The 134,930-nt window shown below is 45.1% G+C and overlaps 1 protein-coding gene across 3 annotated transcripts; it reads right to left on the bottom strand.

Annotated features, from left to right (window-relative positions):
* Positions 1-31,256: 31,256 nt before the first annotated feature.
* Positions 31,257-100,438, bottom strand: LOC137528958 (uncharacterized). Of its 3 annotated transcripts, none has more exons than XM_068250776.1 (6): positions 100,354-100,438; positions 56,757-56,896; positions 49,691-49,821; positions 45,166-45,310; positions 37,489-37,602; positions 31,257-31,495 (listed from the first exon to the last, which is right to left on the bottom strand). In XM_068250776.1, exons 1-6 carry the CDS (start codon positions 100,394-100,396, stop codon positions 31,358-31,360), a joined length of 711 nt encoding a protein of 236 aa, XP_068106877.1. In that variant the 5' UTR covers positions 100,397-100,438; the 3' UTR covers positions 31,257-31,357. The 3 variants fall into 3 exon arrangements, with proteins under 3 accessions (XP_068106877.1, XP_068106878.1, XP_068106876.1); XM_068250777.1 differs by lacking the exon at positions 100,354-100,438 and adding an exon at positions 67,478-67,530; XM_068250775.1 differs by lacking the exon at positions 100,354-100,438 and adding an exon at positions 65,215-65,648.
* Between the last annotated feature and the right edge of the window lie 34,492 nt (positions 100,439-134,930).

Below are 134,930 nucleotides of genomic sequence, written 5' to 3' on the forward strand. Positions count from 1 at the left end.
TTGGCAAAAAAAGCAAAAAACTTTTTATCAGTAAGAATGAAGGTTGTTTGGTTCAAGCTACATCAGAGGCGTATCTACAGGAGTGCAGGTATGGCATGTACCATGGACGTCTCTTACTGGGGGTGCTGCGCTATAGCATCCTTGGTGTTCTCCATACAGATACTAGTTTTTAACTGGGGGACATTCTGCTGCCTGGTTATCTTTTAGTGGAACAAGCTGCCTGAACGTTATGCATAGGCTGACCTATTGCTATACTCCATTCTTACTGGTCATGCTTCAGTTCAACTTGCACACAACCAGTTTACATGATTTGGAGGATGCCCCCCTCCCCATGTTTGTCATAGGCACAGTTTTCCCTAGATATGGCTCTGAGCTACATCCATATTTTAAATTTACGTTGCCTGAAAAGATGTTACTGTTTTGGAAGACAACTTATTTTTGATTGTACGGTTTGGCTGCTTGGCTCCTAGTTAAGCAGTGTGTTCTGTTCTATAGAGAGTAGCAGGGGTAGGAAGAGTATAAGTGATCTGCCTGTCCCTATGGTGGTATAGAGATCAGGGGGCCCAGATTGAAGGGGGGCCCAGAGCTTTTTAGGGCCCCCAACTACTAACATTTCCTTCCTCCCATACAGGGAACCATACTTCAGATCAGGTGGTTATGCATACTTGTTATGGTGATGATGATACTGATGGCCACACTTGTTTTATGAGATGGGCCCCAAGGCCATGAAGGGCACCAAGCGGAGGCAATGGATGGGGGGGCCTCATCAAAGTTTTGCTGGGGTGCCCCATGAATTGTAGTTATGCCACTGATAGCAATAGTGATCACACAGCATGACACTAATGAGCAGTCAGCAAGTGTCAGGGAACACCTGTACAGACCTAGAAAATGATTATGAATGTGTCTCAAGTCGCAAGTGTGTACAGATCTTGAGAGTCAACAACCCAGGGTTATGGACCACAATTTTTCAGAGAAAATGCAGCTGGACTTCAACGCAATTCTCCAATAACTAATTAGAGGTCATAGAACTTATTTGTGGCAAACTTGTGAGGTAAAATATTCAACAGGTCACCATTACTAGGAATTGAAATCAGTGCAGCAGCAGCAGATGCCAGTGAGACAGTTAAATATTCTAAACTAGACTTTTAACCTTTAAAAACCAAATTAAGAATATTGGATTTCAGGAAAGTTCAGTTACAGTGCAGTTTGAACAGCATCATTTTGCTGTTCAAACTGCAAAGGAGCATTCACAGGCAGGGCCGGGCCGAGGCATAGGCTGGAGAGGCTCCAGCCTCAGGGCGCAGTGTAGGAGGGGGCGCATAATTCATTCAGCTGTCATTCCTAATTGTGTTTGAAGCAGAAAGAAATAAGAAAAGGGGATACATAGCAGTGACTGCAAGCCAGATAACTAGATATTACAGTGTTGGGGAGGTTGTGGGCCCTGTGGCACCTCTTAGTCTAATAGCAATCAGTGTGTGAAGGCTGGGGTGGCAGGGATGGAGGGGCGCACTTTGGTGTCTCAGCCTTGGGTGCTGGAGGACCTTGTCCCGCCTCTGTTCACAGGCTGAATCTCTCTGACAAGAAAGTGGCGGCTGCTACACAAGGGGATAGCTGGGTATGGAAAGGGGTTGCTACTTATTCTAGAGGAGGCCTGCAGATGGAAAAATGAGGCTGCAAATGGTGAACAACACAGGAATGACCCGCCCCCTAAAGAGAGAGGCTGCTGTATATAGTTATTATTAATTTAAAAAGCGCCAACATATTCTGTGGCGCTGTACAAAGTAAATGGATGTTGCACATGTAAACGTGGGCTGCACATGGAATGGAAGATTTTTCATGGCAATTGATTTTTTTCATGATATCGCACAACTTAGTTGTGAAAATTTGTAAACAATGTTTCAACACGCCAGCACATTGCTGCGATTGTTCATTTTTGAACAACCCCCATGTTGAATTAAATAGTGGAGGATCGTTCCAATCCTCAATGACTTTTACGGGTTTTGCCACGATTGTGTAAACGATCATTTACACGATCAAATGTTTCTGATGCCGCAAACGGAACTTGCAGATTTGGCCAGTTGGATCTGGGAACAATCGGTCATCGCCAGAGATCCCCGAACCATCTTGGCGACTTAAATGATTCTGATTCTCAATCCCTGCCATGTACTGATGCAGTCTGTCTACATGCGGGCTGGATGAGGCTGTGTAATATTTAAAGCTATAGGCTTGCTTTACACCAGCCGTGATCTGCCCGTGGCTGCCATATTTATTTACATGTAAACAATGCCTGTTGCCTGGCTGTCCTGTTCATCTTCTAGCATAAGTAGTGTCTGAGTCAAAACTCTGGAACAAGCATATGGCTAATCCAGTAATACCTGAGTCAGTTGAGTCAAACTACGGCCCAGTGCACACCAAAACCGCTAGCAGATCGTCAAAATGCTAGCGGTTTTGGGAGCAGAGAGCAGATATTTGGCCGGGTGCACACCAAGCGGATTTTGTATGCGATCCACCAGCTGCATCAGCCAGTGAAAACGCTTGGCTATTGTATTTCAATGTGTGGTACACACCGGCGGTTTGAGGTTTTTTAGCAAACCGCAAACGCGCAGCAGGAGGCGCGTTTGCGGCTTGGCAAAAACCTCAAACCGCCGGTGTGCACCATCCCATTGCAATACATTAGCCAAGCATTTTTCCAGGCGGATGCGGCCGGCGGATCGCTCCAAAAACCGCTCGGTGTGCACTGGGCCTACCTGATCTGCTGCATGCTTGTTAAGGGTCTATGGCTAAAAATATTAGAGACATGGGATAAGGCAACTGGTATTGTACTCGGTTGTACTGGTCCAAGCCCTATCCCATACAGCCATATCAATCGTGATATCCAATATGGCGCTGGATCAGCTGCCACGGCGCATAGATCCACACTTTTGTTTGCTTTTTTGTTACTTTAGCTTACTTTAGTTTATTTTTCTCATTGAGTTCACTTAGTTTAGTTTGTTTTTGCCTAGTTTAGTTTGTTTTTGCCTCACTTCTGTCTTCTCAGTGTCACACTGGGGACTGTGATGTATATTGTAATGTAATGTTAACTTGATGCCTCTGCTGTCGCTGCTATCTATCTATGTCTCTTTCTATGTCTTCTTCCTGAGCTATATGTGTTGTGCCAAAAACAATTCCGGGCATGACCCAGTCATGCTTGGCGACTTAAATTATTCTGATTCTCAATCCCTGCCATGTACTGATGCAGTCTGTCTACATGTGGGCTGGATGAGGCTGTGCAATATTTAAAGCTATAGGCGTGCTTCACACCAGTGGTTATGGATGCTTGCCTGGCTTACAGGGGTGAAAAGAGATAATTTGCATATTCAGTACTGGTGCATTGTGGGTAACCACAAATGTTCACTGAGGGCCCATTCACACTAGAGCGTTTTGCCGGCAATTTCAGCAAAACGCGCTAGCGCTTTTTAAAGCGCTAGTGCAACAATACCCTATGGGCCCATTCTCACTTGGGTGATTTGCGTTAATCGCCGGCGATTAACACAAATTGCCAAACGCTAACATGTAGCCTGCACCATTTTCAGGCGATTTCCCGGCGATCGCGTTTAGTGCTATAGAAGCGCTAATCGCTGCAGTGTCAGGTGATTTTTCCGCATTCATCGCAAAAAATCACTCCTGCAAGCCAGCGTTTTGCGCTTTTAGGTGTGAATGGGGCCTTATAGCTGAATTATTGCAAGTTTCCATGTGTTTTAAAGAGACTCTGAAGCGAACAAAAATTGCTATTTTTACCTTCTAGTTTGCTTCAGTAGTCTCATTAGATGTAAGCCGCCGCATCCCCGCCGCAAAACGAGGGCTTTAAAGCCCCCAAATCCCGGGGCAAACATCCACGACCATCTTGGTCGTGGATTGTGCTGCCCTTAGATGCAAAGCTTTCTACTGTAGCTCTGCCTCTCCTGACGTTAATCGCTGTGCGGATCTCCCCCCCTCTCTGTAAAGGAAGAGTAAGAGGGATTGGGAGAGGCGTCGATCCGTGGCGATTGACATCAGTAGAGGCAGAGCTGCGGCTGAAAGCTCTGCCTCTTTCAGGAAGCGCTGGTCGGATTGCCCCCTGGGGATTTGGGGGGTCTAAAGCCCTCGTTTTGCTGCGGGGATGAGGCGGTTTACATCTAATGAGAGTACTGAAGCGAACTAGAAGGTAAAGATAGCAATTTTTGTTCGCTTCAGTCTCTCTTTAAGAAGGCAAATTTCATGAAGCATTGTTTAAAGGGAACCAGAGATGAACCTAGACGGGAAAATGAAAAAGCTTTTATACATACCTGGGGCTTCCTCCAGCCCCATACGCTCTGATCGATCCCACGCCGCCGTTCTCCGCTGCCCGGATCTATGAGAACCGGCTCCCGTCATTGGAGCCAGCTATGCAGGAGATGTGTGCCCTCTACGTATCTCTTCAGTGGCTGCTGCAGAGATACGCAAACAGCGCACTTCCCTTACGCTTAGACTGGTTCTCGTAGCTGCGGGCAGCGCTGGATGGCGGCGTGGGATCGATCAGAGCGTATGGGGCTGGAGGAAGCCCCAGGTACGTATAAAATCTTTTTGCTGTTCATCTATAGTTCCCTTTAAAAGGAAATAGATATGGCAGCCTCCATATTACTCTCACCTCGGGTTCCCTTTAACAGAGTGTCTTTACGGGACTGAAAAACATTTGTGCATCTCTGAAATTCAAAAGCAAATACACTGACAAGAGCAGAACAGAGAAATTATACACAGATAATAACAAGCTCTACCATTCAGTGACAGAACTAAGCAAACATCTTGGCTATTCTACTCAGAATGCAAGATGTTAAGAGTATATGTGATGTAGGAATGCCTGTTTATCGACCTGGGATATCTGTTTATTTCATGCAGCGCCTGTTAGAAAAAGTAGTGCTACGTTTGCTGGTCTTGAATCACTGTAGGTTTCTGTGACTGACACTATGTAGCGTAGAGATGGGATCACAGCACACGCCCATAGATTCTTGCCTAGACACAGAAATTTGACCCCTCAGTAGCCCCTCCCACATGCCCTTCGCTCACTTCTACAGAGCCACTGGAATTTTCAACTTCAGTAACGTACTACAGTGGCTCATATTAAACGATTCCAAGGAGCTGCTAGTCTGTTTGTGAAAGTCTTGTTGGTAAGGTTAGTTGGGTGTAGTCTAGACCCATAGGAAGCATACAAATGTACACCAATGTGACTAAAGGCCAGTGGCGCCGCGTAGCTAAGGAGCTGTGGGCCCCGATGCAAGTTTTACATTGGGGCCCCCCGAGCACTCTATACATAACAATTGATACGGCGCACCAAAACCTGCCAATGGCAACTACAGTGTCAGAGGTGCTAGAAGGGAAAGGGCAGGGCCGGCCCGCCCATGAGGCGGGGTGAAACTTTTGCCTCAGGCGGCACTTCTGGGGGGGCGGCACCCGCCCGTGTGTGTGGGGGGCCGCCCGAGCTGGAGGGGACAGCGGGCAGGAAGTGACGTCAGTGGAGCGCACGCTGGCCTGGAACGAGGAAGAGGTGAGTAATCCCCGCCCGTTGCCTCTTACAAATAGCTGCAGCCAGCACGGACCTTGTTAAAGCTGGAGGGGAGCGGAGGACGGGGGACCCAGGCGAGGGAGGGGGGGGGGTCCGACCCCCCTCCCCGCCGCTAGGCTCAATACCCCCTTCCTGCCCGCTGTCCCCTCCAGCTCGGGCGGCCCCCCACACCCACGGCTTGGGGGGGGGGGGGGGTGGGCAGCGGCGGCGATTTCTTTGAAAATTGCCTCAGGCGGCAAAAAGTCTAGGGCCGGGCCTGGGAAAGGGTAGCTATTTGTTAATGATTACCACTATTCAAAGTATCTATAGAAGTGATTATTATGAGCACAGGACCAATAGAGAGCTAATACTGCAGTTGAGGGAGGGGCCCTCTGGCCCAAGGGCCCCGATGCGGTCGCAACCTCTGCACCCCCTATTGCTACTCCCCTGCTAAAGGCTCAAACCCACTAGCCGTCTTTGCTAAGCGCTTGTGATTTGAAAAGCTCTTGCTAATGCAATGCTATGGGGGATTTTTATAAAATCACATCCCTCTAGTGGGATCATACCCATAGCTTTACATTAGCAAGAGCTTTTTACATCATAAGCGCCAGGGCCGGCCCTAGACTTTTTGCCGCCTGAGGCAAATTTTGAAAAAATTATTGCTGCCGCCCCCCCCCTCGTAAGAGGCAGTGGGCGGGGAGGACTCACCTCTTCCTCGCTCGATCCAGCGTGCGCTCCACTGACGTCACTTCCTGCAACGCCGACCACTTACAATACAGTGGGCAGAGTTACAGGAAGTGACGTCAGTGGAGCGCACGCTGGATCGAGGAAGAGGTGAGTCCTCCCTGCCCACTGCCTCTTACGAGTAGCGCTTCTGATCTATTTAAGGCTGGATGGGAGCGGAGGCCGGGGGACCCAGACCAGGGAGGGGGGGGGGTCCGACCCCCCTCCCCGCCGCTAGGCCCAATACCCCTGTCCTGCCCGCTACCCCTCCAGCTCGGCGGCCGGCTCCCCGCACCCACTGACGGGCGGATGCCGCCCCTAAAAATGTGCCGCCTGAGGCAAAAGTTTCACCCCGCCTCATGAGCGGGCCGGCCCTGATAAGCGCTGAGAAATGGCTTAGCAACAGCCTGCTAGTGGGTTCCAGGCCAAAGTGTGGGAATGTTCTGCCCGTCTTTGCTTGGGATTTCTCTGGCCATGCTGGTTGCCTTCAGCACCCCAAAATTATATTAATAATCCAAACATTTGTATAGCGCTTTCGCTTTTCTCCTGTTGGACTCAAAGCGCTCAAGAGCTGCAATCACTGGGACGCACTCAAGAGGCCACCCTGCAGTGTAAGGGAATCTTGCCCTGAACTCCTTACTGTGCTCCAGAGCTTTGAGGATTGCAAATGACCCCTCACACCCAGGCAACCGTTTTTTTAGCCAGCTTCCTTTGGGCCGGAGGTATCGATCTATCTACACCAGGACCACTAGACACAGAAACAGCTTCTTCCCCATAGCTGTCAACTCACTGAACTCTCTCCACGCACTCCCCACCACAACGTGATTATGTTTTGCCGTCGCACATATACATAGCTGCGCCAAGCCCGGCGATAATATGAGTGTTTTGTAATTATGGAAAAATTGTGCAGTTTTGCTTGTATGCTTTCTCTGTATGTAATGTGTGATATAGTGTTGATCCTTCTGATGTATTCTGTGTGCCCTATCCTACTTGTACTGTACGTGCCAAGACCAATTCCGGGCACGACCCAGTCGTGCTTGACGAAAATAAAGGTTCTGATTCTGAATAGGTACTGACCCTAGCCAGGATTCGAACCCTGGTCTCCCATGTCAAAGGCGGTGCACCTTAAAGAGAACCCGAGGCGGGGTTCTTCCATCGCAATCCATATACAGAGGCTGGGTCTGTCTATAGAGCCCAGCCTCTGTTGTTAGTTAGTTCCCTCCAAAGCCCTCCCTGCGCGCTGTCAGACCCCATAAAACACAGCCGCGCTATGCGGCTGTGTTTACCTCACTACTGTCAGTCTCGGCTGCTCCCCCGCCTGCTGAATCGCTCCGGGCCCCGCCCGCGTCCCTTCCCTCCAATCAGCGGCGAGGGAAGGAACGTGGGCGGGGACCGGAGCGATTCAGGAGGCGGGGGAGCGGCGAGTCTGACAGTAGTGAGCTAAACACAGCCGGCTGCGACACGCTGCGTGTCGCCAGCGCGGCTGTGTTTTATGGGGTCTGACAGCGCGCGGGGGGGCTTTAAAGGAAACGAACTAGCAACAGAGGCTGGGCTCTATAGACAGACCCAGCCTCTGTATATGGATTGCAATGGAAGAACCCCACCTTGAGTTCTCTTTAACCAGTACATGCAGTGCAGGCTAATAGGCTCTCTGGTAGAGATGTTACCTGATTCCAAATGAAGCTAAGCAGTAGCTTAGGAGCTCTGGGCCCCAGTACGAGTTTCACATTGGGCCCCCTCAAGTGCTGTATACATAGCATTTGATATGGAGCACCAAAACCTGCCAAGGACAGCTGCAGTGTCAGAGAGGTGTAGGCTGGGGAAGAGAATGTTGTACAGTGAAATCCCCAGTATCTGGCACCGCCGGGGATCTCCTGATGTCGGATACATGTGCTTGTCGGTTGCTTGAGCAACCAGCTAAAAAAGCACAAACCTTCCCCTGCAAATACTTACCAAGCCTCCAGCGATGTCTGGCAGTCTCCCTGTATCTCTTCACGGGTTTCTAGCAGCTTTTTGGCGTCCTCTGTGCACGCAAGTCGGCAAGGCACATGACCCACATCACATGACAAGCCGGCTTCCATGCTCCACGCCGGAAAGTCACTAGCAGCCCACGGGGAAGTACGGGGAGAGTGCAAGACAACCCTGGGGGAGCAGTAAATATTTAAATGCCTCCAACCCCCCCAATGGCTGCACACTATAGTCCCTGTTATTCTTCAGGCATGCCGGATATTTGAGACTTCCAGTTGCCCGAATTCCGGATAACAGGGACTTTGCTGTATTAATGGTTACATTTAATAAAAGCATATTTAGAGGTGATCATTACCAGCTTAGCACCAATAAAGAGCTAATAAAGCGGTTGAATGAGGCCCCCTACTGGATCCCTCTGGTACAGGGGCCCTGGTGCGGTCGCTACCTTTGCACCCCCTTTTGCAATGCCACTGCAGCTAATTGAAATCTACACTTTGTTTGGAGACTTATCTCTGCCAGAGCGTAGATATGAATCTCCCGTCTCCGCATGTTTCCGCTGCTATCGCCGCTCGGTCACCACTACACTCAGCTGTCTAATGACACTGGGAAGCGTGAGGCTGGATGAGGGAATGATGCTTAGTAACAGAGGCGTAGCAATAGGGGTTGCAGAGATTGCGACCGCTTCGGGGCCCCCGAAGGGCCCTCCCTCAACTGTAGTATTAGCTCTCCATTGGTCCTATGCTCATAATAATAAATTCTATAGATGCTTTGCATAATGGTAATCATTAACAAACTGTTCCCCATCCCCTTCATGCACCTCTGACACTGTAGTTGCCATTGGCAGGTTTAGGTGCACCTTATCAATTATTATGTATAGAGTGTTTAGGAGGCCCCAATGTAAAACTTGCATCAGGGCCCACAGCTCCTTAGCTACGCCACTGCTTAGTAACCTATAATCTAAAAATATAATGTGTTTATCAGTTTGAAATGGGGTCAATACACCGCGTTTCATGGAGGTATCCTCTCCCCGCTTCCTCAGGTACCAAGGTACAATTGACACTGCCTGCCGACGCCTGTTACCTGGCTGCCAGAGGTACGAAAGCAACTGTTGTCTGCTGTAACTCACAGCCCATTGGATCAAGTGAGATCTTTCCGTTTCAGCCACACTGGTCATTTGATCAACACACCGTAAGTGCTGTGTCTTGTCCAAGGCAGTGAGTTGGGTGCACGGTGCATCCGATTTTAGCTAGCCAATCAGATATTAGTAGCCGGTCGGCTACTGTATTGGCTATAATAAGGTATAGTTAGACTAGCAGATTGGCATTTAATAGCCAGATGAGTAGTACTATATTTTCTATTGCTGATTGGCTAGCTGAGTTTCGCTCATTTGGTTGACAGTGTGTGGGGGGGGGGGGGAATAAGCCTCCGGATCCCATTGAGGCTTCCCCCGTCCTCCTTGGTCCGCGGCGATAAAGCTCCCCGAACAGCGGGGATGTCAATATTGACCTTCCCAGCTCCAGTGCAGTATCGGCTCTCCGCCTCGGAGATAGGCGGAAATAGCCGATTTCTGTCGGTCTGCTCTACTGCGCAGGCGCAAATCTCCTGCGCCTGCGTAGTAGAGCGGACCCGACAGAGATCAGCTATTTTCGCCTATCTCCGTGCGGAGAGCCGCAACAGCGCCCCCGCTGGAGCCAGAGAAGTTAAATAAATCAGCCCTTATCCGCGCTTGTCGAGGGAGGATTCCGGGACACTTCGGGGGATCCAGCGCTGGACTGCCTGCAGCTACAGGGGAGGGAAAAGCCTCATTGAGACCCCGAGGCTTTCCCCTCCCGAGGTGAGTACCCCCCAGGGGAACTTTTTTTTTTGTTACAGGTTCTCTTTAACAGAGCACAGAGCCAGGTATGAGCACAGCGGTATGAGCACAGCCCTGTGCCCCTGCTGGGTGAATGCTTCACTTTCCCCTTCATTAAGAATGTCGGCTGTCCTCATTATTATCTGTATCCAAACTGCTCCTGATTGATCCCGTTGTCGATCGAGAGCAGATTGGACATGTTGGAAATAATCATCAGATCCTGTCAGTCGGACGGGAAATTGCATTGTGTGTACCTAGCTTGATGTCATATCATATTATTATAGTGTATTATGCATGGCTGAGGAAGACCTTTCAGGAATCCCCCCTTTGAAAATCCTGGGTTTGCCCCTGTACAGAGTTGCAGAAAATTACTTTTTACTTAAGTGTTTTCATGTATAGTATTTAAAATTGTACCATTTTTCATAATAGTGGTCCCTTAAGTGTTAACCCTCCCTTAACGGACCTCTGATGCGAATATCTATTTTTTACTCACCTGGGGTTTCTCTCAGCCCCGAGCAGCCATCTCAGTCCCTTGCCGCAGCCCTTGTTCTCTTCGGAGTTCCTGCTGGCCTCCCGCAGTGACCCGCCGGCAGGGTCGGCTCTTTTGCGCCTGCCCACGCGTCCATGTCATCTGCCAGGTACTGCGCCTGCGAGTAGTTGTGCGCAGATGCAGTATGCGTTGGATGACGTGGACACGCAAGCACGAGTGCTTACGCAGGTGCAGAAGAGCCTACCCACTGGCGGGTCACCATCACTGCGGCTTACCAGATTTTGATATAAGTCCTATAAGTCCTTTAAGTGGTGATGAGGATTTCAAAAGTAAAGGACAAAAATAGTGATCTATATCTCAGATTGTCCATTTTATAAAACATCTCCTTTCCCAGCTCTGCAGTAACATCACCCATGGGGAGGTGGATCCTGAGTGACTGGTGACAGCCAGCTCTATGAACAGGTGTACAAGGAACTCTGTATATGGCTCTCTGCTCAGTGAGTCAACCTCAGTCACACTGTTTGTTTTATTATTAGCCTCTGATCCCCCAGAGAGATGTATCTTCATCACAATATACTTACTGTACATGAAAAGTGATGCTTTACTACCATGTGGTCCCAGCTCTATGGTTCCTGCCCAGCCAGTTTTAGCAGCCCTGTGCATTAGAGATGTGACCACAGCTAACCAATCAGAGGCATAGAAAACCAAATGACGCACAAGTATATATGTTTTCATGGTCCTGGGCAAATACATATTGTGTACATGGCAACATCTCATGGGGAACAGGAGGACTGTGCCTTACATTTACGTATGTGACAATGACTTGGTGCCGATGAATTTTTTTCTAGTCTTCAACTATTATTTTACAGTGTTTATCTGCAAATAATTGGAGTGAATGGAGCTCAATCTACATGGAGTTTGTATGCTCTCCCCATGTTAGCATGAGTTTTCTCTGGTTTCCTCCCACATTCCAAAAATATACAAATAATTTTTTTATGTTGTGTTTCCACCAAATTGACCTTAGACATATGACTATGGTAGGGATTACATTGTGACTATATAAGGTGAAAAGTGCTGTATGAGCAAGCTGCACTATACAAATAAATACAATAATTCATTTTATCATACTGAACATTTGGGGAATATAGTGAACCAACACTGGAAAGGTTTTTTTTAGCTCATCTTTCTAGACTAGTAGTTTGGGTCACCCTGAGCTGCTTGGTTACTCTGTTAGACTTAAAGAGGAAATTTAACCAAGAATTGAACTTCATCCCACTCAGTAGACGATACCCCTTTTCCCACGGGAAATCTTTACATTTTTTCAGGCTAGGTTCACAGTGGTCGGTTGCATAACACACACGTTATGAGTGTGAACTGCAATGAAGACTGGACATATATTTTAATGCAAAGCCTGCATGCATTGAGTTAAATAACATGATCAATTGCAACGCAGTACTGTGAACAGCCCCAAAGATTGTATGGGAAGTGAGTTGACATGCATAATTAATTCTGCAACGCAACTGTGCACTGCGAACTAGCCCTCAAATCAAGGACGACTGTATGGCTGATATTGTGGTGAACCCCCTTCTACAGTGTGATGTCATGCCATGTCCCTGATCATTTCTGGTCTATGAACCTTGTTGCATGGACTTCTTGTTCCCCTCTCCCTACCTCTTGCCCCCCCCATTCCTTTAGATTGTAAGCTTGCGAGGACAGGGCTCTCTCACCCTTTTGTGTCTTGGAATTTGTTACACATTTTATTAATAATTAATAATAATAATTGTGGGAAGTAACAGCTGTTTGCAACTGCCAAGCAAGCAGTATCCCAGTGTCAGAGAAAAATAAAAGAGGAGGGAAACTTACAACTGACCCACTTAACCACTTGAGGACCTAGGGCTTTCTACCCCTTAAGGACAGGCCACTTTTTTTCCATTCAGACCACTGCAGCTTTCACGGTTTATTGCTCGCTCATACAACCTACCACCTAAATGAATTTTGGCTCCTTTTCTTGTCACTAATAAAGCTTTCTTTTGGTGCTATTTGATTGCTCCTGCGATTTTTACTTTTTATTATATTCATCAAAAAAGACATAAATTTTGGCAAAAAAATTATTTTTTTAACTTTCTGTGCTGACATTTTTCAAATAAAGTAAAATTTCTGTATACATGCAGCGCGAAAAATGTGGACAAACATGTTTTTGATAAAAAAAAACCCCATTCAGTGTATATTTATTGGTTTGGGTAAAAGTTATAGCGTTTACAAACTATGGTGCAAAAAGTGAATTTTCCCATTTTCAAGCATCTCTGACTTTTCTGACCCCCTGTCATGTTTCATGAGGGGCTAGAATTCCAGGATAGTATAAATACCCCCCAAATGACCCCATTTTGGAAAGAAAACATCCCAAAGTATTCACTGAGAGGCATAGTGAGTTCATAGAAGATATTATTTTTTGTCACAAGTAAGCGGAAAATAACACTTTGTGAGGAAAAAAAAAAAAAAGTTTCCATTTCTTCTAACTTGCGACAAAAAAAAATGAAATCTGCCACGGACTCACCATGCCCCTCTCTGAATACCTTGAAGGGTCTACTTTCCAAAATGGGGTCATTTGTGGGGTGTGTTTACTGTCCTGACATTTTGGGGGGTGCTAAATTGTAAGCACCCCTGTAAAGCCTAAAGGTGCTCATTGGACTTTGGACCCCTTAGCGCAGTTAGGCTGCAAAAAAGTGCCACACATGTGGTATTGCCGTACTCAGGAGAAGTAGTATAATGTGTTTTGGGGTGTATTTTTACACATACCCATGCTGGGTGGGAGAAATATCTCTGTAAATGACAATTTGTTAATTTTTTTTACACACAATTGTCCATTTACAGAGATCTTTCTCCCACTCAGCATGGGTATGTGTAAAAATACACCACAAAACACATTATACTACTTCTCCTGAGTACGGCGATACCATATGTGTGGCACTTTTTTGCACCCTAACTGCGCTAAAGGGCCCAAAGTCCAATGAGTACCTTTAGGATTTCACAGGTCATTTTGAGAAATTTCGTTTCAAGACTACTCCTCACGGTTTAGGGCCCCTAAAATGCCAGGGCAGTATAGGAACCCCACAAATGACCCCATTTTAGAAAGAAGACACCCCAAGGTATTCCGTTAGGAGTATGGTGAGTTCATAGAAGATTTTATTTTTTGTCAAAAGTTAGCGGAAAATGACACTTTGTGAAAAAACACAATTAAAATCAATTTCCGCTAACTTGTGACAAAAAATAAAATCTTCTATGAACTCGCCATACTACTAACGGAATACCTTGGGGTGTCTTCTTTCTAAAATGGGGTCATTTGTGGGGTTCCTATACTGCCCTGGCATTTAAGGGGCCCTAAACCGTGAGGAGTAGTCTTGAAACGAAATTTCTCAAAATGACCTGTGAAATCCTAAAGGTACTCATTGGACTTTGGGCCCTTTAGCGCAGTTAGGGTGCAAAAAAGTGCCACACATGTGGTATCGCCGTACTCGGGAGAAGTAGTACAATGTGTTTTGGGGTGTATTTTTACACATACCCATGCTGGGTGGGAGAAATAACTCTGTAAATGGACAATTGTGTGTAAAAAAATCAAAAGATTGTCATTTACAGAGGTATTTCTCCCACCCAGCATGGGTATGTGTAAAAATACACCCCAAAACACATTATACTACTTCTCCCGAGTACGGCAATACCACATGTGTGGCACTTTTTTGCACCCTAACTGCGCTAAAGGGCCCAAAGTCCAATGAGTACCTTTAGGATTTCACAGGTCATTTTTGTTTCAAGACTATCCTCACGGTTTAGGGCCCCTAAAATGCCAGGGCAGTATAGGAACCCCACTAATGACCCCATTTTACAAAGAAGACACCCCAAGGTATTCCGTTAGGAGTATGGTGAGTTCATAGAAGATTTTATTTTTTGCCACAAGTTAGCGGAAATTGATTTGAATTGTTTTTCTTCACAAAGTGTCATATTCCGCTAACTTGTGACAAAAAATAAAATCTTCTATGAACTCACCATACTCCTAACGGAATACCTTTGGGTGTCTCCTTTCTAGAATGGGGTCATTTGTGGGGTTCCTATACTGCCCTGGCATTTTAGGGGCCCTAAACCGCGAGGAGTAGTCTTAAAACTAAATGTCGCAAAATGACCTGTGAAATCCTAAAGGTACTCATTGGACTTTGGGCCCCTTAGCGCACTTAGGGTGTAAAAAAGTGCCACACATGTGGTACCGCCGTACTCAGGAGAAGTAGTATAATGTGTTTTGTGGTGTATTTTTACACATACCCATGCTGGGTGGTAGAAATATCTCTACATGACAATTGTTTGATTTTTTTTACACACAATTGTCCATTTACAGAGAGATTTCTCCCACCCAGCATGGGTATGTGTAAAAATACACCCCAAAACACATTATACTACTTCTCCTGAGTACGGCGATACCACATGTGTGACACTTTTTTTGCAGCCTAGGTGCGCTAAGGGGCCCAACGTCCTATTCACAGGTCATTTTGAGGCATTTGTTTTCTAGACTACTCCTCACGGTTTAGGGCCCCTAAAATGCCAGGGCAGTATAGGAACCCCACAAGTGACCCCATTTTAGAAAGAAGACACCCCAAGGTATTCCATTAGGTGTATGGCGAGGTCATCGAAGATTTTATTTTTAGTCACAAGTTAGTGAAAAATGACACTTTGTGAAAAAAACCCAATAAAAATCAATTTCCGCCAACTTTTGACAAAAAATAAAATCTTCTATGAACTCGTCATACACCTAACAGAATACCTTGGGGTGTCTTTTTTCTAAAATGGGGTCACTTGTGGGGTTCCTATATCGCCCTGGCATTTTACGGGCCCAAAACCAAGAGTAGTCTGGAAACCAAATGTCTCAAAATGACTGTTCAGGGGTATAAGCATCTGCAAATTTTGATGACAGGTGGTCTATGAGGGGCCGAATTTTGTGGAACCGGTCATAAGCAGGGTGGCCTTTTAGATGACAGGTTGTATTGGGCCTGATCTGATGGATAGGAGTGCTAGGGGGGTGACAGGAGGTGATTGATGGGTGTCTCAGGGGGTGATTAGAGGGGAAAATAGATGCACTCAATGCACTGGGGAGGTGATCAGAAGGGGGTCTGAGGGGGATCTGAGGGTTTGGCCGAGTGATCAGGAGCCCACACGGGGCAAATTAGGGCCTGATCTGATGGGTAGGTGTGCTAGGGGGTGACAGGTAGTGACAGGAGGTGATTGATGGGTGTCTCAAGGTGTGATTAGTGGGGGGAATAGATGCAAGTAATGCAATGGCGAGGTGATCAGGGCTGGGGTCTGAGGGTGTGGGCGGGTGATTGGGTGCCCTAGGGGCAGATGGGGGTCTAATCTGATGGGTAGCAGTGACAGGGGGTGATTGATGGGTAATTAGTGGGTGTTTAGAGGAGAGAACAGATGCAATGCACTTGGGAGGTGATCTGACTGCGGGTCTGCAGGCGATCGGATGGTGTGGGTGGGTGATCAGATTGCCCGCAAGGGGCAGGTTAGGGGCTGATTGATGGGTGGCAGTGACAGGGGGTGACAGGGGGTGATTGATGGGTGATAGGTGATTGGCAGGTGATTGACAGGTGATCAGTGGGTTATTACAGGGAAGAACAGATGTAATTAATGCACTGGCGAATTGATAAGGGGGGGTCAGAGGGCAATCTGAGCGTGTTGGCGGGTGATTGGGTGCCCGCAAGGGGCAGATTAGGGTCTGATCTGATAGGTAAAAGTGACAGGTGGTGATAGGGGGTGATTGATGGGTAATTAGTGGGTGTTTAGAGGAGAGAATAGATGTAAACAATGGATTTGGGAGGTGATCTGATGTCGGATCTGCGGGCGATCTATTGGTGTGGGTGGGTGATCAAATTGCCCGCAAGGGGCAGGTTAGGGGCTGATTGATGGGTGGCAGTGACAGGGGGTGATTGATGGGTGATAGGTGATTGGCAGGTGATTGACAGGTGGTCAGTGGGTTATTACAGGGAAGAACAGATGTAATTAATGCACTGGCAAATTGATAAGGGGGGGTCAGAGGGCAATCTGAGCGTGTTGGCGGGTGATTGGGTGCCCGCAAGGGGCAGATTAGGGTCTGATCTGATAGGTAAAAGTGACAGGTGGTGATAGGGGGTGATTGATGGGTAATTAGTGGGTGTTTAGAGGAGAGAATAGATGTAAACAATGGATTTGGCAGGTGATCTGATGTCGGATCTGCGGGCGATCTATTGGTGTGGGTGGGTGATCAAATTGCCCGCAAGGGGCAGGTTAGGGGCTGATTGATGAGTGGCAGTGACAGGGGGTGACGGGGTGATTGATGGGTGATAGGTGATTGGCAGGTGATTGACAGGTGATCAGTGGATTATTACAGGGAAGACCAGATGTAATTAATGCACTGGCGAATTGATAAGGGGGGGAGGGGGGGTCTGAGGGCAATCTGAGCGTGTGGGCGGGTGATTGGGTGCCCGCAAGGGGCAGATTAGGGTCTGATCTGATAGGTAACAGTGACAGGTGGTGATAGGGGGTGATTGATGGGTAATTAGTGGGTGTTTAGAGGAGAGAATAGATGTAAACAATGGATTTGGGAGGTGATCTAATGTCGGATCTGCGGGCGATCTATTGGTGTGGGTGGGTGATCAGATTGCCCGCAAGGGGCAGGTTAGGGGCTGATTGATGGGTGGCAGTGACAGGGGGTGACAGGGGGTGATTGATGGGTGATAAGTGATTGGCAGGTGATTGACAGGTGATCAGTGGGTTATTACAGGGAAGAACAGATGTAATTAATGCACTGGCGAATTGATAAGGGGGGGTCAGAGGGCAATCTGAGCGTGTTGGCGGGTGATTGGGTGCCCGCAAGGGCCGATTAGGGTCTGATCTGATAGGTAAAAGTGACAGGTGGTGATAGGGGGTGATTGATGGGTGATTGATGGGTAATTAGTGGGTGTTTAGAGGAGAGAATAGATGTAAACAATGGATTTGGGAGGTGATCTGATGTCGGATCTGCGGGCGATCTATTGGTGTGGGTGGGTGATCAGATTGCCCGCAAGGGGCAGGTTAGGGGCTGATTGTTGGGTGGCAGTGACAGGGGGTGATTGATGGGTGATTGACAGGTGATTGACAGGTTATCAGGGGGGATACATGCATACAGTACACAGGGGGGAGGGGGTCTGGGGGGGGGGGGTCCTGGGGAGAATCTGAGGGGTGGGGGGGTGATCAGGAGGGGGCAGGGGGGAGATAAAAAAAAAATAGCGTTGATAGATAGTGACAGGGAGTGATTGATGGGTTATTAGGGGGATGATTGGGTGCAAACAGGGGTCTGGGGGGTGGGCAGGGTAAGGTCTGAGGGGTGCTGTGGGCGATCAGTGGGCGGGGGGGGCAGATCAGTGTGTTTGGGTGCAGACTAGGGTGGCTGCAGCCTGCCCTGGTGGTCCCTCCGACACTGGGACCACCAGGGCAGGAGGCAGCCTGTATAATACACTTTGTATACATTACAAAGTGTATTATACACTTTGTAGCGGCGATCGCGGGGTTAACATCCCGCCGGCGCTTCCGTATGGCCGGCGGGATGTTACGGCGGGTGGGCGGAGCCAGTTGCCGGGGGAAGCGCGCGTCATCAATGACGCGATCGCTCCCCCGGCATAGGAAAAGGACGCAACGCCCTAAGGCGTATTGCGGTCCTTAAGGCATCCACTTTGCCGCCGCCCATGGGCTGTGGGCGGTCGGCAAGTGGTTAAAGTGAATGGTTACCGATTTAAAAATAAAAAAGTCAGATACTCACCTAAGGAGTGGGAAGGCTCGGTCCTAATGAGCCTTCCCTCTCCTCTCCCGGTGCCCTCAGGATCCTCCGTTCAAATCCCCCGCCGTGGGGGACTTCGGAAGTCTTCGGGAGCACTCGGGCTCCCGAATACGGGCCGCTCTATACTGCGCACGTGCAAGTGCGTCATAGACCCGCGCGAGTGCGCCATAGACGGCGCTCGCGAATGTGCAGTATGGAGCGGCCTGTCTTCGGGAGCCTGAGTGCTCCCGAAGACTTCCGAAACCTCCCTTCGGCGGCGGAAGTTGCAGTATTTGACCGAACTGGTCGAATACTGCTACGGGGGATCCTGAGCGGGACCGGGCACTGGGAGAGGAGAGGGAAGTCTCATTAGGACTGAGCCTTCCCTCTCCTTAGGTGAGTATCTGACTTTTTTATTTTTAAATCGGTACCCATTGGCTTTAAATACTTTTTCTCATAATTGGAATCACCTGTGTATGTAGGTCAGGGATCACTGAGCTTATCCAGCCAATTTGAGTTCCAATAATTAGTTCTAAAGTTTTTGGAACCAAGAAAATGACAACAGTGCCAACATTTATGCACCTGCGTAATTTTATTTAAACAATTATTGCACACTTTCTGTAAATCCAATAAACTTCATTTCACTGTATGTGTCTCCTATGTGATATATTTAACTGAAATTTTTTATCGTAACAACCAACGTAACAACAAATTACACGGTGATCATTCCTTGATCTGTTGTATGAAGAAAAAACAGAGGCGCCAAGAGAATAAAAGTAGCTAAAATAGTCAAAAAAAAATTGATGAGGTGGCAGTGGTGGACTTACCTCCTTTAAAATTCAACTTCACAGAAATGTATGATCTATTCCACAGAAAGTGCAACACATTTCACAGGCATAACCCTGCTTCATCAGGCAATAGTAAATCATTTGTCATTTACTCCATTTACTATTGCCTGATGAAGCAGGGTTATACCTGTGAAACGCATTGCACTTTCTTTGGAGTAGATCAATACATTTCTGTGAAGTTGAATTTCGCAGTTTTTGTGTGTTCTTAAAGGGGGTAAGTCCACCACTGCCTACTCAGCAATGTTTAACTATGTTAGTTACTTTTATTCTCTTGGCACCTGTTTTTTCTTCATACAATACCAGAGTCCACTCTTGGTGGAGAGGAGTTACCCCTTTCTTCTAAACTACGGAGAGCAACTTCTTATCTATGATACTGATCTTATCTTCTATCTTATTAACTTCTCGTATCTTGCAATGTATTGATTTTTTTTCCCTAACTACTATCTTTAAGCCTTGTATGGACAAAAGACAATTGTCCGCCAAGGTGGCTGCTCTACCCAAAATCTAGCATGTGTAGAGTGGTGCCCGGCCTCCCTCAGTCCCCCTGGTCAGAAATCAACTGGCAGATCGTCTCAGCCAAGTGATAGCTGAGGGCATTGTTCTCCCCACTCACCCTACCTGCTCCGTGCTGCTCTGTCGGCCCCTCACTGTTGCCGGGGAGATCAAGTCCCAATCCCTGTCAGATGACAAACCTTGTATGTAAGTATGAGACTTTGAACGATACAAGGAAGAAAATGGTTGGCTCCTGGGGGTAACTCGTGTTTTTGTTATTTTCACTTTTGATTTGTACTGTGGCTTTTTTTTGTCTGTGTTACTAGGTGGAAATCCCTTTTGTGGCTCTGTAGCAACATAGGAGAGACACTTCCTCCAGCAGTTTCCAGTTGTAATTATTGGCAAGATCTGCAAACAAATCTCACCTGCATATCTGTATGATATATACATGATCATAAACATACTAGCAATGTTTCCTTATAAGAACTTTGCAGCTCAGAGCTGTCCCTCTTTCTCTAGGACGGTCTCTCTATCAGAGGCAAATCCTTCAATTTGGATTAAGCCAAGAGCTGTTAAAAAATGTATTTACCGTATTTTTCGCCGTATAAGACGCTCCGGAATATAAGACGCACCCAGGTTTAGAGGGAAAGAAACAGGGAAAAAAAATATAAACTAAACCTGGTGCGTCCATATTTCTGGAGCATCTTGTACATGTCCTCCCCCAAATGGTGTCCTCCTGTGTACCTCATGTGTCCTCTTATCTCCCCGTCTACCCCAAGTGTCCACTGGTCTCCTACCCTGTGCCCTCTGGTCTGCCCCCGTGTCCTCTGGTCTGCCCCCGTGTCCTCTGGTCTGCCCCCCGTGTCCTCTGGTCTGGCCCCCTGTGCCCTCTGATCTGCCCCGCTGTGCCCTCTGGTCTGCCCCCCTGTGTCCTCTGGTCTCCCCCCTGTGTCCTCTGATCTCCCCCCTTTGTCCTGTGATGTTCCCCCTGTGTCCTCTGGTCTTCCCCCCGTGTCCTCTGGTCTGCCCCCCTGTGTCCTCTGGTCTCCGCCCTTTGGCCTGTGATCTTCCCCGTGTCCTCTGGTCCCCCCCTGTACCCTGTGGTCACCCCCCTGTGTCCTCTGGTCCCCTCTGTGCCTTGTAGTCGCCCCCCTTTGTCCTTTGGTCTGCCCCCCTGTGTCCTCTGGTCCCCCCCATGTTTCCCTGCCGGGCCTGGCTCCCCGCTGTGTTTATCCTACCCCCCCCCCCCGCTTAAATGTCTAAGCTCGCCCCCCCCCACCCACTTATGTCGCCGGGTCCCCCTTGTGTAAGAAGCGGCAGCGGGCAGCAGCTTACCTCCTCCATCTTGCCCGCAGCGATTGAAGACATCCGGCTCCTGTGTGTGGCTTCCTCTAGTGCTGGCTTCTAATGACACGTAATTGATGACGTGTCATTAGAAGCCGGCACTAGAGGAAGCCGCACACAGGTGCCGGATGTCATTAATCACCGCGGGCAAGATGGAGGAGGTAAGCTGCTGCCCGCTGCCGCTTCTTACACAGGGGGGACCCGGCGACATAAGCGGGGGGGGCTTAGACACGTAAGTGGGGAAGGTAGGATAAACACACAGCGGGAAGCCAGGCACAGGGGGGAAACAGGCAGGGAATCCCTGACGTAGCGGCAGTTCGTATCGGCGGACATTCAGAAGTCAGGGATTCCCTGCCTTTGTCGTATAAGACGCAGGGACTTTTTCACCCCATTTTTTTGGGAGAAAAAGTGCGTCTTATATGGCGAAAAATACGGTACCTCCTAAAAATAAGTAATGTTATTGTCTCTAATTATTGCATTGCTTTTCTCCAAATGCAGATGCAGTATTTTGCTTGTGAATTTCTTTTGATGTGCCTGGCTGTAAGTATGGTGAAGGTATGACTGGAGGTTAGGATTAGCAGAGAAGGACAGACTCAATCCTAGCCCTTTCTGAAAAACAAAAGTTTGCTTTCTTAAAACAGAAGGAATTTGCGATAATTCAGGTTGGAGTGAGCTTGAGATGTCTCCCAGGGCATCACTGCTGAATATATGCAAATTAACCATTGTACCCTTAGAAGCTAAACACACCTCCAGAACCGCTGGAATGCAATGATGTGTCAGCTTGTTAATTTGTACAGAGCCATAATAATCCAACCAATCTAGCCCTTTCTGGACAGTGATCACTTGCCTGAAATGGTGATAGTGCCCAGTCACTGGCATAGCAATAGGGGATGCAGAGGCTGTGACCGCACTGGGGCCCCTGGACCAAAGGGGAAGCATGAAATTTGGGTGAAGCCATTGTAATCAGCAAGGAGGCGAAATTTGGACGCCCGCTGCAGCCGGTAAATATCTCAGACTCCCGATATTTATTGGGCACAACAGATACCCAATTTTCCCCTCCTTGCTGATAAATATAATGGGCCCCTATTTATGTTTTTGTCATTTTTTTTAAAATAACGGCAGTGGGGATGGGTAAGGTTAGGCGTGGGGAGGAAGAGTCAAAGGTAGGCGTGTGGTGGGGGGAGAGGGTTTGCAGCAGCAGGGATGGTTAAGGGATGGTACACTGCGCCCTGCAGCCTCTCTCTCCTCTGCCTCGGCTCGGCCCTGAGGTTAGGCATCAGTAGTTGGAGGATTCAGTGTGAGAAAAAGCTTAGGTTTACCTATAGTAAAATATTGGTATTTCATTCCAATATTTTACTATCGTTTTTACACTTTAACAGTAAAATATCTGTAATATTACCCATAGTCTACCATTGGGATTACTGAGCGCACAATTTTCTGTGCTCCCATTTTTGATGTGCGCAACCAAAGGGGTCAGCTGGAGGCCCTCCTTCAGCCACCTTTAGCTTCGCATTTGTACTCTGCTTATAACGATCACCTCTGTATGTGCATTGAATAGTGGTAATCATTAACAAAATGTTTAAAGCTCCAGAGACAACATCCCACAAAGCCTCCAGCATGGTTCCCAGGGTGTTGTGGAGGTGGGCTATCACATCATCCTACACAGCGATTCACTTTGCCAGCAGCCAAAATGCCAGCATAACTAATACATTGGCATTACTATGTGACTGTCAATTCCTTACCACACATGTTTGATTACCTTTTAATCAATAAACTGTAAAGATATACTGTATAAAAAAAAAGGATTATTTGGGCATTCTGAGGATAATTATAACTGGCTGGTTAAGTCAAGTAATCAAACCATCCTGAAAAATGTATGCCTAGCCCTAACTTTGTGTGGGTCATTTTGAGGTGAGACACAAGGTCCACACATTGGCCTCAATTCTCAAAGCAATACCACATGCAGTAAAGCAAGAAACAAAAGATTTTATGGACTATTTTGTGGAAATATCAGTTCACACATTTTACAATTTTTCACAGTTGTGGTCATTTAATGTGGACCTGTACTCTTACATAGGACAAAAGGAAAACAGTGAAATGCACCCTGTATGTATTTAGAGAGTTTAGCCTAATCCCCCCTCATTTGTGTGTAATCACAAGTTGTAATTTGATCTCTCCCCTGTGTCACATGACTGCCATGGCAGAGATGGCACATAAGCTCATTTGAAAGCACAGGATATTAACAATATGTCTGCTTCCATGAAAGTAGGAAGTAGAAACAGTGCAGATTTACTGTATTTTAGGATGTGTATCAGTTGTAACAAAGAACCTTTTTTAGTTTAAAGGATATTATGCTGTTGCGTATCTTTTAGAGCAGAGAGGACGTTCTGAGTTCAGGTCCGCTTACTTTGCATTCCTTCTATGGAGGGGGTTAGGCGTGGGAAGGTGGAAAAGAGTGGTGGGTGGTTAAATTTAGGTTTAGGGGTCAGGTAGGGTGTTTGTCCATGGGGTGGGGTAGGTGGTGTCAGGAAGGGTGTCTGTGTAAGGGGGGGAGGGGGCAATTAGGGTAAGGCGTCAGGGGGGGAGGGTTCTGTGTGAGAGCAGAGTTAGGTTTAGCGATAGCAAAATATTGGTATTTAATGCCAATATTTTACGATTCTTTTTAAACTTTAATAGTAGTATTATTATTTAGTAGTAGAATATTGGTTAAATTTACCGATATTTTATAATCGGCTTTCCTGGGTGCCCAAATTTCCAGGCGCCCTTTTCTGATGTACGTGTGGCCGGGTACTAGACACCGTCCCCTTGGATGAACAGTGCCTTTACTGGACTGGAGTCACCTGTCTCTTGTAGACCTGAGTGCTCCCTAAGGTGTTACCTTTATCCATGCTGAAGTCATTTTCCTTATTCCATGTTTCTACTTAGTTCTGTTCCTGTTGTCAATATTGTGAGATGTTGTTCTGTCAACTCATAGGTTGCTGTGAAAAGTTTTACCATTTATTTGAAGAATTGACTCCTTCTAAAGAATTGACCCCTGCTTTTGTTCATATGATGTTCTTCCTAATGCCATCTTGTACAGACTGTTGTTACTACCTTATTGTATCTGGTAATCCTGATGTATCTGTAGCTTGAGAAGGATATTATATGAATAAAGAACTTGTTATAAGAAAAAAAAATCTATTGTACAGACTGTTGTTACTACCTTATTGTATCTGGTAATCCTGATGTATCTGTAGCTTGAGAAGGATATTATATGAATAAAGAACTTGTTATAAGAAAAAAAAATCTATTCACACAGAGGTTCTGCTCACATCATCCATTAAGCATCAAGTATTATCGTTCACACGTTTTGACAACAGCTAATACATGTACCGGTAAGCCATTTCAGTATACTCCGAAGGCTCTCTTCACAGTATATATGTTTATGCTTGTGTAGGATTACGCCTCGTCCTCTCCAGTATCCAAACACCTGGGTGTGTTCAAGTTTTAGACACTTCATTCCTTATGAATGCTGCACCTCGACATACCTGAAATCTGTGGAACGAGTCTATGGTGAGGGAGTCAATTACTAGAGGCCACCACTAGAGGAAACATACCACAAAATGGACAGATCCAGAGTAAACAGAGCTCCTGTTTAACTCAGTGTTTTCCTCAGTGTTTTCTTCCAAGGACATCTGAAGAGAGAGGGTTGTGGAGGCTGACATATTTATTTCCTTTTAAACAATGCAAAGTGTCTGGCTGTCCTGCCGAGTCTCTGCCTCTAAAGGTGCCCATACATCAGACGATGTATGGTCAGATCGACCAAGGGACAGGCCTCTCTATGATCAAATCTGATCAGAGAGAGATGTTTCCTGCCCATACACCAAAGGCCGATTCCCAATCAAGTTCTGCTGAAATCGATCTGGAATTGACCTTGTGACGCCGCTTCCGCCACCTCGCGCCGCCCCCCTAATGCTCAATGTGCACCTGTCTGCATCCACCACTTGTCCGCTGCTTCCTCCTGGATCTGTCCTTCGTCCATACACGCACCCCAAGTGGCTGCCAAGGTAACGCAGGCGCCTGTGTGATGTCACAAATGCACCGACGTGTATGCAGGCAACCACATGGCATGCTTGTATGGACGGAGGAGAGTGCCCGGAGCTAGCGGCGGCTGCGGACAGGTAATGTATAGTGCACTGGGCACTGGGGGAAGCCACATTGAGCATTGGGGGTCACTGTCATGGGTTTCATCTCATTCGATGCGCATCCCGATAACGATCGCCGTTACCGCTGTGCACCTGAACGACCACGACAGCCCAACATATTGGAGCATGTCCAACCTATTAATGCAACCAATTTTGGCCCAAAATTGGTCGCATTGTCGTTCGGGCATGCACTTGGCAGCACCGCTTTTAATTCGATTATAATAATCCATTCGGATATTCTATCGGCTGCCAAGTCGCCTGATGTACAGTATGGCCACGTTAATACTTATAACAGTAGACAAATGTGCAGATCAGACAAGATAAGACAAATCACATTTATAATGTGCTTTTCTCCTGGCGGACTGAAAGCGCTTGAGCTGCAGCCACAGGGGGCAGTAGCAGTGTTTGAGAGTCTTGCCCAATGACTCCTTACTGAATAGGTGTAGGCTTACTGAACAGAAAGAGGTGATCAAAATGAAGTCTGACTGGATTAGCCCCAGGCCCAGGGCCGGGCCGAGGCATAGGCTGGAGAGGCTCCAGCCTCAGGGCGCAGTGTAGGAGGGGGCGCACAATTCATTCAGCTGTCATTCCTAATTGTGTATGAAGCAGTAAGAAATAAGAAAAGGGGATACATAACAGTGACTGCAAGCCAGATAACTAGATATTAAGGTGTTGGGGAGGTTGTGGGCCCTGTGGCACCTCTTAGTCTAATAGCAATCAGTGTGTGACAGCTGGGGTGGGAGGGATGGAGGGGCGCATTTTGGTGTCTCAGCCTTGGGTGCTGGAGGAACTCGTCCCTGCTCTGCCCAGGCCTCTCGATAATAAAGAGGCTTTCCCTGTCCCCTTCCTCCTCACTGTTACAGCACTGTGAGTTAAGGAATCTGTTTATCTAGCTCTCTCCTGGCTTATTCAGATAATTGAGTCAGAGATTTTTTTATTGGTATACATTACAGATGTTACTGTGTTGTCCCAATCCAATAAAGCCCCTTGTTCTCCTTTAAAAATAGCAATAGTTGCCAGGCCCGGATTTACCTCAGAGGAGCCTATGGGCACAGATGTCCTGGCACCTTAGACTTTGCCCTCTAGGATTCTACAAACCCCTGCCAAATGGCACCGCAAGTGTGCTGGCTGTCCCAGCTGTCACTTCTCCCTTACTTCCCTTGCCCATCATAGGTAGCTACAGGTGCCCCTTAGTATTAGGGAGCCAGATGTACCCTCAACGCTAAGTAGCTAGAGTTGCCCCCAAGTACTAAGTAGCTAGAGGAACCTCAATATGAAGTAGCCAGCGGTGCTCCCAAGTATCAGGTAACTAGAGGTGCCCCTGCCTGAAGGGAGATCTCGTCAGTTGAATGCCGAGAGCAGGTTGAGCAATCTCATATTTACTATCTCATCGGGACTCTGCGTAGGGAGGGAGGGAGGCACTCGGGGAGGGGAGTGGGCTGTCTTTCCATCATCAGGCACCTGTAGGCACGTGCCTACAGTGCCTTATGGTAAATCCGGCCCTGATAGTCACTGTAAAATGGAAGAACACCATGATTATGCCATCCATGTTATGTGCTCCTCAGGGCTATGGAACAATCAGCAGAAGAGGCCCTTGTACTTTGGTGGAAAAAGAGGTGCTGATTTCCATGGCAACCAATCAGGCTGTTCCCTCCATTCTCCACAACTGAACTAGAGTTATGATGGGACAAAGCTATTGGGCTACCATGTTATAAAACTGTTCACAATTTAATGTACTTATCCCCCTCCTCATTTATTTAGTTGACTCCGACTCTGGCCATATGTACTTCTGCACGCCTGGTGTGTGTCTGTCAAACACGGCTTTTTTCAGCAGTTGCATAGGCATGTTCATAGCTTCACATATATGAATGTACTTATACACATAGCTTAATTAATAAACTTGCTTATTTTTCCACAATGCAAAATACATCTACAAATTTCCCCTCATTGCCAATATTTCTATGGGCCTATGACAGCGCCCAAACTTCCGCGCTGGCGGGCAAAAGCCAATACAAGCTCTGCAACTGGCTGCCTGCAAAGATCTAAAAAAACATTTGTGCCTGGGATGGTTATCAATAAATAAATCCAAATACAGTCTAAAGCTAAGTACCCACCGACAGATGACGGCCAGATGGATCTCCATCGACAATCGTTCCCTGATCCATCTGGCTGAATCTGCAAGTGTCGTTTGCGGCGTCAAAAACAAATGATCATGTAAAAACAATTGTTTACATGATCTCTGAAGAACCCACGAAAGTCAATGAGGATCAGAACGATCTTCCATGACTTAATTGGAAATTGCAGTCGTTCGAAAATAGGTGGCGTGAAACATCATTTAACACATTTTTGTTCAACAATGTTGCACGATATCAGGAAAAAAAATGTTGCGCAAAATTGTTTACTCAGTATTGGCCTTTAACTAGACAGCTAGATCATGATAGGTGAAAGAAGCAACTACAAACTGTTTAAAATATGCTCACAGCACTGCAGATTAGAGAGTATAGAATGAAATTTGACTGGCAACTATTGGCAACAACTGGGACTGTCTTTACCTCGAGCTTCCTGTAAGCCCCAGTGCATCAGCTGACTGGCCACAGATCTGGCCAAAAAAAAAAAAAAACATTTCTGACTGTACAGGAAATTGTTGATCAGCTGATTCACTAGGTTATAATCCACATGCACAACAGAGGGCGCTAGCGCACCAAATCCAGCCACAGCCAGATGAATACATGTAGTAGTCACATAAACAGGCTTCCATGAGAAACTGAAAGGAAGGCAGAGGTCAAAAAATGTCACTATGTGGCGTAAAATGATCACAAAGGAATCAAAATGATCGTTTATATACACATTTTCTAGTTTCACAAGTAATCCAAAACAATCACAAATAATTGATCGTTCTTACATTCATCAGATCAACTTTGCTAAGATGTTATTGTTTTATTAGATCTGCAGTGCCACTGAATGATTACGGTTGGAATGTGCACATTGCACTGCGTCTGCTGGCAAAAATCTCCTTTGTAGGACCCCTGTCAGTTTTTCATATGTAAGGGCCCATTCACACTAGAAATCGCTAAACGCAATCGCAAACGCTGAGCGATTTTCTGGAGTTCTCCAACGTTTTTTCCTAGAGATTTTCCAGCGATTTTTCACTGTACAGAAAGCATTTTTTCAGTGGTTTTTCAGCGATTAGCGTTTTGCGATTTCTAGTTCAATAAGCTGAGTCTGTTTTCCATAAAAAGGAAATGACATCTGCACAGGAAAATTAGGTGTTTTGTGGGTAAATTGCAAGGTTTGATAGGTAATCGCTGGAAAAACTCTGCTGATTGTAAACAGGCCAACGCTTCCAGAGCGATTTACCAGCACTCCTATACTTAACATTGAAACATAAATTGCTCAGAATCGCTCAAAAAATGCTGCAGGCAACGCGTTTGCGTTTCAGAAAATCGCTTAGATGAGAACACTTCCATAAACTTTTCATTCTACAAGCGTTTTTCCAAACGCTAGCGATTTTCAGCGATGCTGAAATCGCTTGTAAAGCGCACAATTGTGAATGGGCCCTCAGGCTCAGTTCACATCAGAATGCAAAACAGACATTTTTTTCTGGATTGTAAAAAAATTGACAATTGACAGATCCTATGTTATTATTAGGATCTGTTCACACTTCTCAGTCCACAACAGATCCCTTGGATCCGCTGTGGTAAGCGCAAGGCAAAATCCCGAAAATCAAAACGCACAATTTTTTCAGACAGACAGATGTCTTTCCTATAGAAACCTAATGAGGAAACGCATCTGTTCTGGATGACAAGCGGACCACAACAGACTGTCAGAGTGGAAACTGGCCTCTCCTGTTGGCTGTTCAAGATCCAGTGTGGATGTAAACTGTGCCAGGGGCAAACCCAGGATTTTCAAGGGGGGATTCCTGAAAGGTCTCACTCAGCCACGCACAATACAGAATAATAATATGGTAGGACATCATGCTGGATACACGCAATGCAATTTCCTGTCTGACCGACCGACAACTGGATAGATCAGGAGCAGTTTGAATACAGATAATAATGAGGACAGCCGACATTGCTAATAAAGGGGAAAGTGAAGCATTCACACAGCAGGGCACAGTTCCCCAGGGCTGCTCCATGCTCTGTACACACGCTGCTGCTCCATGCTCTGTACACACACTGCTGCTCCATCCAAAGTCAACTGTAGCAGGGAAAGAAATAGGGCAGTGCTGTGTGCTGCAGGATACCTGCAGATATTCTGGTGTCTCAACTTGTGCCCATCCCCAGACACTGCACTGGCCCTGGTCTGAGGGGGGATTCTGGGCAGCTGTAATACCCCCCTGTGTTTGCCTATGTGAGCCTTACTGTATGAGCATAAAGGCTTTGTTCACATCTAAAATCGAAATCGCTGATGCCAGCGATTTTTGATTTTGTGAGTGATTTATTTTTCCCCTCCCGGCGCTTACCTGTGTGCTTCTTTTTTTGTAAAGCACGTTTTGTTTTTTCACTTCCTGACGCAAGTCAGGAAGTGAACTCTTTGTCCCGGAAAAGAATACATACAATGTATTTATTTTTAAAAGCGCTGGGGACATTACTATACCAAGCGCATTTTAAAGCGTTTTGCGATTTCCCTACACCTGCCATTATAGAGAAATCGCCCAAAAAATGGTACAGGCAGCGCTTTGCTGAGTGGATCGGAAATGAATCGCTCAGATATAAACACTCTCATAGGGAATCATTGTGCAAGCGCTTTTAGGGCAATTTAGAAAATCGCAGGCGCTTAAAAAAAACGCCCTAGGTGTGAACAGGCCCAAAGAGAAACAAAAAACATCCCAATGGTGATATTTAAAACAGTCGTTCTTTGAGTTTAGCAGTTTTCTTTATAATAATCTCCACACTGTGATCTCTCTTTTTCCAGCTGTGCCATAAGGCCTGTACACACACCAAACAAAAGTCGCGACGACCAACATTGCGGAAATGACTTTATTGCCAAGGTCATTGAAACGACAAGTCTTTTCCGCACACCGATATTGCAAACGACCAACTCATTTAAATACTGCTTGTGCAAGCAGAAATGACATTATACACGACATGTCCGCATTCAGTAGAACAATGTTGTTCAAATGACATTGTACACACATGGCCGACTGCACGATATCTGCCCAATAGTCCTGTGCGTTGATCCCCCGAATGGATTGGGCAAAATGCCCGATGTTGGTCTTTCGCCTTGTCGTTTGGCTACATTTTTGAACGCTGTTGTTGTCTAACATGACAAAATCTGTAGTTTGTTGGACATATCATACTAATTTATTTTAGCATGGTTAGGAGGCTTTAAAGCGCATGAACTCAGAACTTCCTCTTTGCTCTAAAAGATAAATAGCATAATAATCTTTACAGAAAAAAAAAACATTTCTTTGTTGCAGCTGATAGAAATCCTGTGTGTGTCTACCTCCTGCTTTCATGGAAGCAGACATAGGGTTACCATTCTGTGATTACAAATTAGCTGCTCTCCAGAGGACTGCTAAGATTCCTGAGCGGACACAGCTGAGAGATCAAATTACACTTGTGATTGGTCACGGGTGAGGGGGAATTAGACAGGCTAAACTGTCTAATTACATACAGGGTGGATTCATCTGTGTTTTCCTTCTGTCTTGTCCACTTTAAAGCAGTAAAGATTCCGATTTTTTATGCAATTAAAGAAAGTTCGGCATGTTGCGTTTTTTTTTTTTTTTTTTACTTGTGTTGCTAGCATTCAGTAAAAATCGGAAACAGAAATTTGAATTGCGATTTGCAATGTAAAAGACGCCTGATATAGACTTGCATGGAGCTGTGGTATTAGACTTGGAAGCAGTACCCCACCCCCATACAGACTGAGCAGTTACGTGATGCTAATTCTGCTTTTTGACACATAATAAATGAATATTAAATGAATATAATGAATGAATGAATCTGGGGAAGTGATACCACAACACTGGCAGGGTGATTTCAAGTATCAGGAAGACCAGCGTCTCAATCACTAGCATTTATTGTAGAAAATAGACTTTTCTGTGACATAAAAATCCTCCACTAGGCCACCCAATATTACCAAACTGTAAGTCCCAGAGATCATTAGACAAGCAGGCTGCGGTTAAATTCGTAGGCCACCTTCAGCCTCGTCTTCCCACTGGGCTGGGACCAGTGCTGGAACAGGGACTGGAGATGGTGGGAGGGGCTGAATCCAGTGACATGGACGGACACTGAGGCCACCTGTACAGAGAGAAGGAAGCAGACAGGTCACATATCATAACCTCTAAATGTATGTAGACATAGAATGGATAGCAATACAAAGGATACAGTACACATGTATTTGGGTGCTAGCTGCCAAACAAATATCCATGTAAATACCAGCTACCTGTTTAGCAGCTGGTGGCTTTCATTTGTTAGCACAGCTTCCATTTCCTGGGCCAGTGCATGTTTAGGGAACTTTCCACTTATCCCCACTTTACAACCATGGCAAAAATAATCTGATAGGAGGTATAACCTTTTGCATGGCACCATCAGGAGTAGGGACCAAGTAGTTCTCCATTGCCAGGCCCAAGGGAGAATTCTGCTTGCTTGGGACCTAATGAGAGGCCCTAGATAGCCCACAGCCTGTTTATAGATTGTGGTGGACCTCATCCTTAGCAGGTCAGCCCAATGCTATCAGAAAAGATGTGGTTTGGGGCTATGACAACATAAACATACCAGTCTAAGGCCTCAATTCACTAAGCTTATCTCCTGTCTTTAATAACTCTTCTAGAGTTGTTACCATGGTGATAAGGCATGTAGTATTCAGGAAACATTTTACCTCAGGCAAGCCTAAAGTTAACTCTTCTGTCTTTAAATTAACTCTCCAATCCTTAAAATAACTCCAGAGTTAAAGACAGGCTGTTAATTAACTGCATGTAAAAATAACTACAGAGGATGTAAATTAACTACAGAGGAGGTAAATTAACTACAGGAGAGGTAACTTAAGGAATGAAGAGGTAAGATAACTCTCTCACGTGTGGAGGTAAGTTTTCTCTTGCCTTATTATCTCTAGCATGATCTTAGTGAATTGAGGCCAAAGTGTGGAGTTGAGACCTGAGTTAAAGGACACATCCGAGCTAGAATAAAAAAAAATGAAATCTACTTACCCGGGGCTTTCTCCAGCCCCTAGCAGCTGATCTGTCCCATGGCACAGCTTCACTCTCTGCTGCTGGCTCTTGGACCCGACAGCACGTCTCGCCAGGCCGTCTTTTACTGCGCCGTCAATCAAATCCACGTTGTCCGGAGTGTATTGCGCCTGTCCGGAGTCCACTATGGCCACATGGACTTGACAGAAGCGATTGCGCATGCGCAGTAGAGGACAACCTTGCAAGGTCATCCTCAGCACCGGGAGACTACAGCTGAGAGTGGAGCTGTGGCATGGGACAGATTAGCTGCTAGGGGCTGAAAGAAACCCCGGGTAAGTATATTTTATTATTTTAATAGCTCGGACCTTCCCTTAAAGTGCATGCCCCAGCATTGGAATGCTAATTATGCAGGTTAGACCCCTGTGCTCTATCCATACCTTAAAGTATACCCAAGACGATATGTGACATGGGGGTTGATTCATTAAGCTGCGTTGCTAAAGCAGCGTAGCTTAATATGAGGAGCGCAGCCTATTAGGTTAATCAAAGTGTGGGAATCACGACCTATAAAGCCACTGGACCCAAAGAAGCTCAGGGAACGCCGTTATTTGGAAGGAGAGTGTGTAAGTTGCCAGCGCATGCTACCCTGCTTTACCATGCACACAACTCACACTCCTTATGTTTAGCTGCGCTGCTTTAGCAGCCCAGCTTAATGAATCTACCCCATGATGAGATAAACATGTTTGTACAGGACAAAATGTATTAATAACCAGGCAATGTAATTTATTTTGCTGCCTGAAAGGGTTAATTTCTAGGCATGGAAGGGACAGCGTCTGTCTTGTCAGTACCTTGTCGGGAATATATTAAACATCACTGATAAGCATATTACAGCTATAAATGTTTTCCTGACAGAATACAACTTCTGAGGGCAGGCAGAGAAAAAATACTATTGACCTTTTTCTAACTCTGAAACACTTAATAGGCTACCACTGATTAGAGACAGCAAAACATTGAACTTACATTGTAAATGTTTAAATATAAAAGAAAACCTTGAGGTACTTAAAAGGGCATTTTTATGAATAGGAGAATAAATATAATTGTTTCAGTTTATTTTCACCTCGGATTCACTTTTAGGAGAAGGGACACTTGGGGATAGTAATGTGCACACTTTGAATGGAGGACAAAACTGGTTTGCAAAAGGGGATGAAGACTAGAACAATCATCCCTAAATAGACACCATTTATCATCAGCACATTATGCTGTTTTATCACCTTTACCCAGATTTATTATTTTTAAGACAAGATACCTTCAGCCAGACAAGGCGATCCTCTGTGCAGCGCTGCACAAGATGGCAGCGCTATATAAATAAATGTTGCCTTATAAATCTTGAAACCTGACTGCCAGCTCCGATCGCAGTCTGGCAGGCTGATCTCTGTGGCTCTGTGTTTATAATGACGGGAGCCAATGGCTTCAATTCACTAAGCTTATCTCCTGTCTTTAATAACTCTTCTAGAGTTGTTACCATGGTGATAAGGCATGTAGTATTAAGGAAACATTTTACCTCAGGCAAACCTAAAGTTAACTCTTCTGTCTTTAAGTTAACTCTTTAATCCTTAAAATAACTCCAGAGTTAAAGACAGGCTGTTTATTAACTGCATGTGAAAATACCGTATATACTCGCATATAAGCCGACCCGCATATAAGCCGACCCCCCAACTTTTCCCTGAAAAAACTGGGAAAAATGATTGACCCCCATATAAGCCGGGGGTAGGAAATGCTGGATTGGTGCAGCCCCCCAGTGTGTCCCAGTATAGCTAGTATAGTGCCCAGTATAGGTAGGTAGTGTCCAGTATAGCTAGTATAGTGCCCAGTATAGCTAGTAAAGTGCCCAGTATAGCCAGTATAGTGCCCAGTATAGCGCCCAGTATGGGTAGGTAGTGCCTCAGTTTAGCTAGTATAGTGCCCAGTTTAGCTAGTATAGTGCCCCAGTATGGCTAGTAAAGTGCCCAGTTTAGCCAGTATAGTGCCCAGTTTAGTTAGTATAGTGCCCAGTTTAGCCAGTATAGTGCCCAGTTTAGTGCCCAGTTTAGCTAGTATAGTGCCCAGTTTAGCCAGTATAGTGCCCAGTTTAGCCAGTATAGTGCCCAGTTTAGCCAGTATAGTGCCCAGTTTAGCTAGTATAGTGCCCAGTTTAGCCAGTATAGTGCCCAGTTTAGCTAGTATAGTGCCCAGTTTAGCCAGTATAGTGCCCAGTTTAGTGCCCAGTTTAGCTAGTATAGTGCCCAGTTTAGCTAGTATAGTGCCCAGTTTAGCCAGTATAGTGCCCAGTTTAGCCAGTATAGTGCCCAGTTTAGCTAGTATAGTGCCCAGTTTAGCTAGTATAGTGCCCAGTTTAGCCAGTATAGTGCCCCAGTTTAGCTAGTATAGTGCCCAGTTTAGCCAATATAGTGCCCAGTTTAGCCAATATAGTGCCCAGTTTAGCCAGTATAGTGCCCAGTTTAGCCAGTATAGTGCCCAGTTTAGCCAGTTTAGTGCCCAGTTTAGCTAGTTTAGTGCCCAGTTTAGCCAGTATAGTGCCCAGTTTAGCCAGTATAGTGCCCAGTTTAGCCAGTATAGTGCCCAGCATAGGTAGGTAGTACTCCCGGCTCCCCCCCCCCTCCCCGCCGCTGCTATTACCTGCAGGCAGCGGCCGCTTCCTAATCCACGTTCTTCTTCTTAAACTTTTCAGCGTGTATCACAGCAGCGCGCCCGGCGCTGCTGCTGTGACGATGCAGAGTGCAGGAAAGTAGTGTTGTCCGGATCATGAACGATTCGGATCTTTGATCCGAATCTATTTTATGAGTCGATCATCCGAATCATCAAAATGAGTGATTCGGATCGCAAAAGGGGCGGGGCCAGGAGCGACACGCCCCCTCTCAGCGGGCAGCGGGGTCCTGGAAGCAGAGCAGGGACGGATTGCTGAGTTGGAGGGGAGCCAGCCTTGCACAGGGACAGGTAGATGAGAGAGAGGGGACATGGGTGCCACTGCCAGATATGTGTAGAGCACACATACTGGCTAAAACGTGCTGCCCATTATAGGCTGTCTGTTCCGTAGTTGTGCACAGTGATCACATTGGAAGCTTTTGGCTCAGCACAGCTCAGTAACTTTGCAGGCACTGTGATTGCTTTGCAATATTATCCTCCCAGACTCTGCTCTATACAGCTGCACTTATCTTCGGGGAATGCTTTCTTTCACTGTGCGACATTTGCATGAGAAAGTACACAGATGAGCATATAGGTGAAATACATGTAAAGCATAATGATTGCAGCATGTGGGTATTGTGTGCAAGCAAACACTTCTGCTCTCTGCTCGTCCCTTCTCTGTCCACTCCCTGCCCTCTGACTCTGTCCATCATCTCCCCTTCTCTGTGTGTCCACCCCCTCCCCTTCTCCTGTCCACAGACCTGTCCTGCTAGTCATTTCACCCCCGAATGCTTCCCTAGTAAAATGATCCGAGATTCGGATCAAAGATCCGGATCTTTTCAATGATCCGATTCGAATCATCCGGATCATTGAAAAGATCCGAACTTCCCATCTCTACAGGAAAGAGCGCGGCTCCCTATAACGGCGATCTGTATCGCCGTTACCAAGGGAACCGCTCTTTCCTGCCCCTGCATCGTCACAGCAGCAGCGCCGGGCGCGCTGCTGTGATACACGCTGAAAAGTTTAAGAAGAGGAACGCGGATTAGGAAGCGGCCGCTGCCTGCAGGTATTAGCAGCGGCGGCCGCGGGGGGAGCGGGGAGGGGGGGGAGCGGGGCACGGAACACCCACCACCCACCACTATACCACCAGGGAAGACTCGCATACAAGCCGACCCCCCAACTTTTGACCCCCTTTTTGGGGGTCAAAAATTCGGCTTGTATGCGAGTATATACGGTAACTACAGAGGAGGTAACTTAACTACAGAGGAGGTAAATTAACTACAGAAGAGGTAACGTAAGGAATGAAGAGATAAGATAACTCTCTTACTGTGTGGAGGTAAGTTTTCTCTTGCCTTATTATCTCCAGCATGATCTTAGTGAATTGAGGCCAATGGCCTCAATTCACTAAGATCATGCTGGAGATAATAAGGCAAGAGAAAACTTACCTCCACATAAGAGAGAGTTATCTTATCTCTTCATTCCTTAAGTTACCTCCTCTGTAGTTAATTTTACCTCTAGAAGAGTTATTAAAGACAGGAGATACGCTTAGTGAATTGAGGCCAATGTCTTGCTGCCAAGGTCACATAACCAGGGTCATATTGCTGTCGCATAACCAGTGGCAACACACATGCATAGATGCGTGCCCAAGTAGTGACTGTGTAACCAATAGTCAGCTGAAGAGAATCAGAAGTAGACCCAGGTGATATTCTAAGGTAATTACAGGTGAAACTTGAAAAAAAATAGAATATCATGCAGAAGTTCATTTATTTCAGTAATTCAACTTAAAAGACAAAACTAATACATGAAATAAGAACCCTTTGCAGGTGTTTTGGATTAATTAGCTGATTATAGAGTCTGACACTTTGAGCCTAGAATATGGAACATTTTCACAATATTCTAATGGTCTGAGATTTTGATTTTGGGGTTCTCATAAGCTGTAAGCCTAATCGTCAAAATTATACTAACGGCTTGAAATATCTCACTTTCTATGTAATGAGTCTATTTCCTATATTTGTTTCCCCTAAACTTTTGAGTTTCACCTGTATATTCAGGTCTAAGAATTCCCTGCACTACTCAGAATGTTCAGGGCCTCTGAGAAAATTTTTTCATATTTCTCTTGAATTGGTTACTGGCCCATTTGTTCTGCTCCTAAGGTCATCCATGCATTACTTTAATACACAAGACGAGGGGCGTTTCTAGGTTCCAGGGAGACTGACTGATATCGATAATTTATCTGGGAGAAACCACTGGGCAACACTTGATATTATTTAATACATGGTCAATATTTTGATCATAATAATAATCTAATGTAATTTGTTTTAATAGTTTTTTATTTTGGAGACACAATGCTTTTATAGAATCTAACGTCTTTAATCTATTAAAACATATTGCATGGAGTTTATGCTGTAAACATAAACATTGGCTCACCTTCATCAGTTTGAGCTCCGGCTCGCGCCCCAGCCCTGTGCTCATTTTGTGTGGCTGAATTCTCTGTTTAGGGGCTGGAGAGGATGAAGAAAATCTGGTTCTTTGTGACAGAGTCTGTATAAAATAAATTGGGACAAAGATTTGACATCAGTGAACGCGGACAGACTAAAGGTGGCCATACACACATAGGGCTTGATTCACTAAGACAAATAGCATGCCTTATCGAAGTTAACGCGCCTTATCAGAGTAGCATAGCGAGCTGTGCGAACCCACAGGGGCTCAGGGCAGGACGAGTGGCGCTCTCGTCATTGCCAATTAGCAGGCATATGTTTGCTATGCTACCCTGATAAGGTGTGTTAACTTTGATAAGGCTTGCTATTTGTCTTAGTGAATCAAGCCCATAGATTGCCACCTACTGTAGCAAACAGATGAATTACTCTCTAATTTGGGCCTGAAGTATTTTTTATGGTTACAGAAAACCGCTTTCTCAGAAGTGGAAAACACATATGGCTTGATTCACTAGGACAAATAGTATGCCTTATCAGAGTTAACATGCCTTATCAGAGCTGACACACCTTATCAGAGTAGCATAGCGAGCACTACGAAATTACCGTATGCCTGCTAATTAGCAATGACGAGAGCTCCACTCGTCCTGCCCTGAGCCCCTGCGGGTCCAATCACTTTAAAGAACATTATTCCCGCACTTTGATTGGCCCAATAAGCTGCCCGTCAAGTTTCCTGTCAAGTGGCAGGCAGCCTATTGGGCCAATCAAATTGCGAGGATAATGTCCTTTAAACTGATTGGATCCGCAGGGGCTCAGGGCAGGACGAGTGGAGCCAGTGGCATAGCTAAGAAGCTGTGGGCCCCGATGCAAGTTTAGCATTAGGGTACCCTAAGCACTCTATACATAACAATTGATACGGCGCACCAAAACCAATCAGGGATAACCACAGTGTCAGAGGTGCAAGAAGGGTATAGGAAACTGTGTGTTAATGATCACTACTATTCAAATTAACTACAGAAGTGAAAATTATCAGCACAGGACCAATAAAGAGCTAATACTGTGTTTGAGGGGTGGGCCCCTCCGGGCCCCTCTAGCCCAGGGGCCCCTCTAGCCCAAGGGCCCCAATACGGTGGCTACCTCTGCACCCCCTATTACTATGCCACTGAGCGGAGCTCTCATCATTGCCAATTAGCAGGCATAAGTTCGTAGTGATCGCTATGCTATGATAAGGTGTGTTAACTCCGATAAGGTGTGGTAACTCTCATAAGGCGTGTTAACTCTGATAAGGCATGCTATTTGTCTTAAGCTGGCCACTAACGGTCCAATTTCTAGCGAAAAATCGTTCGAGCGATCAGAAATTTTGATCGGACGAAAAATCGTTCACTACACCATCAACTAACCAATCATTGTTTCCTATCTATCACGACCACCAAGAAAATCCAAATTTTCGTTCGATGAAAATTCATTCGGGCGACATTTTTTTCACTCATTCATAATCGATTGTGTCCACCAATGGAGATTATTTACAACCAATCCGATCAGAATTTCTGATCGCTCTAACGATTTTTCGCTAGAAATTGGACCGTTAGTGGCCAGCTTTAGTGAATCAAGCCCATTAACTCACTCATGGTTCTATCTGGGCAGGGCCGGATTTCTGGAAAGGCCACCAAGGTCTGGGTCTTGGGCAGCTGCAGCCTGAGGGGCACCTGGACATGAAATAGGGACTGCTACATATGAAAGAGAAGGCTGCAAATGGTAAGGAACACATGAAAAGGCAAGCTGATGTCCAAGAGAGCTGTGCATGAAAGAGAGGGTCTGCATTACACGGATGGTACACATTTAAGAGGGGGCCGTGCAAGGAATGGGAGGGGCACTGCTGTACTTGGAAGGGGAGCCCCAATATACTTGGCCTAGGAGTGAAAAAAAATATAAATCCGGTCTTGTATCTGGGACAGCGGGAAGTCATCAATTCTGATCCGCCGTGCCCAATACCATGTCGCTTTTGCCTACAATAGCGTGTTTTTATACTTGTATAATGTACTGTATTTTCCGCCTCTGAGGAAGCGTTCTATGTAACCGTAAAATGTACGTCAGGTGTAACAATATACTGTATAGTTGCAACGATAAACTGACCGTGATTTTTTTGGTTTTTCTTTTTTGATACTGTCCTTTAGCATTTCTATGTTATATTAAAGGTTACATTTTAACTTACTATGTATACTCTGCCGCCTTTGTAAACCCTCCAATCTCTCAATGTTGCAATATTGTACAGTGCGAGCTCCATGACAGCACCGCAAGCTAAATTCAAGGCTGCACGCTACGCTCTGTCTTGCAGTGTAGCGTGCTTTCCTTAGTTACGCGCGCTGCTTACATGCCGGCCGCTGCTGTGACCACGATACTTCACTAGAGCAGCCGCTAATATGTTAATTGACATATCACAATGTAATTAACATAATAACTGTGTCAATTAACATACTAGTTGTGACGCCGGGCGACGCCCAGTCGGCCAAAATGCGATTGCGGTCGGTTAGCGACACAAATCGTTAAACCAAGATTTGATGTGTAGTATCCCTCTGCCTAGGAACAGCTGGGGGACTTGTCTTAGCTGAGTAAAAGCCTGGGGGGAGGTGTTAATTAGCTTGTACATGCAGGGAAAGTACATGCAGTACATGGAAGCACGAGAGGAACGGGAGCGCCAATCTGCAGAACGCAAGGCTGCTGCTGCAGAACGCCACGCGGAGAGGGCTGCTACGGAACGGGAGCTCCAACGACAGCATGAGCTAAACTTGGCAAAAGTGCAACAGGCCAGTCGGAGTTTACCGCCCAGCCTCCCTGCTGAAGGAGCTGCATCCCCCGTCAGTGCAAAATTTAAATTTGCTAATATTGAAAAAGACACTGACATTGACTTGTTTCTGCGGTCTTTTGAAAAAGCATGCCGTCAGTATCGTCTGTCCCAAGACCAGTGGGCCAGACATCTGACACCTTTGCTGCGCTACAAAGCGCTTGATGCTTTCGCAGAAATGCCTGCGGAGAAAGATAATGATTATGCCGCTATAAAAGACGCTATCATTACAAAGTACCAGCTGACGCCAGAAGCCTATCGCAAAAAGTTCAGGGCCTGGCAGAAAAAGTCTTCTGATTCGTACCGAGATGTGGTCAGCAGCTTGCTCACCACACTCCGCCAGTGGACTCTAGGCCTCACCAAAGGGTCTTATGGTGTCCTGGAGGACTTGATAGTCCTGGAACAATTTCTGAACATTTGCCCTGCTGATGTACGACAGTTTGTGTTAGAGCGCAAGCCGGCGTCAGCAACTGTCGCTGCAGACCTTGCTGAGACTTTTGCGACTACCCGGGTGCCTGATGCACACAGGACTGTCCCCTCCAGCTGGAGAGGAGGTCAGCCCAATACCCCGGCAGACTCTCCTGCCCCTGTGAGCCGTCAGCCACCGAGGCCACCCAGCGCAGCGGCTGCACCAAGGCCTGCAGTCCCTGGAGAGGTCACCTGTCACTACTGCCGCCAGCCCGGACACATGAAATTCGACTGTCCGGAGCGGAGACAGACACCACCAGCACCTGGATCATCTGCATCACCTGCACCTCACCCACAGCAGAGGCAACCCGCTAGCGAACCACCGTCTGGATCATCAGATTTTGTTCTGTTTGCCCGCGGAAAGGAAATCCGCGACCGAACCGACCAGCAGCAACTTGTTAGAGTGAACGGCAAAGTTGTCACCGGATTTCGAGACACCGGAGCTGACATCACGTTAGTTCACTCACACCTTGTGCCAAAGGAGAGCATCAGCTCCAGCCGATCCCTTGCCCTTACTGGAGTAGAGGGCACCCTTTTTCACATAGCCCACGCGAGGGTGGGAATCCAAGAAAGGGTTGTTGGGGTTATGAAGGATCTCCCAGTCCCTGTGTTGCTGGGGACTGATTTGGGCAAGCTTGTGTCCTACTACGAACCTGCCACGACCGCCTTGTCGCTCACGGAAAGAGATGGACTCTCCACCCACCACAAGGTACTTTATACACTTGGGAGAGCACCAGGGGGAGGTGGGTTGAATGTGCCCAATTCAAGGGTACCCGGTTCAATAGTGCCTGCTTCAAAGGCACCTGAGTTTGATGTACAGACTGTCTGTTGTGATGATGATGTAACTGTACCTGAGTTTACTGTACAACCTGTCGGTAATGAAAAAATGTCTATACCTGTCAATGTCATTAATGCATGCAACGATGATTTGAGTAATGCCCGTCTGTGCCCTTCTGAAGGTGTACCTGTGCTAGCAGTACCGCGCAGCTGTACTGCTCAGAACCCGAGCTCAGAACAGGTGGAGGGGGTTCCGGCCTCCTCCCCCTTCTCTGACCGCAGGGATGAGACCTTTCAGCCGCTGGCCTCGTGTGACATGAGCAAGTTGGCTGAAACTGACAGCGTCCTCACAGCAGCACTACAAAGCGACCCAAGCCTGGAGGTGCTCAGGCAGCAAGCCTCTGAGTCCCTCGCAGACGGGGCCGCTTTCAAGGTGTACTGGGAAGGTGGGAGACTGTACAGCGAGTCTGTACAGCCCCCTACCGGTGGATCACATGCGAATACCAAATGGCTTGTGGTCCCAAGTGCGTTCAGGGGACATGTGCTGAAATCCGCACATGCTAATCCTCTGACAGGGCACTCGGGTGTCCGCAAGACACTTGCCTGTATTCGGAAACATTTTCATTGGCCCGGGATGAACAGGGATGTAGCCAAATACTGCAAAGCATGTGCCGTCTGTCAGGAGCGAGGAGGTCCAGAACGGTCCATGTCGGGTCAAACCTGAGGGTAGCAGACTGCGACATGTCCAGTGGGACCGAGCCGCAGGCGCCAATGGGTTTTCCCGCCGTGCCGGCCGCTCGAGACCTGTCAGCCAGGTTGGCCGACACGAAGCGGGCAGCCGACAACAAAACGCCGATGGGCTGTCCCGGTGTCAGGGGGAACTAGGCCCAACAGCGCCAATGGCTGCTACGGAGGATGTCTTGGTGACACCCCCCTACACAGCGTCAGGAGTGGGAGGTGTGACGCCGGGCGACGCCCAGTCGGCCAAAACGCGATTGCGGTCGGTTAGCGACACAAATCGTTAAACCAAGATTTGATGTGTAGTATCCCTCTGCCTAGGAACAGCTGGGGGACTTGTCTTAGCTGAGTAAAAGCCTGGGGGGAGGTGTTAATTAGCTTGGACATATTCACTGTGGAAGGCAGAATAACCTGGAGGCATTAACTCCCCTTCTGTTCTGGGAACCAGGTGACACCTAGATGTTAATTAGCCAGCAAAGAGCCCACTCTGCCTTTTGGGAAAAGACAGGATGAGCTCACAGCAGGGGGCTATTCAAAACCTGCTTTGCCATATAGGCAGAATAAGAAAGCATGGAGTTTAGGATTTTGAGCATGTTTAAGCAATACCGTTCAGGTGAGAAATGGGAAAGTTATATCATTCTTCTGGTCCGGATCTTGTGAGTATTTTGATATTAAATTTGGGCCACTGGCATAACCAGAACTCTGGGAATTCCACCGTTTTTTAACCGGGCATGCAAACATGCCCAAGTTTGATATCATATTAATCGGTAGGTTCTGGGGATCGAGAATATGTGATTATTATTTGTGTGCCGGCCGCGCAGGTCTGTCTAGAGAAGTGGCAGGGTTATGAGGGCTTGTGGAGGCCCCTGCCCCAGATGTGATTACCATAGTCCGGCCTGGGGGCCGACTCTGGAAGCCCGCCTCTGAACTCAGCTCCATTAAAAGTGAATGAGCTGCCCGGGCAAATTATTCCTCCATTTTCCATCTTCATGAACACACGGCCACCGTGAGGAACAAGTGGTGGCCATCTTGCCGGAGCTGAAACAAAGGGCACATGGCTAGCGGCCATCTTGTCTGAATTGAAACAAAGGACATCCTCCATTTTGTTTGGCTTTTAAAACTTGCTGAACTCTGAATTTATCTCTGGAACAGAGAACTTTGCAGAACTTGGAACCGTTTTGCTTGGACTTTATGATTCTTCCCACAAAAGGACATATTTCCACAAACCCTAAGTATTTTCTCCCTTTTATTTTTTATACTGGCTATTACTATTTTAATAATTGTCTGTATATATTAATTATTTATATTATAATAATAATAATAATAATAATCCGAACATTTGTATAGCGCTTTTCTCCTGTCGGACTCAAAGCGCTCAAGAGCTGCAGCCACTGGGACGCGCTCAGGAGGCCACCCTGCAGTGTTAGGGAGTCTTGCCTTGAACTCCTTACTGAATAGGTACTTGACCTAGCCAGGATTCGAACCCTGGTCTCCCATTGCTTTCAATAAACCGACGCTATCGTCAGTTGTTGTTCTAGCTACCCTACTATTCAGCACGCACACAACTGAACCAGACCTCTGAAGAGACGTTACTATTGTTTGTTGTTGGCTAGACAGAATACAGCGTGTTTTAACCGTTTTTATTCGCAGGACCAGTCAGTCAGTAAATCGGGTCCACTGGCCCATACCAGTGGTGGTGGCAGATACCCTGGAATCGTGTGTAGGTTGTAATTACCCATATCTCACAGGCCCCCTTCTGGTTTGTCTGCGGTTTGTCCCAACGGTTCCTGCGCATTGACTGCGACCAGAGTTCGCACGATCCGTGCGCTGGCACCGTTTGGAAGGCCATTTGCGGTCTGACCACCAGGGCTCCTGTGACACTAGTGAAGTATCGCGGTTGTGATACTTCACAGCAGTGGCCGGCATTTAAAGGAGAGCGCATTGCTATGTAAGCAACGCGCATAACTTAGGAAGGCACGCTACACTGCAAGACCGAGCATAGCGCGCAGCCTTGAATTTAGCTTGCGGTGCTGTCATGGAGCTCGCGCTGCTATACTGTAGCAGCGCAGCTTCATGAATGAGCCCCAATAAAATTCAGTAAATGATGAAGCATAAAGATTATCAGCATTTTTTGAAATGGTCCAGCAATTTAAGCCTTCATTCTTCTACTAATAAAGAATTCCATTATGGGACACCTGAAGAGAGGGGGCTATGGAGGCTATCATATTTATTTCCTCTTAAGCAATACCAGTTGCCTGGCTATCCTGCTGATTTGCTGCCTCTAAAGCTGAATACTCACCTGCCCGATGGACCAGGGAACCTCACAGCGACGTCTCCCAATGAATGAAGTTCCCCGATCCATCTTCCTGCCTTCAGGAACACGCAACGGCACATGACGGGCGCGAATGAGTTTAAACAAATGCAGCACTTTGCGAGGGATTCATCAGGTGTCGTCAGGGATTCTACAGATCTGAGACACCATGACAGATTTGCCTAATCGTGTGCCTGTACCTACGTCGTGAGTTCACCCAAATAAATTGTTGGAAGGTGGGTATGGGCCTTAATACTTTTAGCCATAGCCCCTGAACAAGCATGCAGCAGATCAGGTGTTTCTGACATTACTGTCAGATCTGACAAGATGAGCTGCATGCTTGGTGTGACTCAGACACTTTGCAGCCAAATAGATCATCAGTACAGCCAGGCAACTGGTATTGTTCAAAAAGATTAAATATGACAGCCTCCATATTTGCCTCACTTCAGTTGTCCTTTAAGGTAGAGAAAACATTTGTACATTTGCTTTGTATTAATAAAAGTTGGACCAAATATGCAGGAAAAAGGCAAATTAACCTTTTCATTGGGTTTGATGTGTAAGGATGAGAGGTAGGCGCTTCTGAGCTGGGATCCTTCCCATTTATACAGTACATCAGGATTTTGTGTGTGGTCAGGTGTCACCATCCATGGACAATCTGCAGAACTGTGGTCACATGCATCTCTAGAACAAGAAACATACTGTGAATTTCAGCACAGAGGAAAATTCATCTTCTCCAGATAAGGCAAATTATAAGCATAAGGATCTTTTACTTCATTTGAGCATAGTTGTTAAAGAGAAGGTAAAGAGCTTTTTCATTTAAACAAAGATAAGTCCTCACAAGAACAAGTATATACAATTGTCACATATACTTTAAGGCCTCATTCACATTGCGTTCCGCTGCCATTAGCATTCGCGTTGGGCGTTTTTTGATGCATTATTTTTCCCTTCCCGGCGATTTCTGTGAGTTGGGCGGTTTTGGTAAGTGTTTTTGTAAACGCTTTTGCAGAGCGATTCCGTTTTTTTACTTCCTGACGCAAGTCAAGAAGTGAACTCTTTGATCCGGAAAATAATAAATACAATGTATGTATTCTTAAATACGCGAACGCAGTTGCTGCACAAAGCGATTTTGTAAGCTTTTTGCTTTTTTCCTATACCTTCCATTGAGGCAAATCAGCCTCAAAAATGGTCAATGCAGCGCTTCTCTGAGCGGATCGGAAATGAACCGCTCAGATGTGAACTCTCTCATAGAGAATCATTGCACAAGCGCTTTTAGAAAACTCCAAAAGCGCCTCCAGTGTGAACGAGCCCATAAGGACCACTATTGCAAAAAATGTAAAGTTTAAAATACATGAAAACACAAATAAAAAGTACATTTCCCACATCTATAAATTACTGTTCTCCTTTTGTTGCTGCCACGTACAGTAGGTAGTAGAAATCTGACAGAACTGACAGGGTTTGGACTGGCCCATCTCCTCATGAGAGATTCTCAGGGTTTTCTTTATTTTGAAAAGCACTTAGTGAACTGCAGTTGTTCAGTCCTACTGCCAGACTACTGTGCAAACAGGTGTGTGTGTGTGTGTGGGGGGGGGGGGGGCTGCATCTTTGTATAGATCCTTTCCAGGGAGTGCTTTTGTAAAGAATAATTTAAAGGGGAACTGAAGTAGGAGGTATACGGAGGCTGCCATATTTATCTCCTTTCAATCGATACCAGTTGCCTGGCAGCCGTGCTGGTCTATTTCTCTGCAGTAGTATCTGAATAACACCAGAAACAAGCATGCATCTAGTCTTGTAAGATCTGACTTTAAAGTCTGAAACACCTGATCTGCTGCATGCTTGTTCAGGGGCTATGGCTAATAGTATTAGAGGCAGAGGATCAGCAGGGCTGCCAGGCAACTGGTATTGCTTAAAAGGAAATAAGCATGGCAGCCTCCATATACCTCTCTCTTCAGTTCCCCTTTAATTACTGAGAATCCCCATGAAGAGGTGGACCAGTTAAAAGCTCATCAGTTATGTCAGATTTCTACTAACTACTGTAAGTGACCACAGCATAGAAGAAAGGTAATTTATAGGTAATTTTACTCTGGAAGAATCATACTTCTTATTTGCATTTTACAATTTTACAATTTTTCGTGATAGTGATCCTGTAAGTAAATAAAGCATTTACTTGGTATAAAATATATGTCCTCACTGTGAATGTGAGCACTGGACCATAAAAACACATCATAAATCCACAACCTCTCAGGAATCCTCAATGTTTTTTAGGGCTTCCAACTTTGCCTCCTAATTACAAACACTTTTTAACCTTCCTGGCGGTAAGCCCGAGCTGAGCTCGGGCTATGCCGCGCAGGAGGATATCTCTGCCCCTGGTGGGGCGATTTGCCCCATTTAAAGTGCTGTGCGCGCAGCTAGCACTTTGCTAGCCGCGCGCACAGCTTGATCGCCGCTGCTCTGCGGCGATCGCCCGCACACAGCGGCGGAAGAGGCCCCCCCCGCCAGAGCCCTGCGCTGCCCGGACCAATGAGTTCCAGGCAGCGCTATGGGCTGGATCGGAGGCGTCTGACGTCGGCTGACGTCCATGACGTCATTCCTATCGTCGCCATGGCGACAGGAGAAGCCAAACAGGGGAACGCGTTATATACGCGTTCCCCTGTTTGCTATTGATGCCGGCGACGATCACACTAGAGCAGAGGTAGGGAACCTATGGCTCGGGAGCCAGATGTGGCTCTTTTGATGGCTACATCTGGCTCACATACAGATCAGTAAGGGTTGATTCACTAAGCTACACTGCTCAAGCAACACAGCTTAGTGTGGCAGCGCAAATAAAATTTTCAATGTAGGAACGCTACTGCACTACTAACTTACTCGCCCTACTCCCAAAACGAAGGGCCGCTCCAATTTTCCCACTGTGCACCCTCTCAGGTCCAGTCACTTTGTAGGACGAGATCCCTGCACTTTGATTGGCCTAATAGACTGACTGTCATTTGACAGGCAGCCTATTGGACCAAAGAACGGGGATCTCGTCCTACAAAGTGAATCAACCCCCAAGTCAGCTAGCTAAGTGTACAAGCTGTTAGTCGGTATTTCTCTTGTCTCTTGGGAAATTGCTGATGTTGCTGAAACCGAAGAGAAGCTGAAGACGTGTCTGACACTTCCGCTGCCCGGAGGATCAACTGTATACACATCACCATGGCAACAGGGATGTGAGCCCTACTGTCCCAGTTTGAAACATATTGTATGGCTCTCACGGAATTACATTTTAAAGAGAATCTGTATTGTTAAAATCGCACAAAAGTAAACATACCAGTGCGTTAGGGGACATCTCCTATTACCCTCTGTCACAATTTCGCCGCTCCCCGCCGCATTAAAAGTGGTTAAAAACAGTTTTAAAAAGTTTGTTTATAAACAAACAAAATGGCCACCAAAACAGGAAGTAGGTTGATGTAATATGTCCACACATAGAAAATACATCCATACACAAGCAGCCTGTATACAGCCTTCCTTTTTAATCTCAAGAGATCATTTGTGTGTTTCTTTCCCCCTGCAGCTATCTTCCACTGAAGTGTCAGGCTGTTTCTTCCTGCAGAGTGCAGACAGCTCTGCCTGTATGTAATTCCTCAGTATGTGAAAGCCCAGCCAGCTCAGAGGAGGATTTATCCAGCTTGTAAAAGATAATAGAGCAGAGAGAAGCTGCACTAATCTAAATAACACACAGGCAGTGTGCATAGAGGGGCCAGGAGGGGGGAGATGCATCACAGAACCACAACACTGAAGAACTTGGCAGCCTTCCAGACACAGGCTGACAAGTCTGACAAGAGAGAGAGAAGTTGATTTATTACAGAGACAGTGATAGTAGAAAGTGCTGCAGTAAGCCAGAGCACATTAGAATAGATTTTGGAACTTGTAGGATGGAAGAAAACCGGATGAAATTTTTGTTACGGAGTCTCTTTAAAATATGTGGGGTTTATGGCTCGCTCAGCCAAAAAGGTTCCCGACCCCGCACTAGAGGGACACATGCGCCCTCTAGTGGTGTTTCATGTAGCTACCACTCTGGTAGCTTTACATGAAACAAAACAAAAAAAATGGATTTCTGCCTATTTGGCAGAAAAAAATTAACCACCAGGAGGGTTAAGAAAGTCCAGTTGAAGTTTGCAGTATCATTTATGCTTTCCATTGTTCTCCAACCTTAATAGTCAACTCCCGACCAGTCACAAAGTCAGGAGCACCCTTTAATTTATGTGGAGGACAGAAATACACTTTTTGAATATTTGCGCTTACAATGTTGACTAAAAGTTTATGTTGATTTTCTGCTCATAAACCTATGTTTAAAGGACAACTGACCTGATCAGGATATGGATATTTCCTTTTACAATGCAGATTGCCAGGCATTGTTCTGTTGATCATTTGCCTCTATACTTTTAGCCATAGACCCTGAACAAGCATGCAGAAAGATCAGATGTTTGACTGAAGTGTGACTGCATTTGCTGCATGCTTGTTTCAGGAGTGTGATTCAGACACTACCCATGCATGAAAGATCAGCAGGATAGGGATAGACTGAACTATTTGCACTCGAACAGTCCATGGGTAGCCTACCTCTGGGCTACTTCCAGGTCAGTGAGTTCTGTCAGTAGTGCGCAGGTGCTAGCCTGGCAGTGCGCGTTCTCGATTGTGTGCCCGTGGCTGGGCATGCTCTAATCGTGATGTCATGCGCAGAGCATGCCCGGCCATGGGCGCATGATCAAGAATGCGTGCTGCCGGGAGAGCTGCTGCTGTAAGTAGCCCTGGGGTAGGCTACATATGGACTGTTTGAGCGCAAACAGTTTGTTCCATACCTACAACAGAACAGCCAGGCAACTGGTATTGCTTAAAGTGAAATCAATATTGCAGCCGCCATATCCCTCTCAGGTCAGTTGTCATTAAAGTTCAGACTCTTGAGGCCTAAAGGTTAGGGATCATTTAATGTTAATATTTAGAATAAGCTCTTGTACCAGTGAGACATCTCAGCATGTGTACCTAGCTACTCATTCTTCCACAGACATGTATTATAATACCTGCACTTCTTACCTACTATATGACTGTTTGTGCCCTTCAGCTCCAGTGTTGTGTAATAATGACTCCAGTGGCTTTATGTCTTCTTCTACACATGGATGTGATATTTGAGGAAAACAATGTTCAAGTATGTGTCCAACACTGCTCTGTAACATGAAGCAAAGACAAGAACATGCTATTACATTCAGCAATCCTTCTTTAGATTGGAAAGGTAATATATGCAGATAATGTGATATATAATGTATAATATAACATGTCATCTTATAAATAAAGCAGAATTTTGTTATAATGGCTAGTATTATAGTTACACACTCTCCTTCAAGTATAGCAGTACCACCTTTAGTGTGCAGCTGCCAGTGCCTCCTCATATGCAGTAGCAGCTTCTCCTTACTTGTACAGTAGCCTACACTATTCCATGTGCAATCTATATGCAGAGCAGTCCCTTCTATCATGTACATCAGCCTCTCTCTACCATTTATACCTTCCTCCATGGGCAGCAGCTCTCCTCTCTCATGTCTAGCTTCCTCCTTGGGCAGCAGTTCCCCTCTTCCATGTGTAGCGTCCTCCTTCAGCAGCAGCTCTCCTCTTCCATGTGTAGCTTCCTCCTTGGGCAGCAGCTCTCCTCTTCCATGTGTAGCTTCCTCCTTCGGCAGCAGCTCTCCTCTTCCATGTGTAGCGTCCTCCTTCAGCAGCAGCTCTCCTCTTCCATGTGTAGCTTCCTCCTTGAGGAGAAGTCCACAGCACCACGTCAGTAATCTATAGCTCTTTTATTGTTTTAAAAAGACAAAGAGATAGCCATAACAGCTGTGCTAGTCTATCTGGTTTCTAGCTTCCTCCTTGGGCAGCAGCTCTCCTCTTCCATGTGTAGCTTCCTCCTTCGGCAGCAGCTCTCCTCTTCCATGTGTAGCTTCCTCCTTGGGCAGCAGCTCTCCTCTTCCATGTGTAGCTTCCTCCTTCGGCAGCAGCTCTCCTTTTCCATGTGTAGCTTCCTCCTTCAGCAGTAGCTCCCCTCTTTCATGTATACCTTCCTCCTTGGGCAGCAGCTCTCCTCTTCCATGCGTAGCTTCCTCCATGGGCAGCACCTCTCGTCTCTCATGTCTAGCTTCCTCCTTGGGCAGCAACTCCCCTCTTCTATGTGTAGCTTCCTCCTTCGGCAGCAGCTCTCCTCTTCCATGTGTAGCTTCCTCCTTCGGCAGCAGCTCTCCTCTTCCATGTGTAGCTTCCTCCTTCGGCAGCAGCTCTCCTCTTCCATGTGTAGCTTCCTCCTTTGGCAGCAGCTCTCCTCTTCCATGTGTAGCTTCCTCCTTCTGCAGCAGCTCTCCTCTTCCATGTGTAGCTTCCTCCTTCGGCAGCAGCTATTCTCTTCCATGTGTAGCGTCCTCCTTCGGCAGCAGCTATCCTCTTCCATGTGTAGCGTCTTCCTTGGGCAGCAGCTCTCCTCTTCCATGTGTAGCTTCCTCCTTCGGCAGCAGCTCTCCTCTTCCATGTGTAGCTTCCTCCTTCGGCAGCAGCTCTCCTCTTCCATGTGTAGCTTCCTTCTTCGGCAGCAGCTCTCCTCTTCCATGTGTAGCTTCCTCCTTCGGCAGCAGCTCTCCTCTTCCATGTGTAGCTTCCTCCTTGGGCAGCAGCTCTCCTCTTCCATGTGTAGCTTCCTCCTTCGGCAGCAGCTCTCCTCTTCCATGTGTAGCTTCCTCCTTCGGCAGCAGCTCTCCTCTTCCATGTGTAGCTTCCTTCTTCGGCAGCAGCTCTCCTCTTCCATGTGTAGCTTCCTCCTTCGGCAGCAGCTCTCCTCTTCCATGTGTATCTTCCTCCTTCGGCAGCAGCTCTCCTCTTCCATGTGTAGCTTCCTCCTTCGGCAGCAGCTCTCCTCTTTTTATGTGTAGCTTCCTCCTTCGGCAGCAGCTCTCCTCTTCCATATGTAGCTTCCTCCTTCGGCAGCAGCTCTCCTCTTCCATGTGTAGCGTCCTCCTTCGACAGCAGCTCTCCCCTTCCATGTGTAGCTTCCTCCTTCGGCAGCAGCTCTCCTCTTCCATGTGTAGCTTCCTCCTTCAGCAGTAGCTCCCCTCTTCCATGCGTAGCTAGTAGCTTCCTCCATGGCAACAGCTCCCCTCTTAGTACTAAATGCAAAGTAAATGTAAAGTATAATCTCTGCTAGAGCTAAGTTGCTGCAAGCTGAGCTAAAGCCCATATTGGAAGGTTCACACAACCAATCTGAAATTGGCTGACTAATCTTCAGTCTTGCAATCTAATACACAACCAGTTCCATAAACTGCACTAAAATGAATGAATTCAATGGTATAACAGTTATATGCAATTAGATAACATATTTATTGATACAAAAACACACAATGAAGTAATTAAAAATGGGGCAAGCTGCAGAGCGTGTTTGGTCACATTTCTGATAGTATCCACACCTCCAATGCACTCAACACACATGCAACCTAGTAATATAGTAGGTAATATGAAATAGGTGATACCACTTTAAATGTCTATATCAAGTATTGTAAAGCTCCCCTCTTCCATGTGAAGCTTCCTCCTCAGGCAGTAACTCCTCTCTTCCATGTATAGCTTCCTCCTCAGACAGCAGCTCCCCCCTTCCATGTGTAGCTTCCTCCTCAGGCAGTAACTCCTCTCTTCCATGTATAGCTTCCTCCTCAGACAGCAGCTCCCCTCTTCCATGTGTAGCTTCCTCCTCAAGCAGAAGCTCCCCTCTTCCATGTGTAGCTTCCTCCTCAGGCAGAAGCTCCCCTAACCCATCTGTAGCTTCCTCCATGGACAGCAGCTCCCCTCCTCCATGTGTAGCTTCCTCCTCAGACAGCAGCTCCCCATTTCCATGTGTAGCTTCCTCTTTGGGCTGCAGCTCTCCTCTTCCATGTGTAGCTTTCTCTTTGGGCAGCAGCTCCTCTCTTCCATGTATAGCTTCTTCCTTGGGCAGCAGCTCCTCTCTTCCATGTGTAGCTTCCTCTTTAAGCAGCAGCTCCCTTTTCAGTGTGTAGCTTATTCAATGGGCATACACTCACCTCTTCCATGTGTAGCTTCCTGCTTGGGCAGCAGCTCCAATGTATAGTGTCTTTATTGGGCATCATCTCACCTCTTCCATGTGTAGCTTCCTCCTTGGGCATCATCTCACCTCTTCCATGCGTAGCTTCCTGCTTGGGCAGCAGCTCCAATGTATAGTGTCCTGATTGGGCAGCAGCTCTACTCTTCCATGCGTAGCTTCCTCCATGGGCAGCAGCTCCCCTCTTCCATGTGTAGCTCCTAACTTGCGCAGCACTTCCCTTTTTCCATGTGCTGCCTCCCATTACAGCATTCCTTTTTCACATTCGGTGGGTTCTTCCAAGTGCAGTAGCCCCCCCTCTTTCATATCTAACCTTCATCCTTAAAAGCTTATCTAAGACACAGCCCACATGGGGCTTTGCAGGAATCCATGTCTGTGACTGACACCAATTTATTTAGAGTTTATTCACCAAAGTTAAAAACAGCCAATGCATGTGCACCCAACTGACAATGTGTAGCGTTCTGCTTAGAGGGTAAGATAAAATTGTATGTATGCCACACAGTCTGAGACTCAGCATCATGGAAGAGAAGCAGAGTGTGGCTCTGGTCTAGACAACTCATCATATACTTTACCCACTTAATGACAAGTAGACTTATAAAAACGTCCTGCTAGAGCCTCTTAACGGCTCCAGGACGTTTTTATAAGTCAAACAGTGCTGGCGCTGTGCGCGTGCGCGCTCCCGCGCCTGCACGTGAAATTAGTGGGAAAAAAAATCAATAGAAAAAATACACCTTTATTTCCAAATAATATATTGTCACCATACTTTGTACTAGGGACATAATTAAAGTGAACCTCCGGACTAAAAATCGACTCAGCAGCACTGAAAAGGCCTGGTGTTTCTTTAACAATATCATAGCATCAGAACTTTGTTTCTCTTATCCAAGCCTCATTTTTAGCTGCACAAAAGAAAACTGCCCGGGCTTTTTTTCCCCTGATGCTGTGCAAAGCATGATGGGATTTCTTATGTTGTTGCTCTCGTTCTGCTGTTTTGGTGCAATTTTTTTTTTTTTTACATTTTGAATTTGACATTTGAAGCCTAGCGTGTGCATCTGGGAGGGGTGATCAGGACACAGGACAGTTGGAACTGTGTCTTCTGCTCCATGTCACCTCCTTTCAACCAAAAAGATGGCTGCCCCCATGACAAAGATGGCAGCCCCCATGAATCACAAACATTTGCCTGTTCTTTTAAAACAGGATGGGTAAAAAAATATATTACCTATCTATTCTAATTAACATAACTAATGTAACTTAATGACAGTATGTTTGTTTAGGCTGAAGTTCCCCTTTAAAGTCTTGTGATAACCAGGACAAATAGGCAGATAAAATGTGTGAGTTTTATGTACAGTAGCAGTGTTTATATTAAAACTATAGGGGATGAAATTGGAGAAATAGTGTATTTTTTCCTTGTTTTTCCCTTTAAAATTCATAGAAAATAAAGTAATTACTGAAAACAAATATCAACCCCAAAAAGCCTAATTGGTGGTGAAAAAAACAAGATATCGATAATTTCATTGTGATTAGTAGTGATTAAGCTATTGGCAAATGAAAGGGATGAGCACTGAAAGGTGAAAATCACTCTTGTCTGTTAGGGTAAAAACCCCTTTGGGGTGAAATGGTTAAAAGTGACAAGCCTTGAGAATCGAGATTGTGTTTTGATTGTGTTTCGAAACAAAGAGTAGCTACACAAGACCTAGTTTTATCTTAGTATTGAACTGTAATTACAAACCACAACAATCACAATTGTTTTTGAAACTGGACATAAGACCAACTGGCCTGGTCTCTTAAAAATTCTTAACAATCTGTCCACAACTTTCTGCTCAGATGAACAACTTGTTCAACTAAAAAAAAGGCAATAAAGTCACCAGGGCTAGATGGGGACCATCTTAGCTTTTTTCTGAGGCAATGATGATTGTCACAAGTGTGGTGTTGGGGAATAGTAAATATAGCCAAATTAAACAAAGTCAATTCTCATGTTGGCTACTGAAAGTAGTAAATGTATTATCTCTGAAAAGTTTTGCCTGCAGTCGTACTCCTATCCATACATGCTTAATAGTCTACCTCCTTATGTGGCCAGAGGGTTTCTACTGCAAATGGAGGGATTGTGGAACATAGGCTCTGGCATTTATTGTTCTTCACACTTTGGGTGTCACATTACATGGTCATACTTTTGACCTGTCCACCAATTGAGTCCAGAGAGGAAGCAATTATCTGTAGTTCAGTGGGTAGAAAAGCTTGCTGTGAGGTTTAGAGGAGGCACCGCCGCCGCGCTGGGCAGCATGACGGCGGTCTCCGCTTCCCAGCCGGCGGCTTCCGCCACACATGCGGAGCCGCTGGCACAGAGCAGGGGGGACACCGCCGCCGCGGCTGGTGACATGTCCCGCAACCCAGCCGCCGGACTTCAGTGCGCATTCGTGCGCTGACCTGGGGCCTGGCCTCTCTGGTACTCAGAGGCAGAGGGTCACGCGCGCGCGAGGCGGCAGGACTTTTACCTCCTACGTAGGAAGGTCAGCTGACTCTCCAGTCAGCTGACCTCAGTAGGTCTCCGGATTGGCTGGGCTTCTGGGCGGGCTGGCTGAGTGACTCTCAGCATATAAGGAGCTGGATGTCAGTTGCTCCTTGTCTGCTGTCGTGAATACATTTTGTGTTAGCGCTCAGACCTTAGTCCAGTTTCCTAGGTGTTGATACCAAGGACGTCACACCTTAGATTAGGATTGTATTTGTATATTTACCTGTGTTTTGACTCTGGCTATCCCTGACTACTCTTTACTCTAATCGCTCTTGTACTTCTGCCTATCTGATTCAAGTTGCCGACCCTGCCTGTTTACTGACTCTGAATCAGCCTTCTGTTTCTGTACTGCTGCCGCCTTCTCTGTTGCCGAACCTCTGCTTGTCTGACCTTTCTCCCTTCAGTGGAACGTCTCCCATTGTACGGTTATCTCTGAGGCTTGCCTCTCCGAGACGCCTGCCCTAGCAGATGATTACTGCCAGGGGCCGAGATTCCTCTCTTTGCCTGGTTTGAGGATCTCACACACGGGGTTCCCATTCAGAGGTAACCACACCTCTGACGAATTGCCGTGTGGTGGATATTTCCACGATCTTGTGAATTATTGCTGTCGTTATTGTTATTTACTGTGTTAGGTGTCCGGAGGTTAGTTACACTTGTATTATTGGTGATTCTGCAGATCATCAATAATCAGGTGACATCTGTATTATTGGCGATACTGCAGATCACCAATAATCAGATTCTCTCTGTTTGCTGACACCGATCCTTACACTTGCCCAAGAAAAAGGTAGTCTGTCAAGTACACAGTTCAACAATCAGCGTGAAAGACAGTGGCGTAGCTAAGGAGCTGTGGGCCCCAATGCAAGTTTTAAATTGAGGCCCCCTAAGTACTCTATACATTACTATTGATACGGCACACCAAAACCTGAAAATGGCAACTAGAGTGTTAGAGGTGCAAGAAGGGGATGGGGAACAGTTTCTTAATGATTACCACTATGCAAAGTATCTATAGAAGTGCTTATTATGAGCACAAGACCAATAGAAAGCTAATACAGCAGTTGAAGGAAGATCCCTTGGGGCCCTTCTAGCCAAAGGGCCCCGATGCGGTCGCAACCTCTGCACCCCCTATTGCTACGCCACTTGTGAAAGAGGCCATAAGAGGAAGCAGGAAGCACTTAGTAGAGATGCAGACTTTGGAGGCGTTGTGTCACCCTTTAACATTCTTTGCGGATGCATCGAAGAAAGAATGACTGCAAGAATATTTTCATTGGTGTTACAATGTTTTGCCATGGCCAACAATTTCAGCATAGTTTTCTCAGCTATAGGATGACCACTTTGATCAGAGTCATGCCTTAAATCTAGAGATATGCACAGAAAACACACTTGGTATGTATGTACAGCACTGGGTGAGGTCCCAGCACGTTGCCGTAGTGCACATTACTATCTTCTATGAAATAAGAAACTGAATGAAATAACTGGTTGTAATATTTATGCCTGTGTTGATATAGAACCCAGCTCACTTTGTTCGGTGAATGTTCTCTTGTACAGAGCGTCGTGCTGCTTTCACACCACCAGCGGCCACTGCATTGTGTTATATGCGTCTCTTGATCATCTGTCCGTGATTCCTCACTGACCGTGTCTTTGAAGGCCACCCAGCTCTCTGTGAACACATAATACAAATACATTTTCTTACAAAATTGCATTTGAGAATGATCAGGTACATTTTATGTTTTCTTGTTTCTGCTTGGGTTGGCAAGTTTTGTTTTGTTTTTAGTGTTCAGTCTGGTGTGAAGAAAAGATAGTCATGTTCTCTTGCATAAGCATTCCTCAAGGATAACTCAAGGACAATCTAGGGACCCTACATTCGATCTGAACATCTCTGATTGGCTGGTCACCATGTCTTAATTTTGCTTCCTGTTTTAGCTTGCATGAGAGTACAACTACAACCCCTGACCAAACTGACCACAAGCTGCTCTTTAAATGTCCTTGGAGTAGAATTCATGTGGTAGAACATGACCATATCGGCATTCAGACCTAAGAAGACATGGTAGGTCACAGCCAATCACCTATAAGGAGATATGAGAAGACAACAGAGTACTGTAATTTACAGGAAGCTGCTCTTTCTGTATCCCCAGACCCTGATCTTGCCATTGCTGTCTTTATGCTAGCACTACGCAAACTACTATATATCGGTACACTAAAGTCTATAGGCAGGGCAGTTTCTAGGCTAAATTGCACCCAGGGCGAGGGTGTAAAAATTGCACCCCCTTCTTTCCCCCAATGCACTCTTGAACCCTTTCTCTTTGGGGCAGTCACACAGTCACAGGTCACAAGTAGATCTACCTACTTACTAGTGACCAGCCGCTCATCCAGGAGGAAGCAGGGACCAGGAAAACACACAGGCGAAGAGAGCCCAGAAAGCAGACTCCTCCATGGGTGCTGCACACTGACAGCCTGCAGTACCGCTACAGGACATCAGGTGTCATCACGCGGTGGTGACGTGATGATGACTTGACGTCTGACGGAGGCAGCCCAGGAGGAGTCAAGGAAGGTGATTGTGCTGGTAAACTTCTTTCTTCTTCCATTTGGCTGCACTGTGCATCATCAGTTCCCTAGCAGGGTATGTCCTTCTGCCTGCGCCCCCCTTCTTCTACTTGTCGCCCTGCCCGCACTGCCCAAGAAACGGCCCTGTCTTTAGGTTGTCTATACCTGCCATTTACAGTATTACCCTAACTTCTGCCTGCAAGTACCGCGAGTTACATAATTAGTATGACCCACGGTACTTGCATACCGTTGACCATTGCTACATTAACATACGTTACTAGCGGTAATGCTCCTTGGTAACGCCCGTTACCGTAGCAACGGTCGCACTACTCGAGTACCGCAGGTCATGCTAATTGCGTAACTCGCAATATTTGCTGGCAAAAGTTAGGGTAATATTGCCGTGCGCAATGTGAGCACAGTAATATTTGCGCTGTTTAGAGAATCAACTCCAATAAGAGCTGAACAGAGATGATAAGCAGTGCAGACACACTGCAAGGAAAGTATAGATTATCAACAAAAAACATGGCTTTAGGTGACAGAGCAATCATTCTCCCTCCTACACAGCCATGAGGGGAAATGAATTAAAGTAACTGGGAGTGAGCAGGCAGCTGTTGGTCAGTAAGGAGGTAACTAGGATCCATGAATTGGTGCAAGCAGTGTTTTCTTTTTTTTAATTTTATTTTGCTCTGCATGCTTGTTCCAGGCCAGTGACTTATCGGCTACGGTAGCGTTCACCTTTAAAAGAAAACTGGACTGAAAGGCATATGAAGGCTGCCATATCTATTTCCTTATACACGTCAGTTGCCCGGCAGTCCTGCTGATCTCTTTGGCTGCAGTAGTGTCTGAATCACACACTTAACACAAGAATGCAGCTTAAAACTGATGTCCGACTAGATAAAGTCAGACTTCAGTGAGAGAAACATCTGATTGGCATGCTTGTTCAGGGTCTAAAAGTATTAGAGGCAGAGGATTAAAAGTGCTGCCAGGCAACTGGAATTGTTTAAAAGGAAATAAATATGGCAGCCTCCATATTACTCTCACTTCAGGTGTCCTTTAAAAAAGTCAGCAATTACACCTCTACATTTCTTTTTCAAGCTTTTTCCTGACCTGTCTGTGATGGACTCTGACACAGAAGCTTTCCCTGTATACACACAATAACACACAGCACAACTGCCAGCCAAGGAATTTATATCCAGATTATACAGAATTAAGAGGCCTTCGGCAGGATTGATGTATACATTATTGCTTTGTTGGAAATATGAGGGATGGACTTGGCATTGCTCCAGGCTGCCTAAACAATCTATTCACACTTTATTCACTGTGATTGTCCCTAACATCACATAATTGCTGGTAAAAGTGTGCAAAGATTTGACCATAGAATTATAAAAAGCAGGTGCGACGCGAGGGTACAAGCGATCCAGGCAACGACTTGGGGCCCTGAGGATCTGCTGGGGCCTGAAGCTGGTCTGCCCTATGCTCCGTGATCCGCTTCTGCTGTAACTCATATGGCTGCAATCCAGCACTGAATCTCACCACTTTGCTGCCGCTTACCGTATGGTCACCATGGTTGCTCCCGGCCGACAACTCTCATGATGTCACTCAGAGGTACCTTTGATGGGGGAACCTTAGCAGCGCCCCTGGTAAAATGCGTGGACAGTTTGCATCCTTATATCCTCTACGCTAATAATCTGGGTTCTGATATGCCAGCATTGGTGCAAAATATTATCTCCTCTCCACCCAGTGCTCAATGAAGTCCCCCCAAAAACATAAGACCCCACAGGCCTAGTTCTAGTTACAATGGGACCCTTAAGCAAAATTAACCTGGGGGCACCCCTGAACCCCCCCGCCATAAGCAGCATGAGGCACCCTTTATTTGTGACAAATGTAACCATGTAACCCTTGAATCCCCAAGCCGGCTTCTGGGCTCCCTAAGTTCTCCCCTCAACTTATTTTGGTCTTCAGGGCCCCTGCAGAGTTTTCAGCAGCATAGTGACTGATCTGTCATGATTGTCGCATTCCTCCATTAGTATACGTTACAGCAAGGCCCTAATGACACTTTCTCTTACGGGGCTATAGCCACCGATTGGCCCATGTGGTAAAGCAAGGTGTAAAAACCAAAGTACACCTAGCAGAGGATGGTTTCGATCCATTGACCTCTGGGTTATGGGCCCAGCACACTTCCACTGCAATACTCTGCTGCCACACAGGCAATGCTTTGTTGTAGGAAAAAGTGGAGTTAAACTTCTTGGACCAGACTTACTTTCTCCCTCCAAAAGACACACATACATCCCCATAAAATCATTTAGCAGCAACAACTAGTCTCTGTGGCACAATTGGTTAGTACATTTGGCTGTTAACCAAAAGGTTGGTGGTTCAAGCCCACCCAGGGATGGCTTTGTGTTTTGTGAAGGGAACTAATGTATCCTTCTTAAACTTGAAGATTGTATACAAATGTAAGCAGACTGCAGAGTGGCGCAGGCAGGCCTGTGCTGAGCCCATAACCCAGAGGTTGATGGATCAAAACCATCCTCTGCTAGGCATGATTTCATTTTTGCACCTCGCTTTATCGCATGGGCAAAACGGTTTCCATAGCCCTGTAAGAGAAAGTGTAATAAGGGCCCTGCCGTAACATAGATATTACGGTAGCTAAGACTACTCCTGGGCCTTTCTTGTGGTTGAAGAGATGAGTGATCTGTGACACCACACTTAAAAAAAAAAAAAAACAGCAAACAGAGAAGCTTCCCCATATTGGAGCATTGGATTTGGTAAAGTCTTAAGCCAATGGGCCTGATTCACAAAGCGGTGCAAACTTTTTCGCGGACTTTTGCGCGGCAAAGTGCCGTGATTCGCACGATCGCGGACTTTTCCGCGCGCAAAAGTCCGCGAAAAAGTTTGCACCGCTTTGTGAATCAGGCCCATTGTGTTGACTCACCACACAGCCCTGCACCCGGCATGTGTCTCATATGACTGTCTATAGGATCACTCACCACACAGCCCTGCACCCGGCATGTGTCTCATATGACTGTCTATAGGATCACTCACCACACAGCCCTGCACCCGGCATGTGTCTCATATGACTGTCTGTAGGATCACTCACCACACAGCCCTGCACCCGGCATGTGTCTCATATGACTGTGTATAAGTAAGCTTTAGGTTAGCAGGAATGGTTGCATGGCCACCTAGCTTTTCATCCTTCCCACCCTTGCCCTGGAATCTTCCAGACTTCAAAGTGCTGTCCTTTGCTGTGTGTGTGGTTGTTGGTATAGTGGTGAGCATAGCTACCCTCCAAGCAGTTGACCTGGTTTTGATTCCCGGCCAATGTGTGTGAGCTTGCTTTTGACATACTACAAATCCCTGGAAGACGAGAGAGAGGGAGAGAGATGATGATGGTGGTCCTTTTTGCCATTGAACCTGTAATTCGGATATCTGGTAGAAATCCGCGGATATCCGGGTTGGCCGTGAAACTATCCGCAGATAGCTATTCGGATTTCTGCCCAACTATTCGGCAGGATAGGGTAAAAATGGTCGGATATCCGGGTTACCCGGATATCCGAAATCTGGATGAGCATCCCTGATAATAATACCAGGCACTTTAGGCCTTAACGTGTGTATTGACAATACATGGTTATTGCCAGATCTATTTGGGTTGAGGAAGAATCTTGTGTCTGTATGCCGCTATGCAGAGCTCTGAGAATGACCCTAATCTTGTTATTAGTGATCTACCAATGTGGATTTAGCTAGCTAGTTTTATTTTATCCACTAGATCCAGAGATAAGGAGGCACATGTTAACAAGCTGAGCCGTTTTTATAGTGACCTGGTCTTGTGGTTATCAGATTGTCAATAGTGACCTCTTTCCTCTCACAAAAATGTAATGTGTGTACAGCGACCCCCGATCCCCCTCAGTGCATGGATAGCCACGCAGTCTGTTGCTATGGGTCTGTACAGCCTTGGCCACGAGCTTTTGCCCAAGGGATTGAGTCCCGATCCATCCCAAATGAGGCTTAAAGATGCGTACATACAGGGCCGGATTTGTACTTCTTACCGCCCAAGGCCGACTATTACCAGCCGCCCCAACCGAAACCGTATCCTACCACCTCTCTCCACACACACCAATCCAAAAAATGTTGGGCTAATGGTGTCCACTATTGGGGCTAGTGCCGAGGTCTCCATGGCAACATGAAGTGAATCAATCATGTCACATGGGGGAACTGGTCAATCAAGCGATCTACAGGTGATGGGCGTGGTGGGAGCCTTCCACCACACACACATAGTCAAAAGTGGCTCACAATTGAACATTGGGTGGGGTCAGCAACACGTAAAAGTGAGTCCTGTACCCACTACTGTTTTCAGGGTAACAGTGCTGGCCAATCAATAATTAAGAAATGGGTACTGTGAGAGGCTGCCTTCTGTATTCTGTACTATTTGCTGGTGCTGCCCCTGGTCCTTTCATCCCCCACACCAAGTGCGTGAGACCCGGCCTTCTGTAACTGCCTGCAGCTGCTGCTATGTCATTGGACAAGGTCTAGCTTTTTGATAGTCACACACTGTTCACAAACATTTGGTTAACGGACTGCAGCTGCCAGTAGCACAGCACAGGCAGATGCCAGCTGGTACTAATAGTGCAGTTATCCTGACCACTTTCATTTGTTTGGACACTTGCAAATAATGCCCTGTAAATAATGCCCACTGTCTGCAGGCCGCCCCTTGTTTATCTGGTGCCCTAGGCCATGGCCTATGAGGCCTTGCCAGAAATCCGGCCATGCGTACATACAGGAACTTGAACCTGTGGTTGACACTGCAGGGACTCATTGTTGTACATAAGTGTTGATTATCGGCAGCAACACATATATTCTCTACTCAGATGGCCCTGACCAGTCACGTCAGCTCAGAACACTTCAGCGTGTGCAATGGATGATGGCCAATTTAGGATCTGATTTCAGAGCGTTTCACAGTGCTTAGGAAGGGCAAAGATCAGTACTTCATCCTTATGATTTGCACCAAGAAAGGCAGGCATGAAGTGAATCACTTGGGCCTCATATGTGCTTCCAACTTCTAGTCTTGCTATGGGAGAAGTTCCTAGCAACTGTGTCCTCCCCTTCATTGGGGCTACCACCTTTCCCTACTGCCTGGTTTGGGTTAGGCTTCGGAGATTGGGTGGTTAGGCATCAGAAGGGGGTGGTGATAAAGGTTAGGTAGCTGGGGTGCTTAGGGTCAGCTGGGGGGTGGTAAAGATTAGGCATCGGAGGGGAGGTGGTTAGGGTTAGGCACCCTTTTTATAGGTACGCCATCCAGACACCATACATTTAACCAGTGCTGTTTGCTTTCCTGAGGGACCTCAGCCTACTACGTAATTGTTCATCTGCTTTGCTGTGTGATGTGTCATTAACCCAAAATAGAAAAGCCTGTTCTTTAGCAACTGACGTTGTCTCTGTTCCCTTATTTCTTCTTATTTTAGAATAACAGAATAAAGGCAGTGATGACTACTCTTACGTAGAGACTGAATTGCAGGTTCCGAGCATCAGTCAGCCTCCTGCACCTGCAAACCTCCATAGGTGAAGTCAACCTCTCGTGGCTACTGCCTCACTACATTACCAGTATCCAAAACCATCATGTTACGAAGGTTTATCACCAAAAGCAATGCCATAACACAGTGCCTAAAATATCACTACTAAAGGATAAACATTGAATAGTGTTACAGAATGCTACTGTTGGTTTCAGCGTTGTAGAAGTAGCATAAAACATTCTAATGTGGCAGTTTTAGTACCATGAATGTAAGATTCACAATTTCAATTGCAAACAATGTGTACATTTTGATAGCGTATACTGGGTTGGCACACATGATTAGCTGATACAATATATTTGGCATAATAGTAATCAAAAAACAAAATCTTAAATCAAAATAATTAAAATGTAAGTAGTACCCTTGCTTCAAAAATATTAACAACTTGAAACCTAATCTATAGATTTCAATCTGGTGCCTAATGTTAACTTTTAAAGCTTAATTGATGATTGATAATTTGAACCTAAGCCTTACTTTTAATCTAAACAAATGACTTAAACCTAAAGCGGAACTTTAGTGAAAATAACGTAATTAATAAAATTAATTAATAAGATTGCCTATTTTGTTTTTACAATATTTGTTTATAAATGAATTAGTCAATGTTTGCCATTGCAAAATCCTTGCTTTGACTGATTTACATTCTGAAATGTATTACAGAGGGTGACATATTTAGCCCTGCCAGGTGATCTGTGCAGATTCTTCATTTGATGAGAGTTCTATAAACAGAGGGAAATATTGCGTGATTGGCAGTTTCCCACAATGCAATGAGGTTCACAGACATCAATCTGCCATGGCCCTGACATCACAATGTGGGAGGGGTTTCACCATATCAGTCATACAGATGTCCCTGTTTATCTATTTGAGAAAAAGGGGTATCGTGGGAAAGGTAGCTATTGGGATGAAGTTCAATCCTGGATTAAAGTTCCTCTTTAATTGAATTCAAACCCTGAACCTAACCTCTATACCTGATCTTTAGCTAAATCCCTTAAACTAATCCATAACTTCAACATAGTATCAAACCTATACCCCTAAATAGATCTTCCTTCACCCCATAGTAGCTACCAAACCTGGCCCTTAACCTTGTTTCCCTAAATGCACCTACAGCAAGCCCGGATTTACATCACAGGAGCCTATAGGCACAGATGTCCTGGCATCCTAGACTTCACCCTCCATGAACCTACAAACCCCTGCAAGTGTCACTTCTCCCTTACTTTCCTTTCCCGTCATAAGTAGCTACAGGTTCCTTTTAGTATTAGGTAGCCAGAGGTACCCTCAGTATTAAGTAGCTAGAGGTGGCCGAAGTATTATGTAGCTAGAGGTGCCCCCCAAAGATCTGGTCAGTAGAATGCAGAGACCCCGGTGAGTAACCTCTCATTTACACTCTGTTCAGGGCTCTGCATAGTTAAGGTGGGAGGGAGGCACTTGGGGAGGGGAGTGGGCTGCCTTTCCATCATCAGGCGCCAGTAGGCACATGCCTACATTGCCTTGTGGTAGATCCAGCCCTGACCTACAGTATTATCACAAAATGACATTGTCATGCCATAAATAACACCAACAACAGTTTCACAACAAAAAAATGCTCTAGTATCTCTAGTATAATCAAAATCACAAAATGTCCTGCCCCCAAAGAAATTATCTTTGCCATAACTATGCTACCAGGTTGTATTACCTGAGGCCTGAACCTTGTTTACTGATGCTACCTGGAAGAGTATGATGCTTCTTGCCGTTCTCCCATCATAGGTGGCTGACTGCTGGTTATTCACATTGCTATGTCTACTAAAAAACAACTGCATATTCATATGTGTAACTACAGGATCTATATACTAGACAGGACATGATATGATGTGAGAGAGACACACAGGCAGCATCTTACCATCAGGCCGGCATCCATGCAGACTCCTTGTGCACCAGTCATCTGCCTCTTCATCCTCGTTTTGCCATGTGCCTTGAAATTCTCCCCATAGCTCTGGAGACCCCTCTGTTGTCATTACCTCTTCCTCCATCTCTAGCTGCCCCTCTGCATCCGCATCACCCATTCTTAATGGAGAGCCCACCGTGGCGTTGCCAGTCGCTGCACTGTCTGGGTCTTCGGCAGTCGAAGCCATAGCCTGTCTCAGAATCGCGTTTGTTCTTTTGTGTGGGGTCTTCTTTGACCCCAAAAACGTCCTCATTCGTTCCAGCTCAGCTGATGTTCCTCACAGCGAGCAGCTGAGATTACGCTGCATTCAGATTTCTCCCCCTCCTTCCATTTTTCTGCGCTCCCCCTGCCGCTCTTTGCCTCTCGAAGGAGAGAAGCTGTTTTCTCACATTCTAACAAAAGCAGCACTGCCACCTAGCAACCCAGCCAATTAACATCATTATCTGAGAGCAGGAGCGACGCACACACTGCTACACACTGCCTCTCTACAGGCACAAGCACCATCATTATTATACATAGGCACATCAATACATCTATTTTACTGTGTACCTTTATTTCTAACACCCCCTTTACACTATGAACAGAGCTGCCTTAACCAGCTCTTTAAATCATGCCATCATTTTAAGAGCCTTCAATTACTCTATAAACCCCAGTGTGGTTAGCCTGTGCTTTTAATGCATGCAAACTGCAGTGAAAATATGTGTTATCCTTCTCAGTCAGTGTGCAGAAATGTGTGTTTCTTTTCTCTGCCCCTGACTGTGTATTCAGTGGTGCCACATGCTGCAGTCTGGCTGTGGTAATAGATGTGGAAATGCACAAAATTGTAAAAAAACACATATCTGTGATTGTGGGTTGTTTTGTGTGTTTCCATGCTCTTTTGAATACAATCCACATTAAAGCGGAATATAACCCTGCATTTCAACTTTGCTCTAAAACATTATTTACAGCATATTATATGCAAAAAGCATTTTTTTTTTTTTACTAGACCAGCATTGGAAGGGTTAAACACAGAGGTTTAAAGTTCAGTGGAGAGATATGCAGAAGTTCAAATTGTTACATTCTATTTAGTTATATGTATCTATTGAGAAATATTACACACTCTTTGGCTGTCCTCCAACTCCTTCTCAGTCAGAGAGATGAGTCACATTCAACACTTAGATACATTTATGTAAACAAAATGTATCTATGTCAGCTTCCGATGCGTCTGCAGAAATCTCCAGGAACTTTAAAGCACTGTGTAACCCTTCCAATGCTGGTCTAGTAAAAAAAAAAAATGATGGTTGCATATAATATACTGTAAATAATGTTAGAGCAAAGTTGAAATGCAGGGTTATATTCCGCTTTAAATTTAAAGATCCTTCAGCCAGTTTAACACTAGAAACCAGCATATAATCGCACCGAACCACAACGTTAAAAATAACCATGCACGGTAATCTCATTTCTGGCTGCAAGCCAAACAATAAGTGAGTCTCTCTAACACTCACTTCCTGTGACTAAAAAACGAATTGCACGGAAGTGTACTGACAAAATAGGCTTCTACGCATGCGCGACGTGAATGCAAAACGGTTCAAAAGATCAGCGGCACCATTGACTTACATGACTTCTGGCTTCTGCAGGTGTTAGTAGATAACGCACTGTTGTCGTTGCATCAAATCGGATACTTCAAGCGCATCAGACTGTGGTAAGTATGAAATGCCCCATAGGTTTTTATTGCGGTAAAAAAAAGGATAACACAACGCAATGAAAACACCTTAGTGTGAAAGGGAACTAAAGAGAAACTTTAACAAAGGATAGAACTTCATCCTGGTCAGTAGCTGATACCCCCTTTCCCATGAGATATCTTTACCTTTTCTCAAAGAGAGCATCAGGGGGTCTGTGTGGCTGATATTGTGTTGAAACCCCTCCCACAGTGTGATGTCATGGCCATGGTCCTGACAGTTTGCTGTCTGTGAACCTTGTTGTATTGTGGGAAACAATCGCTTTTTCTAACTGCCAAGCAAGCATTATCTCCCTTTGTGCATAGTACTCTCAGTAAACCAACTTTCCGCACAGATCACCTGGCAGGACTAAACATATCACCACCAGTGATACATTTCATAATGTAAATCAGGGAGAGGTAAGATTTTACAATGGTCAAACTCTGACGAAATAATCTAATGGATATGTTAAAAAATAAGCAATTTTATTCATTATGTCATTTCCACTTTTTAACGCATACCTGAAGTGGTCTGTGACATGATGCGTGTAGTACCAATCCTACTTAGAACTTGTCTGTGTTACCGTTTTTTTTTTCATTGCAAGTGTCAATAACTCAGTGCTTTATCTATGCAGTTCGAGAAATCAATCTGCAGCTCTCCTGAAAAGTAAATAGAAGCTAAAACACAGTCATGATAACAGGATAGTGCTGAAGAGTTAAAGGGGTAATTTTGCTTCTGTGTGGAATCTCAATTAACCAGATTTTTTATCACACTGACATGGCTACTGTTTACACTTCAGAATAGAATATGAGAGTCTGGGAAAGTTCTATTTACCATTACTACTACACATACTATTAACTATCTTTATTTTCAGTGAAGTTGGGTTGATACAGGAAGCCTGTATCTTGTATAAAAACACAGGACAACAGGATCCCAAATGGTGTAGTATTTAGTAAGAGCGTGAGTTAAAGATATCTAGAGCATTATACTCAGGGCCGGATTTGTACTTCTTACCGCCCAAGGCCGACTATTACCAGCCGCCCCAACCGAAACCGTATCCTACCACCTCTCTCCACACACACAAAAAATTTTGTGCCGCTGGTGTCCACTATTGTGGCTAGTGCTGAGGTCTCCATGGCAACGTGAAGTGAATCAATCACGTCACACGGGGGAACTGGTCAATCAAGCGATCTACAGGTGATGGGCGTGGTGGGAGCCGTCCACCACACACACATTGTCAAAAGTGGCTCACAATTGGACATTGGGTGGGATCAGCAACACGTAAAAGTGAGTCCTGTACCCACTGCTGTCTCCAGGGTAACAGCGCTGGCCAATCAATAATTAAGAAATGGGTACTGTGAGAGGCTGCCTTCTGTATTCTGTACTATTTGCTGGTGCTGCCTCTAGTCCTTTCATCCCCCACGCCAAGTGCGTGAGACCCGGCCTTCTGTAACTGCCTGGAGCTGCTAGTCATTGGACAAGGCCTGGCTTTTTGCTAGTCACACACTGTTCACAAACATTTAATTAACGGACTGCAGCTGCCTGTAGCACTGCACAGGCAGATGCCAGCTGGTACTAATAGTGCAGTTATCCTGACCCCTTTCATTTGTTTGGACACTTGCAAATAATGTCCACTGTCTGCAGGCCGCCCCTTGTTTATCTGGTGCCCTAGGCCATGGCCTATGAGGCCTTGCCAGAAATCCGGCCATGATTATACTCACAAAATAAGGTTGCTAATCAGGGAAACCAACCAGAAATTGATTAATATGAAATGGGGCCCTAGGCAAGATAGCAGTTTCTTCCCATCGCTGATGGTCATCTAGCTTTTTGGTGGGGGCTATCATCCACCAGGCCCCTAGATTCTCTCCAGACCCTAGGCAACTGCCTAGGTTTGTCTTGTGGATGATCTGGCTCTGCAACTAACCAATAATGCAGTTGAAGAGAATAGCCATCTCCAGCTGGGTAACCAGGTTTTTCTGTGTGTGGTCACTCTCTTAGAAAAAGGGGATCATATTGGTCATCACAGAATCTGCTGGCAGATAACCATCCCACAAAGGAGGTACAAGTAAAAGTGGAAACAGGTTGATGCACAAAAGTGTGGTAAACCTACCATGCATAAGCATCGTGGGATAAAATCAGTGCGCACACGTCCTGGCAGCGTAGCGTGAGCTCTTAAAGAGGAACTGTAACCAAAGATTAAACTTCATCCCAATCAGTAGCTGATACCCCCTTTCCCATGAGAAATCTTTACCTTTTCTCAAACGGATTATCAGGGGGCTCTGTATGACTGATGTTGTGGTGAAACGTCACCACGCCGGCCGCCTCGCATCATCACGGCGGCTGGCGTGACAGTACTGCACATGCACGATTAAACTGTGCATGCGCAGTACTGTCACGCCGGCCGCCGTGATGACGCGAGACGGCCGGCATGGTGACGACTGACGTCACCTTTCAGGAAGAAGGAGCCCGACGCTCGGGCCCAGTGTCGCCGGGAGCCGCCGGGAGCCATTTCTGACCAAGGCCTTGGAGAAGAGCCAGATGGACGCCGAGGGACCTACCGACCTACGGTGGGCTGGAGAAAGCCCCAGGTAAGTTCAGATTTTGATTCTAGTTATAGCTCGGAGTCCCTTTAAAGAAACATGAAACCTTTTCAGTGCTGCTGAATAGATTTTTAGTCTGGAGGCACTTTAAGAGCACACGCTACACTGCCAGGACCATGTGTAGCGTGCTCGCACTGACTTTATCCTGCAATACTTGTACGCAGTAGATTTACCACACTTTCATGCATCAACCTGCCTATTAGATATAAAACAGAGGATTTTTATTTGCACTATTGCAACTCATTTCATGAGTACTTAGGACTAACTACCTGAGGCCAAAAATGCAGTGCCAGCTGTGCATATGAAATGCCCCATAGGTTTTTATTGCGGTAAAAAAAAGGATAACACAACGCAATGAAAACCCCTTAGTGTGAAAGGGAACTAAAGAGAAACTTTAACAAAGGATAGAACTTCATCCTGGTCAGTAGCTGATACCCCCTTTCCCATGAGATATCTTTACCTTTTCTCAAAGAGAGCATCAGGGGGTCTGTGTGGCTGATATTGTGTTGAAACCCCTCCCACAGTGTGATTTCATGACCATGGTCCTGACAGTTTGCTGTCTGTGAACCTTGTTGTATTGTGGGAAACAATCGCTTTTTCTAACTGCCAAGCAAGCATTATCTCCCTTTGTGCATAGTACTCTCAGTAAACCAACTTTCCGCACAGATCACCTGGCAGGACTAAACATATCACCACCAGTGATACATTTCAGAATGTAAATCAGGGAGAGGTAAGATTTTACAATGGTCAAACTCTGACGAAATAATCTAACCGATATGTTAAAAAATAAGCAATTTTATTCATTATGTCATTTCCACTTTTTAACGCATACCTGAAGTGGTCTGTGACATGATGCGTGTAGTACCAATCCTACTTAGAACTTGTCTGTGTTACCGTTTTTTTTTTTTCATTGCAAGTGTCAATAACTCAGTGCTTTATCTATGCAGTTCGAGAAATCAATCTGCAGCTCTCCTGAAAAGTAAATAGAAGCTAAAACACAGTCATGATAACAGGATAGTGCTGAAGAGTTCAAGGGGTAATTTTGGTTCTGTGTGGAATCTAAATTAACCAGATTTTTTATCACACTGACATGGCTACTGTTTACACTTAAGAATAGAATATGAGAGTCTGAGAAAGTTCTATTTACCATTACTACTACACATACTATTAACTATCTTTATTTTCAGTGAAGTTGGGTTGATACAGGAAGTCTGTACCTTGTATAAAAACACAGGACAACAGGATCCCAAATGGTGTAGTATTTAGTAAGAGCGTGAGTTAAAGATATCTAGAGCATTATACTCACAAAATAAGGTTGCTAATCAGGGAAACCAACCAGAAATTGATTAATATGAAATGGGGCCCTAGGCAAGATAGCAGTTTCTTCCCACCGCTGATGGTCATCTAGATTTTTGGTGGGGGCTATCATCCACCAGGCCCCTAGATTCTCTCCAGACCCTAGGCAACTGCCTAGGTTTGTCTTGTGGATGATCTGGCTCTGCAACTAACCAATAATGCAGTTGAAGAGAATAGCCATCTCCAGCTGGGTAACCAGGTTTTTCTGTGTGTGGTCACTCTCTTAGAAAAAGGGGATCATATTGGTCATCACAGAATCTGCTGGCAGATAACCATCCCACAAAGGAGGTACAAGTAAAAATGGAAACAGGTTGATGCACAAAAGTGTGGTAAACCTACCATGCATAAGCATCGTGGGATAAAATCAGTGCGCACACGTCCTGGCAGCGTAGCGTGAGCTCTTAAAGAGGAACTGTAACCAAAGATTAAACTTCATCCCAATCAGTAGCTGATACCCCCTTTCCCATGAGAAATCTTTACCTTTTCTCAAACGGATTATCAGGGGGCTCTGTATGACTGATGTTGTGGTGAAACGTCACCACGCCAGCCTTCTCGCATCATCACGGCGGCTGGCGTGACAGTACTGCGCATGCACGATTAAACTGTGCATGCGCAGTACTGTCACGCCGGCCGCCGTGATGACGCGAGACGGCCGGCATGGTGACGACTGACGTCACCTTTCAGGAAGAAGGAGCCCGACGCTCGGGCCCAGTGTCGCCGGGAGCCGCCGGGGAGCCATTTCTGACCAAGGCCTTGGAGAAGAGCCAGATGGACGCCGAGGGACCTACCGACCTACGGTGGGCTGGAGAAAGCCCCAGGTAAGTTCAGATTTTGATTCTAGTTATAGCTCGGAGTCCCTTTAAAGAAACATGAAACCTTTTCAGTGCTGCTGAATAGATTTTTAGTCTGGAGGCACTTTAAGAGCACACGCTACACTGCCAGGACCATGTGTAGCGTGCTCGCACTGACTTTATCCTGCAATACTTGTACGCAGTAGATTTACCACACTTTCATGCATCAACCTGCCTATTAGATATAAAACAGAGGATTTTTATTTGCACTATTGCAACTCATTTCATGAGTACTTAGGACTAACTACCTGAGGCCAAAAATGCAGTGCCAGCTGTGCATCATAGCCAAGCATGGAGTGCATGAGGCCTGACAACACACGTGCCTCACCTGCTATATGCCAGTAGTCACATGGGAGCCGAATACAGCAGGCACTAGCAAAGACAGCAAGCGGCGTGGCAGGTAAAGTATTTTCTTACACAGGTACCGTGAAGCACATAAAACATTTCCCCTCAATACCTATATTTCAATTGGTGCCTATGGCAGCGCCCAAACTGGTGTCCAAATTTCTTGTTGTTGGCGCCGGAAGAAATGCATTTTTTTGCCGATTGGTGGTGGGGCTATGGTTAATGTTAGTCATGAGGAGTGGGTGGTTAAGGTTAGCCATGGCGAGTGGATGGTTAAGGTTAGCCATGGGGGTGGGCTGTTAAAGCGGACCCAAACCAAACATTTTTTTATGTAAAAATATTTAGTTGCACCACTCTGACACATACAAAGATAAATAAACACTCCTTCAAACCTATGTGCATTTCAGTGCATGCTTTTCACCATTCTCTTTTCATAACTCGGGTTATACTGGGGGCAGCCATTAGCAATTCCTCCATTGCCGGACACCATCTACTCCACCAGTTTGCTGGATTTTGTCCCGGTAATATGAAAGGAAGGGAGGGGTTACTCCAATAAATGTAAAATATTTTATATTTGTCATCATGCAGCTGAAAAAAACGCTGCTATTTATTATTATAATTTAGAAAAGAGAATTTATTTCTGAAATCTTGTATGGTATCCATAGGTGGGGTGGTTAGGTTAGCCATGGGGGGAGTGATTAAGGTTAGGAATTAATGGTAAGAGGGTTCAGCATGAGAATAGCTTTAGTAAAATATTGGTATGTATTACCGATATTTTACTATTGTCATTTCCATTATATATTTAATATATTTCCACTATTATAGTAGAATATCTGTAAATTTACCGATATTCTACTATCGGGTTTTCTGGGTGTCTAAATTTCCCCACCACTCTGCATGTCTAAACCTCTGGCAACAAAAGTGAATACACCTCTAAGTGAAGAATGTCAAAATTCTGCCCAAAAGTGCAAAATATTTTGTGTGCCCACCATTATTCTCCAGCACTGCCTTAAAGGGACTCCGAGCTCATCTAAAAAATAAAAGTTGTACTCACCAGGGGCTTTCTCCAGCCCAGTGCTGGTCGGGAGGTCCCACGCCGGCGTCCTGGCTCCTCTCCTTCTCCCCACTCCGGAATGGCTGACAGGCCGCAGCCCTGGGGACACTCTCCTGAGTGTCGGGCTGCTCCTTCCGCATATGACGCGGATTATGTCACACGCCGGCCGCCTCGCGTCATCACGGCGGCCGGCGTGAAAGTACTGCGCATGCGCGATTAAAGCGCGCATGCGCAGTACTTTCACGCCGGCCGCCGTGATGACGCGAGGCGGCCGGCGTGTGACGTAATCCGCATCATATGCGGAAGAGTGTCGCCTGGGCTGCGGCCTGTCAGCCATTCCGGAGCGGGGAGAAGGAGAGGAGCCAGGACGCCGGCGTGGGACCTCCCGACCAGCACTGGGCTGGAGAAAGCCCCTGGTGAGTACAACTTTTATTTTTTTGTTGAGCTCAGAGTCACTTTAACTCTCTTGGGCATCGAGTTCACTAAAGCATCACAGGTTGCCACTGGAATCCTCTTTCACTCCTCCCTGACAAAGCCAGTGGATGTTAGAGACCTTGCGCTCCTCCACATTTCATTTGAATATGACACACAGATGCTCAATCGGGTTTAGGTCTGGACATATGCTTGGCCAGTCCTGTATCTTTACCCCCAGTTTCTTTAGCAAGGCAGTAGTTATCTTGGAGGTGTGTTTGCGGTCATTATTATGTTCAAATACTGCCCTGCGGTCCAGTTATTTATGGGAGGAGATTATGCTCTGCTTCAGTATGTCAAAGGACATGTTTTCATTCATGGTTGTTTTAATGAACTGTAGCTCATCGGTGCCATCAGCAACCATTCAGCCACAAACCATGGCAATGCTGCCAGCACTCATACATCTATTTGTAAAAAACAATCTCTGGATATGACGCTGAGCATGTGCAATCAGCCTCTTTGGTCAACCATGGCAAGGCCTGTTCTGTAGAGCAACAGAGTTCTTTGCCATGAGGTGCCATGTGGAACTTGAACCAATGACCAGTATGAGAGAGCGTGAGAGTGATGACACCAAATTGAATACACCTGACACTTGAACATGAATGAGTGACATGATGCTGTGGAGGGAAAATGTCTAATTGGGCACAATTTAAACATTCTTCACTTAGGGATGTACTCACTTTGTGGCCAGCATTTTAGACATTAACGTAGTGTTTCTCAAACCTTTCCTCGTGACTCCCCAGCGGTGCATGATTTACTGGCAACCTCACCTTTGCACAGGTGGGGTAATTAGTGTCTCAGCTACATGGAATTCACCTAGCTCAGACACTAATTACCCCACCTGTGCATAGGTGAGGTTGCCTGCAAAACATGCACCATCGGGCAGTAACAAGGACAGTTTTGAGAAACACTCCATTAATGGCTTTGTGTTGAGTAAGGCCCGGTTCACACTTGCGGTTTTGCAAAAACCGCACCGGATGTCCGGACCGCACCGGAGCCGGATCGGACCTGAACCGTACGGTTCCTGTCCGGATCCGGTCCGGTTGCATACGGTTTCCGTGCGGTATGAACACGGTTGCGGTCCGGATCCGGATTCTAAAAGAGATAACAACCTGTATAAAAACAAAAAAAAATGTTGGGGTCTGGGAGGTCAGCAGAAGGGGGACCTGTGGAATCAGGCCCTCCGCTGTTTAGCACTCACCTCCACCTCCAACATGCTGCCAACATCTCCAGCTCGTGCTGCTCCACTCCAAAATGGTTGCCCATGTGTCCCCGATACAATATCGCCGCAACAATCCTCATAGGAAGTGGGGTAGAACATCCGGATTTTTTGCCAGTGTGTTGTGCGCTCTCCGGTTCTCATTGGTTTCCATTGGCCGGATGGTGCAGTCCGGCTCCGCCCCGGATACGGCTGCCGGAGGAGCCGGACCAAAAAATAGCGCATGTTGGAACGGACACCGGAGTCCGGATCCGGTCCGGCTCCGGTCCGGACGAAACGGACACATGTGAACCCTGGCATAGACTTACATTGCTATGCCGTGCGTCCGTTTCGTCCGGCCAGCATGCGGTGCGGCTCCGGCACGGCTATTCCGGATAGCCACCGCTAATGTGAACCGGGCCTTAAGGTGCCCATTAATGGTATAATTTTTCCTTCAGATTCGATCTTTCAATGCAATTTTTATGATCGAACTGTATAGAAAACGGTGCTGTGTGTAGCGCAAATCGTTGGGAACAATTGTTTGATTGGAAAAGGAAAAATATTGATCCAGAAGTGGGATTTTATGATCAAATTGGAATGCAAAAACTTCTTAAATCATTCCATTAATGGGAACAATCAATAATTGCCTTCTGATTAGTTACAATTGTTCAAATCATGTCGAAAGATCAAATCTGAAGGAAAAATTGTACCGTTAATGAGCACCTTTATTTTAAAGGGATCATGAGACAGCAGATTGACACTGTTATACAAGCCGTACACTGATTACTTTACATTGTATCAAAGTGTCATTTCTTCAGGTGCACTACACACCATCATACAATGACTAAATTGTACCAAGGTGTCATTTCTTCAGGTGCACCACACACCATCATACAATGACTACATTGTACCAAGGTGTCATTTCTTCAGGTGCACTACACACCATCATACAATGACTACATTGTATCTAAGTGTAATTTCTTTAGCTGCACCACACACCATCATGCACTGACCACTTTTCATTCTATCTAAGTGTCATTTCTTCAGGTGCACCACACATCATCATACACTGACTACTTTATATTCTATAAGTGTTATTTCTTCAGGTGCACCACACATCATCATACACTGACTACTTTATATTCTATAAGTGTTATTTCTTCAGGTGCACCACACATCATCATACACTGACTACTTTATATTCTATAAGTGTTATTTCTTCAGGTGCACCACACATCATCATACACTGACTACTTTATATTCTATAAGTGTTATTTCTTCAGGTGCACCACACATCATCATACACTGACTACTTTATATTCTATAAGTGTTATTTCTTCAGGTGCACCACACATCATCATACACTGACTACTTTATATTCTATAAGTGTTATTTCTTCAGGTGCACCACACATCATCATACACTGACTACTTTATATTCTATAAGTGTTATTTCTTCAGGTGCACCACACATCATCATACACTGACTACTTTATATTCTATAAGTGTCATTTCTTCAGGTGCACCACACATCATCATACACTGACTACTTTATATTCTATAAGTGTTATTTCTTCAGGTGCACCACACATCATCATACACTGACTACTTTATATTCTATAAGTGTTATTTCTTCAGGTGCACCACACACCATCATACACTGACTACTTTATATTCTATAAGTGTTATTTCTTCAGGTGCACCACACATCATCATACACTGACTACTTTATATTCTATAAGTGTTATTTCTTCAGGTGCACCACACACCATCATACACTGACCACTTTACATTCTATCTAAGTGTTATTTCTTCAGGTGCACCACACATCATCATACACTGACTACTTTATATTCTATAAGTGTTATTTCTTCAGGTGCACCACACACCATCATACACTGACCACTTTACATTCTATCTAAGTGTTATTTCTTCAGGTGCACCACACATCATCATACACTGACTACTTTATATTCTATAAGTGTTATTTCGGTACTTATCCGTTAGCCGGGCGCATCCGGCAGGTGGCGCTGTTGTAGCGAATTTGGATGCGCTGTTGTATCTAATTTGTATCTAATTCCATTCATAGTTACTGAACGTAGTACTGTGTGAATGGAAGCGCCGCAGGTGGCGCTAATTACATTGTTGATACGCACGATACAGTGTGTTAATGGCAAGGAATATACATTGTATTTGAAGTGGCCGGAATGAAAATGAAGGCGGCGGCAATGTAACACATGAAGCCGCCGCCGCCTTCGTCTGTTCTCCCCCTTTGCCCTCTCGCTTCTATACAACACTGCCAGCTGGGGGGGACACGCGTGTCCCCCCACAGTCGTTCGTCGCAAGGAAACAAGCACGCGATAAGTGTTATTTCTTCAGGTGCACCACACACCATCATACACTGACCACTTTACATTCTATCTAAGTGTTATTTCTTCAGCTGCACCACACATCATCATACACTGACTACTTTATATTCTATCTAAGGGCTGGTTCACACGGGCGTCTGCTGAGCTTTTGCTTGGCATTGCGTTCAAACGCCAGCATTTAAACGCCAGCGTTTAAAAGCTAGCTTTTGAAAGCTTTTGAAAAGCGTTCAAGGCTAGCAGTTCTGGTCTCTGCTATTGTTTCCTCGCGTTTACTGCCTCTGAAAGCAGCATGTTGCTTTTGAGACTAGACGCAACGCTGGGATCTACTGCCAGGCTTTCATGAAAGCCTGCAAAAGCCAGCTCTAAACGCTCCCATTCACTTGCATGGGATGGCAGTAGATCCCAAAAAAACGCTGCGTCTAAAACGCTGCGTTAAACGCCACAAAAACGCCCGTCTGAACCAGCCCTAAGTGTTATTTCTTCAGGTGCACCACACACCATCATACACTGACTACTTTACATTGTATCTAAGTGTTATTTCTTCAGGTGCACCACACACCATCATACACTGACTACTTTACATTCTATAAAAGAAAGTGTCATTTCTTAAGGTGCACCACACACCATCATACACTGACTACTTTACATTCTATAAAAGAAAGTGTCATTTCTTAAGGTGCACCACACACCATCATGCATTGACTACTTTACATTGTATCTAAGTGTTATTTCTTCAGGTGCACCACACACCATCATACACTGACTACTTTACATTGTATCTAAGTGTTATTTCTTCAGGTGCACCACACACCATCATACACTGACTACTTTACATTGTATCTAAGTGTTATTTCTTCAGGTGCACCACACACCATCATACACTGACCACTTTGCATTGTATCTAAGTGTTATTTCTTCAGGTGCACCACACACCATCATACACTGACTACTTTACATTGTATCAGTGTCATTTCTTCAGTGTTGTCCCATGATATAATAAAATATTCACTAAATTGCGAGAAGTGTTCTCAGTTTTGTAAGATACTGTATATCATTGTCCTACACTATACATGTCAAACTCTGTCCCATGGGCCAAATCTGGTCCTCAGAGCCATTACATTTGGCCCTAGTAATACATCTTCAATAGCAAACAGCCTCCCCAGCACGTTCACAACTTATTCCATGCCTCTGGAACCCAGAGCAGGGTCATCCACTGGGAAACCTAGGCAGGTGCTTGGGGCCTAGTGTATGTCAAGGGGACCACCTGTCAACTTCTTTGATCTCTCTCTACTTAAAGTGTACCAGAGACGGGGATCCCCTAATAAAATATACATACCGTACCTAGGGCTTCTTCCAGCCCCCTCCAGCCTGACTGCTCCCACACCGTCCTCTTCTCCCTCTCCTGAAGTAACTTTTATTAAAAAAAAGCTCCAAAATTGAATGCGTTTCACGGGCTAAAATCCAGCTTCATCAGGCAATAATATGGAGGGTACAAGGTCGGGTCAACGTTTTGGCTAAGCGCCTCGTGACCCGACCTTGTACCCTCCATATTATTTCCTGATGAAGCTGGATTTTGGCCCGTGAAACGTGTTCAACTTTGGAGATTTTTTAATAAAAGTTACTTTATATTGCGAGTAACGTCCCATGGTCCGGTCTTTCTTTTCATGAGGGAGGTGAGTCCATCTACTTCCCCCTTTTTAGACGGTTTTTCTTCTCATTGGCGCCTCTATGTTACTACTCTAATAATTGTCTAGTCCACCCTTGGAGGAGGGGTGTTTCCCCACTTCTTCCTATCTACAGAGAGCGACTTCTTAAACCTGAGCGGGGTCAGGTCATAATTCTCTCCGCTTGCCTATCCAGCAGTTTCCTGTGTGGCAAACTACATTTGTGAGTATAACAATTGCGTTGTTGTGCACTATACCATTTGCCGCTGACATACTACACTGTATTATATTGGGCTCTCGGTCTCCTTTGTGTTTCCTTTCAAGCTCTTCTCCCTCTCCGTTCGTCTGGTACTGGCCATGGAAAATCCGTCAGTCGAGCCAGTCGGTGCATGCGCAGTCCAGCCAGGCTTCCCTGTCTCGTTCTGGGCCGGCAGAGTAGTACTGCGCAGGCGCAGAACGCTGCAGGCAACGTGAAAGCAGGGGAATTTCCGGGGCTAACTGAGGAAGAACAGGGAGGGAGAAGAGGACGTCGTGGGAGTGATCAGACCAGAGGGGGCTGGAGGAAGCCCCAGGTGTGTATATTTTATTGAGGGGTCGCCGTCGCAGGGTCACTTACCAAAAGGACCACAAGGGGGAACAAAATCTAGTGCCCCATTATATCTTAATCCATCTCTTCCAGAACCTTTTAGCCTATTATTAATAATAACTGATTAATAACTGAATTAGAAGGTTGACTTGCCATTGGAATAGGCCTATAGACATGATGGTTGACCACCATCTCTTGTCTGGTAAGCTGCTTGCTTTATTCCAGCATCCTGCTGAGTCAGTACTGTTTTAATGTTTCGCTCCCACTGAATATACAACTATCATTTGGTTTCATAGTACTTTCGGTTGAGCACACTGATCTGGCATGGTGATTCCTCCTCACGTGATCCACAAAAGTCATTACTAATCCTGACTAATAATTCCAGTACAACAAATATAGTACAGCATGTATGGACTTGTCTGTTAAACCTGTGGCAGCAGCGTTTCTATGCCTATGGGGACATCTAGTGGCGGACTGGATGAAATGGTAGAAAATCATTCTGGCAGCCTCCAAAAGCAAACAGATTGCAATAACCTAGGAGATAGTGACATCTAGTGCTAAACTGGAGGAACTGTCAGAGAAACCATTCAAGCAGCTACAACTGAGAGATCACAGACATACTGTATATCCCCTTCCAAACAAACATATTTATATTATATAGAGAGTGGCGCTGGATTTGTTTACTCAGATATTAATATTTATTTCCATAAAATTAATATAAAAAGAGAAATAAATGTACTTAAATGTCACACAAACGGCAATTAGTTTCTAAAATTAAGAAATAACAGCTTGGGCTTGAATCACAAAAGGGTGCTAACACAGCACACCTATAAAAGCTTTGCACGTGCAAACTAGGCTGCTAAGTAGTTTGCATGGCAAAGCTGTTACTGTTTGCGTGCTATTTTAGCTCGCGTACAGTTTTGCATACACTGTTTCGCGTGCAAAATCAGCCGATTCGTGTGCAAAGTATGCTTATCACGCTACTTAGCACGTGAAGCAGCTGATTTTGCACGCGAAGCGGTGCACGCAAAACTTTACGCGCGCTGCACAAAACTTTACGCGTTTAAACTCTTACGCGAATATTAGCGCGTGCAAAGCCAGTTTGCACGTGCTAAGTAGCTTTTCACTGGCGTGCTAACACTTAGAACGCTTTTGTGAATTAAGCCCCTGGTCAGTATGACCAAATAGCAAGTAAAAATATTCGTATGTCTGCACGTGCATTTAGCTCAATATGATATTGTCCCCATTTAGCTCACATACCATAATACGCCAGTACACGCGCTAGTTGCACGAATGACTGTTGGCCGAATCGGTTGTTATCAGCTGTTTCATCTGACAATTATTGCATGTGTGTACATACCTTACCCTTTCTTGTATTTCTTTCTGTTGGGCCCTAAAGCTGCTGATGGACAGGCAATACAGTTCAGTCTGTAATTGGGGTTGAGGGAGGCCAAATGCTTCCTAAATCCTTATGTTACTAAAGAACTCGCCCTATGAAGCTGCTAAAGCCCCACTGGTCCAGTCCAATGGCTTTTACAGCTCCTCCTTGGGCACCTCAGGAATTGGGCATCTCTATTCAGCTAGCTACTCAGCTCTTAGGCTATATCCACATTATATATCGCCAGCGCCATGGCAAGCGCTGAGCGATTTATTGAGCTTTTTTCAAAGCACTTTTCCCTGTGCTTTGAGCTTAGAAAAGCACTTTTGTAAGCGCTTTTGCTATGCGATTGAGATTTAGTCAGGGAGTGGACTCTTTGACCAGGAAAGAAATACATACAATGTATTTATTCTTAAAAGTGCTCAGGAAATCGCTATACAAAGCGCTTTTTCAAGCGTTTTGCGCTTTTCCTATACTTTTCATTATAGCAAAAGCTCTCAGAAAATGGTACATGTAGCACGTTTGCGATTTGCTGAAAATCAAAACGCTCATATGTGAACACTTTCATAGGAAATCATTGCACAAGCGATTTTAGGGCGATTTCAAAAATCGCCAGCGCTTAAAGAGAGTCTGAAGCGAGAATAGATCTCGCTTCAGACCTCATATATAGCAGGGGCATGTGTGCCCCTGCTAAAACGCCGCTATCCCGCGGCTTAACGGGGTCCCTGTCCCCCCAAATCCCCTCCGTAATGCGGGGGAGCGCTTCCGCATTGGGGCAGGGCTAGCCCTGCCCCACGCGCGTCTGTCAGACGCGTATCTCCGCCTCTCCCCCGCCCCTCTCAGTCTTCCTTCACTTCGCGGCGATGCGCGTCTGATAGACGCGCTGTGAGGCAGGGCTGCAGCCGTTAGAACTGCCTCTAGGAAGGGCTAATCTGCGACCAAGTTTTACGACCAAGGTATGCGGGGGGTGGGTTGGGGGGTCAGGGACCCTCGTGCAGCCGCGGGATAACGGCGTTTTAGCAGGGGTACACGTGCCCCAGCTATATATGAGAGCTGAAGCGAGATTTAGTCTCGCTTCAGTGTCTCTTTAAAAAAATCCACAAACGCTCATAGGGCTTGATTCACTAAACTGATATCATGATCAGGCTAGCGTTTTGCGTGCGTATAATGCGTGTAGCGGTTTGCGCGTGCTAACACGAATTTTTGTGCACAAAACACGCAGGAAGATTTCAAAACGTTACGCACATTATAACGTGTGCAAAATGCTAGCGCGACTGTGATATCAGTTATCAAAGTTTAGTTGCATTTAGTTGCATTTAGTTCCATAGTGGGAACCAGCCCTTACTGCCGACTGTTGGACATGCACAGCACAGAGTGGGGGCATGAAATTATCCATGGCTCAGCTTGTTGGACTGTTGTGGGGAGCCTGGATAAGGCTTGTTTGCAAGGCTGGATTTATACTTTTTCCGCCACTAGGCCAAGTAGGTCAGGGCTCCCCATCCATGTGCAGTAGTGCCCCTCCCATTCCACATGTAGCCCCCATTTCATGTGTAACACTCCTAGAGCTGCACCCCCTCTCTTTCCTCTAAAGTTCCCTTGGGCATTAGCTCCCCTTTTCATGTGTTGCTCCCCATTTGCAGCCTCCTCTTTCATATATAGCAGCTTCTATTTCACATCCAGGAACTCTCATGAGCCACCCAAGGCCTGGGCCTTTGTAGCCTTTCCAGAAATCCAGCCCTGCCCATTTGTACTACACTGTCATAAGAGTAATGTAGCCGCTTTCAGAGGAGCCTTCATGGGAGCTTATGGGAGCCGCTGGACTGAAACCATGTTGTTTCCATTTCCCCACAGGACAGCAGTGTTTAGAATACAATACACTCAAAAACATGATTTTTGTTTAAACATCATAAAAAAATAATAATATACAGAATGCATGTCATTAAAAAAAATGTTGCCATAAACACCCCCTTTAAAAGATATCCGGGGTGAAAATAAACTGATGAGAAAAACAATTGGATCTGTCCTCCTTTTCCTAAAAATGACCTTTTTTTTAGCTATCCCACAGTTTTATTTTATATTTAACCACTTTGTCCTCCTTGACGTATTTATACGTCAAGGAGGACAGGCGCGCTCCCACGGCCGATCGCGCGCGTGCACGCGGGCTTCCGGCCGCGGATTCGGTAGTCCCGAAATCAGTGAATCGGGCTATGGTGCCCGATCACTGATTCCTCTCCCCCGCAGAAAAAGCTTCGCTTTTTCTAATTCCCATGTCCCTCTAAGCGTACGTTGTACACTTAGATAGCAAGGAAATGAGCAGCGCTACTTAAAAACAGACTAGTGCCTACCTGCAAAAGAGTGCAAGCCCCACTTGTGGGGTTGAATACACACCGAGCATACACATGACCTGTCTACTGAAGGATTACATGCATAGCATCCTCCATTTTGTATCTTTCCATATCAAAACACATATATAAGAAACTATAATATCTGCTTTATTAGCTGAAACTGTTAGTTAAGATAATTGGAACGTTATGTTCCTTTTGCTAATCAGCTGCACCGTTCCTATAGAAACCGCAAGAAGCTTAGCAGTAACAACTGAAGGAAGCTGTCAAACCGCAGGTGAGCTACTTCCTGTAATGCTGAATCTTTGACATCTTTGTGTCAGTAATGTGGAAAAGAAGAACATAAGTGTTGATATATTCATATAATCCTACTATTAGGATATTATGCTCGGCTCAGGGACTGTAAGCACACTGAGGCTTAGCAGAAGTTGCTTCATAGGCCTAAGGACACCATATTGTCCAGTCTAAGTTAATCATATATACTTTGTATCTCCATATGATAAAATAGGATGGAATAGTATGGTATAGCCATGATATTAAATGTCACTGCACAGATGTAGTCTTTTGAAGCCTAAACCACAAGCTCACATCCGTTGTCACACCTATTTCCCACCACATGTTCTGGGAGCACAGCCAAACAATTTATTTCCTGTAACAAAGGTTTAGATATCTTTTTTATATAGATTTAAATGTTTATCTATAAGATATATACTGTAGCTTGTGCGCATGTTCCAAATTTGCAGTTTGAGAAACTTTATAAATACCGCTCCCCTTCCTATTAAACGTCATTCTGTTCACTTATACCAGACAGCACTTTTGTCCGTGTATTATTCATGTGAATGGAATCCCTTGGCATGCCATTTGCTGACCAAATTATCTGACTAATCAAATTTAAAGTTAGTTCATAATTGTTTTATATTTGTTTAAGATAAGTTTTAAGCCTACAGCTGGTGCCGTGACTCGGATCGTGCAGAGGAGAGCTGAAAGGTCCACAGCCCAGTTCTGGGTAAGTACAGAATTTTTCCCGCACTTAGGGAACTCATTTCTGCCGCTTTCCCAGTACTGTCTGTCTAAATTTTGTTTAATACTTTGTATATAGTGTCAGTCATATTTGACTGGAATAGTGGCCTCCTACTAAAGTGGACGGGGTTTATAATACTTTGTATATAGTGTCAGTCATATTTGACTGGAAAAGTGGCCTCCTACTAAAGTGGACGGGGTTTATAATAAAGAGTGGGCTTGATCACCCCACAAGAGACACTCCCGGGTGTGAGGAGTGGGCCGTTCTTGAAAGATAGGACGGGTATATGTAATAGTTTAGTAGTCTTTGTTTGTCATTTGTTTTAATATAGAGATTGGTCACATAATTTGGTCACAATCTTCTTTCTACTTTGCTTGAATCTTATCTATCGCATAGAAGTCAATAAGATAATCTGTTTTCGTGCCGTTCAACTCTGTCGTATTAGGTAGGATACGACAGGTCGGCTGTACATTGTTTTTGCACTAGACAAGTCGACACTCTGGTATTTGACCAAAGAGGCCCTTCTTTTTTCTTTTTTGTTCAGTCAGAAGGACCCCAAAGAAGCAGGCTTAATGCTATTTCAGCTGTTAAGTCCATCGGAGGGAATTTGAAATCAAGGCCACGGTTAGGCTTGATTTTAGTGTCACTAGAAATCGTTTCCTCAATAATACCAGAGTGCCGATATTACAACCTCTGAAATATAAGAGAAAGAATTAGGTTAATGATCTCAGTATATGGGTGTCCCGGCTGGTTTAAAATTCCCGCCCAAAATATAAGAAGTTCATATTAACTTCCAACGGAGTCAGTTTATAAGTGTCCCCAGGTTGCGACTATAGAAAGACTATAGACTATAGGAATAATCCGTTTCCTGATCTGTATAAGGTAGACCTCATTTACTGACCTGGATAGTGTATGGCCACTAAATACATAAGATAAGTTTAAATTCCAAAAGAGGGGGTCCTTTTAGAGGACAAATATACAGGTCACTTTAATTGCATACTACTCAGTTCTTTAAAATTCTGGAAATTACCATAATATATAATTATAATAATATATTTCTACCCACAGATACATAATAAATAAAAAAAAATAGCCCAGAAAAAGTATATTATAGACTGATAAGTAGACCAGATGGACAGAAAGTTGTAGAAATATTTTCCCCTCCGCCTAGTGCTGAGGTATGCAGACACACACCACACCTGACTCCGGGAAAAGATCCCAAGTTAAATAAAGAATCTCCTGGGTTGCCATCCACATCTGACACGGGAACTCCAATAAATAAACCCATTCCCAAAGTAACCAAGAGGGGAAAAGGCAAGGAAAAACATAACATAATAAAAATTGCGGCAAACACCAAGGGATAATAATATAGGAGAACCCTTTATTAATATTGCACTCAAAATCCTTATTTATAAATTTGTTGTAAAGTGTTATCTGTACAGAAGAAATTGTTATTTAAAGAAGTAACATAGTATTTCCTGCGCAGCGATAAGTGTTGGGGTTACTGCATTTTCGAGAGAGATACTGTTAGTAGAATTAATGTGTTGGTACCCTTGAGGCTTGGACAGACGGTGCAGTCTAGAGCGGGACAGTGACCAGTGTGAAAAATGTAGCTACATAAATGGATATCCTGTCACACTGGACTCCTGTACTGGGACTGCCATTTTGTCTGGTCGGGTCTCTTGTGTTGTGTCATATAATGTCTCGTATCCATCTCAGAAGTGGAGTAAAAAAAAGAAATTATAAATCTTCATTAATGTAAGTGGGAAGGTAAATAGAATTGTACCATGGTGATGATGTCAAGGAAAGGTAACTGTATATTAGATGTGTATATTGATTTGTTATATAAATATTTGTTGATAGTTTTGAAGTTTGTGAAGCGATGTAAAGCAACTAGTCACCTGTGAATATGTGTGTAATTGTTGGTATTGGATGAGGAATGTATGTGGATGGGCTATGAATATTAGTTGTATGTTGGATTTGTACATAGCGTGTGTGGGTTGAATGATTGTTGTTGGTTAAAAGATTGAGGTCAGTGAAAATGTCATTAGAAAAAAAACATGTTGCATGTTTGTTTGTTGTATTGTTTACTGAGAATGTGGATTAGGATTAGGCTGAGTGGGCATATGAAAATATGGTATGTCTGGTCCTTTATGGGCATCACGTATTGTGTATGAGAGATTGTGGCCGGCTATGAGAGATCTCTGTTGTTTGTGTCTTCAGTATTATATTAGGTGGGGTTAAATTCTAACTATTATTGGGCAGCAGTCTCTGTAATAAATAAGAAGATTCTTTCTCAGGCTGGGAGACTTGTGTTCACCTGAAAGTGAAACTTAGCTTTTTACGTAGTGGTTTGAGCTTCAGCCTAGTTAGCGATAGTTTTCTTTCCTTTCCAGAATAGTGAGTGACATTTAATTGCTATTCTACTGGCAGAGTACAAATATATTTTATGACTTATGTTTGAGGTGAGGGTTTTTATTCAGAGTGTCTCCTTTTTAAGCGCTGATGACTCTTAGTTTTTTTTTAAATCAAAAGTGAAACTGTCTATTAGTTGAGCTGTATTGCAAATGTTTTTACTTATCTAATGAGTTAGAAAATGTATCAGATTATTTAAGATTGATTAAATAGGTGTAGAAAGTTCCGAGGTATGTAAATTCTACAGATTAGGAAGATTTAGTCATTGAGTTTGGGACCGGGTTCACAGTGCACAGTTGAGAAAAATTCTGCATGTCAACTTACTGCCTATACTATTCTATGGACTTGTTCACAGTGATGGATCGTGTTGTTCTAACTCGCTGCATGCAGTCTTTGTATTAAATTCTATGTCCAATCTCCATTGCAAGTTCACACTCATTTTAACTTGTGCTTTATGCAAGTGAGCACTGTGAGCCTGGCCTAAAAGTGTAATAAGATTTATTCTGACATTTAGCCAAGGTGTAGCTTAAAATCCTATTTAAAAGTAGTAGAACCCATGAAAGGTATGCCTAGAAAGAGATGCTTTTAAAAATGAGTAAAATATCTCATTAAAGTTTTAGGGTAAATATTGTTACTGCTACCCATATATTGTTGCTGTTTCTTTAAATATTCCCTCCACAATATGTGCAGGTTTCTGTGCTAAATCTAGGTATTAGAGATAAACTTTTTGATAGAATCCAGGAATAATAGTATAGATACCGTTCTGAGGCAGTGGTTGGTTTGCATATTATTTTTATATTTTCTTTTTATCTCTTGGCTAGTGTCCTACAATGAGGTGGGTGTGTGATCTTTATGTGATCTTAAAAAAAAAAAAAAAAAAAAAAAAGGGGGGGGAGGGGGGGTTTGCCCTAGTCATAAAAATATTGTTTTACGATTATTTGTATTTTTCTTTCCTGGAGTAGCATGTTTTTGCACCTACTGATATAAAAAAAACGGTATAAAAAAAATAAATAAATGATGGAGGATCAATCAATTTAACTGTCAAAATATTTCACATATAGATTAGCATCTGAGAGCTGTTAATGAAACCCTTCGTCAGTTATTATTAATAAGGTAGCATTTGTCACCCAGACCTATAATGCGTGTGATTAAAGTAAAGTTTTGCCACAGTGTTTGTTGATAGGTAAATTAAGTTTAGTAGAAGTGTTCACTTTTGAACAGAATGTATATACCTGATGCAGTTTATGCTTTGGAGGTATATGATTCATACACTATTACTCAATGGTGCTCCATGAATTGTTTCTTTTTGAATATTGTAACATGGTTGTTAGGCTGTATTTTTGTTAAATCCTGTCACAAATCCCAGCAGAAAGGCATGCAGAGTCATTGTTACCTTATTGTTGATATGCTATGTGTCTTGCAATTGTACCATGTCTGACTTTGATGCTCCACGATTATAAAAAATTACTGGCCTGCTCCACCAGTGTAATGCCTCACCCTGCTGCCACAGCTCTCTTTAATGCTGCCACACCCCTCTGCGCCACCTCTAAGCCACACTGATAAGGCACAGCTATTGTAACATCAATATGTCTGAATGCCACTGCTGAGGATATATCACTTTGTATATTGTCTGTACTTGTATTTTAGAGATTGTTGTAAAACCATGAAAGCCATATTCATCTGGAAAAATTATGGAGAAACATTGAGGCTACACAGAATATCTGTACAGGGTATGCAGCCTGCTGCATGCACTTACAGCAGACCGTTAGGGCAACGCATGTACCTTTGGGTCACATTGTTATCTGTTAGTATCACATATCATGTATTGCTTACAAGTTAGGACATTATTCCAATTTTTCTGAATTTTGAGTCCACTATAAGGCTCTATGCGTTTAGTTAAAAAAATCCTTTCAGTTTAGAAGTAAAATCATCCCTGTCAGGTAGTGATATATAATGATAAACCATTCCCATCCCTGAAGCATAGTTTCCTTTAAAATATTGTTAGTGTTTCTCATACCACATTTCCTTATGTATTTACCACATATAATATTGATACAGGCTGCAGAATTAGTGACGCTTAATTGAGCTTATTTCGTTTTTTGCTGTTTTTTTGTTTTTGTTTTTTTGTGTTGACAATCGTGGTGTAGATTGTCTGCAGTTTCAAAATCTCCATACATATATACATACTCTTTTGGGGTACTTGATTTCATTATTTTTCACTTATGTTATTTTTGGGGGTTCTGAAAAACTATAGGCCCCAATATCACCTAAAATTATTACGTATCTGGTCTAATGTAGGCATCAGCATGGAAAACTTAATACTTGAGCAAAGAGAGGAGGGAATGCTGGAGAGATGTTAGAATCACTCCACATGATTAGTTTTGTGTTTGTGTATGGGTGTATGATGCTGAGTATGATGATGTGTGTTAGCAGTGTAAACCTGATGTGGATGTGAATGTGTAAGAATGAAGATTATATTACTCGTGAACCATAGGAATTAGAACATGATCTCAAAATGAACCTAGTGGAAATGTCATCCTCTATACAATCCCTAAAGCCGTGTACTCGCCGGCAGCGACGTCACATGAACGGAATGTCGCGTAGTATCGTCGAGGATCTTCGCTGTGTCTCGTTAGGCTCGGGTAGTGGAGAGGATGAATAGGACCATAAAAAGATGATTGTGAATTTTGCCCAAATTGAAAGAAACGTTTGCTCGCACTTTTCCTTTTTGTTCACAGGATCCAACCGAAGGGTTCCGTCCTGGAGATGTGGTCGTAGTCCAGAGGCTGACCAGAGGGAGAAAGGCTGACCATTTCCCCTATGGGCCACTCACCAAGGTTGTGGCTGTGACGAGGACAGCTGTCCTGATGGAGGGGACCCCCACTTGGGTCCATGTGAGCAGAGTGAAGGTTCCAATCAGAGGTTGAGGAGATCAACGGCAAAGGTGGTAGCCAGGCCACGAACAATCAGAGGTTGAGGTGATCAACGGCAAAGGTGGTAGCCAGGCCACGAACAAAGGAGGTGAATCAGTTATAAAGTCCTTGAAGACCGGCTACCTAGAGCCTGAAGAAACCAGGAGGAGGATATTCCCGGGCCCCTGTCTGCTATTCTTATTAATAACTATGATTGATAATAGCAAGTTGTCATTATGATTTAGGACCCTTAGAGTTAGTTGAGGTTTTGTGTTACAGACACCCCCTTTTCTCCTACAGTACCAACACTTAACATTTGTATATTTCATTTCACATGACAGAAACACGTAGAAATGACCTGATGAGGGTCCGGAGTTTTATTCCTTTCGCGGCATAGTAAATCCTCAGAGGGATTGGTACAAGAGGGGCAAAACTAAAGCTGAACTCCGGTGTAGACTCTTCCTGGTCAAACTTCTTTAGTTTCCACCGGCTGACCGGGTGGGTTAAAACTGTCGATATTTATTCTATGTATCATAGCTTTGATTTTACTTATTTACCTGGGATATAGACTGCTCATGAGCTGTATTCAGAAGTATACCATGCCCACGCCTATAAATGTTTATGTTCAATATTTAGTCCTTAAGGCAAATAAGGTCCCTGTTGTCCATGCGGAAGGTCCATCTAGTCTGTAGCCCTTGGCAGGTCTACAAAGAGGGGAAGTGAAGGATTACATGCATAGCATCCTCCATTTTGTATCTTTCCATATCAAAACACATATATAAGAAACTATAATATCTGCTTTATTAGCTGAAACTGTTAGTTAAGATAATTGGAACGTTATGTTCCTTTTGCTAATCAGCTGCACCGTTCCTATAGAAACCGCAAGAAGCTTAGCAGTAACAACTGAAGGAAGCTGTCAAACCGCAGGTGAGCTACTTCCTGTAATGCTGAATCTTTGACATCTTTGTGTCAGTAATGTGGAAAAGAAGAACATAAGTGTTGATATATTCATATAATCCTACTATTAGGATATTATGCTCGGCTCAGGGACTGTAAGCACACTGAGGCTTAGCAGAAGTTGCTTCATAGGCCTAAGGACACCATATTGTCCAGTCTAAGTTAATCATATATACTTTGTATCTCCATATGATAAAATAGGATGGAATAGTATGGTATAGCCATGATATTAAATGTCACTGCACAGATGTAGTCTTTTGAAGCCTAAACCACAAGCTCACATCCGTTGTCACACCTATTTCCCACCACATGTTCTGGGAGCACAGCCAAACAATTTATTTCCTGTAACAAAGGTTTAGATATCTTTTTTATATAGATTTAAATGTTTATCTATAAGATATATACTGTAGCTTGTGCGCATGTTCCAAATTTGCAGTTTGAGAAACTTTATAAATACCGCTCCCCTTCCTATTAAACGTCATTCTGTTCACTTATACCAGACAGCACTTTTGTCCGTGTATTATTCATGTGAATGGAATCCCTTGGCATGCCATTTGCTGACCAAATTATCTGACTAATCAAATTTAAAGTTAGTTCATAATTGTTTTATATTTGTTTAAGATAAGTTTTAAGCCTACACTGGAGGATGTTGTTTTCCTGTAACAGCTTGCATGCAACCTATTAAGTACTCGTCCCTCCCACTGCGAAGAAGTCAATCCTCCATGGGAGGGGCCTAACACTAACTAAATCCTAACCTATGTATATGCATAGCCTGGGTGCGCTACCAAGTAAAATTGAAAAATCGAAAATTGCGCAAAAGGTGGATCAGCGCAACACCAGGCCACCTCCGAATGGCCTCCAATCAGAGATGCGCTGAGCCCCCCCAGGAACTACAAACGCACCTTGAATCCAAACAGAAGCTCTGCATATACACCAAAAGCATGGCTGTTAACCACTTTACCCCCGCCCGTACGAATTTCTCCATCCCTTTTTCCATCCTTTAACCCCCAGGGACGGAGAAATACGTACTTTCCGCGCTCCCGCCGCTGCCCGCGTTCCCGCTCGTAAACACGCTGCCGGCCGCTCGTAAACACGCCGCCCGCAGCTCGCCCGGAGATCAATGAACGGGAAAATCCATTCGCGTTTGTTGATCTAAGCCCCCGCAATGATCCGCTGCTCTCCGATGAGCAGCGCGATCATTGTGAAAAAAAACACTTACCCAGCCTCCTACTACTTCCTCCAAGCGTCCGGAAGGACGCTTGGAGCTCGCATTAAACAAAAAGTTACTGTGGCCATCTTGTGGCCAAATAGTAAAACTACACCCTAAACATTTTTCACATACAAATAAATTACTTTTACACAAAAAATTAACTCATTACCTCCCACACTCCCAATTTTTTTTTATTTTTTTTTTGTAATTAAAAAAAAAATTAAAAAAATGAACAATAAAAAAAAAATACATAAATAGTTACCTTAGGGACTGAACTTTTTAAATATTTATGTCAGGAGGGTACAAAACTGTTACTTTATAAACTATGGGCTTGTAATTAGGGATGGACGCAAAACTGAAAAAAAATGGGAGGTGAACATTGCTCGGATGCATAAAGTGAAAACGACTGAGAGCTTAAGTGGTTAACTCTAGTTTTTAAGTTTTTACTGTTCCATTGTCTTTGCTTAACCCATTCGCGTTCCGTCGTTTTCACGTGAGAAATGTTCACCTCCCATTCATTAGCCTATAACTTTATCACTACTTATCACAATGAACTGATCTATATCTTGTTTTTTCTGCCACCAATTAGGCTTTCTTTGGGGGGTACATTTTGCTAAGAGCCAATTTACTGCAAATGCATTTTAACAGGAAGAATAAGAAAAAAAATGGAAAAATTCATTATTTCTCAGTTTTCAGCCATTATAGTTTTAAAATAATACATGCCTCCATAATTAAAACTCACGTATTGTATTTGCCCATATGTCCCGGTTATTACACCGTTAAAATTATGTCCCTATCACAATGTATGGCGACAATATTTTATTTGGAAATAAAGGTGCATTTTTTTCATTTTGCATCTATCACTATTTACAAGTTTAAAATAAAAAAAAATATAGAAATATTTCATCTTTACATTGATATTTAAAAAGTTTAGACCCTTAGGTAAATATTTACATTTTTTTTTTTTTTTTTTTATTGTAATGGATTTTTTTTTTATACTGAACATTTTATTTGGGTAGTTTTGGGAGGGTGGGAGGTAAACAATAGATTTATCATGTAAATGTGTGTTAATTTTTATTTTTTTTAACTTTCACTTGTAGTATTACTTTTTGGCCACAAGATGGCTGCCATGAGTTTGTTTACATGACGTCACTCTAAGCGTAACACACGCTTAGAGCGACGCATGGGGTAGTGACAGCCAGAAAAAGCACAACTTCCGAGAGAAGCTGTCGCTTTTTCAGCGGGGGAGAGCAATCAGTGATCGGGCACCATAGCCCGATTCACTGATTGCCTGGCTAACGAACCGCGGGCCGGGAGCGCGCGTGCACGCGCGCGATCGGCTGCGGGAGTGCGCGGTAGCGTGCATGGTTCCTGGACGTAGATTCTACGTCCAGGAACCAAAATAGGTTAATGACACCTCAATGCCAGAGCTAAAATCTATGAATTATTGACCCTTTTCTCTCAGAAGCCATTTACTGACAGGAAAGTATTTTATGGCTGTAATTACTAATCAGTGTGGGTTATGCTATAGTCTGACCTGGTCCCGACCTGAACAGAAACTGTCACTTGCATACCTGAATTTTAACTCTTTCAGTCAGAGAAAGAAAAAAAAAGGAACACAGCCTAGTTATTTGTGTGCTTGGCAATGTACATACACCTGTCTATTTCATCATGTCACATGTCACCTCAGTTGTCCTTTTTAGGACTTCTAAGGCCCTGTTCACACGTGCGTTTTGGCAAGTAAACGGACCGGATCCTGATCGGATCAGGACCTGATCCTGATCAGAACCGTACAGTTCCGATCCGGATCCGGTCCGTTTGTATCAGGCTGCCATCTGGATCCGTGGGCAAATAATAGTGAAATTTAAATAAAAAAGTGTTGGGGTCAGCAGAAGGTGCACCTGGTGCACCTGTAGAATCAGGTTCCTCCGCTGTAGGCCTCACCTCCACCTCCGACATTCTGCCAAACAGCTCCAGCACGTCTGTCACTGCTGCTCCACTCCAGACATGCTTGGCCCATGTGTCCCCATCCGAAATGGCCACTTGGATACGCATAGGAAGTGGGGTAGAACGTCAGGTTTTTGTAGGCAGTGTGTTCTGTGCCTTCCGTTTCCCATTGGTTTCTGTGTTCCAGATGGTGCTGTCAAGCTCAGGTCCGGGTGCGTGGGCCGGAGATCCGGACCCAAAAAATAGCGCATGTTGGAAAAGTGTCCGGAGTCCGGATCCGGTCCGGCTCCGTACTGTACGGAACGGACACGTGTGAACGTCCGCATAGACTTTGCATTGCTATGCGGAACGTACGTTCCGTTTGTACAGTATACGGTCCGGATCAGATCAGGAAAATCCGGACAGGGAACGCTAATGTAAACCGGGCCTAAGGTGAAAATAAACTGATGAGAAAAACAACTGTATTTATCCTCCTTCCCCTAAAAATGACTTTTTTTTAACCATTTAATGACATACCAACGTATTAAAACGTCATGCTTTACCCTTTTAACAGCAACATGACGTTTTAATACGTCACGTGTTCCCGCCGCCGCTACCGCCGTGTGTGCGCCGCTACCGCCGCCGTTTCCGTCGGGATCCCATGCTGAGTGATTGGGGAAGAGGACCAAATGGTCCTCTACCCAATCGCAGTGCCTGGAGTGAATGGATGTGACCGCGAACAGCGGCTACGTCCATTCACAAAAACAGGAAATTGTTACATTTCAATGAAGTGTAAGAAAAAACAAAGGGATCACTTCCTACAATGAAGTGTTCACTAGCGCCATCTTGTGGCCAAAAAGTATATTACACATAAAAAATACATACATACACAAGTACATAGACATCATTAATAAAATTACACTTCCAACCCTCCCCCCCCCCCCCCCCCAAATAAAAAACACTTGTAAAAAAAATTCAGCTTAAAATAAATAAATAAATAGTTGCCTTATGGACTCAGCTTTTTTTAATCTATATTTTATGGGGGGAAATTAATTTTAATTTATTACATTGGGGCTGGTAATTATGGCCAGAACAAAAAAAAAACAAAACAGAAAACTAACACCTATATTTCAAATTAATATATTGTCGCCATACATTGTGATAGGGACATAATTTAAATGGTTTTATAATTGGGACAACTGGGCAAATACAATGTGCTTGTTTTATCCACAGGAGAATGTTTAATTTTAAAACTATAATGGCTAAAAACTGAGAAATAATGATTTTTTATTTTTTTTTTTTCCTCATTAAAACGCATTTCGAATAAAACATTTTTTAGCAAAATGTACTACCCACAGAAAGCCTAATTGGTGGCGAAAAAAACAAGGTATAGATCATTTTCTTGTGATAAGTAGTAATAAAGTTATTAGGGAATAAAAGGGAGGAGCACTGACAAATGAAAATTGCTCTGGTCCGTTAGAGTAAAAACCCTTGGGGGTGAACTGGTTAAAGATATCCCACAGTTTTATTTTATATTTCAATCTAGTTTTTAAGTTATTACAGTTTCATTGTCTCTGCTCAATTGCACTTTCATTGTAATATAACAGAGCTCAAATCTATGAATTATTGAACCTTTTTAGCTCTTTCCTGCTTTCAGAAGCCATTTACCGACAGGAAAGTGTTTTATGGCTGTAATTACTTATCAGTGAGGGTTATACTGTAGTTTGACCCAGTCTGACCCAGTTCCGACCCAGACAGAAACTGTCACTTGCATACCTAATGTTTAACTCTTTCAGGCAGAGAAAGAAAAAAAAGAACACAGTCTAATTATTTGTGTGCTAGGCACTGCACATACACATGTCTATCTCTTCATGTCACATGTCACCTCAGTTGTCCTTTCATGAAGTTTTTCTATTTTGTGTTCTTGGTTAAAAAAAAAAAAAAAAAAACTGATGATGGGATCAATCTCCTCTAGCGTTCCCTAAAATTTTGGTCAGTGGGATCCATTTTTCAATGCAGTAAATAAAGAAATAAGGATTTCTGGGGTCAGTTTAACTGATCAAGAGACCGAAAATCCCTCCTACTAAAAAGCAATGCTGCTCAGTGTAATTAGCCTTCTTAAAACAGAAGGTGTTTGCGATAATTCAGCTTTAACCTCTTGAGGACCACAGGCTTACACCCCCCTAGTGACCAGGCCATTTTTTACAATTCAGCACTATGCAGCTTTAACAGTTTGCTGCAGGGCCATACAACTTGGCACACAAATTAATCTTGCCTCTTTTTCTTGCCACCAACAGAGCTGTCTGTTGGTGGCATCAGATTGCTGCTGCAATTTTTAATTAAAAATGTATTTTTTTTATTATTATTATTGATTTATATATATAACATATTGCGTGGCGCTGTACAAAGTATTTCCATTCCACCTTCCCTACCAATGAGATCCAATCATAGTGATAACCTCTCATACGCATCAGATTATTAGAGGGAACAGGCACTCGAGGAGACAGCTCAGTGACAGAGCCGTCCCCAGTACAGTGTTGCGCTAGATCGCAGCGCTGTACAAAAGCAAAACTGCTTCCCCCCCCTCCTTAACAGCCTGCCAGTCACGCTGATCATGGAGCCCCGTTGTGTTTATTTTCGGAAGCTCGTGCCAGAGTGAGAGCGAGCTTCCGTCAAATCTTGCTCATCGTGAGTTCACGTGCCAGTGCATGATGGAGGAACAAGAGAAGCCACTCTGAGGCTGCCATCCTGCATTAGGCGGTCGCAGAGTGGTTAAAGAGAACCCAAGGCGGATACCTTCCCGCGCCGAAAAATGGGTGGGCCATGGACCAGAATGTTGGTGTGGTCACGGGTGGAGACAAATTTACATGAACCTAGCAATGGTGGGACATTAGATTAGGACAGTGGTGGCAAACCTTTTGGAGGCCGAGTGCACAAACTGCACCCCAAAAATCGCTTATCTATCGCAAAGTGACAACAGCAATTTAAACTAAATACCGGTACTGTACAAACGTTTAAAACTCATACATGAACATTATGAAAAATCCAAGTTGAAAATAAACAATTTCATCCAACCTACTCCTGAAAAATGTATTCATTTTTTTTAGAACCTCCCAGTTTTATTTTCATTTTTAAAAAGCCAAAAAAGTAGGTTGAATGCTATTGTCTCATATGATGATGATTCAGCTTTTCCCATAGTCTCGCACTTAGCAATCATGTGACCCCCAACAAGACAAATTCAGCAATCATGAGGCCCCCAACAAGACAAATTCAGCAATCATGAGGCCCCCAACATGACAAATTCAGCGATCATGAGGCCCTCAACAAGACAAATTCAGCGATCATGAGCCCCCCAACATGACAAATTCAGCAGCCATGAGGCACATAAATAGACAGCATTTCACATAAATAGGCAGAATGCCCCCTTAATATGGTAGACACCTCTCACCTGGCTTCTGAATTCTCCTCTACTGGCTGCTGTGCCTGGCAATACTGTTTTTGGCTGGATTGGGGATGATGTGTGGGCTGAAAGGCCTTGCAGTGATGCTGTGGCCTGGCTGGCGGTGATGCTGTGGCCGGGTCGGCTGGTGGTGATGCTGTGGCCGATGCTGTGGCTGGGTTGGCTGCGGTGATGCTGTGACCTGGCTGGCGGTAATGTTGGGCTGTGCTTGGCTGGTTGAAGTAAATGCTGGCCTGACTGGTGGTGATGCTGTGGCTTTTTTGACAGTAATTCTGGGCTGGTTGGTTGATGGTGATGCTGGGCTGGCTGGCCTGGATAGTTTAGGTAGTGACAGGGGCCCCCTAGTTAAGGTAGCGCCAGGAGTCCCCCAATTTAGGTAGTGACAGAAGCCTCCCAGGTTAAGTAGTGAGTGACAGGGACCCCCAGGTTAGGTAGTGAATGACAGGGATCCCCAGGTTAAGTAATGAGTGACAGGGACCCCCAGGTTAGGTAGTGAGTGACAGGGATCCCCAGGTTAAGTAATGAGTGACAGGGACCCCCAGGTTAAGTAATGAGTGACAGGGACCCCCAGGTTAGGTAGTGAGTGACAGGCGCCCCCCAGGTTAGGTAGTGAGTGACAGGGACCCCCAGGTTAGGTAGTGACAGGTGCCCCCCAGGTTAGGTAGTGAGTGACAGGCACCCCCCAGGTTAGGTAGTGAGTGACAGGGACCCCCAGGTTAAGTAATGAGTGACAGGGACCCCCAGGTTAAGTAATGAGTGACAGGGACCCCCAGGTTAGGTAGTGAGTGACAGGGACCTCCAAGTTAGTGAGTGACAGGGACCCCCAGGTTAGGTAGTGAGTGACAGGCGCCCCCCAGGTTAGGTAGTGAGTGACAGGGACCCCCAGGTTAGGTAGTGACAGGTGCCCCCCAGGTTAGGTAGTGAGTGACAGGCACCCCCCAGGTTAGGTAGTGAGTGACAGGGACCCCTAGGTTAAGTAATGAGTGACAGGGACGCCCAGGTTAGGTAGTGAGTGACAGGGACCCTCAGGTTAGGTAGTGAGTGACAGGGACACCCAGGTTAGGTAGTGACAGGTGCCCCCCAGGTTAGGTAGTGAGTGACAGGCACCCCCCAGGTTAGGAAGTGAGTGACAGGGACCCCCAGGTTAAGTAATGAGTGACAGGGACGCCCAGGTTAGGCAGTGACAGGGACCCTCAGGTTAGGTAGTGAGTGACAGGGACCCCCAGGTTAGGTAGTGAGTGACAGGCGCCCCCCAGGTTAGGTAGTGAGTGAAAGGCGCACCCAGGTTAGGTAGTGATGACAGGCACCCCCCAGGTTAGGTAGTGAGTGACAGGGACCCCCCATGTTAGGTAGTGAGTGACAGGGACCCCCCAGGGTAGTAGTGAGTGACAGGCGCCCCCCATAGGTTAGGTAGTGAGTGACAGGGACCCCCAGGTTAGGTAGTGAGTGACGGGCCTCTCCCGTGTTAGGTAGTGAGTGACAGGGACCCCCAGGTTAGGTAGTGAGTGACAGGCACCCCCAGTTTAGGTAGTGAGTGACAGGGACCTCCAAGTTAGGTAATGAGTGACAGGCGCCCCCCAGGTTATGTAGTGAGTGACAGAGACCACCAGGTTAGGTAGTGACAGGGACCCCCAGTTAGGTAGTGACAGGTGCCCCTCACTCACCTCCCAGCAGCAGCAGCAGCCCAGCAACAGACCTCAGTATCAGCGGGTGACCCGACCATTAAAGCAGGTGCACATGGACACACCACGCTGTATATGCAGAAGTGATGTCACTTCCGCATATCAGTGCGGTGTCCACTAGGTCCTAGCGCCCGCACTAGTGGTCGCCGGCTGATCGAGGTATGATGCTGGCAGCGGCGGCCAGCAGGGGGGGGGGTAGCGGGCACCCCTGTAAATAGATTGGGGGCACCCTAGGACATGTTGAGGGCACGGGCCCCCCTAAAATAGGGCTAGCAACGCCCATGGCAACTGCGCATAATGCTCCAGGCCATGTGCTGCGCGCTTGCACAGGCACAGAAGATGCTGACCTCGCAAGGTCAGCATCTGCAAGAGAGGGGGTCCCAGGACACCGGAGCTGCGGCGAGGGACCGATAGGCTGCCAGGGGTTGGAGGAAGCCTCCGGGAAGTAGATCTCGTTGTTGTTTTTTTTTGCTTGCTTCTTCCAGCCCCTTGTAGTCGAATCAGTACTTGTGTGTGTGCCTCGTTTTGCCCCTATGTACCTCCCTCTAGTGCAGCCTTTCTCAACCTTTTTACCCCGGAGGAACCCTGCAAATAGCTTTTGGATCTCGAGGAACCCCTGCAAACAATTGTTTTGGTCTCAAGGAACCCCTGCATTTATTTTGCAGGAGGCATGGTCTTTAAAAGTATGTGTAGCTGTTTATTTCACTACCCCCATTACACTGCCATTCATTATACTGTCTCCTGAGCCCCCAATTTAGTGCTTCTTGTTACAGTACCACTGTACCACCTATTATATTGTGCTCTATTATACTTCCCCCACCATGGGGGAAAATGCCAAGGAACCCATGCAGAGTGCTCAAGGAACCCTGGGGTTCCAGGGAACCCTGGTTGAGAAAGCCTGCTCTAGTGCCTGGTATCTCACGATCCTTAAGCAGCCCATACACTCAGCCGATTTTCTGGCCGACCGATCGATCCCGATCGATCGATCGATAGATCGATTGCAAATCGGTTGGCCAATCGACCGATCGACGGCCGATTTCGATCGATTTCGATGGATTTCCATCGAACTTGCAGGGTGGAAAATTTAGGTCGATCTGATGAGATTGCTTATCAGTTTGCATTGGCCTTAATGGAAATCTGATGGCAAAAAAATGCCATCAGATCGAATTTCAATAGATTTCAAACTGAAATCTATTGGAATTCTATCCTGGTAAAAAATGTTCTAAAAACGCATCAGATAGATCATCAGATGCATTTCTTATCTATCTGCTGCCAATCTGACGAGTGTATGGGCACCTTTATGCTATATGTTACACAGAAGCGAGCGATGACCGACCAGAAGAGGTGAGAGAAACACTGCTGCCTACACCCGATACCCTAACATAAAAGGGAGGGGAGGCACACAGGAAGCCGGTGTTCCAACATTTTAGCATACCCGACAAAATACTAGCATACAAATGCTACTGAGCATGTGCAAAGTCATGCAGGTCATACATTAACCCCATAATGCCCATCAGCAGCATTAACCTTTGCAACCCCAGTTGTTGTGGCACCCCTGAGAAGTGATTTCAGTGCACCAGCATGACATGGCAGACTCCTACCTGATAGGACAACTTGACAAAGTAGCATAACTAGACAGAACATCGGTGCATGCTAATGACGTTACAGGCAGCACTAATTGTCATTACAAGTCCATTACATGAGAATCTTGGCACGCGCAGAACATGAAGCCAGGATGACCATGTTTAGTATGGGTCCTATTGCTAGTGATGTCATGACGCTGCAAGCGTAGTCTGGGGGAGGAGCTGGATATGCAGTGTATCTAGCAGCAGCCTGCACTGAAGGAGAGCTGAGCTTGCTAGTTAGCTAAAGGGAGAAGGTGGAGGTTGAGCTCTGGGGCCGCAGGAGGAGAGAGGAGCTTCCTGGGCAGCCAAGTACACGGAGAGGCATGTCGGAGGCGTATGAGTGTATAAGCATGAGAGGGTGTCGGTGCTGGTGGCACAGGGGTGGGAGGGAATGCATTGAAGGAGATAATAGCGGTGAAGGCTGATAGCTGGGCTAGTGGAGTGGATGTATCAGATTACACCGTCCATGCAGAATGTGAAGAGACGGCTGATGCAGGCTGACAGGTGCTGTGACACTGAACTAGGAGTGGCCGGGGATTGGGGACAATGCTAGTAGTGCCGATTATATTAGGGAAGGTATGCTGTGTGAGATAACTGGTGTTGCCAGAAATGTATTGTGGGGTAGCAGATGAGGTGGGGTGTGCACTTAGTGTTGGCAGTGTGTTTTTTTTTCTTTGTGTGGCGGGGAGGGATGGATGGATGGATAGATGTATGTTAACTGTCTGGAGGTGATATGAGGTGAAAGATTGTCATTGGTCCATGGCATTTTGAATGACAGTCAGGGGTAGGGGGTCAGGTGATGTCAGCATTGCGCTGGAGGGTGATTTCAGCAGTGCAGCGGAGGTGGTATGTAAGGCGCTTACCGCCAGTGTTCCAACACTTTAGCATACCCGACAGAATAGCAACACCGGCGTTTTGCATCAGTGATTTTTCAGCGGAAAAATCACTGAACACCGCAGCGATTTTTCTGCGATCACGTTTAGCGCTTCTATAGCACTGAAACGTGATTGCCGGGAAATCGCCTGAAAATGGTGCATGCAACCCTTTTGCGATTTGGGGCGATTACCTCAAATCGTCCATGTAAGAACGGACCCATAGGGTTTTATTACACTAGTGCTTTTAAAAAGCGCTAGCGTTTGAGCGGTTTGCCGAAATTGCGGCAAAAGGCTCTAGTGTGAATGGGCCCTAAAAATCCTAGTTGTGCAGAATGTAGGTACAAGACAAAGACAAGACAAATAACATTTATATTGCGCTTTTCTCCTTGCGGACTCAAAGCGCCAGAGCTGCAGCCACTAGGGCGCGCTCTATTGGCAGTAGCAGTGTAAGGGAGACTTGCCAAAGGTCTCCTACTGAATTAGTGCTGGCTTACTGAACAGGCAGAGCCGAGATTCGAACCCAGGTCTCCTGTGTCAGAGGCAGAACCCTTAACCATTACACTATCAGCCAACTGCTCAAGTGTGAATGGGAAGTGCTAGGTGCTATGGGTGGGGCACTAGCGCAGGGCTTGGGAGATACTGACTGGTACCCCCTACCAGCCTACCTTTTTTGGTTTGTAGTGGGAGATGGGGGAGAAGTTTTGACAGATCAGTTTGCTTTACAGTCTAACGAAGCTGCATATGACATTCTCACGGGAAGCCAGCATTTCAAACCCAGCAAGCCAGGTAATAACATATTAATAATGCTGATATGGTTTCTGTGCAGCACACAAACCTGTGTACATTGCAATAGATATGTGCCATACAATATGCACTGAAACACAAGCCTGCACTAGGGAATTATGACCTTTATTGGCTGGCTAGTACTTAATAACCTTTTCCACTCTGAACCCTTTTGTAAAGTCAGTAGTTTCTGCTCAGTTTTCTTTACAGAAATGTAGTAAACAACATCTCTCTCCCAGTGTAAAATACAATAGAGTCCCAGTTATCCTGAACTCAACTAACCAGTAGTCTCAACCAACCAGAACAAATCACTGGCAGTACTCAAGTGTTGAAGGCCAACTTCTTAGGCTGTTTGTGGGCTCTGCTGTGCTTATTGACTGGGTTCCACGGGCTCCCCTCAAGGTTAATATACTTTCAATTACTGTATTTTAACATTTAATATAGAGATCATGGTATGTATATAGTGTGAGGTATAGTACTGTATTAGGTAGGCCTATTTTTAACATTTGAGTCTCAAGCAACCAGAAAGCACAGTTATCAGACATCAGCCCATCCCCGTTGGTGCCAGATAACCAAGACTCTTCAGTACAACTAGTATGTTACAATACAGTAACAGGTTATGTGTTTTTTAAACCTATAATAATTTACCTATTTCTGACAGTTTGTCTTTTTGGTGTCTTCTGTTAAGTTGGTGATGGTTTTTTTTTTGGTAATTGCAATTCTTGTCAGGAATGAGAATTGCCGCATGATCGCTGCAGATCTGCTACATGCACCAATTTTGCAATCGCGATGCTGCAGTACAATTGCAACCATAGGGAGACGCTGCACTAACAATTTGCTGGCAATTGCTGTACAGTTGTCCCCCAATCACACAGCCAGTCACAGACTTCCTGTCAAAGATTGCGCACTTTTGGTTTCAGCCAGATGGGTACTTCCTTTGTGGGCAGGGTCTCTAGATGCTGAGGAACAGACCGACTCTTTTGTTGTGGAACAGGTAAACCTGCAAACCGCCACCATATTTATGTCCTGCTTTGTGCATGCGCAATACAGCACGACTGAGCCAATTGGACAGAGAGACCGACCAGTGGACGATCGGAGTGGCCCGGGAGGATGGCGAGGGAGCCATTGGTCTAATGGTGGCTGAGGGAAGCCCCAGGTAAGTACAAATGCTTTAGTTAATTTCATCTCAGGTACACTATCATAGGCTTTCCCCAGGCTCTTTTAGCTGGGTGCTCCACTCGGCAAATTTTGCTGGGCACCTGGCTGTCATTGGCTCACCACCTCATGCTCCTGTGCTGTAAGCAGAGTTGTCGGCCCTGCATTCCCCTCCCACCCCACCCAGCTACTATTTCATGTCCGTCCAGCTGGAAAAGATTCTGGGGAGAACACTGATAGTATTGCCTAGTAAATGAATGAGTTGTATTTTTAATTAAGTGATGTGTAAAAATTTCTTAAAGCACACCTGAACTGTGAAGTATATAGAGATTGATATATTTCTTTTTAAACCATGCAGATTGACTGGATGCCCTGGGGAGCCTCTACCTCTAATCCCCTGAACAAGCATACAGGCGCTTCTGACTGATGTCTGACTTGATTAGCCACATACTTGTTTCATGTGTGTGATTCAGACACTGCTGCAGCCAAAGAGATTTGCAGGACTGCCAGGCAACTTTTTTTTCTTTTTTTTTTTTTTACTAAATATGACAGCCTTCATATCCCTGAACAGCTGATGGCAAATTCAGTTGGCAGCTTTCATTTGTCTGCAAAGCTAATGCTTTCTGGGTAAGTGGTGGTTTGCATGGTAGGAGAATTTTCTGCTCATCCCAAGGCCCCTTACCCACTAGAACACATCAAGAAACAAACGCTGACACTACCTACGGCACTTCTATTCCAACGTGATTGTTCGGCAGTGAGATTCCATACTTGGAAATTCGCAAACCATTTGTGTATTTTCATTGCCAACCATGTGATTCTGCTGTGAATCTTAACGCATGGATGGGGACATAAAACAATGCGGTCTATGCACTTCTGATGTCACTACGGATTGTGCCGAATCAGATTAGTGAGTGTGGGGAAGTGGCCTAACTCGGAAAGTAGAAATGTGCAGACTCAACTATGGCAGGCTGAAGCTAAAATTTGCGTCAAGTCCTGGGGCTGGGTTTTGCAGGAGTTCGCTTATAATGCTTAACCTCCCTGGCGGTATGATTATTTCCGGATTTTAGGATGTAAAAACGGTGCAATTTTTTTTCATGAGCTTTTAGACCAGTGGTCCTCAAACTAAGGCCTGCGGGCCGAATGCAGCCCCTCGAGGCTTTTTCACTGGCCCCCACTCACAAAATGTATTACTTATAGATGCGGTCCAAGATATCTTGGTGTCTCGCATATAGAATGGCAGTGCTGGCACCACCCATCCACATACCATAGAAGCCAGTGAGCAGTAATTTGCTGGCTTACAATCCAATTTCAATCTGAGTGTGACAGCGCTCCTCTTCCTCTCTAAAACTGAACAGAAACAGATGGCCGCACATAGTGCATTACTGTCATCATGAATCACAATAATCAAGCCCCAAACGTGCACATGTGCTCAAAAGTGCTCCACTCGTGATCTCTCCCCCTTCACACCAGCAGCTCACCGGATAAACGCCACCTCACTTTCCAGGTGGGTCTCACATTTAGCCTTGAGAGTGGCCAGCTCCAATCACAGTGTACACAGATTCTGATCCGTAGTTTTAGAAGATCCACATTTTAATATTCAGTTCCATATGTAAAAAATATAAAAAACATACATAGCGTAATACAGTAGGTTAAAAGTCAGGGCCTGCGCAATTTCAGCGCACTCACGTGTGTAGAGAAATATCAGGCATCTCGGGCATCCCAGCCCATTAACATGTCTCCTCCACTAGCGGCACCGGCGTCCCGATTTTCCCGCTCCTGGTAGCAGCCTGTACCCTCACCATCCGTGTTTCCTCCTCAAGCCCAGTGACGTCAGCGCTCCTGGTCACGCCCTACGCGTTTCGTCCAATGGACTCATCAGGGGCTAACGTCACTAGGGCGCCGACGTCTCTTATACTCTGGGCTGGCTCGTTCCTCAATACATGAGTGCCTCGCGCGCACTAGGGCTGCGCGACTTCCTGGTACTGACATCATAAGTGATCGCCTGGAACGCAGGTGTCCCCGGCGCTTTCCACTGACTAAGAGAAATGGCTGAGTTTCACCCAGTGCCATCTAGTGGCAGAATCGCTAACTCCCTGCTGGACTTACAACATTTGGCTTAATGCTTTATTGTCAGATCACATTTACTGCCATCTAGTGGCCAAATGACTAACTTCCGGCCAGAATTAAAATTAAAATTAAAATGAAATGCCCCCTATGTTTTAAAAACAGGCATAATCAAGAAATTAAATTAAATGAAAAAAATATAAAAAATTTTCTGCAGAGGACAGGGTTCTATGTATAGAGGAAATTAGCTGGTAGATATTATATTGCAGAGCCCAGAGGAATCGTAAATCAAACAGCTCCTACAGCTCCCTCCGACCCTTCTAATGCCTAGTTCAAAATTGGTTTACCAACCTGGATCTACCAGAGGTAATTTGACTAAAAAATCTGGCTAAAGAATCCAGACAAATATTCTTTGTTCTCTTCACTGTCCCTTGACCAATTCCATTATACTTGTGAATATGTATGCAAAGTTTCCAGGGTGAGCAGTCTCTAGACCGGACTCTCGCCCTTTAGACACCTGGGCTGGTTCTTAAATCAATCCATGCTTACTTATGGGCTGTGATCACTTTCAAGATCATGCCACCTACCTAATGAGTGTTGCCATTAGGTAGGTGGCATGATCTTGAAAGTGATCACAGCCCATAAGTAAGCATGGATTGATTTAAGAACCAGCCCAGGTGTCTAAAGGGCGAGAGTCCGGTCTAGAGACTGCTCACCCTGGAAACTTTGCATACATATTCACAAGTATAATGGAATTGGTCAAGGGACAGTGAAGAGAACAAAGAATATTTGTCTGGATTCTTTAGCCAGATTTTTTAGTCAAATTACCTCTGGTAGATCCAGGTTGGTAAACCAATTTTGAACTAGGCATTAGAAGGGTCGGAGGGAGCTGTAGGAGCTGTTTGATTTACGATTCCTCTGGGCTCTGCAATATAATATCTACCAGCTAATTTCCTCTATACATAGAACCCTGTCCTCTGCAGAAAATTTTTTATATTTTTTTCATTTAATTTAATTTCTTGATTATGCCTGTTTTTAAAACATAGGGGGCATTTCATTTTAATTTTAATTTTAATTCTGGCCGGAAGTTAGTCATTTGGCCACTAGATGGCAGTAAATGTGATCTGACAATAAAGCATTAAGCCAAATGTTGTAAGTCCAGCAGGGAGTTAGCGATTCTGCCACTAGATGGCACTGGGTGAAACTCAGCCATTTCTCTTAGTCAGTGGAAAGCGCCGGGGACACCTGCGTTCCAGGCGATCACTTATGATGTCAGTACCAGGAAGTCGCGCAGCCCTAGTGCGCGCGAGGCACTCATGTATTGAGGAACGAGCCAGCCCAGAGTATAAGAGACGTCGGCGCCCTAGTGACGTTAGCCCCTGATGAGTCCATTGGACGAAACGCGTAGGGCGTGACCAGGAGCGCTGACGTCACTGGGCTTGAGGAGGAAACACGGATGGTGAGGGTACAGGCTGCTACCAGGAGCGGGAAAATCGGGACGCCGGTGCCGCTAGTGGAGGAGACATGTTAATGGGCTGGGATGCCCGAGATGCCTGATATTTCTCTACACACGTGAGTGCGCTGAAATTGCGCAGGCCCTGACTTTTAACCTACTGTATTACGCTATGTATGTTTTTTATATTTTTTACATATGGAACTGAATATTAAAATGTGGATCTTCTAAAACTACGGATCAGAATCTGTGTACACTGTGATTGGAGCTGGCCACTCTCAAGGCTAAATGTGAGACCCACCTGGAAAGTGAGGTGGCGTTTATCCGGTGAGCTGCTGGTGTGAAGGGGGAGAGATCACGAGTGGAGCACTTTTGAGCACATGTGCACGTTTGGGGCTTGATTATTGTGATTCATGATGACAGTAATGCACTATGTGCGGCCATCTGTTTCTGTTCAGTTTTAGAGAGGAAGAGGAGCGCTGTCACACTCAGATTGAATGTACATCAAGGACCTGTGATAGCGAATACTCGTTGACAACTTCCAGTATATTGCATGCAAATTATATGACTGTCTATTGAAACTATATGACTGTTTATTGAAGCATTGGAGATTTTTGGCAGGCGCAGTTTGTGCATACTATAGTTTACAATCCAATTTGGCAACAGGTGACACTGCTGTCCAATTGCACGACATGTTGCCCCCTGTGTATGCTTCACTATCTGGCGAAAAGAGGGTTTTTTTACTATCTGCACTGCACATGTTTTATTGGGGGCATAATATTTGCACTTGCTGTGTTGGGGGCATACATCATATTATGTATACTACGGCCCTCCATTAGTTTGAAGTATGTTGAACAGGCCCTTGACCAAAAAAGTTTGGGGACCCCTGTTTTAGACCCTAATCGCAGTGAAAAATATATACCGCAGTGAGATCTGGGGCAGCCCTGCACTTACCTTCCTGGGATCCAGCGCTGCAATTTTCCTTCCGTCCTCCAGGTGGTGCTGTAACTCTATAGTGAGATCACTGTCTGTCTGTCACTGTTTGATGACAAATAGCAATCTCGCCAGAGGGATTGAGGGCCATCAAGGACCTGAGGAAGAATGGCTGCCAGCATCTGGAGCAGTGGCGTAACAATAGACCTTTCATGGGATGCAGCCACAGTGGTGCCCAGAAGCTGCTGGGGGACCCGTGGGATATGAGAAGTTTCTTTTCCCTGTCATGAGATACTGACAACTAAGGAATACAGAGAGGAAAAAAACAGGGCTGTGAGTCTGTACAAAAATCTTCCGACTCCATCTCTGACTCTTCAGTTTATGAAACCTCCGACTCTGGGTACTTAAAATGGCCTCGACTCCGACTCCTTAGTCTAATACTTACCAGGGCTGTGGATTTTGTACAGAATCATCCGACGCTGACTCCTCAGTTTGTGAAATCTCCGACTCTGGGTACCCAAAATTGCTCCCACTCCTTGACTCCGACTCCACAGCCCTGCAAAAAATGTTCTGCTCTCTGCACTATTGTAATGACTGCATCTGCTCAGCCACTGATAACGAATCATGAAAAGTTTTGTAGACAGTCCCTATTCAGTGTGCAGCAGGCTTTTGTGTACAGAGCCCAGACCCCAACCCCTCCCTAAGTGCTGTGTACTGCAGTGATGCTGGAGAAGTCTTCAGAGCCAGTTTTGCTCTATCAGAGATGGAAAAAGTGAGTGTAATAAGCTGAGGCTGAGAGGACACTCATCTGTCGATTTTCTGTGTATGTTTTCTGCACACCATGTGTGTCTGTATGTGTGAATACGCACATTTTATCACAGAAGCTTATGTAATTGATAGAGAAATTGTGTGCATTCAAAGTTTCTCAGGGGGCCCAGTGATTTCTAGTTATGCCCCTGGTCTGGACCCCGGGAAGGTAAGTTAGAAACAACCCACGCTGCAGGCGGCTCCCTGAGTCTTACTTGGGGTTACTGCCACAGAGTGTTAAAAAACAAAATTGCTGGTTGTCAGAAAATTGGTACATGCCTTTACACACAGAGTAGAGTGTATTGCATTGTGCATAATGTATCGCTATACCCTCTATTCGTCGTGCGGTAAGATTTTACTCACATGATTCTGATTACCACAGTTTAGTGAATATACCCCATGGTGTTTAATAGACTAGAACATGTGACATTCACACCAGAGTGCTGTAATGAGGTGCGGAGTGGCAGTACTGCACACATGCTGTATCTTTGCACTGTGACACACCACCCTATTCAGTACAGTTGCTTGGGGCCTGATTCATGGCAATGTGCTGCAAGGCATAGTCGCTCCTATTCACTGTGTGATTGCCGCTCGTTACTGAGGTGACAGCCATACACCAAATGGAGGAAATCCGTATAGATGTGTTTTTCTCTTGCAGATTTAGCTGACCGGTTTCTGGTCCTCTATTCCACGTCTCAGACAACTGTGTACCATCTGAAGGATGCAGAGCAGCTGCTTGCAGTTGTGAGCCAGTTGTTGCTTACCTCTGCAGATTTGTGCTCTGCCCACTTTAACATTTGTAACAAACCATCCACGCTGCCCTTCAGGAAGCCCACACTGAATTCCACAGCTCCTGGCCTTCCATAGCCTCATGTGACTCAAGAATCCTTCTCTTCTCTACCCCACTCTGTTGTCTGGTTTGTTTACATGCTGCTGTATTTATAGGGGAGATGTGAGATGCATGGGTTTGGTGTTGTCCCTGCATTGAAGTCACTTTATTTATTGCAAATTAATGGTTTCTTGAAAGGATAATTGCTACCATCAGTAAATTGTCGTTCTCCGATGCATGCATGTAATTAAAGGGGCTCCGAGCAGTGCAGTAACTATGGAAAGATGCATACCATTTTGAAGCTCTCTTTCTCCTCTTTCCAATGATAAATAAACCGCCACCCTACGCCTTTTTTAGTTTTCGATCGATCGCGGCCGCCATCTTGGATTCCTTATTCAGCATTGAATTACACAGGATGACACTTTCCCCAGTGTCTGCAGCTCCATTCAGCACAATGCAATGAAATACAAGGAACCCAGGGAGATACAATTACAAACATGCTGGTAGGTGTGAGGATATCATTTAGTTGTGGGTATGCTTAAAAGCATACACACAGGCACTGCTCGGAGTCCCTTTAAGGCTCCAGGAAATTTGGGTGCAGGGCAAAGCCGAAAAACTGCTCACCCTGCTCCTGCAAAAGTCATGGCGGTGTTAATTACTATTCCCCCTCCAGGCCACTGTAGACAGACTCAGGGGTAAGACGTAATTTGGCCGCTGATATTTATAATAATTTGGGCTCCCTTTTTCGATATGTTAATTTTGGGGTTCTACAGTAATACTATACTATACATATGCCCTCCCCAGAGCTGTAGGGAATCCACTGAGATTGTTGTGCACATTGAACTCAGAGGTGTTGTTTGTAACTTGTAAACCTGGTTCAGATCATGCATGAAGAATGTGTAGTAGAGGAAGAATCCCCTAATTCCCCTGCGGAGTACCTGCACATCATTCTTGAAGCGGATCCGAGATTAAAAACTAACTATAACAAGTAACTTGTCTATATATCTTATCTAAAGTTTAGATAGTTTACACAGCAAATCTGGCTGCATACAGCTTCAACAGTTTATGATGATTTATTCTGTGATACAATGAGAGCGGCCATGCTCTGTTTGTCATCATTACACAGGTAATCTGCAACTGCATCTCCACTCCTCAGCCTGGGAAAAATTCACTCCCCTCTGCCTCTGAAATCTCTGGCTAATAACCTCCTCCTGCCCAGACTGAGCTCCCATAAGCCCTTGCTACATGGGTCTGAGTGCCTTTGCGTTTTGGAGAAGCTGCAGGCGAGGCTTGTTTAGTTTATAGGGAATTAGAGTATTAAAACAAAAAAAAGTATTTGGCTTGAGGAATTTATTCATTTATTTATTGTATTTATAAAGCGCCAACATATTACGCAGCGCTGGATAATAAATAGGGATACATACAATATTTAGGGGTGACATACAGCAAAATGACAATACCTGAATACAAGAAAGATCAGATCATGCAGCACAGTATGAGTACAAGGTAATGCTTAGTCACTGGATGGAGCATGGAGATTAAGCAAGTTAGGTTCACTCAGATGCATAGCATGGGTTCACAGTAACGGAGGTGCATGATCAGGTTGGACACAAAAGGAGGACCCTGCCCAAAGGCTTAGGGCCCGTTCACACTGCACGCGTTTCCAGCCGCGTTTTGGAAACGCGTGCAGGTGGCCGATACGCACGACATCAGACATTGCATAGAGTGCAATGTCTGATGTTCACACTGCATGCGCTCCGGACCTGTGCGGTCCGGGAACGCATGCTGCACGCAGATTTTGCTAAAACGCGTGGCTGTCCCATTCACTTTTCTGTGATGGGATCAGCCACGCAACGCACACAAACGCGGATGGCCATGCGTTTGTACGCGTTGCGGTCCGCACGCGTTCCGCACGCATGGCCATCCGCATTTGTGATCTGAACGGGCCCTTACAATCTAAAGGGAGAGGTAGGAGACCAGAGGTAGGATGAAAGCCAGGACAGGGCAAGATCCTGAATGCCCATGGACTGGAGGGACTGGAGGAGTAGGGGATGATCTACTGTGTCAAAAGCTGCTGAAAGGTCAAGAAGGAGGAGAATGGAGTATTTACCTTCAGCTTTGGATAAGGCAAGGTCGTTGACCACTTTGAGAGCAGTTTCGGTTGAGTGGGCAGGCCGAAATCCAGATTGCAGTGGGTCTAGCAGTGAGTTAGCATTGAGGAACTGGGTCAGGCGTTTGTGAACCAGACGCTCAAGGAGTTTTGAGGCAAAGGGGAGGTGGGAGATAGGGCGGTAGTTGGAGGGTAGCGAGGGGTCGAGGGAGGGTTTCTTGAGCAGGGGTAGTACAGTGGCCTGCTTGAAGTCTGAGGGGAAGGTGCCTGTGGATAGGGAGAGATTGAACAGGGTAGTGAGGACTGGGGCCAATTCCGTGAAGTGAGGCTGGAGTATGCCCTATAAATTATATGTATGGAATAGGGCTGCACGATTTTAGGAAAAAATAGAAATTGCGATTTTTTTTTTTTTTTTTTTTTTTATTTTATTTTTTTTTTTTTCCCCCCTCAAATTGCGATTTCGATTTTCTTCACGATTTTCTTCAAATCGAGCTTTAGCACTAAATTCACACTGCCCCCAGTATAGTTAAGCCAGGTAAGCGCCTCCAGTATAGTTGCCCCAGTATAAGATCCTGCTATAAATAAAGAGCATTTTGGTGACAATTGAGGCAGACTGTGTACGAGAAAACTTGTTAATCTGGCCACAGAGCTTCCAGCAGGGTAATAGTTAAAGTGCAGTGTATCATAAATAACAGTGCGAGAAGGCTGAGGAATGTGAGAAGGGCTATGAGGGTTAGGAGTGGGTGATCTATTACCTGCAGACCATCACCTGCAGCATCGAGACAGAACACCAGCGCTCCGGCATTAAGGAAGTGTAGGGAGAGGGACAGAAAACCATCACTGCTTCTATAAGCAAGTGTGCAGAAAGGGAGACATCTGTGTATGGAGCACAGAAGCGGGGCTCAGAGGTGCCAGGACAGGAAAGAGTTCGGAACCCCTCCTTCTAATAGTCTAACAGCGCTGCCTTTCCTCCTGGCTATCTCTCGTCACTTTCAGCAGCTGCTGTTAACGCGCTGGCTCTGCCTCTTTCCCTCCCAGCAAGTTCCTGGGGCCAGCTGATGTAAATATGATCATGCATCACTGCGCCCTCCATGTTGTTGGAAGGGGGAGGCGTGGCAGAAGCTAGGACTAGCAGTGAATATTTGAGTGTTAATGAGTCGGGCAGCGAGGGGCGAGTCCAGTCCAGTCCAGAGCAGCACACAGCACCACCAATCACTCTGTACCTGTACCACCCTCTGTACAGCTCCGCCTACCGCATCAGTCATACCATCTCTATCTAGCTATTGGTGGCGCTGTGTGCACTCTGGACTGGACTCGCCCTCCCCCTGCTGCCCGGCTCATTAACGATCATAAATATTCACTGCTAGTCACGGCTTCTGCCAATCAGTGGCTCCCAAAACCGAAGCTACTGACGGTCCTGAAATCGGCTGCACGTGAATCGTGGTTTCGGTTTAAAACCGCAAAACCGTGCAGCCCTAGTATGGAACACAATTATGCAATGAATAAAAGTTCATCTCGGATCCACTTTAAGGTGGCATCACACAATACAATAAAATGATCAGATTCTACAGCAATTCTATCAAAATGATCGGATTTCCACAAAAAAAAGCTTTTTTTTATTATTTTTTTTTATTTTATTCAAGCAAGAAATCTGCTCAAATCGGATTTCCCTTTTTTTTTTTTTTTTTTATTCAATAAAAATTGATTGTGAGAAATGGAATGGTGTGTGTGTGTGTGTGTGTGTGTGTGTGTGTGTGTGTGTGGTAGATTGTCAATTTATTAATATATACACTCAATTTTCTTAGTTTTCAATCATTTTTTTCATAATTGGGGAAAAATTGAAAGTGTGTGTGGTACATTGGTCAGATTTTCGAAACGTTACAATCAGTCTGAAAAAATGATTGCAATACTTGAATTAGAAAGATATTTAAAAAATGGTATGGTGTGTGTGGCCACCTTTAGATGTACCCACAGTTATATTGCGTAGGGCGCAATTGATGTTGGTTGTTCCTGTCTTCACCCTCTTACCAAGTACTGTTACCAAGGAGTACGTTTGATTTCTATTTACTGGCTACGCTACAGCTATATCCCAAGTTTAGATAATGCGTCTGTTGTACATAAAAATGAGTCAGCGTTGGATGATTTTTGTACCGACTCCACATCCCTGGTGAGTAGATCTTGGCTGTTTGTGTTGCTTCTGCTCACAGTAGGATGCTTCCTGCTTCTCCTCACTATCCCCTCTGCATAGGACAAGTACAGCTTGGCTAAGCATGCATGACTATCAGATGCTACTGGGCAAACTGCAAAATTGTTTTTTTCTTGACTAAATATCACTGTCTGTATAGTCCTACCAAGTGCCACTGTCTCTGTTCTATGGAGTTCTTACAGTCCTTAGTGATGTCCTTGTAGATGTCTGCATGATAAATCTTGTGAGGGAAATCCTGTCTGCATCCACTAGAAGCAGGTCCCCTCCCTCACGCTAGCAGACAACGCCCTCTACCTGTAGCACTATATATATAGATCCCTGGGACCTCTTCCACTTTATAAACATGACAGGCCACTGTTATTCTTAGCAGCCTGTTCAGGAAATGGTGTATCTTTGTGCCTATAATTGTCTCCATTCTACTCCTTCCTATTAACCTCCTGTAGATAAAGACATCTTTCTTTATATAAGTTAAAAACAGGTCATGTAACCATGGTAAGTTTTGTATATGTATATATATTATTTTCCTGTTACTTTACAGAAGGGTCCATAGCCCAGCATGAAAATTGTGTGGTTGTGTTAGGGAGAGAGATTCATGCTATTACAGTGGTGTGAAAAACTATTTGCCCCCTTCCTGATTTCTTATTCTTTTGCATGTTTGTCACACTTAAATGTTTCTGCTCATTAAAACCCATTAACTATTAGTCAAAGATAACATAATTGAACACAAAATGCAGTTTTAAATGATGGTTTTTATTATTTAGTGAGAAAAAATAACTCAAAACCTACATGGCCCTGTGTGAAAAAGAAATTGCCCCCTGAACCTAATAACTGGTTGGGCCACCCTTAGCAGCAATAACTGCAATCAAGCGTTTGCGATAACTTGCAACGAGTCTTTTACAGCGCTCTGGAGGAATTTTGGCCCACTCATCTTTGCAGAATTGTTGTAATTCAACTTTGAGGGTTTTCTAGCATGAACCGCCTTTTTAAGGTCATGCCACAACATCTCAATAGGATTCAGGTCAGGACTTTGACTAGGCCACTCCAAAGTCTTCATTTTGTTTTTCTTCAGCCATTCAGAGGTGGATTTGCTGGTGTGTTTTGGGTCACTGTCCTGCTGCAGCACCCAAGATCACTTCAGCTTGAGTTGACAAACAGATAGCCGGACATTCTCCTTCAGGATATTTTGGTAGACAGTAGAATTCATGGTTCCATCTATCACAGCAAGCCTTCCAGGTCCTGAATCAGCAAAACAACCCCAGACCATCACACTACCACCACCATATTTTACTGTTGGCATGATGTTCTTTTGCTGAAATGCTGTGTTACTTCTACGCCAGATGTAACGGGACACGCACCTTCCAAAAAGTTCAACTTTTGTCTCGTCGGTCCACAAGGTATTTTCCCCAAATTCTTGCCAATCATTGAGATTTTTTTAGCAAAATTGAGAAGAGCCTTAATGTTCTTTTTGCTTAAAAGTGGTTTGCGCCTTGGATATCTGACATGCAGACCGTTTTTGCCCAGTCTCTTTCTTATGGTGGAGTCATGAACAATGACCTTAAAGGGATACTGTAGGGGGGTCGGGGGAAAATGAGTTGAACTTACCCGGGGCTTCTAACGGTCCCCCGCAGACATCCTGTGTTAGCGCAGCCACTCACCGATGCTCCGGCCCCGCCTCCGGTTCAGTTCTGGAATTTCAGACTTTAAAGTCTGAAAACCACTGCGCCTGCGTTGCTGTGTCCTCGATCCCGCTGATGTCATCAAGAGTGCACAGCGCAGGCCCAGTATGGTCTGTGTCTGCGCAGTACACTCCTGGTGACGTCAGCGGGAGCGAGGACACGGGCGTGCAGGCGCAGTGGTTTTCTGACTTTAAAGTCAGAAATTCCAGAAGTGAACTGGAAGCGGGGCCCGGAGCATCGGTGAGTGGCTGCACCAACACAGGATGTCTCCAGGGGACCATTAGAAGCCCCGGGTAAGTTCAGCTCATTTTCCCCCGACCCCCCCCCCCCCCCCCCCCCCCCTACAGTATCCCTTTAATTGAGGCAAGTGAGGCCTGCAGTTCTTTAGATGTTGTCTGGGGTCTTTTGTGGCCTCTCGGATGAGTTTTCTCTGCGCTCTTGGGGTAATTTTGGTCGGCCAGCCACTCCTGGGAAGGTTCATCACTGTTCCATGTTTTTGCCATTTGTGGATAATGGCTCTCACTGTGGATCGCTGGAGTCCCAAAGCTTTAGAAATGGCTTCATAACCTTTACCAGACTGATAGATCTCAATTACAGTACTTTGTTCTCCTTTGTTCCTGAATTTCTTTGGATCTTGGCATGATGTCTAGCTTTTGAGGTGCTTTTGGTCTACTTCTCTGTGTCAGATAGCTCCTATTTAAGTGATTTCTTGATTGTAACAGGTGTGGCAGTAATCAGGCCTGGGGGTGACTACAGAAATTGAACTCGGGTGTGATAAACCACAGTTAAGTAATTATTTAACAAGGGGGGCAATCACTTTTTCACACAGGGCCATGTAGATTTGGAGTTTTTTTTTTTCTCACTAAACAATAAAAACCATCATTTAAAACTGCATTTTGTGTTCAATTGTGTTATCTTTGACTAATAGTTAACGGTTCTTGATGAGCAGAAACATTTAAGTGTGACAAACATGCAAAAGAATAAGAAATCAGGAAGGGGGCAAATAGTTTTTCACACCACTGTATGTGTTTTTGTTTTTTTATGTTGGCCAGATTTGAAGTGTTTTTAACATTTGTGGGGTTTTTGCGTGTGGAAAAAATACAAAAATATTGCATCATCATGAGTACTGGCTGCGACAGAATTGTAAGGCCACGTTCACATTATGAAACGCGGATGGCCGTGCGTTTGGAACGCAACGCATACAAACACACGCCATCTGCGTTTCTATGCGTTGCGTGGCTGATCCAATTCACTGAAGTAAATGGGTCAGCGCGCGTTTCTACAGAAAATGCGTGCAGAATGCGTTCCTGGACTGCACTGGTTCGCAACGCATGCAGTGTGAACATCAGACAGTGCTGTCTATACACTGTCTGATGTCGTGCGTGTCGGCCTCCTGCACACGTTCCTGAAACGCGGATGGGAACGCGTGCAGTGTGAACGGGGTCTAAGATCCAAAACACTAACGTAACCAACACTGACAATTCAAACAGTAGATTTTATCCTACTATTTCCCCCGTCTATATGAGGGCATCAATCTTGCTGCTGTCAGTGCAGGTTTAAAATGCCTGTGATGTCGTATTAGTGCCCAGCCACTAGAGCATGCTGGGAGATGTAGTCATTAACTACATCTCATGGCATGCACTAGCGGCCGGGGACGTGCACAATATCACCGTGGGCACTTCAAACCTGTGGTTCTGCAGCACTGACAACAGCAGTTGTCAATGGAGTTGGAGTTGAGTCAGAGCAATTTTGGGTACTTGGAGTCAGAGGTTTCAATAAACTGAGGAGTCTGAGTTTGATTTTTGTACCAACTCTACAGCCCTGGTAAGAATTAGACTAAGGAGTCCGAGCAATTTTGGGTAGTCGGAGATTTCATAAACTGGGGAGTTGGAGTCAGATAATATTTGTACCAACTCCACAGCCCTGGCCCCTCGAGGTAAGTAAATCAGTACCCTCATTATGAGGCGCTTGGGTCCCTTTAAGGTCTCTTTCACACAGAAGCCTGAGCAAAGCACTTGTCAGGAAGTTCAGCTATCTGCCTGTCATGAGTAGGGATGGTCTGTGAGATGCAAATTTGGTTTCAATGCAGCATTATGCAAATTTTGTATGCAAGATTATGCTGCTTAACCCCCTTGGCGGTACAATAAATCCGCCAGGGGGCAGCGCAGCTTTTTTTTTTTTTTTTTTTAGCATGTAGCTAGCTTCCCCCTCCCTTCGCTATCGCCGCCGGCGCTTTTACCCTGCAGGGAATCCCGTTCTGAACGGGATTCCCTGTATGGGCTTCCCCGTCGATATGGCGACGATCGTGATGACGTCACGGACGTCATCGACGTCCTGACGTCAGCGGGTGTCCCGATCCACCCCTCAGTGCTGCCTGGCACTGATTGGCCAGGCAGCGCAGCGAATCAGCAGGTGGTGGCGGCGATCGTTATGCACATGCAGCTAGCAAAGTGCTAGCTGCGTGTAGCAAAAAAAAAAAAAATTATGTAAATCGTCCCAGCAGGGCCTGAGCGGCACCCTCCGGCGGCTTACCCCATGTCCAGCACGGGGTTACCGCTAAGGAGGTTGAACATGAACCAATCAAATCCTGCTAAGGTTTAATTTGATTGGTCCATTTTCAAGCTTAATACATTTGCACACAAAACTTTCATAACCCTGCATCATCTTGAAATGAATTGCATCTCATTGACCATCCCTAGTCATGAGTGCCTTTTGGTTGTAATTTCATGCAGCCGCCGAATGGCAGCATTTGATTATCCCTTATGGCAGCCATATTGATCTATAGCCCCTAAATGATTTAACCATTTAGACGTATATTCATCATGAGTATTAACAAACCTTCTCATGTGGATCTTTTCCAGTACCTTTTGGAGGGATGCAGAAGATGCAGCATTTTCTTGTTCTGTGCCATGCTGAAGACTCTGAGGATTATAAACTATTACAGTAAGCATACATGTATTTGTATCATGATTTTTTTTTTTTAATCTTTTGAGTCTGCTTGCATCTTAATTACCATCTTATGAGAGAAACCACTTGCAAGGAGGTGACGAGGGTGCATACATAGCCTGGGGTCTTTTCATTGCTGCCCAGTGAGTATGTACTGAAAACGGCTGATTAAGACCCCTACAGATCATAGAGCATATCTGTAGGAAAACACACCACAATACATGAGATTACTGCTGGAAGCTACAGTGCAGGAGAGAGGAGATTACTGCTGGGGGCTACAGTGCAGGAGGGAGGAGATTACTGCTGGAAGCCACAGTGCAGGAGAGAGGAGATTACTGCTGGAAGCTACAGTGCAGGAGAGAGGAGATTACTGCTGGGGGCTACAGTGCAGGAGGGAGGAGATTACTGCTGGAAGCCACAGTGCAGGAGAGAGGAGATTACTGCTGGAAGCTACAGTGCAGGAGAGAGGAGATTACTGCTGGAAGCTACAGTGCAGGAGAGAGGAGGTTACTGCTGGAAGCTACAGTGCAGGAGAGAGGAGGTTACTGCTGGAAGCTACAGTGCAGGAGAGAGGAGGTTACTGCTGGAAGCTACAGTGCAGGAGAGAGAAGATTACTGCTGGGAGCTACAGTGCAGGAGAGAGAAGATTACTGCTGGGAGCTACCGTGCAGGAGGGAGGAGATTACTGCTGGGAGCTACCGTGCAGGAGGGAGGAGATTACTGCTGGGAGCTACCGTGCAGGAGGGAGGAGATTACTGCTGGGAGCTACCGTGCAGGAGGGAGGAGATTACTGCTGGGAGCTACCGTGCAGGAGGGAGGAGATTACTGCTGGGAGCTACCGTGCAGGAGGGAGGAGATTACTGCTGGGAGCTACCGTGCAGGAGGGAGGAGATTACTGCTGGGAGCTACCGTGCAGGAGAGAGGAGATTACTGCTGGGAGCTACCGTGCAGGAGGGAGGAGATTACTGCTGGGAGCTACCGTGCAGGAGGGAGGAGATTACTGCTGGGAGCTACCGTGCAGGAGGGAGGAGATTACTGCTGGGAGCTACCGTGCAGGAGGGAGGAGATTACTGCTGGGAGCTACCGTGCAGGAGGGAGGAGATTACTGCTGGGAGCTACCGTGCAGGAGGGAGGAGATTACTGCTGGGAGCTACCGTGCAGGAGGGAGGAGATTACTGCTGGGAGCTACCGTGCAGGAGGGAGGAGATTACTGCTGGGAGCTACCGTGCAGGAGGGAGGAGATTACTGCTGGGAGCTACCGTGCAGGAGGGAGGAGATTACTGCTGGGAGCTACAGTGCCATATGCAATTAACTTTTCCTCCTGAGTTTTCTCCTAGGGGATATTTTTAAACTTGTCAATAACATGCTTTTAAAGCCACCAGCAAGCAAGAAAATAATCAAAATAATTTTGATAGTACCTTTCCACCTACTTTTTTGGTATTTTTTTTTGGATTACAAAATGCTAAAAAATCTATTTTAAAATGATGTTGAAAAATTATCTCCTCGTGAAAAAATGAATTGCATGTGGCCCACAGGGCAGGAGTGAGGAGATCACTGCTGGAAGCTACCGTGCAGGAGTGAGGAGATTACTGCTGGGAGCTACCGTGCAGGAGTGAGTGGATTACTGCTGGATGCAGCATTTTCTTCTATGCCATGCTGAAGACTCTGAGGATGATAAACTATTACAGTAAGCATACATGTATTTGTATCATGTATTTTTTTTTTTTTTTTTTACTTTTTGAGTCTGCTTGCATCTTAATTACCATCTTGTGAGAGAATCCACTTGCAAGGAGGTGACGAGGGTGCATACATAGCCTGGGGTCTTATCATTGCTGCCCAGTGAGTATGTACTGGAAACGGCTGATTAAGACCCCTACAGATCATAGAGCATATCTTCAGGAAAACACACCACAATACACGAGGAGATTACTGCTGGAAGCTGCAGTGCAGGAGTGAGAAGATTACTGCTGGGAGTTACAGTGCAGGAGGGAGGAGATTACAGCTGGGAGCTACAGTGCAGGAGGGAGGAGATTACAGCTGGGAGCTACAGTGCAGGAGGGAGGAGATTACTGCTGGAAGCTACAGTGCAGGAGAGAGGAGATTACTGCTGGGAGCTACCGTGCAGGAGTGAGGAGATTACTGCTGGGAGCTACCGTGCAGGAGTGAGGAGATTACTGCTGGGAGCTACCGTGCAGGAGAGAGGAGATTACTGCTGGGGGCTACCGTGCAGGAGAGAGGAGATTACGGCTGGGGGCTACCGTGCAGGAGGGAGGAGATTACGGCTGGGGGCTACCGTGCAGGAGGGAGGAGATTACGGCTGGGGGCTACCGTGCAGGAGGGAGGAGATTACGGCTGGGGGCTACCGTGCAGGAGGGAGGAGATTACGGCTGGCGGCTACCGTGCAGGAGGGAGGAGATTACGGCTGGCGGCTACCGTGCAGGAGGGAGGAGATTACGGCTGGCGGCTACCGTGCAGGAGGGAGGAGATTACGGCTGGCGGCTACCGTGCAGGAGGGAGGAGATTACGGCTGGCGGCTACCGTGCAGGAGGGAGGAGATTACGGCTGGCGGCTACCGTGCAGGAGGGAGGAGATTACTGCTGGGAGCTACAGTGCAGGAGGGAGGAGATTATGGCTGGAAGCTGCAGTGCAGGAGTGAGGAGATTAGGGCTGGGAGCTACAGCTACAAACACTGACTATATATAATCTATAAGTGAATATTGTAAGAAATAACCTTTTTTTTTTTCATTGTTTTCACTACAGTTCCAGAGTCTGAAGTGAATTTTAAAATAAAAAAAAAAAGATACTCACCTAAGGAGAGGGAAGGCTCTGGGTCCTATAGGGCCTTCCTGTTCTCCTACTGGTCTCCACCTTCCCCCGCAGGCTACCGTTAGCAGTCCACGAGCAATTTTTCATGGACTGCTCTCTTTTTAGTTGGGGAGACTTTGGCAGTCTTTGTAAGCAATCGTCTTCCAAAGATGGGCTTCTCCCTCCTGCGCACACGCGAGCGAACTCACACGTGCGCAGTACAGAGCCACCGGTCTTCGTGAGCCCGAGTGCTTATGAAGATTGCTGAAGTCTCCCGCAGCAGGAGGTTCGAAGGGAGCAGCCTGTGGGGGAAAGAGGACACAGGGAGGAGAATAGGAAGGCTCTATAGGACCCAGAGCCTTCCCTCTCCTTAGGTGAGTATCTGTTTTTTTTATTTTAAAATTCGCTTCAGATTTGCTTTAAAGAGTTTATTTCCAGTGAACTGTAATTACGGTAAACAAAATATGCACTGATACTCAAATGCTGTGGTGAACTAAAATGCATAAGAGGAAAGCAGAAGAAAAGCTGCTGTGCTGCATCCATGTATGACTCCTGTCGTGTCATCTGACCAGCATCGGGCCACATGCACGGCACGCTTCGGGAGCCGTACACGGACGCAGCACAGCAGCTGCAGGAATGAAGAGGGCCGGTGCATGGAGGTTTCAGAAGTGATAATTTTAGGCCTGGTTGCTTGAATTCTTAATCCCTGCCTGTGCTGAATAATAGGGACTTTACTGTATATAACTTTTTGTTTTCTTCATGTGTTCTTGAAACATAAATGTAACACTTTACACACCACAATAAAAGAAAACACTTCTAAACATTTATGTACATGATTTTTAGATTGATGTAAATTGACTGTAGTGAAAGGGATATGGAGGCAGCAATATTCATTTCTTTTTAAACCGTGCCAGTTGCCTAGCTGTCCTCCTGATCATTCTGGCTTCATCATCTGAATTGAGGAAGGCAAAAAGGGCGCTGTCATAGGTTGTAATGTGAATTACGACTTTAGCGGTTCTCAAAGCATAATTTGGGCACCGGCTAAAGACAGAGCCCGATTTACGGAAAAAAGTGCAATTTGGCTGCAAGCTTTCAACTGCATTGCATCTTTCCCTCGTAGCAGCCTGGAGGGAGAATAGTGTTTTTTAATGCAGTATTCAATATCCTTTAACCTAAATAAATGTTATATAGCTTCCACTTATCAAAAGCTAATTGCAAAACCATTTTTAAAAATTCCAGAAATATATTTTATAACAGCACTTAAATAGCCGTCACATGACTGCTCTCCTCCTGCCAATTAATTTATAGTCCATGCTCCATAGTGATTTAGGGGAATGTCCTATTGAAGCAGAAGGAAAATGGTCATGTGACTGCTATTTTAGGCATACATGAAAGTGTTTTCTAGTTATTTTTAAGACTTGGCCCATGGCTTTCACTACGAGAGGTGGGTTACTGGACTTGGATTTAATAACTGGGTTAAGGTTTCATAGAACATCCCTAACTGCATACTCGCTACTATCTCTAGTAAGTTCTTGTGTGGACAGCAGTGATTAGAGTATCATGTGCATTTATTAAGGACCAGGTTTTCCTAGTTTAGGTCACTTGGATATATACAGTTAAACTGTTAGTGCACTTATACTGTACTGAAGTGTGCTTTAAAGGTCTTAAATGGAATGTGACAAATGATGTAAAATTCTTACAGTACTGATTGTATCCTCTTTATAAATTCTGCATGGTCTCCCTGTTCCCCTTCCCCCACTGAATATCTGACTAGTCACAATTTAGGCTTGGTTCACACAGGCCACAGCTGGCGTTCAGGGATGTCCTTTACCACTGGGATTGACCAACGCCCACGTTGAGATGAATGGGAGCATTGCGGTAAAACAAAACGGGCCACGTTTTGGGCAACAGACTGTCCTCCTCATTTTGTACTGATAATGGTCTCAATTCACTAAGATCATGCTAGAGATAATAAGGCAAGAGAAAACTTACCTCCACACGTGAGTTATCTTACCTCTTCATTCCTTAAGTTACCTCTCCTGTAGTTAATTTACCTCCTCTGTAGTTAATTTACCTCCTCTGTAGTTAATTTACCTCCTCTGTAGTTAATTTACCTCCTCTGTAGTTAATTTACCTCCTCTGTAGTTAATTTACCTCCTCTGTAGTTAATTTACCTCGTCTGTAGTTAATTTACCTCCTCTGTAGTTATTTTTACATGCAGCTAATTAACAGCCTGTCTTTAACTCTGGAGTTATTTTAAGGATTGGAGAGTTAATTTAAAGACAGAAGAGTTAACTTTAGGCTTGCCTGAGGTAAAATGTTTCCTGAATACTACATGCCTTATCACCATGGTAACAACTCTAGAAGAGTTATTAAAGACAGGAGATAAGTTTAGTGAATTGAGGCCATTGTCTGGCAGCATTAGAGACCGGACACCTGTAGGGAACGGTCATACACTACATAATGCATACTACAGCTATATCCATCAAATTATGATTAAATTAAAAATAAGTTTGTTATAATTGCATAGCATATCATTTGCTTTATGCTAGAGGATTGATTTGACCCCTATGTGTGATTTACGTATACGGTGTCACCGCATCAGCTGGGTGTCGGGAGAAGACTTAAATAGTAAAATATTGGTAATTGAAGTTACCTATATTTTACTATATACTACTCTAAGCCTAACCCTTAACCCTCCGTTATTGGTGCCTAACATTAACACCTCCCAATGTTTACCCCTAACCCACCTAGTGGCTAATCCTTACTACCGATAGTTGTAATGATCGGCTACGATGTCTACAACCATTAAATTCATAGCCACATCAGGCACCAAATCACCACTTAGACGTCCAATGGCCAAAATTTAACATAGACGTCTATTAGATGCCTTCCAATTGTGGTGCCCAAAGGACCTGAAGCGGGATACGTGGGGTAAAAAGTACCCAGTCTATTAACACTCAAGACAATCTAATTTGGACGTCAACTCATTCTATTCTGTGTGACTGTATCTTCTAGTCGGGTTTTTTCTTGGCTAGAACCCAAGCGCATCTAGTTTTACTTGACATATCTGATCTTTTTCTTTTAGCAATGAAGGTTGGACATGACAAGAAACAAGTATGAATGTTATTGTGCTGAAGCAGCGGACTTGACACGTGGCCCTGGACTGAGGCTGACTGAGCGATGTGAATCTGCACAGAAGTGCACATTTTCTGGTTGTGGGAAGATGGCTATAAATCAGGCATCTCAGATGGAGATGAAGCAAGAGACTTGTCTAGTAGGATGACTCTGCCTCTTACAAATGACATGACGCTTCATTGCTTTACATATGCTGCTTGCAGTATATTCTGAAAACAATAAATATTTTCTCAAAGGATGTCTCTATTGTGAAGTGTTTACAGAATTATACAAGAGATTATTCTGAGGATAGGTAAGCTTGCAATGGAACATTGGAGATGTAGTAGAATCCCCTTCAAGTCTGACGCAAGAGAAGTGCACGCTCTACGTATCTGGCTACTGTACAACAGACCTTTACAGATAGGCAACGGCAACTGGACTGCCATTGGGGTAACAAGATTATTGGACCTAATGTCTGACCCTACGTTGGTGCAGTGGGTCCTGGATAACTTCTGGTTCAAATAATGTAGCGTCTGTTATTTCATTAGGAGCATGTCCTGACATCAGCATGTGTGGGCCTTGCAAACTGAGTACAGTGTTTATATGCTTACGGTATATGAAACTTGGGCACAATAGACAAGCAGGCTACATCTTTATTTTTTTTTTTTATTTTTTTTTGAGTTGTGTCTTCAGCCCTCTGTAGGATAATTTTTATTTCCAAATGAGGTGTCATCCTTTGCTGCAGAAGCCACAAGAAGCATTCACATTGCATCTGTGAGTGATTAGAGGTGTTTTAGCTCATTCATCTCCCGGACTTGGTGCCCTCTAGCACTTATTACTTTGCTGCCTGCTGAACACTGTCTGTGAGCAGATTACCTTGATAAAGAGACTGGGCTGTCTTGAGACATGGGATTTACCTTAGTGACTACTGAGCAGAACAGTCATGGGAGCACAATGGGGGAGTGTGAGCGGCCACGCCACACTTGCGCATCGTGCCCAGGCAGATGGTGAGGGAACGAGCAGCCTCAAGGGGGCTGGAGGAGGCCCCAGGTAAGTATAAAACCCTGAGGTTTAGTTCATCTTTACACTTAAAGAAAACCTGAACTGAAAATTAAAAGTCAAAATAAGCATACACAAGTCATACTTACCTTCCATGTAGTCTACACCCCAGTGTCTTTCTCCTGTCCTGCGTCCTGTTTGTTCACTGTGATCAAGGGAATTTTCCGTCCTCCATTTTGGAAATGGCCATTACCTATAACAGCTTTCTGGTCAGCACACAGTTAAACTGTAACATCGCCCACTTGAGCCATAGGGAAACATGGACATTACCTGGTACATCAGTTTTCCTCTCAGCTATAACTGACAGCAACTGATATTTTACTGACAGCAACTGATATATTTCAGATCTGACAAAAAGTTGTCAGAACTGGAAGGGATTATTGTCAGAAGAAAATGGTGAGCTTCTGAGGAACTGATGGCAAGGTAACTCTGTAATGTTCATTTGAAGTTACCTCGTGTTTATTTTAAATATTTTTGCTCAGTACAGGTTCTCTTTAAAACAGCACAGCAGCCACTTTACCTGGTTATGATTAGGTGCATATAGTGAGGTGAAGGTGTACATTTTTCCTTACACTCTACCAGTCAGGAAAACAAACTGCTCAACATTTTATAGATAGCAATAGAAGCTCTTTTGGATTTTGCTTCATTATTAGTTTTATGGTACAATGTATTCTATTATCTGCTAGAAATGTTCGGTATGGAATCTGTTCTAAAATGTCTCTTGCAACATAATTAGCTTACCTTTCATTTTGTGTAGGTGGTAAAAGATCTGAGATATTTTTATGGCCCATACTCACGGGAAACTTTTTGTGCCTGTCGCCAGCGCACGTGGGCGACAGGCCGGCGACAGCTCCTCGCCAGGTCCCTCCACGTACACACGTGGAAGAGGGACCAGCGGCGCGACGGAAGCTGTTGCCGACGTTCCTCCTCCCCCCCCGCCGGAAGCTCCGTGTACCTCAATGGAGGTTGCTGTCGCTAGTCCGCGTGCTCACGCGGACTAGCGACAGTTGCGGCGGCGACTGTCGCCAGGCGATTGACCACGCCAATCGCCTGGCGACATCAGCGACGGGCGACAGTTCGGGGTGCGCGCCTGTGCGACGGCGCATACTCACGGGCGACCTGTCGCCGCAACACACGCGCGCCGCGTGTTGCGGCGACAATTGTAGCCCGTGAGTATGGGCCATTAGGGCTGTTAAAACCCTTCTCGCTGAAAAATGCAAAGCCGCAGTCCTCAGTATCCTGCTTTGGCAAGAGGAACTTTAATTTAGGATTGAACTTTAACCCAATCAGTAGCAGTAGGTGAAGAAACCTTTACCTTTTCTTGAATAAATCGAGAGGTCTGTATGGCTGATATTGTTATGAAACTTCTCCCAGAGTGTGATTTCATGACCAAGGTCCTGACCGTTTCCTGTCTGTGAACCTCATTTCATTGTGGGAAATAACTGCTTTTTCCAACTGCCAAGCAAGCAATATTTCTCTCTTTGCATAGAACATTCCGTACAGATCCCCTGGCAGAACTAAAGATGTCACTACCAGTGATACATTTCAGAATGTAAATCAGCGAGCGGAAAGATTATACAATGGGCAAACAATGACAAAATTTTATTCATTATTTTTACTACAGTCCTTTTTAACCCCTTCTGTACCAACAGTCTCTGGTTCCTTAAAGAGACACCGAAGTATCTATTTTTTTTTTTTCCCCTTATTTTTCTCATATAATCCTGTTAAGCATTAATGCCCAAGTGAAATCGCCGCATCCCCGCAGCAGATGAGTAATTTAATACAGAGAACGTGACCTGCACAGTTCCATGACTTTGCAGCTCGCAGATTATGCTGCCCTGGAGAGGCAGAGCTTTGAGCTGTAGCTCTGCCTCTCCACGCCCCTATCAGTGAAAGAAGACTGAGGGGGCAGGGAGAGGCGGCGATCTGCAGAGATTGATTGTGAAGGAGGCAGAGCTACAGCGTAAAGCTCTGCTTCTTTGAGGAAGTAAAGCCCTGCGAGCGCAGGAGCTTTGCAGGGCTATTACTCAGTAATAAATCATTCATCTGCCGCGGGGATGCGGCAATTTCACTTGGGCATTAATGCTTTAAGGGAAGGTTTTACGCTGCATATAAAAAAAAAAACTGCACTCACCTGGGGCTTCTTCCAGCTCCTGGCAGTCGATCGGTGCTCTCGTAGGAGCTCCTCTCCTTCCCCGGCGTCCAGCGGGGAAGAAGCCGACCTCTCCAGGTCGACTTCTGTGCGCTCCACAGCGGGGGGGGTCACGTGGTGTAGGAACGTCATCGGGTCTCTACGGCGCAGAACTACTGCGCCTGCGCAGTAGAAACCCGATGACGTCACGTACACCACGTGACCTGTGCCGTGGAACGCACATGATGCCGACCCGGAAGCCGACCTGGCGAGGTCGGCTTCTTCACCAATGGACGCCGGGAGGGAGCGGAGCTGCTACGAGGGCACCGATCGACTGCCAGGAGCTGGAAGAAGCCCCAGGTGAGTGCAGAGTTTTTTTTATGTGCAGCGTAGATGTACCCTTTAACGAGATTCTATGAGAAAATCTGGGAAAGAGAGTCTTTAGAGTCTCTCTTTAAGGACCAGAGACTGCTGGTTTGGAAAAAAAAATGGCACTTGCCGACATCACGCCGCACTGACCCATTGCTACCGCCGCTCGCCCGTTGCTGTAGACCGCTCGCTCTGCCGTTCCTATGACCGCAGAGCTCACTGAGCCAGTCAGGAGCCGATTTCATTGGCTACTGACCCTGTCATCAATGTGAGCCAATGTGATTGGCTCAGAGCAGCGCGATCGGCAGGAGCATGCGGTGGAGCTGATTGAAATCTATGTCCTGGTGGCAATAACAGGTTCCAAGCAGGGCGTAGATTTCAATCACCGCAGTCCAGAAGCGGTAACTACACTGAGACAAAAATATGAATGCAACACTTTCGGTTTTGCCCCCATTTTGCATGAGCTGAACTCAAAGATCTGAAACATTTTCTGTCTTTAAATTAACTAACTCTCCAATCCTTAAAATAACTCCAGAGTTAAAGACAGGCTGTTAATTAGCTGCATGTGAAAATAACTACAGAGGAGGTAAATTAACTACAGAGGAGGTAAATTAACTACAGAGGAGGTAAATTAACTACAGGAGAGGTAACTTAAGGAATGAAGAGGTAAGATAACTCTCTTATGTGGAGGTAAGTTTTCTCTTGCCTTATTATCTCTAGCATGATCTTAGTGAATTGAGGCCAATGTATTTATTCATTTCCAGAGCAAAGAGTTCCCTTCCTGTCTTGCGTCAAGAAGTTAAAAAAGCCGAATTGCTCTGCAAAAGCACGTAGAAAAGCCCTTTAAAAAAAAAAAAAACAGCGCCCACCCGAGCATCGGGAGAGGGGGGGCGGAATCAACCATGAAATTGAAAATCGCTGCCGTCAGTGATTTCGATTTTTAGATGTGCACAAAGCCTAAATCTAATTCTCCTTTTCCAAAATAATCCATCCCACCTTCCAGGTGCTGATTAGACAGCATGAATATTGCACAGCTGTGCCTGTGTGACTGGCCACAATAAATGGCCACTTAGGTTCACAAATAATGTCAACAATATTTGACAGTAATCGGACTTCTGTGTATGTGCAAATGTGCCAGATCTTTGAGTTCAGCTCATGCAGAATGGGAGCAAAACTGAGTGTTGCGTTTTTATATTTTTGCTCAGTGTAAAATAAAGCTCTCTGGGTCTTGCACACTATTGTATTTGTATGCCCAAATAACCTGCTTAGCACTGACCCTACCTAGTAAATTACTAGCATGTAGAGAAAATGGGGTTTACCAGTAGTTTAACAGTCCTATTTCGTTAATGTGTTTTGGTAGGATAAGCAGTTAAAGTATGGAGTCATGGCGAAAAAGTGACCAAAGTTCTCTCTCTAAAAGCCTGTGATGATTCTGAAACCCCACTTCAAGGAAGTAATGACAGGTGAGAGCTGATAAGCCTGAAACAGTTGTATGTAAACTGGGTAAATGGCTGTACAGGATGTATCTGTATGATAACACATTAGATCTAATTGCATTTTTGGACACCGGAGTTGTATTCCAAAATCACACCTACAGCAATAAATTGTATTTTTAAAGGATAACTGTAATTAGTGATATGGAGTTTTCCATATTAATTTCCTTTTTAAACAATTCCAGTTGCTTAGCAGCCATGTTGATCTATTTGGCTGCAGTAATGTCTGAATAACACCAGAAACAAGCATGCAGCTAATCTTGTCAGATCTGACAGTGTCAGAAACACCTGATGTGCTGCATGCTTGTTCAGGGTCTATGGCTAATAGTATTGGAGGCAGGGCATCAGCAGGACTGCCAGGCAACTGGTATTGGATAATGGGAACTAAATATAGACGCCTACATATCCCTCTTATTACATTTGTCCTTTAAAGTGTACTTGTGTCTCAGTAAGGCATCCTATACATATGGTTTTTTTATATACCTCTAAAGTATGAAAAAAGTAATCTTGGTGGAGGGCTGCTTCACTTCACTGCTGGGAATTGTGAGCACTAATTATATTACATTGCTGTTTGTATATTGTTTTTTGCTGCTGCGATATCTGGTGGATTGTCTATTGTGGTTCATCTGATATTAAGCAGCAAGTGTCAGTTTTTAAAAGTACAATTTTTTTTTTTTCTTTTCCCTCTAGTTTGTTTTGCAGCAGGCAATTAGCTAGGGGGAGGGACTAGCTGCAACAGGAGGTATTTGGTCAGCTTCAGGACTCAGTACTGAGCTTGCTCAGTCTGTGGCTTGCTCACTAAGTGGCTGCGACACAAGTGGCATAGGCGTTAAAAACAGGCGTTACAACACAGGCACAAAGAGAGTGGTGAGAGGAAGTAGGTAAGGACTAAAAAAAAAAAAAACCAAAAAAAAACCCTTCAACCAATATTGCGTTTTTTTTGCATTGGTTAGAATGTGCTAGGCACGTTGTGGTGTAGTCTTTAAATTTTGAGGACTCCACCCCAACTTCACTCACTCCACCTCAGGTACTTGGAGATAAACTTAAAGCAAGGACCTCCAAGGTGGTGTTTTCTGAAATACTGCCAGTGCCATGTGCTACATCTGAGAGACAGAGGGAGCTTAGGGAGTTAAATAAGTGGCTGAGAAATTGGTGTAGGAAGGGTTTGGGTTCCTGGAGAACTGGGCAGACTTTGCAGTCGGCTACAGGTTCTACAGCAGGGATGGGCTGCACCTTAATGGGGAGGGTGCAGCTGCATTGGGGGAGAAGATGGCTAAACGGTTGGAGGAGATTTTAAACTAGGATCTGGGGGGAGGCGGGAGGATAAAGTCTCAATACGTAGACAAGATGAGGTAAAAAGACAGTGGGAACCTATCATTATGGAGGGTGGAGAGGGGGGTGGGGACAGTGTAAAGATTGAGGTTGGTAAAAATTCAAGTAGCCCATTTCATGTAAACAAAATTGGTAAATGTGGTGGTAAAAATATAAAGTGCATGGTAACCAATGCTCGGAGCCTTGCAAATAAAATAGACGAACTAGAGTTCATTCTGAATGACAAAGGCTATGACATTGTGGGAATAACCGAGACATGGATGGATGAAAGCCATGACTGGATAGCTAATTTAAAAGGATACAATGTGTTTAGGAGGGATAAAACAGGGAAAAAAGGTGGAGGGGTTTGTCTCTTTGTTAAGAATTCTCTTACAGCGAAGATTGCGAAGATGTGGAGTCCGTTTGGGTAAATATTCATGGTGGAAATAAAAGTTGCCAATTGCTTATTGGGGTATGCTACAGGCCACCTCTTATTAATGAAGCTGCAGAACTGCGATTACTACAGCAGATTGAAAAAGCTGCAAGTAAAAAATGAGGTCATAATTATGGGCAACTTCAACTTTCCAGACATTGACTGGAGTATTGAGGCTACCCATTCTGGTAAAAGCAGCAGATTTCTGGCAGCACTACAGGACAATTACTTGACTCAAATGGTAACTGAACCAACTAGGGGGAATGCGTTACTGGATCTGATCATTTCTAATAGACCAGATAATGTATCAAATGTGCAGGTTCAAGAACATTTGGGAAATAGTGATCACAACATAACGTTTGATCTGGTGACTGATAGGCCACGGGGCAGCGGGACCACTAAAACTATGAATTTTAGAAAAGCAAAGTTCAATCAAATTAGGCAGACACTAAGTTTGGTGAACTGGGATAATGTACTACAAGGGGAAGACACTGAAGGGAAATGGCAAGCTTTTAAACTTCTACTCAATCAATATTGTAGTATGTATATCCCATATGGAAACAAAATGTCTAGGAATAAAAAAAGGCCTCTATGGATGAATAGAAAGGTTTAAGATAAAATGAAGAGGAAAAAGAATGCCTATAAGCTCTTGAAACAGGAGGAGACCGAGGCTGCACTAAGCAATTATAAGGAGTGCAATAAAAATTGTAAAAAAAAGAAATTAGGCAGGCAAAGATTGAAGCTGAAAAACAAATCGCTAAGGCTATCAAATCTAACCCAAAAAAGTTTTACAAGTACATTAACTCTAAAAAAAAGAAAGGTTGACTGTATAGTACTCCTAAAGGATGAGGGTGAGAACTCAATGGTGGATGACCAAGGTAAGGCAGAGTTATTAAATGCTTTCTTTGCTTCTGTCTTCACAAAAGAAACAACACTGTTGCAAACTACAGAGGCGGAAGAGTCTCAATCTTCTAACTGTAATATTAAATACTTAACACAGGAAGAAGTGAAGGCAAGACTAAATAAATTAAAAATAGACAAGGCACCTGGCCCGGATGGCATGCATCCTCGGGTCCTAAGGGAATTAAGTTCAGTTATAGATAAACCCCTTTATCTTATCTTTTGTGACTCTCTTGCAACTGGCAGAGTCCCAGTGGATTGGCGTACAGCCCACGTTTTCCCATTATTTAAGCAGGGCAAAAAAATCAGATCCAGGAAATTATAGACCTGTAAGCTTAACATCAGTTGTATGCAAACTATTTGAGGGGTTACTAAAAGATACTATACATGACTTCATAGTAGAAAATAATCTTATTTCTCAGCATCAACATGGGTTTACTAAAGACAGGTCCTGTTTGACTAACATGCTCAGCTTTTATGAGGTAGTGAATGCTAATATGTATATAGGGAATGCTGTAGATGTGATATACTTGGACTTTGCAAAGGCCTTCGACACTGTTCTCCACAAAAGTCTGGTGCAAAAGTTGAGGATGCAAGGACTGGGGAAGAGTCTGTGTGCATGGATAGGGAACTGGCTAATGGACAGAAAACAAAGAGTTGTGGTCAATGGATCGTACTCAAAATGGGAGACTGTTAGCAGTGGGGTCCCACAGGGGTCTGTTCTGGGTCCAGTGCTCTTCAATTTATTTATTAATTACCTAGTAGATGCAGTAGTGAGCAATGTTGCTATTTTTGCAGATGATACAAAATTGTGCAGAATCATCAACTCTCATGAAGATAGTGTCATATTGCAACAGGATCTGGATAGGATGGCTATATGGGCACATGGCAGATGAAATTCAATGTTGACAAATGTAAGGTCATGCATTTTGGACGTACTAATGGTCTAGCACCATACAAAATAAATGGGATACAGTTGGGGACATCAAACTTGGAGAAGGACTTAGGAGTACTCATTGACAACAAGTTAAATAATCGTACTCAATGCCAAGCAGCTGCAGCTAAAGCTAACAAAATTTTGGGATACATTAAAAGGGAAATAAAAACTCGAGATGCTAGCATAATATTGCCCCTGTTTAACTCTCTAGTAAGGCCACATCTGGAATATGGAATTCAGTTCTGGGCACCACATTACAAAAAAGATATTGCAGTTTTAGAGCAGGTGCAGAGACGAGCAACAAAATTGATACGTGGGATGGAAGGTCTCACTTATCAAGAAAGGTTAGATAAACTGGGTTTATTTAGTCTAGAGAAAAGACGCCTTAGAGGGGATCTAATTAACATGTATAAATACATCAGAGGGCAATATAATAGCTTGGCGGATGAGCTTTTTGTCCCTAGGCCTTCTCAAAGGACTAGAGGACATGATCTGCGCATGGAGGAAAAAAGTTTTAGCCATTTATTTAGGAAAGGGTTCTTTACAGTTAGAGTGATTAAGATGTGGAATGCATTGCCACAGGAAGTAGTTATGGCAAACTCTATACCTGCATTTAAAGGGGGCTTAGATGCTTTCCTTGCGTTGAAAGACATCCATGGCTACAATTACTAGGTAATGCCTAATGATGTTGATCCAGGGATTTTATCTGATTGCCATCTGGAGTCGGGAAGGAATTTTTTCCTTTAGGGGCTAATTGGACCATGCCTTGTAAGGGTTTTTTCGCCTTCCTCTGGATCAACAGGGATATGTGAGGGAGCAGGCTGGTGGTGTACTTTATACTGGTTGAACTCGATGGACGTATGTCTTTTTTTCAACCAAAATAACTATGTAACTATGTAAACCACCATAATTTTTAAGACCTCTCAGAAAATTCCCTTCCCCTAATGCTCACAGTACTTGCTGATGGTGAAGCATTTTTGATTGCTCATTCACTGAGTATGTTATGAAATCTGACAAAAAGTAGGGATAATAAAAATTGCACCCTATAAAAAGAAAACGCAAAGACAACAGGAGCCCAAATGGTGCGGTATGTCACACTACCAGAAGTATATAAAATATGCGAATATATTATACTCACAAAGGTGGGGTGCAGAAGGGCAACCGACCACTACAAGCAGGTGGAGATGTATAACCCCGACTCCACTCGGGTGACCAGACAGAGCTGGTGATGGTCGCACTCTTGGTAAAAAGCAAACCTCAAATGACCTAAATTGGTCAAAGAGGGATGATTTCCCCCTCCGAAAGGGGGGGGTAAAGGCACAGGATAAAGGAAAGAGGCGCCCAGAGAAGATCAAATGTGTTAAATCAAATAAAATGATAAAAAGTGCAGTGGCTTACCTCAATGAAGGCAAATTCACGTATTCATAGAATTTTATTGCACTGGCAACGCGTTTCGTGGATGCATACACACTTCTTCTCTGGGCGCCTCTTGCCCCTTAATGCTGGGTACACACGATACGTTTTTCCACTCGATAGATGGATCCGGTAGATAATTCCCGACATGTTTGCTATTCCTTCTGATCGATTCTGCACTCAATTTCTCATAGAAGTGAATGGAAAAAGATAAGAAAAACTAGCGGAAAATAAGAGAATCAAGCTCAGAATCGAGGGAAAAACGATCAGGTGGAAAATGGAGCGAAAATTGTATCGTGTGTACCCAGCATTATTCTATATTATGAAATCTATTTATTGAAGCTGTCAGGAGGAGAGGTTAATGGGTTTGGGAAAGAATTCATGCCATTGATGTAGACTATAGGGATGTTTGAGAAAATGTGGTCAACTTGGATAGCTACAACAGTAATCCATAGTGTGAGGTCTCTTTTCCACGAGCAGCTGAAGGCGGTGAATTCGCCGCCTGACAGCCGCTCCTATCCACTGGCCAGGTGCTTGCTAGCACTCGGCACAGACAGTGGACAGGTGGTCCTCTCATGTAGATGCAGTGCTGAGATTTATTTTTTTTCCGCCGCCGTCAGCTTACTGCTGCTATTCTGCATGTAATTGTACAGTACTCTAATAGACCATTACACCTCGAATAGACAAATTCCCACCCACCTTAGCATAATACTGTACAATGTTTAATAATAAATGTGCACTCACATAT

This window comes from Hyperolius riggenbachi, chromosome 8 (genome assembly GCF_040937935.1).
Source record: "Hyperolius riggenbachi isolate aHypRig1 chromosome 8, aHypRig1.pri, whole genome shotgun sequence".
Lineage (NCBI taxonomy): Eukaryota > Metazoa > Chordata > Amphibia > Anura > Hyperoliidae > Hyperolius > Hyperolius riggenbachi.

Excerpts from the sequence above, each read along its gene's own strand:
- LOC137528958 (XM_068250775.1), bottom strand. The coding sequence starts at position 65,512 with ATGAGGACGTTTTTGGGGTCAAAGAAGACCCCACACAAAAGAACAAAC. Across the intron at positions 45,311-49,690 it reads CACAAACAGTCATATAGTAG|AGATGCATGTGACCACAGTT; the intron begins GTAAGAAGTGCA and ends TTCTTGTTCTAG. Across the intron at positions 37,603-45,165 it reads ACATCAAACCCAATGAAAAG|ACTCTGTCACAAAGAACCAG; the intron begins GTTAATTTGCCT and ends TATTTTATACAG.